The sequence below is a fragment of the Eschrichtius robustus genome, chromosome 17 (assembly GCF_028021215.1).
Source record: "Eschrichtius robustus isolate mEscRob2 chromosome 17, mEscRob2.pri, whole genome shotgun sequence".
Classification (NCBI taxonomy): Eukaryota; Metazoa; Chordata; class Mammalia; order Artiodactyla; family Eschrichtiidae; genus Eschrichtius; species Eschrichtius robustus.
This window is the reverse complement of record NC_090840.1, coordinates 78,575,114-78,718,359: the sequence shown is the minus strand read 5'-3', so window position 1 is coordinate 78,718,359 and position 143,246 is coordinate 78,575,114. Positions and strand designations below refer to the sequence as shown.

Here is a 143,246-nt window from a genome sequence, read left to right as displayed (position 1 = left end):
GGGTCTCCACGTGGAAAATGGGGATGGGAGGAGCAAGGTGCCTCGTGGAGTTGGTGTGAAGATCAAAGGACAAGGACCCAGTAGGAGACGGGCCCTCGGGAAGGTCTTGTCTCAATGTGCAAAGTGTGGCTCCATCACTGTCTTCTGGACACACCTGCTTTGGAAATATGCTCCCTCCTGGTTCAAATCTATAGCAGAGTGAGCAGGTGTGTCTCCAGTGACCTGGGGCTGGGTCTCTGTGCTGCAGGAAAACGAGGTCTTCCATCTCTCTGCCAGGGGAGCCACTCCAAGAAGGAAGTACCAGACATCAAGGGGAGAGCCCGTAGGATGCTGGCTAGACTCTGCTCTTTGAGTTGGTCCAGCAAAGGCACAGATGACAAATAAAGCCCACCTGTCAACTGTGCCAGGATATTTTTACAGATCATCACATATTGGGATTCTGTAGCAGCCACTGTCAGGGCTCTGCCCACATCCCCCAGGAAAACTTAACCATCTCAAGGCCCCTGGCTCCTAGCATGTTTCCACTCCCAACAGCACCTGTGTCCCTCCGTCACTTCCTTGGAGGGCTGCCCCGAGGCAGCTGGAGCCCACTTTGCTGGTCTGCGTAGAGAGCAGAGTGTCTGAGAAGAGTTTGAAGTTGATGGGTGCTGGAGTATCAATACTGCAGCTCCCTGGCCCCTGGGCTGGACAGCTCTAAAGGATGACCTGCACTGTCCCCAGAGTTCTCCTGCAGAGCTGAACCGAAGTCATGCTCTGTGGGACTTTGCTTTGGCATCACAGCTTTGTCTGACCTCCTCCCTCCAAAGATCCACTTCCCCACAACCACACCAATGTTTTTATGCAAACGCTTCCTAATACACCACTTTCACATGACTTATTCCAAGGTCTGCTTCTGGGGAACACAAACTAAGACAGAATCAAATTCAGATCCTGAGTATTTAGCACCTATTCTGTGCTAGGCACTGAGTTAGGAAGGTTTGGGGTTTTGTTTTGTTTTCGGATACATTATCTCATTTAATTGTCACAATTAACTTTGGGGATATTAGAGGTAAAGAAACTGGGACTCAGAGATTTTAAGCCACTTGCTCCCAGTTGCACACCTGGCAAATGATGAGCTTCTGCACCTGGGAGTCCAGTGCTCTTACGTCTGCCTCTTTTACATGATGGTGGGGGCTGGGAATGGGGAGGTAGGAAGGATAAGAATGTCACCAGGTCTACTGAAACCACATGGCAAAACTTTCATCTGTTCTAGATACGGAAGGGTCCATAGAATATTTTATTTTCAATGAAGAGTCTGTCTAAAAAGAGCAAGTTGAAAACCATTGCCTTATATCTTCTCTGTGGGATAACTATAAAGATTAAATGAAATAACGTATGTAAAGGGCTTAGCACAGAGCTTGGCACGCGGCATACAGCTGACAAATGTCAGCAGACAGGATTACCTATTTATAACCTGCACTCCCAATTTATGTGTGCTTGTTATATATAAATATGCCACCTATAATTTAAGAAAACAAATAATTGATACCTTTTCGGTGGCTGCAAATAGTACTCTCAATGTCTGGTTAGTAGAAATAAATTATAGAAACATACATATACGCATTATTTCTATGTATAGATTTAGAGTGCGTGGATACAAATGATTTAACGCCAAGCTGTAGGCATATGGTTTCTGGGATACATCTCCTAAGAAACGTGTGAAAAAGAATGGCTATATGTATATGTATAAATGAATCACTTTTGCTGTACACCTGAAACGAACACAACATTGTAAAATCAACTATACTCCAGTATAAAAAAAAAATAAATTTAAAAAATTTTTAAAAATTAAAATCTTAGCACAGCAAAAAAAAAAAAATTAGTTTGATACTCCCACCCCATCCCTACCTCAACCCTACCCCCAATGCCACCCCCATTGTCTGCTGTCTATGTATTTGTCAGGAAGTGAAGGGAATCCGGCTCGCCGTGATCAACTCATCCCAGCCCTTTGCTGCTGGGCATCAGCAGAGAGGACCCATGGACAACTATCGCTGCCCATGCAGAAGCCAGGTGCAGGCGACCCATGCACCAATCCCAGAGCTGCCCTTCCCATTCATTCACTGCAGAGAAAATACTTGGGAAGACCTACTGTACGTGCCAGGTTCTGTGATAAGCTCTGGGACAGACACAGCGGAGAAACAAAAACAACGATTAAACAGGCATGACCCCTGTCCCCATAGTGAGCAAGAGTCACACTAGTGTATAAGTATATACTTACTTGTATATTTCTACACAATTATACAAATAAGTGTATACGGCCAACTGTGATAGTGCTACTAATGTTCTATAGAAAACTGCCTCAGGAATCTGAAAAGACAGAGAAAGTTTCTCTACAAAAGGGAGATGTGAGGTGGAATCAACAGGTGTTAGTCAACTAAGTGAGAGAATAGTCAGGTGGGACAAGTCCCAAAAACTAAGACTCTGAGATGAACAGAGCACATAGACTTTTCGGGGCAGTGAAAATATTACAAGGGTGGATCCATGACATCATGCATGTTTCAAACTCATAGAATGCACAACACCAAGAGTGAACCCTGTGATAAACTATGGACTTTGGGTAATTCTGACATGTCAATGTAAGTTCATCCTTGGTAAAAATCTCACCATTCTGAGTGAGTGATGTTGATAATGGTGGAGGCCATGCATGTGTTGGGCAGGGGGCATATGGGAAATCTCTGTACCCTCCTCTCAATTGTATTGTAAACCTAAAACAGCTTTAGAAAATAAGGTCTATATATTTAGAAAAATCAGTTATCTCTTGTAACTGAATTAGGAGGCCTGCACTTATTAAGAGAAACCATTCCCTTTGATTGCCAGGGCTGCTCTGCGTGCTCTTAAACAACTTCACCTTGAACGGCCCAGAGTTTGAGTGTCCTCGCCCGGCTAACAAGAGCTGGGGTGTTGAGATCATTAGCCAGACCTCTGCCCACAGGAGCCCATAGTCTTGTGAGGGGGACGGATCGTGTTCAACCAGATATTTGCCCATTGGGTGCGCTGGGCACTCTGGCCCCCCACGGCCCTTGATGATTCCCGACACCATAGCTCTGGCCATACTGCTCTCTAACTGTCCTTATTTATTGCTCTTGGAGTGAGAACAGTCGTTCTCGACTATATCTCTATCTCAGTGTCAAGCTGTTTTCAATAAATATTTGGCAGGGAGATTAGGGGCCGTTTGGAGACGGGTAGAGGTTCAAAGGTGAGAGAGAGGATAGACAGATGGAGATGAGCACAATGTAAGTTGAGTATATTCAGTGTGCCTGGAGAGGTCAGAAAACACATCCTAGAGAAGGGGATATTTGCAGTGGCTCTTACAGATTGAGTAAGAGTTTGCTGACCAGAGAAGGAGAGAAATGGTGATCCAAGCCGAGAGACCAACGTGTGTCACTGCAGAAGCCTGAATAACCATGAATTCTCCAGCCAAGGGATGTGGGGAATGGCTAGAAATGAAGCTAGGTGGGACGCAGACCGCGGCCAGCTAGGGAAGACATCGGTAACATAAGTATGAAAGCTGGGACTCCAGCCTCCAGCAGCAGGGGCCAAGAAGGATTTGCAGCAGGACACTGATGGCTGCCAGCGAGCTAATTAGGTTAGCAGGTCCAGGAGTTAATAGGGATAAGTCAGGCCATAATCCCTGAGGCTGAGGACAAACCCAGGCCAGTGTACACTGCCTTTACAGTTGAACAGCTCCCAGGTGCTCCCAGAGACAGGCAGGACCAGCCAGCTCCTCTTGCTGTAGGCTTAACAGTTCTCTCTCCCGGCTGCTAGCAGACTAATCCCTAATGTTTATGTGAATCAATTACAATAGAGAGAAATCCCATGGGCGGAGAGGGGTCTTAGAAGTCACTTTCCAGGGCAGTGTTCTACCTGACCAGAGTCTAGAGGCTCATGATTTTGCCAAGAACACACAAAGTGGGTGGCAGAGCAGAGGTTGAAACCCTGTCTCCAGATCTCTACTGCAAGGGTCCTAGAGCTCTTGCACCCTCCCCTGTCCCAGCCATCTGTGCCGGGACTCTTAGAAACAGCTCTTTGGACTTCCTAGGCACAGGGAAGGTGAGGGTGAAGGGCTGGGGCTGCCCCCTCCCCACGAGAGAAGGGACAGCTGATGGTGTTTTCTGCCTCTTTCCCCCAGAGGAATCATTCTGCAAGGAGTAAAGGATGCCCTCACTCTGAGACCTGCTAAGTCTTGAATTAATTTCAAGTTCCTCTGGAGGCTGTTGATATTCTTGTGCCCCTGCTGATCTAGGCTGGGAACGGGAATGCCGGGGACTGAAAGTGGGGCCATCTGCCCATCGAGCCACGGGAAGATGGGAAGGATTCCAAGCCAGGAGCTGCCCGTTGCTGTGTTGCTCAAAACAAGACAGCCTCCCCCATCACTTTCTCATTGATCTACGATTTAGGAGACTGAAGCCCGCCCCTGAAGCATTAAACAATACCCACCCTCCCACCTCCCCCTGTCCAAATATAATTCACTGGTGGACACTTAGGCCATGTGAACAAGTGTTCCTAAGTTATTCCCCCACTCCCAATTTTCCTTTCATTATGCTTTGAAAAATCAAATCAAATCCAGAATATGGAGAAGCTTATTAAAACATAAACTCACTCTTTAACTCTGTGTGTTTGAAATAAAAGGGATTTTTTAATCCTAAGGAATTTCTAAGTCACTGCAGGGCTCAGTTTGCTGAGCTTAATGTTTGAAATGCCACTTCTCTAAACAATGCGGGCTGGGGTCTGGTAGAGAATAAAGCAGCCATCTCAGCCTGTTCTGCAACGGCTTTTCGAGAAGTCACACACACTTGGAAAGACATCAGGGTTGGAGAAGTCTGCTGAGGCCCCCCCAAAAACATTTGAGTTAGATATGTTTGAAAATAGAAGAATATCTATGGGAAACTTACCCAGGGGAATGAAATGGGCTGATTTCATTCATTTAACTGTTCATGCAACAAATATTTATTGGGTACCAGCTATGTACCTGACTTTGTTTTAGGTATGGGATGTCTAAAAATGACTCATACGTGGCCCTATCCTCAAGGAATGCCCCGACCGGTGAGGATTGGACAGGCCGATAATACATGACAACACAACGATGAGAGCCACCAAGGAGAAATATGCAACGTGCAGAGCAAGAGAGGAGAAAGAATGAACGCCTCGTCTTCCAGGAGGATCAAGGGAGCATTTTAACTGAAACTAGTCACAACTCTTTCTGTTGCAAGGGGCTTAACTCAACTTGGCTTAAACAAAAGAGAGATTTCATTGGCCCGAGTGAACACGTAGAGACTCAGGTAGAGGTAAAGATTCAGGTATGGATGAATCCAGGAGAGTTAACAGAAAGAAGAGATTCTGTAAAGGCCCTGAGGCAGGTTTCTCTCCATCTCTCAGCTTTGCTTTGCTCACCAAGCTTTCTCCTTGGGCCCGTTTCCCTAAGTAACAGTAAAATGGCCTCCTTTAGCTGGGAGCCCATATGTTGTCAGTTCAGCACCTCCACAGAAGAAAAGAGCTTCTTTCCCTGTAGCCCCTGGGCTGACACTTACTGGCGTGACCAGGGCCTTGTGCCTCCCTGGGCTTATCCATGCTTCCAGCGGGTAGAAGATGCTGCCTGGGTGGGCAGGCTTGGGTTACCTGCCCATCCCTGGAGTCAGAGGGATGCATCAGGCCTTTCCAAACTACATTCATTCCAGAACATTCATTCAGGAACTCTGTGAGCTAAGCACTGCTCTGACAGATGAGGATGCATCAGGACAAACAGAACAAAAAAAGAACTCCCTGCCCTCAGTGAGCTTTCAAATAAGAACATATCCGGGCAGATGCATAAGTGCAAATGCTGGAGAGCAAAATAAACCAAGGAATGGGGGTGTGGTGCCTCGGGGAGGGGCAGCGGCTGCTACATTAAAAAGGTTGTCTGGGGAGACTCCCCCCACCCCCCCCCCCCACGAAAGAGACAACGTTGTACAGAAGCCGAAGTTGCTGAGGACTAAGCCGAGCGACTCTCTCAGGTCAGAGGGAACGCAGCGGTGGGAAAAGCCTCCCCTAGGCCCTGGGCAGGGATGGACTTGACAGCTTTGAGGGACAGCACCTGTCCCCCGGCTTGACCCTATTGAGTGATGGGGAGGAGAGCCCATCAGAGGAGGGCGGCACGTGAGAGCTAGCGAGACCTGAGGAACCTCGGTTAGGACCTTGGCTTCTGTGTCAAGGGCAGCAGGAGCGGCAGGGGTAGAGCACGCGCCCCAGGTGGTGCCGCAAAGGAAGATCGGGACCCCGTTGATCAGAGAGCTGAGGAGGGATCCCAGGCGAAGAGGACCAGAGACGCCCTACCCAGAGTCCGGGATGGAGTGTGAGTGGACCCGGGGGATGGACCAGCCCTGAGAGGCAGAATGGCACGGAGCAAGGACAGACATAAAAGGCACCAGCCGCTGTGTAGGCTAGAATATTCGGAGAAAGAGACTACATCTGGGTCAGAGCTACCACGAAGAAGGCACAGGAGAGGCACCTAGGGTGGTCCAGGCTGTGCTCCAGGCCCAAAACTGGACGGTGTGGGTGTTCAAGAATATCTCTATGGAGACAGTAGAAGCCTCACAGACTCAATCACTCCTAATCTTCCTCCCGGGAAACTTGCAGATATTACAATGACCACTCAAGGGGAACGGGATTTGATTTCAGGTTTAATTGAAGGGCATTGTGCAAATGCGGAGACTGAGAGAGGGAAAAAAAATGTTTCCTGGAGATGGTTTAATTTCCATTTCTTTTTAAAAATACAGCAAACTGCCTATTAAAAATGTCAGATAAAGGATGTTGCAAACAACCATTTCTCTTCCTTCCTGGGAAAGGAGAGATGACATTTGGGATGCCCTTAGCAGACGATAATATTAGCGAACACGGGTGAAGCTCGAAAATTGGCAAAGCACTGTCCACATGTGCATATCATGAGCACAGCAGCTGCAGCGAAATGTAATGGAGTTTCACTCCACATCGAGTGTGGAGGCCTAGAGTCTTAGGAAATCAGTCCCACCTGGAAGACACTTATGCAGCTCAGCAAGCACACAGGGAACCCCATCAATGTGCCACATGCTGAACCAAGCTTGGGGGTGACCTGGCTTCTCTTATGTGCCAGGATGGTCTTAGAAGCCAGAAGACATGGACCCAGACAACCATGACGATGAGTACAACCACGAGCTCTGACCTTACCTTTGTGCTCGTCTCACGAACTAATCCTTCTTGCACTCACAGCAACGCTGTGCAGCAGGAATTAAGTCAGATCTATACGACTTCGGTGTTTTGGTGGCTAGGACTTAGTCCTTGTCTTAAAATTCTGGACCACCCCATAAAGTACCTCCTTCTACCGGCTTTCTCAGCTTCTACTCTTGGGCTAAGAGCTGTATTTTGCATACACTTAATTCTCAGCATAGCCTACAAAGTAAGTCCTGTTACTATCCCTATGTTCAGACTAGGACACTGAGACTTAGGTTAAATGAAGTGCTTCAAGGTCACTGCCTAGACTTGACCCCAGGCAGCCTGGTTCAGGAAGCCACACTTAAGCACCCAGCTCTGTGCCTGGCATCTGAGGTCAAGGGTTGAGTGTGAATATGGTTTTACAGTAGAAGATGGTTTTTAATCCTCAGTGCAATCCCTGAAAGCTTTTGTCATAGCCCTATTCTCAGATGTGGAGATGGAGACTTGGAGACGCCAAGCTAACCCTGATGTCTGGGCTTCCTCACTTAGGAGGTGCCAGAAGTGGGATCTGAACCCAGCTCGGCCCCAGTCAATCCACTGAACCTGTGTGCCTCCACAGGACTTGTCTCCTGCTAAAGGTTCATCACAGTACCTCCCGATTCATCCTGACTTTTCTTCCCTTTCCCTCTGAGAAAACCCAACGGGTACATCCCTGAAGGTTCCGATGGGGCGTTGCAGGGGGAATTCCAGCCCCCGACTTCCATTGCTGCTCCTTGACTCCCACCAGGACCACCAGAACCTGAACGATCCTGGGAGAGATGAGGTCATCAGGATTTCTACACCTGCACACGCACAACCAGTCTGACCACAGTGCAGCTAAATGGGTCCAGTGGTCAATCAAGGAAATGACAGCTGAAGGGCTGTGTGAACAGCCAAGTTAGGGTAAAATCAACAATGGTTTGAACAACCAGTCCTTTCTGTCAGGGCGGGGGACTTTACTGGGGTGAAAAGGACACGGGACACAGAGCCGGGGCATCTGGCTCCCACCCTGGCCATAATACTTGTTTGCCCAAGTAACTGGACCCCTGCTTCCTCAACTGTAAAATGGCCATCACCCACCCGGACGGAGGTCATGAGGCCTCAGCGAGGACAAACAGGGGAAAGCGCCTAGTGTTCCATTTGCTCATAGTGTATGTTCACTAAACACTCGTTAAATATACCAGTTGTGTCTGGATGTAACGTTAGCTCATGAGGGAACACGTATCAAAGTGGCCGTTATCACTGGATAGATAAGAGAAGCAGTTAAACGTATTTTTTTCTGTCCTTGGCCATCCACGTTTTCAGAGGGGCCTCGTAAAACCAAACTTTGCAGTGGCCTCAGCAGCCCCTGAGGCAGGGGGAACGTGTATGCTGTTGGCTTGTATCTCCTGCTTTGAAATCCACAAAGAAGCTCCATGGCAGCGATCCCAGAAGCCACCTGAGGATTTTCCACTTCCCAGTGCACTGCTGCTAGGAAGGAGACCCAAAGGCACCCCAAGCTGAGTGCTGGGAGCTCGGGGCCAGGGGAGACAGAAAACTCCCTCTTTCAGTAAGTGGCTGTTTGGCTTTCAAAAGCCACTTTCTCTTCCCTTTGGGTTTCCTCAGTGAGTGGAAGACTTGGGTTAGAAATCTCTCCGCCACAGTAATTAATTAGAAGGGGAAATACTTGCTGGGCTCAGAGGAGCCCATCGTGGTCTTAAACATGTAGCATTCACCATCTCCTCTGATCTTCACGACCACCCTACAGATTTCGCGAGCTGCCCTATTTTACAGACAAAGAAACCAGCAGGGAGATGAAATAGCAAGCCCACTATCACAGGGAATGAAGTGGCGGAGACCACCCGGGGGGGCTGATCCGACAGGGTCCAATGTCCGAACACTTAACCACCTCCTCCTGGTTCTTTGATTAGGACCATCTCTGAGCGTCAACTCGGACATATTAGCTGGTGTTTCTCAGCCAAGCTTGAATCACAGTCTCTGCAACGCTGAACACACTTTCTTCTGCCTTCCAAGACAAGCATCACGCTAACCTTCTGGGAATTTAATTTCAGTGTTTCTATCCAAATCAAGAGGAGTTTGGGAGGCCACGGAGGACACGCCACCACGCCCCTGCTCCCACCTTCTCTCCCTCTCAGAGCACGGCCCCCCCGATCCCCCGCCTACCCAATCAGAGACCCAAGGTCTGCCCCATGCCTCCCTCATTCCCCCCAGATCCAGTGAGCCCCCGACTCTTTCCCACTGCCCCTGGGAAGACCCAGCTCCCCACCTCCACTCTCACGGGCTCTTACTGGTGTTCCCTCAGCAACTGCCCTGCCCCTGGTTTGCCCCTATAAACACATGCTCCCCCCCCCACCGTCTCCAAGTCTCCAAGGTATTCATTCAGAAATGTGCATTGGCTATTACTGTGCCCCCGCGGAAGCCCTCTGACTGCTCCCCAAAGCCGCAGAGTAGGGGGCCAGCTCCCAGGAGAGCTTCCAGGACCCGCCATGATCCGCTGCCCCCTCCGTCTCCAGCCTCGCCCCACCACCCACCCCACGCAGGGCGATGCTGGGCTGCCCCTCTCTGCAGGCCCCGGGGCTTCCCGCTGCCACCCCTGTTCTTCCACTTCCCAGAACTCTCTGTCCACCCTGGTCACATGCTCACACTTCTTCAGCTGCCAGCTCCTCCTTGACCTTCAGACTCAGCTCGGCATCACCCTGCCTGGGAGCCTTCTCTGAGCCCTGGGTGGGGAGGCACCTCCGCTGTAGGTGGTGAGGACCTGAGGACCGCAGGTAAGGCTCCTACCCCATGGTGATGCCCGTGTATCTGCCTGGCTTGGCACCCGCAGTGACTTTGAACTCAGCATTGCCACGAAGGCTTCTGGGGTGGAGCCCCGGAGTCTGTGCTTTTGGCAAGTGATCCTCGTCGCCTCGGGAAACCATTGTTCTAACCTCGCTTCGCCTTCCCTGGTTTAGACCAGGGTTTGGCTGAAAGTAGGTTCTCAGCGATGAGTCGTGAATAGGACTGAATCAAAGTGTTAAATCAGAGTCTCTTGGGGCCCCTACTACTTTGCACTTCCGCTGTACCAGTTCTTTGCCATTAAAAAAGAAGTCTGCGTGTCATTCCTCAGGCCCAGTTTTCTCCTTCCAGTACACAGTTCCCGTTGAAGGGGCAGAGAGTGTGTTGGGAGACTTTCTGCTGTTCGTGCCTGGTATTTCTTGTTATTCTTGTTGTTCCAGGAGGTTCCAATGCCCACAAACCCTCCCCTCATAGAATCAAGAGGCCGACGGAAGGACAGCAGCCACAGGGCCTTTGGGTAACTTTAAAAGGGTGACTCTTTTTAGAGAGTTGATGATTTGAGGAAGGAGAATGCTGCTCTGTGGCCACAGAGATGCCTGTGACTAATTGTCTTTTGACAAGTCTGAAACGGCAAGGTCAAGTGGAAAATATCTCTGGCAAAACATTTGGTGCCATGAGGAAAAAGAAACAAGCATTTATCAAAGACCCACTCTGCGCTGGCCGTGGGTTCTGTGCCTGACACACACTGTTTCATTGAATCCTCTCAAAGGCTCCCATTTCAGGCATGAGGAAACTGAGTCTCAGAGAGGAAAACACGTTGCCCAAGACGGTATGGTTGTTACCTAACAGCAGCAGGGTTAAAGGCTGGTTGCTTAAGGCCTCATGCCTGTGAGCTTTCCACCGATCATATCTGAGCTGGGATGGGGGTCAGGGAACAAGGGTCTAGAGAAGGGCGCACCGTCCTAACTGTGGAGCCAGGGCCCTCGGGCCACCTCTCTGGACCACAGTTTCTTCCCTTGCCAGTTGTGAGGCTGGATTTCCTGGTGCTTTCAGGAAAAGAGCCTTGTTCTAGGGAACAGGAGCTTGGGGTTTTCTGCTCAGGTTATGGCAGGTCACTTGCCCTCACTTTCCACCTTCCAGGTGAAGTTTTCTGACGATGTTCCTAGGAAGTCCTGAAGCACCACGGAGGCTGTACTGGGGCTCAAGGTAGTTGAACGGGGTGGGGTCCTGGCCAAGAGGTGAGGTCCTGACTCCACTTTGGATGGTTTACATATGGCGATTACATGTAAGAGTTCTTATGAAGAAAGATCCACGGCTACACATGAATGAGTGTAGAAGTGAGTAAAAGAATGAATACAAGGGCTTCCCTGGTGGCGCAGTGGTTGAGAATCTGCCTGCCAATGCAGGGGACACGGGTTCGAGCCCTGGTCTGGGAAGATCCCACATGCCGCGGAGCAACTAAGCCCGTGAGCCACAACTACTGAGCCTGCGCGTCTGGAGCCTGTGCTCCGCAACGGGAGAGGCCGTGACAGTGAGAGGCCCGTGCACCGCGATGAAGAGTGGCCCCCACTCGCCGCAACTGGAGAAAACCCTCGCACAGAAACGAAGACCCAACACAGCCAAAAATAAATAAATAAATAAATTAATTTAAAAAAAAAGAATGAATACACACAAAGCCGGACGATTACAAAGTCTCTATGGCCCCATCTCTCTCAAGTTCAACAGCCGAGTGTTTTACTGACCAATGGCAAGCTCTCCGCATGACTGTGGTGTCAAGAGTGGTAATGTCTCCACCCAAAGCCAACACCTCCCACGGATTTGTAGAGCCCAAATGTACCAACGTGCAAGTTACTATTACTCTGCTTAGTCATCTCATTGGTCATCCACAGGGTGCTTCACAGTTTGTAAAGCACATTCATACGCATGGTCGTATTGTGATGTGTTGTCAGTTTTACCAAGACTGTGGTTTCAGGGTTTGGGAAGCTCCATTTTAATGGCCCCACCTTCTCACTGGCACCCTCACACCAGCCCCTCTGAGGCTCTGGAAACTTCCATTTGCCCTTAAAGGCCAGCTCCAGTGCCACCATCTCTGGGAAGCCTCACACCCTCCCTTTGCTGTTTGGCCCTTCTTCCTCTGGGGCCCATCTGACTCTGGTCCTGGTGAAGCATGTTCCAAGTTTTGTTGCTATTTAGTTGTTACTCATCTCCCCTCTGATCACAAAAGCAAATGGTTCAATTAACACCTAAAGGTATAAAGAATGAAGGATGCATGAATGCATGAACGAATGAATGGACCAATGACTAAATGCATGAGAACCCAGTTTCTTATATTAGTCAACTTCCTCTACCTCCCTGATTCCCTAAGTAAAGTCGGTCCCGCCCTCATGCTCACCATACAGCAGGTTTATGAGGGCCTGCTATGTGCCTGGGACCACACCAGGTACAAGGGACACAGTGGTGAACAGGAAAGTCAAGGGCCTCTGCCCTCATGGAGTTTCTACTTTTCGTGTACACAGTCAGAGCACTTCTCACAGGGAATGGTCTGCCCCTGTATTGATGTGTGTCTTTCCAAATCTCCGTGGAGACCAGGACTATGTCTTGTTAATCTTCATACACCCGGCACCCAGCTCAACACCTAGTGAAGGTTAGGTGCTCAGTAAATGTTTGATGGATGAATGTTGACACCCATCACAAGCCAGGTTCTACGCTCGATCCTATTTCTGGGTCATATCCAGGACCTAGGACTAAACTGTAAACACATTTCCTAACATTCCAGGAATCTCAAGCAGCACCCTGGGCAATGAATATTTTTATTTTTCAATACTTACATTGTTTACCCTCAAGACAGGGGCATTAATAAATCCCATTCAGTGTGTCTGCATGAGTGTCTGTGTGTGTGTGAAGCTGTAGTTTCTGTCACCTGGGACCATTGTGGAGCCCTTGTGTCATGACATGTGTGATGTGTCTGGTGTGTGGCAGGGGCTCAGGAAATGCCAGCATCCTCCCCTTGGCCATTCTCAGTTATAATAGCAGCAGACAGCAACCCCTCAGTATCAGCCTCCTGGCTTAGGGCCGAGGGAGTAAGAGGTGATTTGGAGAAATTTAAAGCCAAGCTGGATCAACCTTATGGATTAAAATCACAACCCATGCATTGGAACTGATATTGCTTCTACAAGGCAGAGCAGAAGATGAAAAAAAAAAAAAAACGGAAAGAAGATAGTCAAGAATATTAGAACCTCAATGTTCACAACAGCACTATTGACAATAGCCAAGACATGGAAGCAACCTAAGTGTCCACTGACAGAGGAATGGATAAAGAAGATGTGGTACATATATACAATGGAATATTACTCAGCGATAAGAAACAATGAAATAAGGCCATTTGCAGCAACACAGATGGACCTAGAGATTATCGTCATACTAAGTGAAGTAAGTCAGACAGAGAAAGACAAATATCATGATATCACTTATATGTGGAATCTTAAAAAAAAATGTTACAGGTGAACTTATTTACAAAACAGAAATAGACTCACAGACATAGAAAACAAATTAAGGTTACCAAAGGGGAAAGTGGGGGAGGGATAAATTAGGAGTTTGAGATTAACAGATACATGCTGCTATATATAAAATAGATAACCAGCAAGGACCTACTGTATAGCACAGGGAACTCTACTCAATATCTTATAATAACCTACAATGGAAAAGATTCTGAAAAAGAATTTATATATATATATAAAATTCACATTTTATATATATTATATAATTATATAATTTATATTTATATATATAATATATATATATCTGAGTCACTTTGCTGTACACCTGAAACTAACACATTATAAATCAACTATACTTCAATAAACTATAGTTTTTGTTTTCTTCTTGCTTGGGTAGGATCGAGTCTGAATCTCCAGCCACTGCATAACCAACTCCACTTCTTCAGTTTAAAATGCTGATCTGATTCTGGAAAAGGCTCTCTGCCATTCATCCTTTCATCCCTATTCCTTTATTTAAGTGAGTGTTGGTTGAACATTTACTATGTACTTGGGTAGGGTTGGCAAACTATTTTCACCAAGGGCCGGACAGTAAATATTTTAGGTTTTGCCGTTTACAGGGTCACTGTCACAATTACTCAGCTCTGCCATGGCAGCAGGGAAGGAGCTACACAGACAATCTGTAAATAAATAAGTGAGGCCGCTGTGTGCAATGAAACTTTACATACAAAAACAGGTGGAGGGCCAGGTTTGGCCCACGGGTCACCCCTGCACTGGGACCACTAGGTACTGGGGAAGCAGAGATGATCAGTTCCCCTGGAGAAGTTCACAGAGAATGAAATAGGCAAATGCAGCGTGCTGTGCTCAGGCTTCTAACACAGAAGGTCCTTTGAATAAGATAAAGGAAGCGAGGTAGGCACTTCCTGCGAGGCACAGAGAAGGACTGACAGAGGAGAGGACTTTGACTGGGTCTTGAGAGGTAAGTAGGAGTTCACCAGGCTAAGGGCAAAGAATATTACAGGTGGAAGGAACAACATATGCAAAAGCATGGCGGCTGGAGAGAGTGCTGCGAACTGGGCTCGAGGTCACCATCTCAGCATCCTGCTCCTGCCCTGCCTGCCTTCTGGTGTATTCTCTGTACTTTTGGTGTATTCTCTGATCATTTTATTTAACCCACTTGTTTATGGGTGGCCCTACCTCTGGAGTGCGAGTTCTACGAGGGCAGGAATGACCTGCACCATGGGGTGAAGTGTCACCTTTATGTTTTCCCAGCGCCCATGCCTGCTCCCACCACGGCAGTCATCATGTTGGGGACAGTTGTCTGTTCACCCTCCCTCCCGCCCTCCCTATCCCACCCCTCTAGGTGGTCACAAAGCACCAAGCTGATCTCCCTGTGCTATGCGGCTGCTTCCCACTAGCTATCTATTTTACATTTGGTAGTGTATATATGTCTATGCCACTCTCTCACTTTGTCACAGCTTACCCTTCCCCCTCCCCATATCCTCAAGTCCATTCTCTAGTAGGTCTGTGTCTTTATTCCCATCTTGCCCCTAGGTTCTTCATGACCATTTTTTTTTTCTTAGCTTCCCTATATATGTGTTAGCAAGTACTTGTTTTTCTCTTTCTGACTTACTTCACTCTGTATGATGGTCTCTATGTCCATCCACCTCACTACAAATAACTCAATTTCGTTTCTTTTTATGGCTGAGTAATATTCCATTGTATATATGTGCCACATCTTCTTTATCCATTCATCTGTTGATGGACACTTAGGTTGCTTCCATGTCCTGGCTATTGTAAATAGAGCTGCAATGAACATTTTGGTACATGACTCTTTTTGAATTATTTTGCACAGCAATGGAAATCATAAACAAGATCAAAAGACAACCCTCAGAATGGGAGAAAATATTTGCAAATGAAGCAACTGACAAAGGATTAATCTCCAAGATTTACAAGCAGCTCCTGCAGCTCAATATCAAAAAAACAAACAACCCAATCCAAAAATGGGCAGAAGACCTAAATAGACATTTCTCCAAAGAAGATATACAGATTGCCAACAAACACATGAAAGAATGCTCAACATCAAGAACGAGGCTTTAGGAAAACACAGAAGTGACACTTCGTCCCATGTCGTAGGTCATTCTTGTCCCCAGAGAACTCGCATCCATGTCCCCCAAAAACTACGGAGGCAGGCCTGCCCCTTGGGGACCGAGGACTTACAAGCTGTGACGTGTGGCAAGTCACACCACTACTTAGCCCCTCTGTTTCTCATCTGAAAAACAGAAATAACCATGACACCCCTGTCCTGGCTTGGGCTCCCTGGGAAGCAAACTGTGAGGAAGAGATTTAGGCGCCGGCGGGGCGTTAGGGAGCGGCCCCGTCCATCCCGCGGGGAGGAAGAAGGTGGGAGGGGCCGCGGGAGGAGCTGGACGGTGATGCGGTCACAGTGAAAGCTTCCGGGCTCTGGGCTGCATGGTCCTGAGGGGATGAGGACCTCATGGGAGTGGGGCCATTTCTCAGAGAGTGAAATGAGTCTCTCTGGCTCCACCTTGGGAAAAAAAAAAAAAAAAAGATCTCCAAGAAAAATCAGGGAAGCTTGAAGTTCTCAGTCTTCAATAACGAGTCTGTCACAGGCACTCGTAGCATTACAGCAACCGCAGGACCAATCCAGCCCTCCCATTGAACAGATGGGAAAACTGAGGCCCAGGGAGAAAAATGGCAGAGCTGGGTCAAGGGTACAAGTCTCTCGACTGTCAAATGGGTGTCTTTTCGTGTCAGCCTGCCATGTCAACACGCCTTCTTTTTCTGCCAAGTTTCACTCAAAGGTGGAAACAAGTCAAACTCAATCCAGCAAGGCATCTAAAAGTCCTTAGGATGTGGTCTAGGGACTGAGCTCTCTGGTGTGGATCGGAATAAATCTGCACACAGATTCCAGCTCTTATCACTCATGTTGTGTGATCTTGGAGAAGCCACTCACCTTCTGCACCTGTCCTCTCATCTGTAAAATGGGCATGGTAGTACCAACCTACCTCAGAGAATTGTTGCAAGAATTTAATAAATACTCTGCGGATAAAGTGCTTGGCCTAGAACCCCGCTCACTGGAAGCACCCCAAAATAATGGCAGCTGCTACCATTATTATATGTTTTTGGTGCTGGCCTGGCACTGAGAAGCTTGGGGCAGGTGAATGATCTCTCCCTTCATGGGACTTGTGATAAAGAACTAAGATTTAGAGTTGGGGATGAATACTTAAAGGCAAAGGTCAGGGAGGGTGTAATTAAGTGACTTTGTATGAGGCAGTGAGTAACACAGAGCTTATAAGAGAGGAGGAAATGCATAGGGTTGACCTCAGACTGACATAAAATGTACATTTGACATCATTTCATTTCTTATTAGAAATATCTCTTGTAATCATCTGATATTAGATGCATTTTCATCAAAATGTCAAAGCAGTTCAGCAAGGCAGGCAGTCATTCCCATTTTACAGAATAGAGGACATGGGCTCGGAGAAACCAAGCGACTTGCCCAAAGTCACACAGTTAGACATACTCAGGACTGTTTTTAATGAAAAAAGAACGTTTATTGGTATTCTTTAGTTCTTCTGATACTTTTTTTCCCTTGAGGTGAAATTAATCATTTTATTTAAAGTGTACAATTCAGTGGCATTTGCTACATTCACTATGTAGTACAAATTCCATATCTAGGTAGTTCCAAAGCATCTTCATCACCTCAAAATAAAACCTCTTACCTATGAAGCATTTATTCCCTATTTCTTCCTCCTCTAGTCCCTGGCAACCACCATTCTGTGTTCTATTGGTCTGATTTACCAATTCGAGATATTTTATATAAATGTAATCATACAATATTTGTCCTTCTGTGACTGGCTCGTTTCAGTTAGCTAATTGTGCCCAGTTTCATCCAACTTGTAGCATGTATCAGAACTTCATCCCTCTTTATGACTGAATAATATATCTCACTGCATGTATAGACCACAATTTGTTGATCCATTCATCCATTGATGGGCATTTGGGTTGTTTCCACATTTTGACTATTGTGAATAATACTGCTATAAACATTTGTGTACAAGAATTTGTTCAGTTCTTTTGGGTATGTATCTAGGAGTGGAATTTCTGGGTGACATGCTCATTCCATGTTTAACTTTTTGAGGAACCCCCAAACTGTTTTCCACAGTGGCAGAACCATTTTACATTCTCATCAGCAGTATATGAGGGTTCCAATTTTTCCACATTCATGACAACTCTTGCTATTTTCCTTTTTGACAATTTTTACATTCATCCTAGCAGGTGTAAAGTGGTAGCTCGTTGTGGTTTTGATTTGCATTTCCCTAATGCCTAACGACGTGGAACATCTTTTCCTGTGCTGGTTTGCCATGTGTCTACCTTCTTTGGAGAAATATCTATTCCAATCCCTTGCCCATTTTCTAATTGAGTTGTTTGTCTTTGTGTGTGTTACATCATAAAAGTCTTTTCTATATTTTGGATACTAGACCCTTATCAGATATATGCTTTGCAAATATTTTCCCCCATTCTGGAGGTTGTACTTTCACTCTCGTGATAATGTCCTTTGATGCACAATAGTTTTTCATTGTGATGAAGTCCAAGTTCTCTGTTTTCTTCCGTTGCTCATGCTTGTTGTGTCATCAGGGCTGATATTTAAACCTGGGTCCTCTTGCAAAAAATTGAGGTCCCTTCTGTACAACACAGCAGCCTTTGGAGGGGCAGTGAGAGGAACTCACATTGGACGTGAAATGAGCCTGGTCCTGAGGGAGTAAGGGGCTGCCCGTGGGAAAAGCTGTGTGAACAGAAAGACTGAAGTGAGGGGAGGGCTCCCTGAGCAGCTTCTGCCCTCTCTGTTGGGCTGAGGAGGGGTCCCAGTTGCAGATGCTGGAGGGAGCTGTGCAGCAGGAGGGCCTTGGAAGGGCCCTGCCCAGACAGGAGGGCAAATCTCTAAACAGAACCTTGGGGGCAGGGAACTAGGGGCAGCCATGAAACCACACGGGGGAGGTGGCGACAGCAGAGGAGAGGGGAGAAAGGACAGGAGAGAGGAAGAAGAAGGGGAACATCCGGGCTGGGGAAGGGACGAGAACAGGTGTGGGAAAAGAAAGTGCTTTGCCAAACTCTCAAGCACCAGGTCCGCATTCCACCTGGGACAATTAGCGAAACAGGGGACCTCGGGCTCCAGCCTGTGGCCGCCAGGGGTTCCCTGAGGGGGCTTGGAGTGAGGGCTTGCCTTTGAGAATAATTTCAGACCCAGATACATGTACAAACGTGTCGTGTCTTTACACACGTTAGCTCATTGAATCTTCCCACTAGCTCTATGGAGTAAGTATTTATCTTCTCTACTTTACAAGTAAGGAAACTAAGATGCTGAGAGCCAAAATAACTTGCCAAACGTCACATTACTGACAAGGGACAGACCAAGATTTGGACTCTGATATCCTGATCCCTAGCCTCGGGCTCTTTCTGCTATAACCCAGCTACTGTCAAATCCACAGTGATGCTAAGTAAATCCTAGAGGCCATTCGGATGCAGAGCGCTGTGCACACAGGTGTGGGGTGGAGATGCCTGCTACTCAAAGTGTGGTCCGTGGACCACCAGCTTCTGTATCCCCTGAGAGCTGGTTAGAAATGCAGAATCTCAGAACTGCTGAATCCGAATCTGCATTTTTAACAAGAGCCCTGAGAGGTTTGTATAACAGTTCGGGAAACATTTGTCAATGCCGTATCATTTCAGACTTTCAAGAAGAATTTTTACCATTAGAAATAAAGATAATAATAAAAGTAATCATCATACTTAAGCTTAGCATCCTGAGTCAACCGCAGACCTCCCAAACTTGGAAATATCATTTAACCAGAAAAGATTATAATCTGTTTTGCTTATCAGCCAACAGCTGACCTCGAAGCCTTTGGCAAGACAAGATGTTCTGCTCTCCCAATGAGATCAATAGTACGCTTCTGGTGGTATATTTATCTAGCTAGCATTTCTGACAGATGTTATGTAAAACTGCCCCTCTTCTTTCAGCTATCTCTGCTTTATCTGAATTTCTGACTTAGCTTGGCCCTAGAGCACATTGACGCTTATGCAACAACCCAGTGTTTCTCTTTGGAAGTCCCCTGTGTTCCCACAGTGGCCTTGCCTCCTGCCCTTGCCCTGCAGATAAGACAGCTGTGTCCCACCTGCAATTCTCTGGGCGAATTGGGATCCAACATTGGCTGAGTCCTTACTGCCTTCAATTCTTTGAGAATTTTCTGGACTTGACTGAGGTCCTTTTCAGACCTTCTTTGCCAGCTTTGCTGGGAGTAGAGACTGCTAGGTGAGTAGACCCACCTGTCTCAGCGTTAAGTGTAGGTCATGCCAAGCAGACTTCTCCTCCGCTCTCCAGGATGGCAGGGGAGGAGTGTAGCTGGTGGGTTAGGACCCAGGATGGGACCCCAAGGGCCACATGATTTGTTAGCGGCACAATTCAGAGTAAAACTGACCCCTACGTTTGGCAGGCTTCCCTCTAAGCCCTGCAGTCTCTGAGAGTGTCTCTCAAAATGTAGGAAAGAGGACAAGGAAAGTAGGGGGTCGGGGGTCTTTCCCCAGCTTCACAAACCGTGATTGGGCTGCAGGATGGTGCCATGTCTTCATGACTCTTGGAAACTCAAATTCCCTGCAGTCAGGAGTCTCTCAAATTCTTCATAAATGGCATCATATCATTAATAACTATATTGAGTACATGCCCAGTGAAAATAATAATAGCAGCAAGAGCAGCAATAAATTGGGGTAATTTTCTAGTCAACTTCTATTTTTCGAATATAGTGCTACATTTCAAAGGTCTTTTTTATAGAAGCCAGGGGTAACGTATACTGGGTGAAGAGGAATCAGAAGAGCGGTGTTTCCATCAAGGATCCCTAGAATGGAGTGTGCTGGGATGCTGGGAATGTCATATAGTCTGATGGAGGTGGCATTTCTGTACATATGGTGCATACACATGTAAAATGCATTGAGCTTTACACTGAAGATTCACGCACTCTATATAAAGTGTACCATACAGAAAGGGCAAACGTCCCTTCGACGTGTCTTTCCACCATAGGCAGTTCACATGTCTTGTCTGATTTCATCTTCATTGCACAGCTGCGTAGAATTGTTGATGGGTTTACAGAGGAGGAAGCTCAGCTCTGCCACTCACCACTGCAAGCTCAGACACTCTCCCGGAAATGCCGCTTCTTTATCTGAAAGTGGTTCCTGCTAAATTAGATTATAGGGGGTTGTCTGTAAACCCTTGGTCACCACTCCGGCCCTGCTTTGTCTGCACGTCACCCTAATCGAGGCGGATGCCACTGTGCGCTGATGCACTGAACCGCAGGTAGGCTGTTGGGACATTAGGGTGGATCCCATCTGGACAGCGCTCGTGTCCCACAGTTAGCAAGTCAAAGCTCGTACTGCTTGCCCCACGACAGGCCAATTAGTCGAGAGACCAGGCATTAGGGCAAGGAACAGCGACTTTATTTGGAAGGCCAGCAGACAGAGAAGATGGTGTCCCAGAGAACCATCTTACCCGAGGTAGAATGCAGGCTTCTTTCATACTGAAAGAGAAGGGGGTGTGGTTGGTTGTTGCAAACTTCTTGGTGCCAGGATCCTTTGTTCTTGCTGCTGTCCACCTAGGTCAGGTCACAATGTTCCTATAAACCTCCAACAGGACAAATGTTATTCTCTGTTCTGCAACTTTTTATCTCTATATGAATGGAAAAGTGGTATACCCTTAAAGGTCAGAGGCTTGAAAATGGGTGATCCTGTATATTTCAGGCTGTAGGCAACATTATTAACTTGTAGCCAAGGCAAGAGAATACAAAGGTTAAAGGAAAAGAATCTGAATTTTTTTTATCTCCATATGAATGGAAAAGTGGTATACCTTTAAAGGTCTGAGCCTTGAGAATGGGTGATCTTGTATATTTCAGGCTGTAGGCAACATTCTTAACTTGTAGCCAAGGCAAGAGAATACAAAGGTTAAAGGGAAAGAAACAGATCCCATATGGAGCCGGATTTGTTCTTCCCTATTACACTGTCTTCTCCCTGTACGGCTGCCTTTCCCCGAAACAACTTGAGCTCTTAGAAGGGTAAGCAGGGCATGTCCCTCCTGATTGTGTGAAGTGTTCCATGGCAAACCTCAATTAAGCAGTCATACAACTATTTAAAAACCCCAGCTGGAAGGACAGGGCAGACCCACTATTTCCATGCTACTTGAAATGAGATTGCTTCCTCTTAATCCTGGAAAATATAGCGCGTATGTAAGTGAGTGTGTGTGAGGGAGAGAGAGCAAGAACATGGTAGGCAAGCACCCCAAATTCCCTTTTATCTTGGAGCCTGTGTGCTTCCTTTTTCCGCTGAGCTGTTAGTCTGGGCAAAGGACATGGACAAACGTGTACTCATTAAAAATGCTTCTCACGTGGCTAATCTGTGCAGGGGTTTGGAAGAGCTGGCATGATGATCCCAGAAATTAGGACAAGGCTGGGCGTTCTCCAAGAGCATCAGGCTCTGCCTCTTCCCACTTCAGGCTCATGGTGGATGTAAATGAAGTGTTCGTTGAATTGAACTGAGCAGAGAGAAGCTGAAAAATAATCCCTCTCGACTATGTTTCCCTGGAGATCAATCCAGGCACGCACAGGTACAACCAAGTCAAATCTCAAGTCACCGAGTCATTATTACTCTCCTATGATGGACCAGAAGAGGTTGTATTCAGTTATTCATTTGTTTATTCAACAGACATTTATCTGTTGAGCTCCTGCATGTGTCAGAAACTGTGCTGGGCGCTGGGGTCGTTACAAAGAGGTAAACACTTCACCCTCAAATCACTCAGGAAGAGGACACATTCTGTGATAAATGTAACACAGTGTGTTCACTCCCAAGGCTCCTGAAATCTGCAGGAGGGGCATTTTAGCTGGGGGCATGTGCGAGGCATGCAGATAAGTTGCAAACTTATCTCTGTTTAAGTTCAGAAGAGCAAAGGGAAGAAAATGGGCATTGGCTAAATTCCATCGTGTTCCTGGCTTTGAACTAGGGGTTCTTACATAGTTTGTCTGGTTGCACTTTGTAAGACCCTTGCAAAGGAAAGGGTTTTCCCCTCATTTTGCAGCTAAGGACACAGAGTTTTAGAGAGGTGAAGATGACCTGTTCAAGGTCAGAGAACTAGAATGTAGCCCATCAGAGTTTGAAGGGTAATTTTCCTGGCACCATTGAGGGGCGTAGAATGGAAAGGGTTGGTGGGTTGGGAGGCTGGCTGGGTAGCCCATCCCGCAAAGAGTCTGCACTTTATCCTACAGACAGCTGTGCTGCTTGGCGGCTCAGGGGCCAGATTTGGGTTGTGGTAATTGTCAAATAGCAGCGAGTGGAAGTGTAGAGCATGAAGTCTAGAGCCAGATGCCTGGCGGGTAATGTCAACTCCACCTCACACCAGCTGTGCCATGTGGGGCGGGTGTCTCAGCTACTCTGAGCCTCATTTTCCTCATCTGCAAAATAGAGATAGTCACACCACTTCCTCTCTCCCAGGGCTGCTGAGAGGAGTGAATGAGTGTCACATTATCCTGTGAGAGCAGTGCCCAGAACAGAGAAGTGCATAATGTATGTTAACAATTCTAATGAATATACAGCACCTAGCACAGTCTCTGGTACCTAAGTGGTATTTAATAAATGATCATTTTTCTTATCTGTGTTTTACCAGAATTATCAAATATCTACAATGCTTAATTGATATGTAGCACAATAAGGTAAAGAAGGAAGTATTGGTCAGCTAGTGATGCCATCTGGAGACAGGGGCATCGTTTATTCATTGAGAATAAACCTTTTTGGGCAACTCAGAAGTTAGGGACCTAGGAGAACGCACTTTCTTGACTCGAGATGAGTTTCTGTGTCCCGCTGTGTGGCTGTGATGTGAGGGGCTGCACAGCCATTCACAGATGGCTCATATTTGTAACAAGGGGGTCTTTTCCGTGGCTGGCTGGCTTGGAGCTGGTTAAAAGTTTCTTATTTTAGAGTGCTGCTTGAGAAGTACCCCAATTTTACTGCAAAATCTAGATACTTTTCCTTTGGCTGTACCACCAACCCACTGTGTCATCCTGGAGGTGTCCCCTTCCTGTTCATTTGCTTATTTGATCTTCATAATATCCCATTTAATAAATGGGAAAGTGAGAGGAATGAAGAGACCTGCCTCAAATTACAGAGACAATTAGACTAAGGATGAAATAGGAATGAGAACCAGAAACTGGGAACTCCTGGCTAGATTTGGCTGTCACGAGAATCTAACAGCTCCACAAGGCAGGGGTATCAGACGCCCTCCACCCCCAGGACCCAGACCAGCTCCCCATGGACCCCTCTGTGCACCCTGGGCCAATTTCCCACCCCAACTCTGCAGGGCTGCAGCCCCTCCCTTCATGACAACCTTCTCCAGGGGTCTCTGCTGCTGCAGAGGTGAGAGACACCTGGCGCCTGGCCAAGACCGCATCAGTAGCCCGGGAGTGTAGGAGAGTGAATGCCCCAGGGAGCAAACCTTTGACCTATGGGACGTGGGAGCCAGTTCTTCCTCCCCCCCCTCCCCTCCCCTCCCCAACTGTGTGTTTCCTGGTCCGGTACTTCATAGGCCTCTTAGAGACAGTCCCTCATGAATAAACAATACCAAATGGAGGCCAGCTCAGTGATGCACCTTGGGATGCATCCCCCTCCTTCCCTGCCCCCCACCTCCCCTTTTCCCTCTCTCTCCAGCTTCTTTAGAATTCTCTCTAGTCAAGCAGTAACACATAGGCTTTTGCTCAGCCTCTGCTCAGTGGGATTCTCAGAGAAAGTAATTTCACTCTCTTTATTATTAATTAGGATAGATAAAAGGCTGGAGGGAAGGAGGGAGAGAGAGGAGGGGGGAGAGATGGAGAGAAGAGGTGACACTGACTGTAGATGAATATTGAAGAAGCATGATGAGTATTACAGGAGTTGAGACCAGTACAGTGGTTCAGGTTCAGTGCACAGACTCTACAGCCAACTGCCTGGGTTACATCCTTCTTTCGTTAATTACAAGCCTGTAATTGGGCAAGTTACTGACCCTTCCGTTTCCTCATCTGTAAAGTGTAGATGATAATAATTTCTGCCTCATAGGGTTTCTGTAAATATTAAATGTTCTGATATTTGTAAAATACCTAGAACAGTGTCTGAAACAGTGTAAGCATTATGTGTTTATTAAACATGCAAATCAACAAATGCCTCTCCCTTGAACTGGTATGCAGGACTCTAAGGAAGTTAGTGAGTTTCTCTGGGCCACAGTTTCTTTAGCAATAAAATAAAAGGCTTGAGTTACAGTCGAGTATCTGACCAGTTCTGATCCTGGATATTTTAAAGAGAACCCAGGTACTAATGCAAATCCAGCAGGGATGGTCTTAATGATCTTGTATAAATGGTCTTAAGTTTTATGTAAATTTTGCCATAATTAATCCTCACAAGAGGTCTATGAGGTTGCAGTGAGTTCCCTGCATTTTACAGATGAGAAAGAGAAGGCTCAGAGAGGTTAAGTAACTTGTGCGTGGTTACACAGTGAGCTGTGGCGGGGAGAATGCAAACTTGGATCTGGTTGACTCAAAAGCCCTACCAAGTGATATCCCGTTCTAGGACTGACAAACTATGACTGTATAGATCTAAGTTCTGGTGTTAAACATGTGAAGAGTGGGCTGGTTGCATCTTGGCAATTTGTAGATTACTGACTGGGTGTCCTTCTGCATACTTGATGGCTTATGAGAAAAAGGGGGACAGTTGCCCAATGGTCTGGGGTCGGAGCGTGAGACGAGATGGATTGATCTGTGGGCTAGAATATAAGGGTCCAGATAAGGAATGAAGCACACATTTTGAAGGGAAAATACCATTTGGGTTAGAATTCACTTATTTCTCTGTCTGCCAGATCCCATGTTGAATCTGGCCCATGGTGGATGCCCCAGCACAGGTTTCCGTGGGACTACTTCAGCTTTCCCAACAAATTTGGATAGATGAATGGTTTGGGTTTCTTAAAGTTTTTTTTTTTTTTTTTTTTTTTTTTTTGGCAAGATGTCTCTATGTTACTATGAAACACTTCATATTTTATTAAAGGAATGATTGCATAAAATAAATAAGACATGGTTTCTTTTGTCACTTTCTTAGAAGAACGGCAGTGGCAGAAATTCAGAGCCCCAGACTTCCTCTCTAGATCTGAAGGGGGACAAGGCTGAGGGGTCATTGGAGGATGGAGGGGTCGGGGGAGTGAGGAAGAGAGACATGCACCAGCAATAGCATCTCCCCGCTTTGGGTCTCATTTCTGTAGAAGCCCAAACACTTCCCTTCAGTCCAAGCTAATAGCATTTGCTGTGAGTTTATTTTGATATTGTCACAACTGTCCCCAGAGAGTGGCATTGACAGGCTTTCTTTTCTTTTTGCCTTGGTATCACAGGACCAGATTCATTGCTCACGGGTATCAGAATCATTTCATCTTGACACCAAACCCTGGCATCTAGAGATTCCAAGAAACAAGCCTCTGCTTCTCGAGGAGGCTCAGACAGGTCCTTGCGTTGGGGCGACCAGGACATGACAGACCATCTGTTTGGCAGAGATTACTTTATTTAAGGGCAGGGTGGGCTTGGACTCAGATATGCAGAAAGAGCAGTGGATGGATTTATTATTCTATTTAATGCATGGTTATTTGAGTACAATTTTAAGCACTGGAGACCCAGCAGGGAAAAAGGATGATAGTCTGTATTCTCAGAGAGCATCGTTTAAAAGGAGATTCAGAAACTGAACCACTGCTTCCCTCAACAACCGATTTCCAGCAGGGGTGATGCCCTAACAGCCGGGCACAAGGAAGGAAAGCATATCAGAGAAGGACAGCGTGGCCTGGGGAAGACCCTGCTCAGTAAATATTCAGGACCACCAGCTCTGGGTCAGGGACTAGGCCGCAGTGGGCACAACATGATGGAGAGACACACACACCCTGCCCACAAGGAGGTCACATCTGATGAGTGCAAAATGGGGTTACATATAAGGTGCATAGAGCAGTAGGGACAGAGATTCAGCGGCATGCTTGGGGAAGTCAGGGACTGTTTCAGGGAAGACAGAGTGTGATCTGAGGCTTGAAGATGAGTGGTCCGTGCCAGCTGGACAAGACAGCAAGGAAGGAAGGAAATACACAAAGATGTGGAGGCATGAGAGAGCGTGGAATAAATAAGATGTAGCGGGAGTCTGGTACTTATGAAACACAAAATATGACTGGAAGAGAAGAGGCAGAACTGGGAGTGGGCAGGCAGCCAAAGGCAGTCCTGGACAGTCCACACGCCATGCTGTGGAGTTGTCACCTTTATCCCGTAGATGAGGGGGGCTCATAGAAGAACACATTGAATGGTTCGGTGGAACATCCAGGAAGCCCTGAGACAGTGGTGGTGGTTTTCTTCTTCCCCTTCTCCATCTCATTCTTCTTTTCCTCCTCCTCCTCTCCTTCTAAAGTTGACTCTTGTTGAATATATTGTACAATTACGAGTTTATTCCTCTGTCTTAACGAGACTCTTGTCATCATAGACCCTCCTTGGATATTTGTCCAGAAGTTGAGGTCACTATTCAGTACATGATCCTTATGGCCAGGGTGACAGGTGGGACCGGAGAAGGGAATCAGAGCACACAAACCAAGGAGGAGCTCTTAACACGACTGGATCCAGTGGGTTTCAGGCCATGTCGCACAGAGGTGATCTTACGCAACTGTAGCAGGTACAGGGGCCCAAAGGGTCATCCCCCTCATCCACTGAGGATATCTATTTTTACACTGGGGTTTTTCCAGCCAGGAAATGTTGCTTGCAAGGAACAGAAATAGTCCATAGTTAAAAAGTAAGGAGGACAAAAGGAGTCCAATGGAAAACCGTGGGTTCATTCATATAATTGAAAGGAAAGCTCAGCAACTAGGTAATAATAATAATAAACATATATTGAGCACCTACTATATGTCAGTCGCCATTCAAGAGCTTTACATGTATTAATTCACTTAATCTTTACAACAATACTCAGTACTAAAGAGGACATTAGTATGATGCTAATTTTATACATTAGGAAACTGAGACTCGGAGAGGTTAAGTAATGAACCCAAAGTCACGCAGCGAGGCAGCATCAGAGCCATGATTTGAACACACAAAATCTGGTTTCTGAATCAGTGCTTTTCACGCCTGTGCTAAAAAACAGGAAGTAGGAAGGTAAAACTGAGTGTTCTAGGTAGAAGGAAATAAAGAATGATTGATGTCTTCAGAGAAGTGTCACAAGTGACGGGCCTAGCTTGGGATGCCTGCCATCTTGTAACTGAGGAAGGAGAGGGTCCCTTATCTGAAAGGCTCCCCAGACTACTTGGAATAAGGGAGAGTCATTTCTCAAAACAAGCCCAACACTGGATCCCACATAAGATTTAATTTGAAGCAACAAACAAAGAAACAAACAAAAAAGAACTCCACTACTAAAAGAAAAAAGAAGTTATCACCAGAGACCTCTTATTTGTATGTGAATAAATAAAAAGTTTTAAAAGTTGAAGCTGTCAGTGTTTATTATTATTATAATTATTATTATCATTATTAGGCAGCTTTTGCACATAGAAAAATATTTAAGGTTGATTTTTTAAATGTATTAATATGAAAAAAATTTAGAAATCCATTTTTTTCCTTAGGCCTTTGAATTCAACTTACAATTCTCTTTTAACATAGACTATATTTTAACAGTTACTATCAGGGAGTTGCTTATTCAATGTTTAAAGAAACCTAAATAACTTTAAACAATGGACCCAGATAAAACAACTCAATTCATTAAATCTCCTCCAATATTTATACCGATATGATAAGCAAAAGCCTTCCTTAAGTATTCAGGGACCTCCCTGGTGGCACAGTGGTTAAGAATCCACCTGCCAATGCAGGGGACATGGGTTCGAGCCCTGGTCTGGGAAGATCCCACATGCTGCAGAGCAACTAAGCCCGTGCACCACAACTTCTGAGCCTGCGCTCTAGAGCCTGCGAGCCGCAACTACTGAGCCCGTGCTCCACAACTACTGAAGCCCGCGTGCCTAGAGCCCGTGCTCCACAACAAGAGAAGCCACCGCAATGAGAAGCCCGTGCACCACAACGAAGAGTAGCCCCTGCTCGCGCACCTAAGGAAAGCCCACGCGCAGCAACAAAGACCCAACACAGCCAAAAATAAATAAATAAATAAATAAATTAATTAATTAATTAAAATAAAAGCCTTCCTTAAGTATTCAAAACATCTAGTGAAGCAATAAACTTAAAACCAAGTTTAAAGACTCTTAGATTCTTCTAAACAATCAAACATGGCAAATTTTCTTCCTTTAAATTTTCTAATAAAAATTTACAAGTCTAAATTAAACTGCTGCTTGGTTACATTTTAAAGTGGCGTCATCAAGCTAATCTGTCTCTAATATGTCAAAAATATTTTTTATTACACCACATACTTCAAATACCAAACATGTGCTGGTTTTCCCACAAGTATTATTTCTGTGATTTACTTTCCCATCACTCGGTGTATTTCTACACTTTCCCAGGGTGAAAAAATGTTTAGCACTAGGAGAATAAACAAGTTGTTTTAACATCATAAGTAAGTACCATCCTAAACTTAGGAGCTTATCAGCCAGAGTTTTCTGGCCAGAACCCAGGATCGGAGATGCAAGGACAATTTTTTTCTTCATGACAATTGGCATGTTCAGTCTTTTCTGGTTACTATGGCAACAAGCAACTCCAAGTCCATGCTTTGCACATGGGATTAGGTTCTGCACTCTTGGCCCTGGTCAAAATTGAGTGATCTAACCCCTTTTAACCCTGCAGCACAGACTGCTAATTGTCCCCACATAGCCACTTCTTTCAGCATACATTCCCAGGATAAAGACTACATTACCAGCATCCCTTGTAGCTAGGCAGCTGGGAGTGGCCTGGGGGATGAGATGTAAGCAGATATTGGTGTGGGCAATCTGTTGGAGATGTCCTGAAAGGTAAAGGACATGCTCTTATCTCTTTCTAAATGCCTGGAATAAAGATTTGATGGCTGGAGCTGCAGCAGCCAATTTGAACTAGGAAGTAAGCTTATGGATGGATGGTAGGCACTCTTGAGGAACAAGATAGATGAAGCCTGCGTCCCTGAAACAATAGAATGCCATATCAGCCTTCCTACCAGGACTTGTAAAAGAGAGAAATTAACTTCTATCTGATTCAGCCACTGTTATTCCAGGTTTTCTGCAGCCCAACCTCATCCTAACCGCTACAGATACTATCATCTGATTTGCATAGATAAGATTCTGAATCTTTCCTCCATCAACAAGATTTTTCACCAGTCAGCTATTTTACTGCCTGATAGAATTCCACCCTCTCCCATGTCTGGCTATGGACCACAGTCCTAAGGCACCCTAATGACTTAAATAATTTTACCAAATTGGCAGCCCAAATTAGTAGCAGATGTCACATCTCTTAAAACTGATGTCATAGCTCCCAACACAATCTCATGGTATATATAGCTGCCTCCAGAATCATTAAATGCAGATTATTAAGTGCAAGAAGTTAATATTAATTTATATTTTATGAGTTTGCAGTTCAAAATATATGTCAACATCAAAATATTTAGTACATTGACACACATACAAATAGCAATAGCTAACTTACTATACACTTTCTATGTGCATGGTGTGTTTAATAATTATCTTCTTTAACCTTCCCAACAATCCGAGAGGGTTGATCCTATCATTATCCTTGTTTTAGACACAAGCAAGCTGAAGCTAAATGTTTTGCCCAAGTTCGTACATGCAGCTCCACCCCATAAACCACTGAGTTATAGAGGTACTCCAGCCCTTGTACATTCTCTGTATTGTTTTACTTACCAGAAGAGGGGGGAAAAAAAAGATGTTTGCAGATTTAGTCTCAAGGAAAGTTAACCTATTAAACTACAAAAAATACAGAGAAATAATTTCAGGGCCTCTTTTTTTATTTCTCAATAACATATATTGATGCCATCTTCATTCTTTTAAAACATGGAACACTTATATCCCAAATTTGAATATTTAGGCTTGGTTTCAACTGGGAAAAATAACTCACTCTCCTTTGGGGGCAAAAATAGGCAAACTCAAATTTTGAAGGCCACCACCATGGGCATGTATTTTAAAAAAGGAAGAATTACAAGGCTTTCTTCCCTCAGAGAGATGCTGCTGGCCTGGCAGAGCCCAGATACTGGGCAACTCTTAAACTGTGTGACTTTCTATTCTCATTTATAAAACATCTGCAGGAACGTTGACAAGTATCGTATGCATTAGAAAGATACTTAAATTAATAATGGTCATCATTTATTGAATACTTACTAAGTATCTGGCAGTGAAACAGTAATTTTTTATATAAAATCTTTCTCCTTAAAAGGTCTCTGGGAGGCAAGTACCACGTGCCCATTCTGCAGATGGGAACTAGAAGGCTCAGGAAGCATGAATCATCTGACAAGCAGCTTCAGCACACACATCGGCGGAGTCCAGAGCCCCGCCCTGCACCTCTATGCTCGGCTGCTTCCTTTAGCAAGCAGGGCTACGTTTCACCCTTCTCGGTCTGTTCTTTCACTCAATTTCCCAGGGTAAGGTGCTGGTTTTTAAATGTCATAAAACCATGATACAGAACATTCTTGATCCCTAAAGAGCCCCACAATTTCTTTTCAAGAATGAACGTGTTAACCTTGGGGTCTTGGACAGCCTTCAAATCCAGTAATTGCATTCTGCCTGTTTTGACTTCACTCCGAAGTTAAATCATTGAAAAGTATCATAGAACAAAGGTTTCTGGTTGCATGGACCCTTAGAGATCGCCTAAGCCAGTGGTTTCAATCCTGGGAAGGGTTTGCCCAAACGGCAACCCCATGGGAAGCACACGTACGACAGTTTAAACCACCTTTGTCGACTCCCTCTCTTACCCCTTCTTGGGCTTCTCTTTTGAAGTACCTTTCATAATGGTAATCAGTCACTGATTGGGTCATATCCCCAGTATCCAGCCCAGGGCCCAGCCTACAGCAAACATTCGCAAAACGGATTAACGCAGACGGAGACCCAGCGTGGAACCCCTTAGGTCCCCTACAGCACAGTTTGAGAACATTGCTTTAAATCAGCCTCCTAATTGTACAGATGAGAAAACTGATATCAGAAGAAGGAAACTGATGGATCTAGAGACTGTCATACAGAGTGAAGTAAGTCAGAAAGAGAAAAACAAATATCGTATATTAACGCATGTATGTGGAACCTAGAAAAATGGTATAGATGAACTGGTTTGCAGGGCAGAAATAGAGACACAGATGTAGAGAACAAACGTATGGACGCCAAGGGGGGGAAAGCGGCGGGGGGTGGTGGTGTGATGAATTGGGAGATTGGGATTGACATATATACACTGATGTGTATAAAATGGATGACTAATAAGAACCTGCTGTATAAAAAAATAAATAAAATAAAATTCAAAAATTCAAAAAAAATAATGTATTGATATTGGTGCCTTAATGTTTTCAAGTGTACCATACTGATTATTAACATGAGAGATGTTATTAATAGGAGGAACTGGGCATGAGACATATGGGAAATTTCTTACCATTTTTGAAACTTTTCTGTAAATCTAAAACAATTCCAAAATAAAAAGCTAATTTTCAAAAAATAAAAATAAAGAAAAAATTTTAAAAATTAAAAAAAAAAAAAGAAGAAGGAAACTGTCAGAAGTCAGGTGGCTACACAGTAGCAGAGCCAGGACTTGGAACGAGGACATCTTATCAAAAAGATTGTCCGTGGATGGACTTAAGAGTCTGTCATACAAAGCGAAGTAAGTCAGAAAGAGAAAAACAAATACCATATGGTAACACATATATATGGACTCTAAAGAAAAAAAAAAATGGTTCTGAAGAACCTAGGGGCAGGACAGGAATAAAGACGCAGATGTAGAGAATGGACTTGAGGACACAGGGAGGGGGAAGGGTAAGCTGGGACGAAGTGAGAGAGTGGCATGGACATATATACACTACCAAACGTAAAATAGATAGCTAGTGGAAAGCAGCCGCATAGCACAGGGAGATCAGCTCAGTGCTTTGTGACCACCTAGAGGGGTGGGATAGGAGGGTGGGAGGGAGAGGCAAGAGGGTGGGGATATAGGGATATATGTATATGTATAGCTGATTCACTTTGTTATACAGCAGAAACTAACACACCATTGTAAAGCAATTATACTCCAGTAAAGATGTAAAAAAAAAAAAAAAAAGATTGCCCATGGCCCCCCTGGGTTTATGGCTGAGTACTGTAATGCCCTCCCAGGCCTTGTAGCCATATTACAGATGGAAGTTGTTTAAAAAGGCAGATTTCTGGACCCTACTGTAGGTCTGCTGAATTCCAAACCTCTGGGAATGGAATCCCAGAAGCTTTGTTTAGAACAAGCCTCCTGGAGCTATCCTCGTGCCCACTGAAGTCTGAGAAGCAGACTCTAAGAGTTCCTTGTTTGGCTCACGAGATAACTGGACGCTCAGGTAACTGTGGTCCTGCTTGGGGCCAGATTGAAGAACCGCAGACCTGGGGGTTATCTATAGAGAGTCATGCTCTTGAACAAATTATTCATTCCGGAATCATTTACTGACCATCACCATGTTGTTAGGCCTCCGTGCTTATCCCTCTTTTCATTCTCCACAACGGCCCTAAGTGATCTCATCCAGACCTGGTCTCTGCCACCCACTGTCGCCTGTGAAATTGGCAATCCAGTCCTAAAAACGCAGCTGCCTGAGGCTGTGTGCCTTTCTAAAACAGGGCTGCAAGCTCTGTCACTCCTCCCATCAAGGGGCAGGGTCTAGAACCCCTCCCTACTGTCTGGACAGGCTTGCGACCGCTTCAAGGCTCAGAGAATAGAGCACGAAGAATGATGCAATGTTATTTCAGAAGCTAGGTCATAAAAGGCATGCAGCTTCTACCTGGTTCTCCTGGGATGCTCCCTCTCAGAACCCAGGGGGTAAAAAATTGGACCCTGTGGCAAAGACAACAAAAGAAAAAATACCCGTAGGATTTGGATACCAAAAAATACCCCTTAAATGCTAAAAGGGAACAGAAACCTGATATACCCCCTTAGAGCAACAGCTCCTAATAACATACACAACGCTCCTCCAGAAACAACATGCCATAAGCACTTCCCTTCTTATCAAGGGGTGGGTTGAAGATATGTTCCACTGATCCACCTCTGATGAAGTGGCATCAGTGCATTTACAACAAAGGAACACCCTGCCCACCAGCACCGCTATCTCTAAATATGCAGGTGCTACTGGGCCCTATAAAATATGTAGATCCTCCAAATGCCCCGCGCCTATTCCCATGGTGGCCCCTACATCCTAAAAAAATTTGTTTTAAATTCCCACTGATGCTAGCATGTATGGTATCCACAACCAGGTCAAGTTCCTAAAGCAGCCAACCTCCCCCTCCTCAAGACCAGGTGGACACATTCTGTTTTCCACTCGTGCAATCAGTTGGCCTGGCCGCCATCTTTGTTCCCGCCACTGGTCTGGAAAACATTATCACACATATGAAACCTCTTACTAAATTCACCCAAAAGCCTTAAGTTATAGCCAACAAAGCCTGCCCTCACCAAACATTAAAGTCTCTCTAATAAAAAAAGCAGTCCTCCCAAATAAAATGGCCTTAAACATTATTATTGCCTCACAAAGAGACACCTAGGCCATTATCCAAACAAAATAATATATGTTCATACCTGATAAGTCTACTAATATATCATCTTTATTAAATCACAGAGAAACACAAATAAATGCCCTCAATGAGCCTATCCCCAGCCTAAAAAAAAAATGGTTCGGATCATGGGGCACTACATTAAAAAAAAAAAAAAACTGTTACTTATTTTAAAAATCATTATCTTAACTGTGCTTTTTTTTACACGTACCTTTATTACTGCTGTAGTATCTGCTTCCAATACAGCCAAGCAGCCATCGAACAGTCCACTTTCATGCCAGCAAAGCTCATTGCTGACCGCTCAGGGCACATTACAAAAAAACAAAAAAGGAAACATATAAAATTGTAAAAACCGGTCACAGAAAAGAAAATGTTGGAGGAGTTCATCAAGAGGACATGACCTCGGGTTGACCCGTGAGCTGGACCCAGGCAATTGGAGGCTCCTCCCCCTCCACTGTCCTTGGGATGAACTCTGCCCGTCACGCCCACAGTGGGCGCTGTTTTCAAGGCCGTAGCCTTGAGAGAGCATGTGTGGTTGAGACCCTCTGGATGGTGTATGTCACTGAGCCCCTTTAAGGCCTCTCTGTAAACTCATAAGATTCTGACCGGCAAGTGCAGAAATCTACTGGTCTTGTTGCCCGAAACAAACTTCGTAAGTTTCCATACTCATTAAACCTGCCACCTACCAGTCTGGTGTGTCTGCCTCTCTCTTCGGTCTCTTCTTGCCTCCACCTACGGGGCTGGTTTCATATTTCACCCAACAAGCTCCTGAGGTTGCCAATTAACAACCTGTTTGTGATCTCACTATACCCACTTGTTAGCTTATCACGGTGCTACCCAAATGTGGTGAAATAACCAGCCACCATCAGTCCCCTGGAAAGTGTGGGCTCCTTGGGGGCTGGAACTATGTTGTGTCCACCTCCTCGTCCCCAGCACTTGGCACAGTATCTGACACTTAGTAGGTGATCAATAAATTTGTGTTGGGTGAATGAAGGATTGCACCTCTTCTCCAGGACTTTTCCATCTTATTGGAAATGTAGCTTAATACGCAAATTAACTACAAAGCTACAAGGAATAACAGATTCTAAGAAAGACACAGGATTTCATAAAGGGAAGAGACAAAAGCTACACAGGGGATGACAGTAACAGTTTCATGTGGGGACAGTGAGACAGCAGGGGTCAGGCTAATGGAGAGCCTTCAAGGGCACCAACTGTCCATATGCAGAGCCTGGTGGTGGGTTTTCTAGGACTGGTGATGTGTGAGACCACAGGTATGACAGGCATGGCAGGACACTCTATTTACCTATTAGTGGGTTTGGTCCCCTTTGTGTTCCTATTTTCCCCATTTCAAACCAGGCCTTGGATGTTTCTTTGCCTCAAAGACTTTTGCCAAAGGGAAAATTAGAAGTAGGAATTCTTTGAAATCCTATTTCAATCCATTTACAAAGGAAAAGTAGAGAGGAGCTACTTCTGAGAACACCAGGAGGGAAAGTGACATAAAGGATCTCTGAGGCTGGAGGTCAGCTGGAGGTCTGCAGAGGGGGGCCACCACTCAAGGGCAGCACCCTAAAGAGGGGTGAGCAGGAAGGTCAAGTGTCCCTGGAATTGTGGGTTGAACAGTGTCCTCTAAAATTCATGTTCCCCTGGGAACCTCGGAATGTGATCTTATTTGGAAATAGGGTCTTTGCCCATGTAATTAATTAAATAAATTAAGATGTGGTTATACTGGATTAGGGTGGGCCCCCTAAATCCTGGTGTCCCTACAAGAGGAGAAGATACATACAGACACACAGAGAGACACACACACACAGACACACACAGACACACACACATAGCCAAAGGAAGATAGACGCAGAGATCAAAGTGATGCTTCCACAAGCCAAGGAAGGCCAAGGACTGCCAGAAGCCACCAGAAGCTGAGAGAGAGACAGGAGACAGATTCTCTCAGAGCTTCCAAAAGGAACCAATCCTGCTGACACCTTGATTTCAGACTTCTGGCCTCCTGAACCGTGAGAAAATAAATTTCTGCTGTTTTTGGCCACCCGGTTTGTGGCAATTTGTACTGGCAGCCCTAGGAAACTAACACATCCAGGAAGCCTGGACCGCATGACAGGGTTGTTTAGGAGCCATGGTCCTTTATGGGTCGGGCAGCCTAGGCCAGCAGGAGGCTGTGCTCATACAGTGAATGCTGCTAAGAAGCAGAGTTCCCTCGTACCAGGCCCTGTGTTAGAACTCTGGACCTTTGCACACCTCAGGGGTTGAAGAGTCCTGTGATGGATATTAGGGAAATCTTTATCAGCCCAGCAACAGGGAGATCTATGTTGATTTCAAGGACACAAAAACATGTAATTTAACCAGAGCTTCTGGGCTGAGTCATGTTTGCTATATAGGGTTCACAAAGAGGAAGAGTGGAAGGAAACAAGTGAGAAACATACATTGAGACCATATCAAGGAAGACCTTAATTGTTAGGCTCAGAAGTTTGGATTTACTTCCCAAGGCAATGGGAGCCATTGAAGTTTTAAGGGTTGAAAGCTTGGAAGTGACTTGGGGGAATGACTTTCTTGAAGGGGGACTTCAGGAAAATCACTCTGGCTGTAGTGGTATATAGGTTATCAAGTGTCTGGCTGCAAGTAACAGAACCATGACCTAAAGTGGCTTAAACAAAATAACTGTATTGACTCATACAAAAGAAAGGCTAGAAAGTAGGCTTCAGGTACAGTGTGATCTGGGCTCTGGATCTACTTAGCTTCAATTTGGCTTCCCACAGGGGCATAAGATGTCTTCCAGAGAAACTGAAATAAAAATACTTCCTTGTTCATATCCAGCTGGAAATAAAGAGTAGCTTCCCAAGGCATACTTTTAAGAACTTCTTTCCTAGAAGACCCAAGTATATTTCTATCTTGTTGATCCAAACAGGGATTAAAGCTACTTATTCCTGAGCCAATTTCTGGCAAAGAGATTAAGGGCGTCATGATTGGACAAGACTAATGAACTGCCTTAGCTGTTGGATCTAATATACGTGAGCAGTGTAGTGTATGGCTCTGTTTACTACCGCTGACTCAAATGCCTAGAGGTTTTCAGGGTTGGAAGGGGACTGAAGAGTCATGGGTCCTACGTTCCCTGTAATGCAAAATCTCCTGTACAGGTCTCCATCCACATATTTACTTTTGAGGTGGGCACATGCTGCCTGAGCAGCTTATTCACAGTTGGATTGTTGACCTATAACGGAATGAGACCTGTCAATCAGATTCCTCTCCTGGAAAAACTAAAACATGGAGTGGATGAACAGTTGCCACGATGTAGAGGGGCTGGGGCCATAAGCATACAGAAAACTTTTAGGGCGACACCAGGACTTAACAGGGAATGCCTATAGGCGAGGAGAGAGCAGAGAGGCAGGGAAGGGAGAGAAAGAGAAAGACAGAGAGGGCCACAGAGACAGGCTGTCATTCTCCTTCCGGGTCCCCACTTTTAGTCAGTCTGTACATCCCTAGATCACTTTTTTTTTTAATCTAAGGAAAGTTGGCCCAAGTCCTCACAGCCTCAAGAACCCAAAGTAAAACACTGCCCCAAACCAAACACCAAGTACCCAGCAGCTCTGAACTCACCTTTGACAAGCAAGGCAGCTCTTTCCTTTTCTGCATAATCACCCAGATGGCATCAGAACCCATTAGGATCTTTCCACTCTGATGCACCAAGAAAGGGGATGGGGAAAAGATGAAATCAATTTCCTTAACCATCATTACTAAGAGCTTTGCTGTTGCTCTGAAGACATTGTGGGGCTGGGTGGGGTGATGGTGAGCATTAAATCAACGTCAGGGCTCCCAGGGAACTCACTGCGCACACACTCCAGTCATGACTGTTACCGGCCGGCCATGTTGGGAGACACACTGAGGGTGAGAAGGAGGAACGTTCACAGACACACAATCCTGACACATAGCCCCAGATCTGGGCTCCTGGAAACTGGCCAGGGTATCAGAAGTGCTTTCATAAAATGTCACAACTCTAGGAAAGAGGCCTTCTGTGCTACCTGGTAAGAAATACATTGCAAAAATAAAGGAAGTGGGGCTAGAAAAAGCCTTGCCAGGTTAACCCATCAGAGACTGGGAAAAGATGTGTCTGATGTACATCTTTTTATATCGATAAGCTGATGATTTATGCATGTTTCACCAGAGTTGCTTAATAAGAAATTTCCACCTCACTGTACAGTCATCTAGGGGAACTGCCAAGAACCCAGAGGTGAAACTGAGAGCCGACTTTGATTCTTGGCTGCAAAGCAGAACAGCTGGATGACCTGGGGCCACTTACTTGCCCAATCTGACCTCTCTCCTGCCAGGATATAATAGGATAGTCTTAATGACGGAAGCATTTTCTATTTTGCAAAGTGCTTTTCTGTACATTATACTATTTGATCCTTGCAATAAACCACATTTCTTTATTAATTCATCCAGGAAGTCTTCATTGAGCATCTAGCATGTAACTGGTATGAGATGGGCACTGCAGTCAGCAGGGGGCAAAACACAACGCATTCCCTGCCCCCAGCAAGCTGAAATCAAATCAGAAGGCAAACGCCGCCAATTATATAATCGGGAAAATCAACAGGGCACTGCAGACAGTTGTCCCTGTGAAGACAGCAAGACGACCACTCTCACATTTTGGATACTTGGACCTGGTTGATGTTCCAAGCCAGGCCCTCAGGTGCTGAGTCTGAGAGGTCCACGTCAGAAGGTTCCCATGGCTGGAAGACGCTGCCGCTGCAGAGAACAGGAGTTGACGCTCCTAGGAACCCTCTCTGCTCCCCTCGTCCCATACACTAAAGCATTCTGGGGAATGCCAAGTGCCGTGGACGCCCTGACTCACATCTCAGAAAGAGCAAAACCCACACGGTGCTTCCAGGCAGGCCAGAAGGTTCACCTCCACCCCGCTCTAGAACTGAAACAAAAACCAGTAGGTTCAGGCAAGAGGTCTCAGGTCACGAAATACCCAAAACTTTTCTCGCAAACTCATGGAGGGCAGGAAACTTAGCCAGGCAGCAGGGCCCGGGTGCAGCTTGGCAGGGCTCCTGCTCCTTGAAGAACTCTTGCAGATCTGCATGCTTTTTGTTTCGGCTTCCCCGCCATCCCCCTTCTTGCCCTATTCTCTCTATTCCCCTTTTCCTTCCCTTTCTAGTAGGGAATTTTCTCTCTCTCCCCTGCCCCTTTAATCGTTATCTCTTCTACTGCTCTGAATATCTCTCTTTTTCTTCTTCAACTCCCAGAAGTCTTCTGCATACCACCACTCCATTCTCTAGGGCAGGCCTCCCCCAGCTGTGGGCAGGGACCTGGTGCCGGAGAAATCCACCATTCACACAACACACTTTTATTGAGCACTTACTGTATGCTAAGTAGAGTTTTTAGTGTTGGACATATATGAATTCGCTTAGTCATCACAGCAACCTTGTGGGACGGACAGTATTAAGCCCATTTGCACAGATGAAGAAACTGAGGCACAGAGCTAGTAGGCTTAGGGATTCTGAAACTAGCCTAATTTTGTTGCAGGAAGGGGGGCCCCTTCCAGGGCCCGAGAGTGGGCTCTTAGTCTAACACTCGGAAATAAACTGTCCGAGGAGACACACGTGCTGACTAAGCAAGAGACTTTATTGGGAAGAGGAACCCGGGTGGAGAGCAGGAGGGTAAGGGATCCCAGGAGGACGGCTCTGCCATGTGGCTCGCAGTCTTGGGTTTTATGGTGACCGGATTAGTTTCCGGGTTGTCTCTGGCCAATCACTCTGATTCAGGGTCCTTTCTGCTGGCGCGGGCATCGCTCAGCCAAGATGGATTCCAGCGAGGAGGATTCTGGGAGGCTGGTAGGCCGTGTGGACTGGCATCTCCTTTAGACCTTTCCCCGATTCCGGTTGTTGGTGGCTTGTTAGTTCTGTGTTGCTTACCAGGACCTCCTGTGGTAGAATAACTCATGCAAACTGTTACTGTCTTTGACTGGCCAGGGCTGGTGCTTTCAGTCAGTGTTTCCCCTAACAATTTCACACATCCAGGGAGTGGCAGGTTTGAACCAAGAAGTCGGGTCCAGCTGGTCCTTGTCTGAAGCGCACACTACACATCCCTCTGATGAAAAGCGAAGGAGCTCTCTCCGACTCCACTGCAGAAAGCTGACCTCTCCGACTGGGGCAAGGGAAGCTGAAAGAATTAACTGACCCCTAGGCCAAACTGTGCCTTTTTCCTCTTAGCATTCCTCAGGAAAATTGTGAAAGAGGACAAATCCCAATAAGAGGATAAGAACTGTAAAACCAGCTTTTTTGGTAACGCCTCTTAAATCGTGTGTCCTGCACGTAGCCCTAGGACTAGCATTCTGCCATTAAGCAAGACGCCTCCAGCGCCCACACTTCCCTGTACAGAAGGAAGGGCAAAAACCGCGCAAACCTGACCCCGAAAGGGGGCCCGGTCCTCGAAGCCCCAGCCCCAGGCCGCTTTGGTGCTGGCTCCTGCCTGGGGTCCGGCTGCCGAGAGCTTGACCTGCTCTGGATCACGCTGCAGCCTCCGCATTTGGGAGGAAAAAAACAGCGGCGGGCCCGAGGGCCAGGGCGGGGGCCGGGCCGCGGTGGCGTCTCCGCGGCTCTTATCTGGGCCCCCGCCCGAGCCTCACCGGCTCCCTAGCCCCGCTCCTCCCCTCCCTCTCCCTAAATCCCACCGCGAGTCCCGCGCTCTTAGAGGAAGGGGGTGGCTTTGCCCAGCCGCCAGCAGGGGGGATCGGCCCCTTCTCGCTACCATGCACCCGACTCGGGCTCTTCAGAGCACCGCCACGTCCTCTCGCAGAGCGCCGTCACCTCCTCCGCGGGGCTGATCCCCCGGCCCCCCTGGCCTCTCTTCCCCAGCCTTCCCACCCTGAAGGCGGCGGCCCCGGCGCGAAGTGTCGCCGAGCCGTCCCCGCAGAGCCCCTCTCGGGGCGGCGATCCGGTCCCCGCGCCCGAGCCGACAGCGGTCCACGTGGCTCGGAGCTCTATATTCGGCTCGCAGGCAGCCCAGAGCTAGGGAAAAGCCGACCGAGTCCGGGAGCAGGGAGTGACGCGGGGAGAGCGCCGGGCCGCGAGGGGAGCGCCGGGCCGCGAGGGGCGGGCGCTGGGCGGAGGAAGGGGAGGGCCACGCGCCGGAGAGGCGCCCGCCCGGCTCCGGCGCGCGCCCCGGCTCCTGGCCGCGGCCGGCCCCTCCCCGGCCCGCCCGCCTCCCCCTCCCGTTACACCCGGGGGAAGGTGTTCCCGAGACCGCTCCCATCCTCATCCCGCCTCCCCGCTTCCCCGGCTCCAGCCTCCGCCGGCGGAGCTCCACTATGCCAGACAGTTTCGACACTTTGCAAAGACAAAGACCAGAGGGAGGAGGAAGAGGAGGAGGAGAGGAGAAAGGGGCGATGTGAACTGGGAAGGGGGCGAGTGTTCGGGACACCCCCTTTTGATTCTCCCCCGAAGCCCAGGAAACTTTCGCGTGTCTCCGGCGGCGGTGAGTGAGCGCGCGGAGCCGGGGGTGCGCGGGGGGCTGCATTCACCGGAGTTGGGGCTCCGGCAGTTTCGCTTGTGTTCTCCGAGTGGAGGGGCGATTGTCCGCGCCTGGGGACAGAAGTGGTGGGGAAGGATCCAGGAGAGTGTGACAGGAGGGTGGAAGTGGGTTGAAGATCTCAGGTGCCGGGAGAGGGGAAGGCAGATGTAGGCAGACCCCTTCCTTAGCAGCGGTGTCGCCGGGGTCTTTGGGAGAGGAAGGAGGTCGCAGAAGAGGGTCGGGCTCAGGGGTTTACAGCCGTTTCAAAAGCAGCTGCTGGGTGCTCAACGGGGAGCCTACACCGGGTCTGGGGCAGCGGTCCCCGGGGTGGCCCCAGTGACATTGCACTCGGCGCCGGGCTGGCATCTCCCCGGTGGGGGCCGCCGGAAGGCGGAGTGGCCAGCGGGGTCGCCCTCCGGCGCTTTAGAGCGGAACCAGGGGTGCTGGGGCGCGCGGAGGCCGCCCAGTGATCCGGTCGGGCGGCCGAGGGATGGTATCCGGATCGTGCTTCCAAATCCGCTGCGAGCAGGCGCAGATCGAGGAGGTGGCCATCGCCCCCGGGGACACCGCAGGCCCGCATTGCTCCGGATACGGTGGAGAGGTTGGCACCCGGGACAGGACGGCTGGATGTGGCGTGGTGGGCAGGGTGGGCGAAGGGGAGCGTGGCGGGGGTGGTGCCCGTGGCGACTCGAAACTCTGGGTCCGCCCCAGTCCCGGTAGGCGCCGCAGCTGCTGCGAAATAATCTCACAAAAGTTAGCAACTTGTCTGCGTCTCGGGTGTGTGACCCGCGCGGCGCAGGGGCCGCTCCTGGGGAGAGCGCAGGAGCAGGGAGCGGTGCCACCGGGCAGAGCGCCCTGATGGGGGTACAACCTGATTCAGAATCGGGACAGGGGCGCAACTTCCAGCTCCTCTTTTCACTAAGCGAGAGTGTGTTTGAACTTGACCTTGTGGGAGGAAGCGCGGCTGAACTTGACGTGGGGATTGAGGCTGCTCCCCAGCTGGGCGCCTTCCCTGTATCCCGCGGCCTGGTCTCCTGGGAAGGGTGTTGGGATCATCTGGGCTCTGTTCTTCCCCCGGAGATCTGAGTCTCTCCTCCCTCCCACGCGAGGGTCCCAAACCGCACCTTCCACGCGCGGGGCTTGGTGGGGTCGCTGGGCGAGCGGACACGTGCCCGCTCAGAAGTCTGCGAGTGGTTGGGGGCTGGGCGGGTTCTGCGTGTCCCGCAGAGGGAGACAGCCTTGACCCTGAGGGCAGTGACCTGCTCGCGGCGTCGTCGCTGCATCAGGCATCCGCCGGGCTTTCACGCGCCCACGTCCGGGGACTCCTCGCCTCTTCCGGCTCATCCCCCTCCCGGGTCCCACGCCACGCGGATTTGTGCAGAGATAGTTCCCCAAGGAGACAGCGAGCACCCGCTCCCGCTCTGCGGCTGTGTGTGTGCCTGTGTGCGCGTGTGTGCGAGTGTGTGTGTGTGTGTGTGTGTGTGTGTGTGTGTGTGTGTGTGTGGAGGTGGCGGGGGGCGGTACTCGCCAGCGGGGAAAATGAGATCGGCGGGGAACGAGGTTGTACAGCCGTCGCGCCTGGCACACAGTAGGTACGAAGGCTGTCTGAAAAGGCCTCTTCGAGGGAAGGCGCTGGCAGAGGCCGGGACGTCCCTTGCCTCTTTCACCCCACGTTTACTATTCATTTCGCATCCATCTACCCAGCCCAGCGCTTTTGGCTTCTAGACGTACCTTGCGCACCTACTACGTGCTGGGCTCAAAGATGGGCTCTTCTTAGACGCTGGGGCGAAGCCGCCAGGTTTTCTTTCCCGGGAGCTGCGGGAGAGCGTTCCCGACGTTCGGAAAAGGCAAGGTGCACTGCCCCCTGCCGACTACTCTGGAGATTGCCTCTTGGCTCCGAGGCTGGAAGGGGTGCGGCGGCAGGGTGCCTGGGGTTGCTCCCTGCACCTCCGGTTCCTACCCCCAAAACACCATGGCCCGGCCTTTTTCTGAAATCCTGCGGTTAGCTGAAAAGACCGACCCGAGAGTTCACCATAACATGCCCCGATCTGGGGGCGGAGTGGGGGTAAAATGGGGTCATTGCTCTTACCTTACCAATATGTTACCCAAGATAAATATTATATGTAATTGAGTGAGTGTGTGTGTATAAGTAGATACACATACGTATGTTCACATACTACATATGTGTATGTATATATTCACATGCTTTGATTTCAAGTCTGGGGGAAAGGAATTTAATCATAAGAAAAATGTATTTTGCTGAATACATGACCGAATAAGTAGGGGGTCCTTTCCCGACCTTTGAACGATCCCACACGCGTGGGGAATATGCTGTCCCTGTGTTGTGCTAGGCCTGCATTTGCTGTCTAGGTCTGCGCTGGGGCAAGGCCAGGGCCTGGGCCCCAGCAGAGTCTTACCTTCACTTCCCTCCGCTGGCGGGGGGTTACCACCCCCCTGGAGCACTGGGGTTAGAGAAGAAAACAGGAAGTGTTGCCAGAAGTGATGGCGGAGGAATTTCTTTAAGGGCTGAAGGTTATGCTCCTGCAAGCTCTATCAGCAGACGGAAGCTGGCTCTTAAGCAGCCTCCTGCTGGCCTCAGGACTGTTTCCACTTTGGAGGTACAGGCCGGGCGCTCCCCGGCTGGGCTCACCAGCACCTGAAGTCCTGAAGTTGGGGACCTGCCTAGTACTGGTCGTTGGAGCCTGCGGTGCCCCAGCTTTGGTGGGCTGGATCCATCGGTGGGCCGAGTGGTTAAGGGTTCCTCGGAGGTCCTGGGGCCTCGCGGGTGCGTGGGACTCTGTGCCAGGTGGGTGTCCCTCTCCTCTCTCCACCACCAACCCCAGGAACATCACCTGGAGACAAGCTGTCCGCAGCCCCGTAGGAAGGGGTCCCTTAATCTTCTGGTCAGTTAACTCTGTCTGAATCCGTTGCTGACTCAAAGGCATTATATTTGGACAGGGCTTTTGCCTTGCAGGATCTAAACCTTAACCCTCTCCTAGGCCCCCTCCCATACCACAAAAAGCAGCCAAGAAAGCAAAAAATAAAATCGACCAGTTATCTTGTCCGTACACGGCTTCCCAGCGAGTTCTCCGTATGCATCTGCACACACACGCCACAGGCCAGTGGAAGAGCTGGCCTGGTCACAAAGAATTACTCTAGAATAAGGCTTCTATACACTTTGGTCAGTTATGGAACCCTGTGGAACCTCCAGCACTGCCAACCCCCTTGCAGAGCGGAGGATCTGGGCGCTCTCTCCTGCTCAATTTGGTCCCAGGAGCCCAGCCTTGGGCCCCAGCAAGAGCCTGCGTTCTAGCCCCAGGGCCAGCGCTCAATTATGTGACCACTTGACACCCAGACTGTTTGAGGCTCTGGGTCTGTGTCACTCTGGGCAATGAGAGGTGTGGAGCTCTGCTGACATCACCTCGGGGCCATTAGAGCCTTTCTTTGTGAAGACAGAGCCCCCCTCCCATGTGCTTTTGCCTCCAGCTCCATCCTCAGAATGCTCCAGGCATCCCTGGCATCACAGACAACCCTAGCCCACCCCATGCCAATTGTGTACCCCCTTTCACTCCTGGAGCCTTGAGAAGCCCACCCTCAAAGTGGCAAAGTTATTCTCCAGCAATTCTCAGCATTGGGTATGGAGACAGGGCCCAGAAGTTTCAGGCTCTGGGGTGACATCTGTACGGACTCTCCAATGATGCATATTGCAAATAGGAACCACAGGGACCTAGGTGGTTCCCACTGTAAGAGCTGAGATGTTCTTAGAAATCATTTTGTTCAACTAACTCTTTCATTTTATGCAAAAATACTGAGGCCCCGTGGGGAGGTCACAGGGACCTGCAGTGACAGAGCTGATCTAGACCGCTGGCTGGTCTCAAACTTTAAATAGATTAGCTGTCTGGGCTCCCCCTTCCCCAAGCCCACTCATTTCCATACACTTATGTCTCTTTTTCATTGTTGGAGACAAATATATCCTTGGAGATGAAGCTAAATCCGGTCTCTGTACCCTGACACTGAATTAACTCTCGGAGACAGAGCTTTGGGTGAAGTAGAAAAGAATAGCTTTATTGCTTTGCCAGGCAAAGGGGGTCACAGCGGGCTAATGCCCTCAAAACTATGTGTCCCAACCTGGAGGGGGTAGTGAGAAGTTTTATGGTAATGGTTCAAAGAGGGCGTGATCAGCTGGCGGCCATTCTTCTGACTGGTTGGTGGGGAGGTACGTGGGAGTGAGCATTATCAACCTTCTGGTTCCACCTGGTTGGGCTGTTTCGGTTGAACCAACATTTATTAGGAACTTACTGTGTCCCAGGCACCATGCAAGGTTCTAGAACTATAGAGATGGAAGGACATGTGGTCAGTCCTTGTCCCCTCCATCCCCACCCCGCCAGAGGTCACGGTGTCCTGGGGAGGTGCATGGGGACATGAAGAGTTACTCTACAGTGGGGTTTGCACTAGAGCAGAAATATGCACTGGCCGAGGCAGGGTTTCGACAGAGAAGAGAAGGGATTCCTCTACCTGGGAGACCCATGGAAGGATTCATTGAGGAGACAACCCACGGGTACCTTAGGGAATTCTTCCAGGCATAAGTCAGACTGCAGGAGAGCAAGAGTATTTTCTTGAATGCATAGAACTGGTATCGAATCAAAGTGGCGTGTACCCTGTGTGCGCAAGAAAAATAAAGTAAAATAACAGAATGGCCAGAGGTTTCTTGTGCATGGTTCAGCGGAGGGGAGGGAACTGGGGATTTTAGGGGTTCGGTGCTTTGGCCCCCGGATCCTACGCTGATCTCTGGTTTGCTTCTGTGGGATTCACCGTTGCTACTCAGCCAGAGTGCAGGTCCCTGGACTCGGTGGGTCCTCCAAAGGCTCTGGGCTTCAGAGTGATGGCGTGTAAGAATGCCAGTAGCTGTTTTGGCTTTAAAAAATAAAATTCGATGCTTTCTCTCTAATGCTCGTCCTTAGACGAGTGTCAGGTTGGAGGAGCTGATTTGGGAGAGTGCAGTGAAATGGCACAGCAGGCAGCGTGGGGGGAAAGCGCCCAGGTTTTCAGGATCACGCCGCCCAGGTCAAGCTGGGTGAGCTCGGGCAAGCCCTGCACCTCCGTTGGCCAGATCTGAGATGCAGGTGGGCGATTATCCCCCCCAGGAAGTGGGCCACTACGAGGATGAAGCGAGGTCATGTGTGAGAGGATATTGCCTGTGGGGCTGGGCTCCCAGAGCCTCCTGGGACCCAGTTAAAAGTCTGGTTCCAGAGGGTTCTAAGAGGAAGTGCTGCTGGCTGGAGATACTGCCTTGGGACAGAGCATGTGGGAATAGAAGAGGTGACTGGAGGTGGAACGTTTTGGAAAGCTCATGGAAAAACACTTGAAATCCTAGGCTGCCTTTAATGTTCAATGGTGGGTAAAAAACCTACCCTGGAAGCAGCAAGGCAGAATGGCTGGGTTGGGGTAGTAGCATTCTTTTCTCATTCCTGCAGGTTGCGTAAGCTTTTAAAGTTTTCTTTTTCCCTCGGGCATGACCCGGAGAGTTCCCAGGAGCGGTGGCACCTGGGTTGGGGGAGAGGGATGCCCTGCGCCCTAAGCCTATCCTGGCTCAGGTGGCGTGGCTGGTCAGCAGGCCGTGTGGCATGTGTCGAAGTTGAAGTCACCTGGAGTGGACTCTGTAGTGGTCAACCCAGGGACAAGTGTTAGAGAGATGGCCCCGGTGTCAGGATATTTCCTCCCGTTAGGGGGACCCCTGGCCCAGGATTCAGAAGAGCTCCACCCTAGTCCTGAGCCTATTCCACCTCCTGCCCATGATCTTGGGGACATCATTTGTCGATGGAAAAAAAAGGCATAACCTAAAAGTCGAGGTTGATAATTATGGTTTTTTTGGTGGACTTCCTGAGGACTTCAAGCCAGGGAGACAGCTTCTCAGATAGCTCTGAGGGACTGCTTCAAGTAGGTCAGGGGGGAAGCAGGATATAGAGGGGTTTTTTTTGTTTGTTTAAATTATTTAATTATTTATTTATTTATGGCTGTGTTGGGTCTTCGTTTCTGTGCGAGGGCTTTCTCTAGTTGCGGCAAGCGGGGGCCACTCTTCATCGCGGTGCGCGGGCCTCTCACCATCGCGGCCTCTCTTGTTGCGGAGCACAGGCTCCAGACGCGCAGGCTCAGTAGTTGTGGCTCACGGGCCTAGTTGTTCCGCGGCATGTGGGATCTTCCCAGGCCAGGGCTCGAACCCGTGTCCCCTGCATTGGCAGGCAGATTCTCAACCACTGCGCCACCAGGGAAGCCCTATAGAGGGGTTTTTGCCACAAAGACCAGGTAGTTCGAACATCAAAAGATTACCATTAGTGAAAGAAAACCAGACATCTCAAGTGAATGAATTTGGCACTTTTCTGTGTATGGGAAGATGCAAGAGTCTGGGCTCATTGAAATCATTCCTTTGATGTGCATCTCAGCTGTCTAGGGCCAGTATCCTGTTCTTTCCCATCCTGAGTCCCCCTCAGGATGTACCTTTAGGGCTGGCTGCAGGGTCTGAGGGTTTGTTGCCATCCTGAGTTCCCTCAGGGGTGGCTGTGGTGGCTTGATGGCTGCAGCATCCTTTATTAGCTGATATGGCAGGCAGCATTTCTCATTCACACGCTTAAGCTCTGAATCTCCATTTCCTCTACTAGTAGAGGGTAATATAAATCCCCCAAGACAGGATGAGGCTGATGAACAGGCCTTCTTGATTATAAACTAAGTAACATCTACTTCTTATTAAATGTTTAGTGTGTGCCCAGTGCAGTGGCAAGTATTCTAAACTTCAGATCATTTTGTGTTCCGGTAGAAAAGATGTACACTCAGATTGAGTGCAGAGTTTAGTAAAGAGTGTTTACAGAGCTGGGAGCAGTATTTAGGGAAATCGGCAAGGGATGTAGCAGTACCTGGGCCCAGTGACCACGCCCCACCATTCCCATCCCCCCCAGAGGAGGCAAAGGGAGGGATGGGCGAGAGGAACCAGGAGAGCACGGCAGTAGGAGCTGATAGAAGCTTGTGGAAGAGCCTCCCCCTGGCAGGGAGGGGGCAGGAGGATACACTCTGCCATCTGGCTCTGTCCTGCCTGCCCCCCACAATCCCTGTGTCACCAAGAGGCGAACCCTCCCAGTAGCCAGAGACCAAGGGCTTCCTTGTTGGAGCCTCTCAAGGACATGACAGGATGAAGACAGGTCACCTCTGCAGTCACAACCGTTGGCATCTGACCCTATTTGGACCTCTGTTCGTCTCTTCTGTGTGCTCCACTGGGATCAGGGCCCTCCCCATTTTGTAGACTTACCCAAGGTCACATGGTGTTGCCCACACCCGGATCTTCTGCGTGCCTGGAATTACCCTCATGGGAAGTAGGTGACTCCTGGGGAAGGAATAAGCGCACACTTCCAGCCGCCTCGAAGCCCCATCACACATCTTCCTCCGCTCACCCTTTGGAGCTCCCACCACCCACCCTTCCCACCTTGAACTGTACAGGTGAGGAAGCTGAAGGTCAGTCAGGTGAGCAGGTCCACATAGGCTTAGGATATGGCCTCTGACCTTGGTGGAGCCACCTCCCTGCATCCTGGCCCCTCAGGGCCTTGCTGTCTCTACCTCGCCTCCTTCTCCCTCCATCCACCTGGCTGAGTCTGAGAACAGTGGCAGAAAATCCCACAAACTGAGTCTCAGCATCCCCATTAGATCCTAGAGTCAACTTAGGGAACCAAAACTTTATCATCATAATAACACAATACAACACAGCACAACATAACACAACACAGCAGCACATAACAACCACAACTGCCATTTACAGTTCATGCAAAGTAAGTATGGATGAACCGGACCAGAAACAGACTTGGCCAAGAACCAGCTTTAGCATTGTTAGGAAGCCAGAGAGTGCCACCCCCAGGGGAGGCTTAGAGGATCAAGGTGGGGTTCTGCTGGTGAGACTCAGGTAGGCAGATAACAGTGGAACCTCCAGAAAGGGGCTGTCAACCAATAACTCAGACATTTTGCTAGATAATTTCCCTTCTATTTAATTATTTTCCCTGTAAATGATTTTCTCCCAGGGGAGGGAGTCAGCTAGTACATGGAGTTAAAGTCATAGAACAACTACATGAATAGAGTTTAGGAGAAAGGAAAGAGGAGAGAAGAAATCTGCAGGCAGTCTGGGAACAGGGAAGCTTGCCTGCACATTTCTGGGGGTAAAGTGATGAACTGTCAGTGAGCAAAGAGGTCACTGTGTGTGTTCTGTCCTTGAGTAGGATTTCAAAGACTACAGTTTCACTTGTTGGATTTTCTAGAAAACCCCGAGAGTTCAACCTTGGAGCCTAGCGATAGGTGGTCTCTGGGTTCCCCTGTGCTCAGGGCCTGCCGTCAGCACTTCTACCTCCACTGAGCTAAGATGTACACATTCCCTCCTCAGTTAGAGCTGATCATTTCTTTAATATTAGATCCCTAGTCTTTATAACAGCCCTGTAAATCACTGTTTTGTACTTTTTTCCTAACCCATTTTACTGATGTGGAAACAGGCTCACAGAAGTGAAGCCACTTGCCCAAGGCCACATAGCTAGAAAGCGGCAGAGCCAGAATTCATGATTGTTCCATATCTGCCCAAAGCCCAAGATCTCAGGCAGCATGCTGTGCGATTGCCAGGATCATCCTGTGTCTCTAGATCAGGGGAACCAGGAAGGTGGGCAGCTGCCCCAAGAGGTGCAGCTGTGAAACACATCATACCAGGTATCTGTTCCCAACCGTGGCCCAAGACATGTGCCATACCCACCCGACAGGCATGACAAATGGACCCAAGTTCTGTAACATCCTTTTTGGACGGAGGTTCTAATTTTTCTCCACATGCTATTTGCCGAGGCCTGGGGCTCCAAGCCTTTTCCCTGATTCACCATTTGGGGCTGGTTGTATGGGTTTATTTAGCCCTCGATAGTCTGGCTGGATTCTCAGATCTCCATGTGGATCCCTGCATTGCTGATTGCAAGCACTCATCCTTTGACTTGTCCGCATAAGTTGAATTCAGAGAGCCCCACGGTGCCTGGGGATTGAGGAAGGACTGAGCAGGAAGGCTTGGTATAAAGTTTGTCATCAGGGGATGGAAACCTACCCAGATCCCTAGACAGGTGTCTCTCGGGCAATCTGCTTCAAGAAAAATGAACAGTAAAAGTTGCTGTTGCAACACTGAAAACTTGCCTTTTAATAACATCTTCACAGTGGAGAGAAGTGTTTGTTGTTCCTGTTACTTGAAAACGCTGCTAATCCTACCACCTGGTGGAGAGTTTGATGAATAAAAACTGTTGCTTGGGAAACATGTTAGTTGCCACCAACAAGAATGTCTTAGTGGGGGGTATTCCTGGGTGTTTCTGAAGCATATCCTTAAATTTTAAACTTCAGTCTTTTGGCAAAAAAGGAAATTAAAACGAAAAGGAGAGATTAGAAGGTAGCGCGGCTGTGCACCACCACCTGAGGGAAATTTCAAATGAAAAACACAGCAAGTTACAAAGGTTGCACATTTAAAGAGCGTGAAATCAGAAGGAATTGTAAAATCCGAGCATTTGCAAAGATCCTTAGCAGCGCCCTTGTTCAACCTTCCTCTCCCAGACTTCAATTATTTATCGACAGAGTCATTCACTGATTCACTCAGTAGAAGTACTGGCTCTGCCACTTCCTTGCTGTGTGACCTTCAGTGTGTTTCGTAACCTCTCTGTGCCTCCATTGCCTCATCTATAAAATATGGATGATAATAGTACCTACCTCCTGGTGGGTACTAAATTAGTTAATACTTGGAAAGTGTTTAGAACAGGGCCCTGCAGCGTGCCTGCTTTAAAGTGCCTGCTGAGTACCTGCTACGATCATCATCATCTTTCGAGTTAGGAAATCCCTTGCTCAGCTTCCCACTGAAGTTTCCTCACTTCAACTCTACAGTGTGGTTATTCCTCCTCTGCTTGAATGCTGCCAGTGATAGCCAGATCTCTGCCCCACACAGCGGCCCTCTGACCTCTGGACACCTCTGTGGATTAGAAAGCTCTTCCTCATACAGAGCTTCCAACCATGAGGACTTCCTGGAGGAGGTGGTAGGGTGGGGGTCTCCGGAGTTGTCTAAATTTAAGGCTGGGAAAGTTGGCTGGCTTAAGGAGCTATGGTGTGGCCCCTGGACACTAGTGGTAGACGAGGTCCACCTGAGACTTTGGACATGACATTTTAACCATTCCCTGCCCTGTATTTCACTGCTAAGACAGCTCAGACGGAGGCCTGACCCGTGTGATTCCTCAGCCCATTAGCAGGTAGAGCCAGGGCGAGAAGCCAGCCCTTCGTTCAAGGCTGCCATGGCCGACTTTCACCGCTGGCTTTTCCGCCTGACTTGGGCAGCTCAGGGTGTCCTAGAGCTTCTGGTGCCCATCTGCACGCCAGAGCAGGGGACACGGCAGCAGGCACGAACCCGGGTGCCAGGACTCCTAGATGACCCCACTGGGCGGGCCCCCTCCTCTAGGGACCCCCATCGTGTCTACACCTCTGCCTCCCAGACCACCCCCTGACCCCCAGTCTCCCTGAGACCTCCCTCTGAGCAAGTCAGGGTTGGCTTTTGTGAATTCTGCCATCTCTCTGCCCTTTTATCCTTCCCGAGTTTCTGCCCAGGAAATACTGGACATTCTGGACTCGTTTAACCTTCTAAACAGGGCTTTTCGGTCCTTCTTGTTAACAGTATTTCGACAGTTGAGAACACTGAGGCTCATGGAAGTGTCCCTCCGGGTGGGGACCGGTCCCCTCCCAGCCACCCCCGCCCTGCCAGTGTCTGACCTCACGCCATCCACGTTCCTCCCCCCCTCCCTTCACATTGTTCTGAGAATCACATAAGAGGCTGAAAGGAATGAAGTCCCTCCTTCACTAAACCCTATTTCGGGGGCTGTAAACAGGACACTTAATGGTGGCACTCGGGTCACATCCACCAGGGACAGAATCCGTGTGATGCCAGCATGTCCTCCAGCCCAGGGTTTTCACGGTCAGCACAGGATTCTTCCCTCCCTGCCTTCCTTCCTTCTTCCCTCCCTCCCTCCCTGCCTTCCTTCCTTCCCTCCCTCTCACTCTCCCTTCTTTCTTTTTCTTCCTTCCTTCTGTCCCCTCATCCACAAAATCTTGTCCCAAAGTACATAGTTAAGCCTCCTTAATTAGGCCGTGGTTGCCTAGAAGACAAACACATGCGTATTTCACGATTCTTCCCAGTTCTGGCAGACACAGAACAGTGCCCATCAGGAGGCCCCGGGGGAGGCTGCCCAGCCTGTCAGCATCTCCCTCCTCTGAAGGCAAAGTCAGTGTAGCCAACAGGAAGGCCACGAGGGCACCTCTCACCCGGAGGCCAAGGGGGCAGAGAGGTCAGCAAGGACCAGGGGGAGGTCAGGTCCACTGTTTGTTAGGTCTGGGGCAAGTGCCTTCTGTGTCCAAGCCATATCAGTTTCCCCACTAGTGCTCTGGGGACACCACCACCAATCTTTCTGGCTGAGAGTTGAGATAAATCAAGCAGGAGAGGGTTGGGGAAAGCCCCAGAGAACAGATGGTCTTCAAGCTGGAAGATGGGTGGGAACTGCTGACAGTAGCAGTGGGGGTGGGAGAGCCAGTACACGGGGGACCCTGGGGAGCAACCCACAGACGGAGCCGGGGCACCTCCCCAGTTGTGTGGTTGATGGAAGGAGGAAGAGAGGAAAACAAGGCGCCCACTTGGGGGGTCCTAACCGTCCTGCCTTCTTCCAGTCGTGAGGAGTGATCAAGGTGTCTTTTCCTGCATGCAGAAGGAGATTTAGCCAGACGAGGCACACAGTGATGCTAGAACGTTCTTGAAATTCATATCTAAGTGATGCTGAAGAGTCACCCTGCCCCCACTGTCAATTCCACCGCCCACCACATTTATTTAACCATGGATCGGGTCCTATTTCAGACCCTTTCCTTGCCGTTACTGCTCACAAAATGCCACTGGCCCAAGTTCAGAGGAGGAAGCAAGAATCTGAAAAGCTCATTAACTGGTACAAAGTGATGCAGCTACTGAACAGGGCAAGCTTGCAGAGAGTGCCTGTCTGCTGGTTGACATTTGATCAGATGGCCGTGGGAGACAGTACTGTCCCAGAACAAAAAAAAGAGCAAAAGGTGGGGGAGCGTTTGTCCCCACGGACCTGGACCTGGGGTCTCTGGCCCTCCAGCAGCAAGAAAGGCAAAATATGTGGGTGGACGGCTACCTCCTTCACACCCAGGGAGCTGTGCTTACGGTGTGTATCACTGATGGAATCACGTAACGTACAACAGGGTGTGCAGAGATGCGTGTGGTGGAAATGTGCATCTGTGTGCGATGGCCGGTGTGTGTGTGTTTCTGTAGGGGGTGGCATGTGGCCGCTGTCCAATGCTTGCAGAGACCTTGATCAGGTTGAGGGTGTGATTATGGAACTGGGGAGAGGGCATTTCCTCTCTTGCAGTGGGGTTTTCCCCGGGCGAGTGACTTACACACAGAGGCGTTAACATGAACACATTTGTACCCCCAGCACCCAGCAGAGTATATGCAGAATGTGCGGTGGGTAAATGCTAGTGTCATTTGTGCATCAACAAATATCTCTGAGATCTGTTATGTGCCAGACACTGTTCTAGGCAGACAAAGACCTAGGGAGTTCACATCCTAGCAAACAGTGGGGAAAGGAAGGGATTGGCCATGAGCAGGAAAAAATAGCAGGATGGGGGAGCCGGCAGGGGGAACCCCAGGGGAGATCACAGTGTAGGTGTGGTGGTCCAGGAAGGTCACTCTGAGGAGATGTTTATGGAACCACGTCCCACTGCTGATGGGAGAGAACAAACGGTGAGGGTGGGGAGAGCAGGGGCTACCGATCAAAGGACAGGCAGGGGACTCATTTACTCTCCTCCAGGGGCTGTGGCCTGCCCTCTGCGGAGCCAGGCCTGTCTTCTCCAGTGCATCCTTTCAGGCCTGAAGAGTCACATGCGTGGGCTCTCTCCCTCAGAACTCAAGCATTTCCTCCCCCAAAATAAATGTTATCAGCTGGACCACAGACAGACTGCAGGCCAAGGCATTCTGCGTAGATAAGAGCACAGCCTGGCAGTCTTTAGATATGAAAATGGACAGCAGTGGAAAGCCTGGTGGAATTTCTGTTGCTGATAACCTTTAAGAAAAGAGCACTCGTTACAGGAATGAGGGTTGTTTTCCTGAAAGAGAGGAGCCATTTTTGAGTATCTGAGAGGCTGTCAGGTGGAAAAGGATTAACTTGTTCTGGGCTATTTTGAGGAGGGAATCCAAGTGGAATGAGTGAAATTAACAGATTTCAGTTCACGGAGTGTTTTCCCTCTCATCCCCTCATTCATTCATTCATTCATTCATTCATTCAGCAAACACACCTAGGTGCCCGGCACTGTGCCGACACTGGAGGTGTGACAGAATAAGATAAGGGCTGTGTCTTCAAGATGTTAATAATTTAGTGGGAGAAACAGACGGATTAACATATCAGTGGTATGTTGAGATGCACTTCCGAGTTCTGTGACGCCTGAAGCTAATACAATTTGGGAGTTCTCTTTAAGAAGAAGAATACAAGGTTAGGAGTTTAAAATGCAAGCACTAGACTAATGGGGAGCCACTGAGGGCCCCTGGTGCTTACCCTTCCTTGGCCTGGCCCAGGCCTCCTCTGGGAGAGGTGGGAGGGCACGAGGGTTTGTTTCCTGCAGGAGGCTGGATGAACACTTGGCAGAAAGGCTGGCAGTGGGAATTCTGGAATTCTGGTGGTAGGGCAGCCTCATCTTCTGGGTCCCCCGAACCCTTGTTCTTGGGCTAAAGACCCTTTTTCTCTTAGCGCTGCTGAGATTTTCTAAGGTGCTTTCCTTAAAGTTCTGCAGGCTGACCTTGTGATCCCACTTCCGGGACAGTGTTCTGTGGAATCGCCTGGCCTTCAGGAGCATAAGTGCTGGTGGAGTGGCTGTGAGCACTTACGGAGGGCTCACCGGGGCTCATACACTCTCCTGACAGCCCCCAATATTGACACCTTTAACCCTACAGCCACCCTGCATGCCAGCTGCTGACATTCTCCCTGTTTTACTGATGATGGAACCAAGGCACGGAGTGGTTAGGTACCTCACTCACAGATGCACAGCTAGGAAGTGGAGGAGCCGGGCTTTCAAGCTACATAGCCTGCCTCCAGGGCTCCGTGCCCTTGCTACATTGCCTCTCCAGGGTCCTCGCTGTTTAACTCTTTTCTAGCAACACTCTGGAAACATCCGGAGGGGCCAGCATGGGAGAGTGGCTACAGTACATCCGTAGAATGGGCTAATAAGCGTTTGATCCATACAAAGAGTTCTTACCAGCACGCTGAAATGCTTTGATTAGGTGCGAAGGTGGGATACATAAGAAATAACACTGTCAACAGCGTTAGCAGTGCTTGACCCCCCTCTCAGCCTTTGTACCCTCTCCTGGACGGCGGTTATAACGGCTCGTTTCGTTCACGCATCCATTCAGTAGGTTTTAACTGAGACCCTGTTACGCGCCTGGTACTGGGAACATGGCGGTGACAAACTCAAGCATGGTTTCTGCTCCCCTGTTGATTACTTATTGTCCAACTTCTGGTTGCACAGTCTGTCTGTGTTTTCTCCCTCTTTGTTGCCCTACGTGTACCTTCCCGAGGCCCTGATTGGCCCCCGGCCCCAGATCCAGCCCCGCCCAACACCTGTTGCCTCATTTGTAAAATGAACCAGGGACTCACAGACCTCCTGGACTTCAGAGTGGCTCTTCACAGTTGTCAGCGGGCATACCTCACATCATTACCGTCTTCTAGAAAAGGTCAGGCTCCCGACAGCTGCAGGGAGTGCCCTCCTCCCTGGATGTTCAAAGATCCAGCCTCGGTGGACAGCCGGGCTGGAAGGGAGGAAGCAAGGGCCCTAGATTCCAAAGAAAAAGCTTCAGGACAGCTCTCCGGTTGCCAGCTGTGCGTCCTTAACCTGCTGAGCTTTGTTCTCTTGATAAAGGGGGCGAGTCCCACCCACCAGGGGAGATGGACCCCACGGGGACATGCAAGCTGTAGCACGTTCAAGGCCCTGGAGTGGGGTCCGCCTGGCAGGCACCGGCGTCTGTCCCTCTCCAGCTCTTGGGCAGGCATTTTGCTTCTCGGGGGCTCAGATTCCCGGTCTGTAAAAAAGGAGGCAATCACAGTACCCCACCTACGAGGGGTTGTGAGAATTAAATGAGACGATGATTGTAAGAGCTGGGCATGGTGCCTGGCCCATAGCCAATGCTGGATAAGTTATAGCCGTGTTATTATTACTATTACATTAGAGCTGAGCCGCACTGGTGCGACATGTGTGAGCTGTGAGGGTAGGAGGGAAAGCTGTCCAGCTACAGCAAAGACATCTCTTCCGTGAAAGGACGGACATCCCAGGGGTAGCTGCTGCGAACAGGCCCGGAGGCCTTGACAACACTAGTGTCACAGGAAGAGGGCATCCACCCAACGCATGGAAGTTTACTACGTCCTTTTAGGAGCCAAACCCACAGACGGAGTCATCCTCAAAAGATTAATTTATATTCTAATCAGGCCCAGCTGATAAGCATTTGGGCATTTACAGTAGCCTTTGTTCCTGAAGGGTATCCAATTGTGCCTTTCCAGCTTGCAGTGACCATTTCCCTTACGGCCTCGGGACCTAGTCCAAATTCCATAGCAGGACGGAAAAGGCCACTACCACCGGAGACCCCGCCCAGGTCCCTGGCCTTCTCACTGCTCTCTGGTTCTTGTGGTTCTTATTATGATTGCAAGATGCACCTCGGCAAAGGCCATCAGGGAACTTCGAAAGAAACCCAAGGTTTATTGGCCGGGGCCGCACAGGGAGGTGGAGGTGTGCACAGACCTGGGGTTCTGCATTTACTGGGGCCAAGGTTGGGGGCCTGGTGTTTTGCAGGGTCACTCTTTACTGGCAGATTTAAAACAGAAGAGCGAGAATTAAAGCGTGGGAAGGGAGAAGCAAGGCCCCTCAAAAGGTCAGTTATCTAGGCTACCCAGGGCTTTCTAGAAAGAGGAACTTCACGGGTAAGGCCACCTGGCTCTTTATGTAGTTGTGTAGCTGTGGCAGTATGTTTATTCGAGATGGGTGCCTTTCAAATATCAGATACCTCGGCAATTAAAAGCTTAATGTCAGGCACTTACATTACAATCAAAAAAGCTAACTGCCAAGCATTTACACTACAGATGCATAGATAATGGTGTGGCTATAGATGCAGACTGAGATGCAGATGCATCCTATGTTCTCATCACCCTAAATAACGTTCACCCTTAATGAAGTAACTTTCCCGTCTCCAGGACTTGGACTCTGCGGTCTGCAACTGCTCTGCTCCTCCACTTAGAACACCCTTCTTTTACTTTCCTGCTTCAATCTTCTCTCCTTCAAAACTCAATTCCAGCATTGTCTCTTCCAGGAGTCCTTCCCCGCTCTGCCCTCTACGTGCCCCAAAACACCGTGTGTGTGTGTGTGTGTGTGTGTGTGTGTGTGTGTGTGTGTGTGTGTGTGTGTGTGTGTGTGTGTGTGTGTGTGTGTGTGTGGGGCTGGCTTTCATCCCACTGACCCCACTGCTTGTGGTGCATGGCCCGTGTGCGTGTCTGTTTTCCCTGTTGGCCGGGGAGCTCCATGGGGAACAGGAATGTGTGATTCATCCTTCGTGGGGACTTACTGAGAAGCCACCTGGGCCGGGTGCATCTCTGCATCTTGAGGGCCAAGAATGGGCATTTGAAAGAGGGCATGGTTTGTCCACTTGTCTCAGCCACAGAGAGCCAGCCCCGGCTGTTGGTTTGGTCAACACGATGTCCAGCTAGCTGACCTCTCTGCTGAGCTGGACACAGGCCTGCGCCTCCTTGGGGATCATTTCTCTCTTCTTCGGCCCCCCTCGGGCCTCACTCAGCCTGCCACACTTCCTCTGCCTCCAACTTTTGGAGAACTGGAGATGGGGGATCCCACGTCTGGAGGCTCATGGCTCTTTAACGTTGGGACTGGCCACCATCTCTGTGTTGCTCACAGCTCGGCCTGCCTGCTTGCAGAACACCTGCTATTTATAGATCTGCCTGCCTCCGCCTAAGTTAAGCAAGCATGTCCTGCCAGGATAGCCCACTGCCCTTTTGGGTCTGGACCATGAGAAAGAGGAAGAAGGACATGGGAGGGACCCAAAGCCAGCCAGTCTGAAATCCATTTGGCCAGCATATCCTGTGCACTGTGCAGGGAAGAGAGAGAGACACGTCACCATGTGGCTCAATGGCCTTCATGTAAACACTTTCTCATAGGTGCTAAAAATATCCTCATTGCTGGGGGATTGGCCATCAGAAAAAGAGAAGGACGGACGGGAAGGCCTTTGGGGGCAGGGGAGATGGATTTCTTCCCTCTGGTGGTTGGATGTATGGAATTGGCTCCCTGCACCAACCACAGGGAGCCACAGCAGGCAGACAGTCGCTTAACTGGGACCTCCTTGAGGGCAGGGGGCACCTCCTTCCCCACTGAGTCCCCGGTACCCCAGCCAAGGAGGTGGCACTCAGTGAGTGTTTCTGGAGTTGTCCTGAACAACTGTCATATCGTGTGGCTGTGTAGTGATCCATCAAGTGGCAGTACCATATGACTTAGCCATCTCTGTGACTGCATGTTTCTGTGTGATATGTGTCCGTGTAGGTCATCATCATCATCGTTATTGTAAACAACGCTGCACTGAACATCTTCCTGCTTGTAGCGTTTTCCTTCATTTGGACTGTGTCCTTGGGATAAATTCCCAGGAAAGATGTCCTTGCCACCTATTACCAATTGTGACTTTGTCATGGAACCAAGAGGGGAAGGCAGACGGGGGACAGGAGCTGGAAGAGACTTTCTGCTGGGACTGGGGGAAGAACCAGTGCAAAGGCCAGAGGCAGCAGCAGTGGGATCTTGTGAGGGCGAGCGCATGTGCTCTCAGCTGGGTCCAGTGTCCACCCACCCCCCAATACACGCACACACAGACACTGACACGCACTCACACACATAGGGAGAGGCATGTTGGCTGTCATAGCACCTGTGGAGTCTTCTGGCGTTATGTACATAGCAGTCAGGGATGCTATACATCTTGCAACATGGCCAGTCCTTCCCTGGGCAGGAAGAATAGTCTTCTCCAAATTACCAAGATGCCCTCTTCAAAAACCCCGAGGGAGGACTTCCCTGGCGGTCCAGTGGTTAGGGCTCTGCGCTTCCACTGCAGGGGGCGCAGGTTCAATCCCTGATTGGGGAACTAGGATCACGCCTGCGCGGCACGGCCAAAAAAAAAAAAAAAAACCCAAGGGAGATTTGGTATCGAGTAGCATAGCAGCAGTTCTTAAACTTTTTTGTTTTCAAGGCCTCTTTACACTCTTAAACATTACTGATGGTCCCAAATAGCTTTTGTGTCTTATATCTTTTAACGTGTATTGTGTTAGTTATTAAAATTGAGAAATTCTTTACATATTTATGACTTTAAAAATAACGATAGGGACTTCCCTGCTGGTGCAGTGGTTAAGAATCCGCCTGCCGGTGCAGGGGACACGAGTTTGAGCCCTGGTCCGGGAAGATCCCACATGCCGCGGAGCAACTAAGCCCGTGCGCCGCAACTACTGAGCCTGCACTCTAGAGCCCGCGAGCCACAACTACTGAGCCCGCCTGCCACAACTACTGAAGCCCGCGCGCCTAGAGCCCATGCTCCACAACAAGAGAAGCCACCGCAATGAGAAGCCAGCGCACCGCAACGAAGAGTAGCCCCTGCTTGCCGCAACTAGAGAAAGCCTGCACACAGCAACAAAGACCCAACGCAGCCAAAAAAAAAAACACAATAGAGAGGGTCGGTACATGATGAAAAAGGTTCAAATTATCCAGAAGTTGTAATAAATCTAAATACGTATAAAAAAACAACATAAAAAATGATAGTAAGTCCATCACATGGTAACATAAGTGTGATGAAAACCAGCTACTTTCCCAAACAAAAAAGAAAATTAGTGAGAAAAGTAGTATTGTCTTACAGATCTCCTCCATGTCTGTCTGAAAGGAAGTCAGCTGGGTCCTCGGTCGGCTGTTGCCTCGGCCTGCGCTGAAATCCCACGCCACTTGCCTCTGGGAAACCCCTGAGACTGAAAAAGCAAATGATGTCTTATTATCACTATGAAAATTGATTCGGTATCATGGACTCCCTGGAAGGGCTTATTGACCCCCTGGGGTCCCTGGAACATAATTTGCAAATCACAAGTACAAGGTTAAGAATATGGGTTGTTAAGAATATGACTTTGCAAGCGGGCTGCTGTGGGAGGAGGGGAGGTCACGTCTCAGGCAGAGCCATATCCATATCCTAGGCCTAGAGTCACGTGTATTCACCCACATCCTGCTAAATAAACTTGGCGGTTCTCATACAATGAGTTAATGCAAAATTCCACAAACAATGTGAATATTCATTTACTGGACAGTGGTACCAACATCATTTTAAGATGTCAGTATTGTCCAGTACTGTTACCAAGGCAACAGCTCTAAGCCTTCTAATTTCTCATTATTTTGGGGAAAAACCCACAAAAAGAAGGCAGGTAAACTCAATAATTAACTAGTTTCTAAACAAAATGTTTGCCATTCCAGTGTCAGCAATCCTGTGCTCTGTTCCAATTTAATCATTAATCTCTACCACAGTTTTTCACCCTTTTATTGGTTCGGTGCCCTTGAGCAAAAGCCCAAGAGTGTGAGACTGAAAAAGCTAATGATGTCTTATTATCACTATGAAAATGGTTTTGGTGTCATGGACTCCCTGGAAGGGCTTATTGACTCCCTGGGGTCCCTGGTACATAATTTACAAAGAACAAGTACAAGGTTAAAAGTATGGCTTTGCAAGCAGGCTGCCGTGGGGTGAGGAGAGGTCACATCTCAGGCTCATCTGCATGCAGTTGGGTGACCTTAGGCAAGATATGTAGCTTTTCTGTGCTTCACTTCCATCCTCTATAAAATGGGATAATAGTACCTATTTCTCCGGGTTATTATGAGAATTAAATGAGCTGATAGGTATGACGCTCTTAGAGAACAGTGCCTGGTACTTATTAAATGCTATGTATCCATACATACTTATGCACATACATGCTATATGTGTATGCATATGTGTCTATGCATACATATGTTCTATACATACGCTACATGTATGTATATGTATACATGTCATACTGTATATACACTATATATGTGCATATGTGTATGTATACATATCATACTCTATACATATAGAAGCCAATAAAAAACAATTTTAAGTCTCTACAGCAAAAGTTACCCATTTCACTTCATTTCTAAGAATCTGAATCTTAAACAGAGCCGTATCTTAGGGCAGCATTTCTGTCCCCTCACGCCGGTGGGGCACGGAGGGGACAGTCACATTGTGTACAGGGTCTGCCTCGTGGAGCACAACCAGCAAGGCGGGACCTGGACGAGAGCTCAGCTGTGGGGCGCGGGGGCCGCGTGTCTGTCCCAGCTCGTGCCCCCTGGAGCCCCTCCCCCCCCCAATGAAGGGCTTGGTGACAGCTCCCAACTGTCCTCCTCATTTTCCCTTCCTCCCTTTGCTGGTGAAGTGACTGTCTTCATTTGGCCACCTGATTGAGGACATCCTGCCGCTGGGGCAGAAATCAAAGCAGGAGCCCCCGGTGCCTGGCCCCAGGGGTTCCTCAGAAACCCCAGGCTGCTCCTGACGGCTCACGGGATGCTGTGTCAGCAGCGCGGTGGCTCACACTGGGAGTGTTTTCCTGAAACGCTTTTTGTCTGGCAGCTCTCAGCGTGAGCTTTACAACGGCATATGCGTTCCCTTAGGCTTGGAAAATACACATCGGTTCAAAAAAGAAAACAAAGATAAAAGGTCAGTGTGGATTATCCAGCCACAGCTTTTGAGCACGTGAAGAAGGAATGGGCAGGGCCGGGGGAGGGGGGGGGTCTCTTAATAAAGCGCTGGCTCCTTCTCTTCCGCCTGCTTTATTCATTGATTCTACTAACAAATATCGATTGGATGCCCCCTTGTGCCAGGCAGGGTGTAGAAAGCTGAGGCTGCCTCGGTCAACTGACTGACAGCAATCCCTTGTGAAATGTACATCTCGGTGGGGATGACTTCTGATAAATGACCAAGTTAGCAGATAGACTCAGGGATCTGTAGGAAGATGGGAAGTGCTGTGAGAGAGAGCGAGAAGCTAGGAGAGGACTTGGGAGTGCTGCCGGTGGAGGTGATGGGCTGGCCACACTGAGAGCAGAAAGGTGAGCAGAGACCTAGAGGCAGTGAGGACCTGATCCAGGTGGGCAGCTGGGGGGACAGCCGTGGCCAAGCCCTAGACTGGGAGGAGTGTGCCTGGAGAATCCGACCGGCAGAGTGAGTGAGGGGCCGGTAGATGGTCAGGGGGGAAAGGGGAGGGCCGATTGTAGGGGCCGCCTTGGCTTTTGGGTGACACTTGTCTCCAAGGGTGACACTGTGTCTGGATGGACTTCAGTGACTTCCTGTGGCTAATTCCCTATTCTCCTCCAATTATTCAGGTTCCCCTCCTCTGGGAAACCAGCCCTGAACCCTTGCCTGGGCCTGGAGCCCCTCCTCCGGGCTCCCGTGATAGCCCACGTTGGCCCCTAGCCTCGCGTCCCCAACCTCAGACGGAAATTAATCTGCCTGCCAGGTTAAGACCCATTAGCTGGGTCTTTCAATTTTCTATCTGCCAAGTGGGCGGCAGCGGGTCCTGGGTTTCATGACCTCTAACCCTTGTTCAGGAGCACCACCCCCAACCTGTAAGAGACCCGAGGGCCTTTCTCAAATTCCAGCTCTCCTGTAGGACCCTTTTCATCTTGTCCCCAAGCGGACTGACCTCTGTCCTTCATCAGAACCCGCTCAAATTCTCTCGTGCCCCTCCCAGGCACTCAGCACATTCTGCCTGGCATTTGCCGGTCACATTCCCCCACTAGATGCTAAATTCCACAAGGCAAGGAACGGCAGTCTGAACTCTGTGTGTGTCATCTTCGCTGCGGCTGGAGAGAGCTGGGGACGAGTACCCACCGCTACAGGGTTTGCCCCCGCAGCCTTCAACGCCGGGCTGTGCGGTGCATTTGCGCACCCTTACCCCGCATGCGCCCATCTACCAGCTCAGTACCTACAGTGCCCAGGCGTCCTTGCAAGGCCATCCCTCTGCCAGGAGTGCCCTTGCCCTATTTCTCCACCCAGCAGGTCACCTGCCGGCCATTACTAACTCAACGAAAGGGCCACCTCCTCGGGAAACTGTCCCCGTTGACCCTTCCCCTTTAGCGCCGGCCCCTCCCCATCTTGGTGGCTGTTTTCATCTCCCCACAATGGACGAAGAGGCTCTGATGTGCCAGAAGGATTCACGTGGCCCTGCCGTCAGAGCCCTTGCGGTCTAGAACAGGGGCAATGAACTCTTTCTGTAAACTGCCGGATATAGTAAATATTTGCGTTTTTGTGGGCCAGATCGTCTGTGTTGTGTCTGCTCAGATCTCCCATGGCAGCGCAAAAGCAGCCACAGGCAATACATAAATGAACAGGCGTCGTTGTGTTCCAAGAAAAGTGCATTTGCCCAAACAGGCGGCCGGCCAGATTGGGCCCACGGGTGGTCATTCGCTGAATCCTGGTCTTAGCCTTGGCTGTAGAGGAAAACAGCTTGAGTAGCACACGTATGCATTGTTTGCTAATGCCTTGGGTCCCCCTCGCTGGGCAGGGGCTCTCCCTGAGCAGAGAGTGTTTGCACTCAGCATCGCACCCTCAGGGACTGGCACGTGCCTGACACAGGGCTGGCCGCCGGGACGTGGGACCAGTCAGTGAGTGAGGGAATGACATTCCTGCAGGTCCTGAGACTAGCAATCTGGGCTGGACCCTGCCTCTTCCCTGCCAGCACCAAATGCTGCGGAGGGGCTGGCTGTGGGCTCTGGGGCCCCTGGGCAGGAAAGCAAATCCCCTCCTCCAGGTGCACCGTTTCTGCACTGATTTTAATGGGGTGAGGATGGGTGCCATCTGCTCGAGGTGGCCCTGGGAGGATTCAGCTCAGCCCTCCAGACTCCCGACATCCTAGGAATGCCTCCTTCCTGGCCATAGCCCACAGACTTCTAAGCCACCCGGCCTTAACCACAGAGCTGAGAGCGGGCTGGGGGCACCTGGAACTTCCTGTCTGCTGTTAGTCCCTGAAAAGGAGGCATTGAGGTGTGAGACCCATCTGGAGGCAAGCTGTTCCCTTCCTGCATTGGGATGGTCCCTGGCTCTGCGTGGCCTTGGCTTGAGTCCCGACATGCACTTAGGCAGCGCCTTGTATGCTCCAAGTACGATTCACACACGTTATTTAATTGTCATAACCGCCTATGCTGGGGATGTTATGATCCTGATGTGTCACAGGGGTTACACCACATGGGGGCGAAACTGGGATTTGAACCCAGCAATCTGCCACAGAGCCTTAGCTCGTAACCTCCATGCCAAGCTGACAGGCAGTAGGAAAGACAGAGAGCTTGAGGGAACCAGAGTGGATCAGACTCACCCACCACCCCAACCCCCCTTCTCCAGCTGGGACACCGTTGCACAGAGAACTGAAGTAATCTGCCCAAGATCACACAGCATTGGTAGTAGAGGCAAGATTTGAAGCAGGGTTTCGGTTTCCAATCCAGTGTTTTTTATCCACAAGCCCAAACCCCTCCTTTGGCCTGGGACCTGCAGAAAAACAGAGGCGAGCTCTCTCCTCCCACTCAGAGTAATATAGCCTCTAACCTTACCCTTTGTTAAAAAGCAGCCCCTTCTCCAGGAGGTGGCAATACAGACGCACACCTTCGTTAACATGGATGGGTTTCTGGGCCCGGAATCAGCCAGATCTGGGCTCAAGAATCAGTACTGTGATGGGCTGGGGCAAATCTCTGACCCTCTGGTTTCTCATCTGGCAACTGGGGCTACAAGCCCCACTTGGCTGAGTTGTTCTGAGAACCAAGTACGTTGATGTATCTGAGTGTCCAGCCATCACAGAGCCCTCAGCCTGCAGCAAGTATGGCCTCCAGTCCCCCCTTCCTCATTCGCTCCCTGCAGCTCCCTCACCCCCTCTGCACCAGGGAACTGCAAGCACCCCTCCCATTGCACTCAGCTGCAGAACTTCATCCCATGATTCCTCTTGTGAGTGGACGCCCTGACCTCATCTTGGGCAGTATTGCAAATCCAGGAAACCACGCTGGGCTATTTCTACGCCATGGGCCGTGGCAGCTCACTTTTTTGTTTTTGCCCTGTAATTGCAGGGTTTTACAGTGGTTTCTCTGTTGCCCGAAAGTCCCAGTATTCGCTCTGTTTCTCTCTGACATGTAATTGTATCTCAGGAACCCGCAGCAATTAGGCCCCTGGCCCCTCGGTGGATGCCTTTTTTCTATGTAGACAGATGTCTGGATGAAAAGAAAGATATTATCTGGTTGAAGCAAATGGTGATTACACAACCCTTTATTGAAGACTCTGCATGGATTTGCTGGCTCTGAATGCTTGGGGAGCCTTGAAGTCTTCATCAACTCTTTCTAGCTTCCTTCCTCTTGATCTAGAACAATCTGTAGGAACCCAGACCCTGGATGCTGGCTGGGAAATGAGTGATGGAAGAGGGAACGGCAGAAGGTGAGGGTCTCTGGTGCCCAGGGCTGGGGAGTTGTCAGGTCTGCAAAGGTGGGAGAATCTTCAGCTTAGGAGCCTGTCAAAATGCAGGCTGCCTAGGGTCCAGGCCTGCCTTCCAATGCAAGGCTACCTTTGGGAGAACTAAAGGAAGTGGCAGGGTCCACTTAACCTGCAAAACGGTGACGTCAGCTGGAGGCGGCAGTGTTGCCTGGTGGTTAAAGCTCTGTCCTGGGAACACTGCCTGGGTTTGTGTCCTTACAGGCTGGGTGACCTTGGACAAGTTCCTAACCTCTCTGTGTTTCAGATTTTCATCTGAAAATTTAGGGTGATAATAACTTGCTCAACCTTCATTAAAAACAGATATATATATTTTTTACCGGTCATAAATATTACCCTGGAAGAGCACTGACCCCAGTGCAGACCTTAGGGAATTCCTGGGAATCCCATGAGAGTTGCCTGTGCATTTGACACAGAGTGGGAAACATGGCTGGTCTCCGTCTATGGCATGACTCTTCTCAGTCTTTACATAAATTCCCGATCCATCCTTGCAGGGCCCCGTTGAGGTAGGTGCTAGTTTTAACATCACAATCCCTGCTTTACAGAGAAAGGAGGAAAAGGCACAGAGAGGTTAAGAGACTTGCCCAGGGGTGCCCAGCAAAGATTTGGCAGAGCCAGATTCAGACTCAGGCCACTTGGCCCCAGAGTCTATGTGCTTAACCGCTAGGCTTTCCTGCCTCTCAGCGTGGAGGGAGCAACAGCTGCGCACAGGCGTGTGACATGCACCGTGACAGAGGGGTGCACAGGGGCAGGGCGGGCCTGTCTGTCCTTTGGCTTATGTGGGCCTGGACCTCTCAGTCTCCGCCTCTGTGGGCGGGACTGAGCAACACCCCCAGGAAAGGCTGCGCCCCACCCTCCCCAGGAGGCCGGGCAGCACCCCTCTGGTCTGGTCCGGAGGCGGGAGGCCCGTGGAGGAGGTGGGGAGAGACTGAGCAGGGTGAGGGCGGGGCACAGACCCATCTGTTTGGAATTAGACACGAATTGAGCACAGTTGGCCAGGAAGCAGCCGCATGAAGCCAAAAAGCAGAGTTTGGAAATGCTCCGCAAATATCTCAGCAGAGCTGACCCTCCTCCTGTGATTCTGTCCCGGTCTCTTTACTCCATTGCTCGTTTGCCCAGCACGTTCTCCACGCTGGTCTGGGGATGGAGCTGGGGAGGCCCTTTCCTCGGCCTGGGAGGGTGGAAGGAGGGGGGCAGTGCGCTGGGGCACACCAGGAGGCCGGAGAGGGACCTAACTCCAGGGAGGACAAAAGTGACAAATAACAACAATAATAGTATTGATTATGTGCTTACAGGGTACCAGCGGCTTAGCATTTGACCCCTAGGGTCAGTATTAGGTTTGTCTCCCATTCATGGATGGAACCTGGGCTCCTAGGGGTTAACTAGCAAGACTCCCACAGAGGCTGAGCGACTCTGCTGGGAGTTGAACCCAGGCTTCCAGATGCCATTGCTGGGCTCCTGGGCCAGCTGTGGTGTGGGGTAAAGTCCTCCGGGGGTCAGAGCAGAAGCCTGAGTCCCATGCCTTGCTTTGTCTCTTACCAGCTGTGTGCCCTTGAGCAAGTCGGTTGACCTCTCTGAGCCTCAGACCTTCTGCTGTGGCGTATAATACACGACACTGTAATACATTCCCACAAGGATAGTGCAAGGAGCTTCGCGCATATTGAGCCAGGGACGGTGCTTTGAAAGGCGAGGAAGGACCTCTCTGCGCTCCTGGGTGAAAGTGACGCAGTCCCCACAGGCTTTTAGCTGGGGTTGAAGAGGGGAATGGGGGCTGGGCGGGGCCCTAGGGAGCCTCAGAATCCAGGGACAGTGTTCCCAAGCCCTCTTTCCTGGGAGCCAGGTCCACCCTGGCTGGGTCTGCATTCTGACACAGCCTTGCTGACATCCTATATTGCTTTCTATTTTTCCTTCTCTTCTTTGCGTCTGAGCTTCTGGAAATGAAATCCCAAATCCTAGGAGGCTTTCTCATTAAATACAGCCTTGGGAGATTGCTAGGTCAAGGTCCTGGAGCCGAGGGTTGGGTGGCTGGAGAACGTTTTGAAGGTGCCACCATTTTTTAGGGTTGGGGAGTGTTGGTAGTTTTATTTCACGGTCATAAAAGTAGCTGTGATCACTGAAGAAGATCCTGAAAAGAGAGAAAAGTGTGAAGATAAAAAATCCTACAGAACCACTTCTCCCAGAAAGTACCTATCTTAGCATTTTAGAGAATTTCCTTTCAGCGTATGTTTTTCGGTTCCTCTATTGTTAAAACTGTCATTCTGATTCTGATATTGTTTCCTTTGTCTTTTAACAATTTAACAGTATAGCAGATGTTTTCTCCTGTTTAAATTCTTCATGAGCATTATTAAAGATGCAGACTTTTCCATGGTATAATAGATATTCGCTCGTACCATGATGCACTTAGTAATTTCCTTACGGTGGAGTGTGTTGGAGCTCTGTGGCATTTTGCTATTAAAAATAACATGATGATGGATAAAGAAGATGTGGTATATAGATATATACAATGGGATATTACTCAGCCATAACAAAAGAATGAAATCTTGCCACTTACAATAATGTGGGTGGACCTAGAGGGTATTATTTAAGTGAAATGAGTCAGACAGAGAAAGACAAATACTGTATGATTTCACTTATATGTGGAATCTAAAAAACAAAACAAACGAACAAATATAGCAAAACAGAAACAGAGTTATAGATACAGAGAACGAACAGGTGGTTGCCAGAGAAGAAGGAGGGGAAGGGAGGAAAGAAATAGGTGAGGGAGAGTAAGAGGTACAAACTTCCAGCTGCAAAATAGATGAGTCACAGGTATGAAATATACAGTGTGGGGAATATAGTCAGTAACGATATAATATCTTTGCATGGTGACATATCATAACTAGACTTATCGTGGTGATCATTTTGAAATATATGGAAAAAAATCGCTAGGTTGTGCACCAGGAACTAACATAGTGCCATAGGTCAATTACACATCAAAAATAATCAAACATACAAACAAACCCATAAAAAAGAGATGAGATTTGTGGTTACCAGAGGGGAAGGTGAGGGAGGGAGAATTGGATGTAGGTGGTCAAAAGGTACAAACTGCCGGTTATAAGATAAATAAGTACTAGCGATGTAACATACAACACGGTAAATATAATTAACACTGCTGTATGTTATATATAAAAATTGTTGAGACTAAATCCTGAGTTCTCATCACAAAAGGTTTTCTATTTCTTTAATTTTGTATCTGCATGAGAGGATATTCACTAAACTAAACTAAACTTATCATCATTTCATGATGGATGCAAGTCAAACCATGGCTGTGCACCTTAAACTTACACAGTGCTGTATGTCAATTCCATCTCAGTAAGACTGGAAGAAAAAAACATGATGATAAACCTCTTTGGGCACAAAACTCTCTCCACACGTTGAGCCATTTCCGGGAATAGATCCCTAGAAGGGGACTCCAGGGTGGAAGCTGAGTACTTGTTGAGGCTTTTGATGCCGAACATGAATGTCCTCTTGTTGGAGACTGTGGTGAACACAGCTGGCAGGGGCAGTGCCTCTGCTGCAGGGGGCTCATGCTTCTGCTGAAAAAGGATCTGAAACCATGTGTTCCTGACTCAAAGGAAAGGTACCAGACGGACCAGACTCAGTGTCTCTTCTCGATGACTTCGAAGCAGCTCGAGTCCTCAGGAGCTGAATGAAGTTTCACCTGAAGCTGGTACGACTAGGAGCCCTAGGAGAGCAGGCGTGGCAGGACGCAGAAGTTTGGTGCTGCTGGCGTGGGGGGCTGCCTCTAGCGAGACGGGGTTCACTGCAGAGTATCCACAAAACCGTCCAGCTGCGTGTGCCCACTCCCACTCCCTGCACTCTCTGCCCGTGCCCCGTCCTTTATTCTCCATCACTGGTCTCTGGACATCTGACCTGTTAACGCATTTACTTCTTCGTCGATTCTCTCTTGCGCCTAGAACTTAAGCTCCCTCCATCTATTTTGTTCCCTCCTGACACATGACCTGACATTTAACAGGTGTTCAGTAAATAATGTATTGAATGAGTGAATGGATGAATGAATGAATGGGGGAAAATGTAAAGATCAGATCAAAGCTCCTCAGAACATGATTGTCAGAGGTAACAGGACCTGAGCACATTGATTTATTGAATTGAGTATGCCTGGCATGTAATCCTGGACACTTCCCAGGTTACCCTACAAGGTGACTCTGTTCTCAGCGCATGTATTTCCCGCCTCCTGCCTCCTTGGCCTTACAACAGAAACATTTCTGCATGTTTTTAAAAATTCTTCGTGAACCAGAATTTATCTTCCTTTAACATACATAAGAACATCCCAAAATTTGCTTGATAGATTCCTTAACATTTTGGATAGGTGGGAGTGGAATTGCTGGGGCATAGAGGATGCCTATGGTAACTTGCCCCCGTACTGCCAGGTGGTGTCCTAGGACGGCTGCCGAGTCCACCTTCCCATCAGCAGGGCACGAGTTCCCACGTCTGCGGCCACCCGCCGACAGTTGGCATCGCAGTGCCTGATGATTTTTGCCAAGCTAATAGGTGTCAAGCGATGTCTCATCCTGTTTTTATTGGCATTTCTCTGATTACTAATGAGGCCCCAGACCTCTGCACCGGCCCAGCCCTCAGCCTGGCCCTTCGTCCACCTCGGGCTTACTCTGTCTCCTGTGTGTCCTTCAGGATTCAGGACAGACTTTCGTCCCCTCGGCGGGCTCTGCTCGCCAGTCTCTTCTTTCTGCTCCCCAGGCTGCCCTTCAGAATAACAGACTAAGGTTGTGTTTACAAACCCAGTTCTGGAGTCTCAAATCGCTGGGATCAAAGCCTGCTCCAACACCTATAGGCTGTGCAACCTTGACCAAGGGCCTTAACCTCTCTGAGCCTCGGACTCCTCACCTGTAAACGAGAGGTTAAGGATAGCACCTCCTGAATAAATACTTGAAATTCATCACTTTGTTATTGCTTTAGTACATATGAGTAATATGTATACTACTGGGTTACTTAGGTCTGTTTCACTGTCTGTGTAAGCACTATATAACATTGTCTACTGTATATCTCTTCCCAATTCCCTGTAGCTTGAAATCGGCCATAATGGGAATATTTTCATATGGAAACTGACAAACCTACGTGAATCATAGTTTGATTTTTGTTTTGTTGATTGTCTAGGCTTCAGAACGTGATGGAGAAAATGTTACTGTGTGGTGCGTGTTGTAGTTATATTGTGAATAAAACAAAAAGTTGAGGAAATACAAAAAGAATAGCACCTCCTGGGAGAGTTTTCTTGAGAAGTAGCTGAGATTATTTATGCGGAGTGTTTGACAAATAGTACGGCTGAGTTCCTGGTAGCTGTTGGGTGTGAAAGCCCGTGCCATCCTGCATCCCCATTGTCTGTTTGCCAGACTGGCCTCCACAGCCTGGGAGGACTCGCAGTTGAGGCTGCATTTGCTGCTTTTTTATATTTTCAGCTCCTGACGGTGCCGGGCAAATAGTAAGACCTGGAATGAATCTTGTCAGCCTCTCTGGAGGAGATTTAAGCATCAGATGGTGGGTCTAGATGCTTTTTTGAAGTCTCTTCCAACCCTGAAATTCTGTGATCAGGAAATTATCCAGGAAACAGTTCTCCTTGTGGGGTCCTTTCTAAGGTTTCTAAACGGGGCTTTATTACACACTGCAGGTAATTATAGGAGGCTGCAGTGGCCGCAGGGAGCTCCACATGGCCTGATGGCTGGTAGGTGCGTTCCGGAGGCTATCATCTTTCCGCTGACCAGGGGATCGGAATCCTGGCAGGGGCAGGGCCTCTCCCTTCAGCCAGGCAGTGGGAGGAAGCCCTGGAGGTCTCAGCCTCAAGCTGGGCGGCCCTCCACTCTCTACCCCAGGGGATGGCAGGGTAGCGCTAGTGTGTATGAATGATATCAGGAAAGTCACAGAAAGCAGGAGCAGCGGAGACCTTTAGGACCTCCAGGCCAGGAGTCATAGTTCCCTAGGTTCATAGGGACCAGGTGGGTGATATGAACAGATAAAGAGACCTAGTAAGACAATAGGGAAGAGTGGGGCCTGCAGCAAACTGGAAAATCAACCAGGTTCTGACCAAAGGAGACGGCTGCTGCTCAGCCGTGGGGATTGGGGAATGTGAGCCCAGGGTTCCTGGATCTTCCCCTTCTTTTTTTTTTTAAAAAAATATTTATTTATTTATTTATTTATTTATGGCTGTGTTGGGTCTTCGTTTCTGTGTGAGGGCTTTCTCCACTTGCGGCAAGTGGGGGCCACTCTTCATCGCGGTGCGCGGGCCTCTCACTATCACGGCCTCTCTTGTTGCGAAGCACAGGCTCCAGACACGCAGGCTCAGCAATTGTGGCTCACGGGCCTAGTCGCTCCGCGGCATGTGGGATCTTCCCAGACCAGGGCTCGAACCTGTGTCCCCTGCATTGGCAGGCAGATTCTCAACCACTGCGCCACCAGGGAAACCTTCCCCTTCTTTATCAAAGGAAGCTTGAGGCCCAGATTTTTATGTAAAGCTTTCTGATTTTTGAAAATTATAGCTAATTCAAAGTTCTGTCAATGGCTGTATGGCACAGACAGAATCGGTTTGTAAAGCAACAGTTGCCGTATCTTCTGATTTAGTACAACATTTGACTGATTGGGAAACTGAGGTTCAGAATTTGGGAACTTGCCAGAGGTTCCTGGGGAGGTAGTGACCCTGAGGGACATAAAGCATAGTCCAACATCCCAGTGGGCTCCTAACCCCACCTTTTTCCAAGGCAGGAACTGAAGCCCAGGGAAAGAAAGGGACCAGCTCTAAGTCACACAGCTGGTAATGGCAGAGTCTGGGGTAGGGCCGGGCTTCTGGGCCCTCCTCCATGGGATTGTCCAGCGACGGTGTTGCCAAAAACAACCCTGGAATGGTTTTGGTAAAAGCCTGACCACGAGTGTGGCACAGGGCAAATTCTGACTTGTCATTTGGCAGGAAACGGTTGGCACGCGGTGGGGCAGGAATGCCAGGGCGCTCCTGCTGGCAGGAGAGCTGTTTGTGCATTTGCTGAACTAACACTTTCAGCTGTGAGGGTGCAGAGATCAGCTCTGGCCTCTTTGTAAAGGGTCTCTTTGACTGAATGCCTGGAGTCTGATTGCCCTTGAACTGGCATCCTTAGAGTCTGCCTGTGAAGTCTCAGGCGGAGTGGGGGTATCTCCTCTCGTTTGTGGTCCGACACATGGCTTAGGGAAATGAACCTGAGCTTGGAGTTGAGAGTGAATAGCAGTCCAGTTCACGATGTCCCAGCTCTGACACTGGGCTGCCCGTGTTCATCATTGTGGCCCTGCCACTATCACAGAGCTATTATGAGAGTGTAATCAAGTGGATAGATCTAAATTGCCAACGAAAAGGCTAGAGAAACGTGAACTACTTTTGCCCTTCTATTCTTTCTTCCCAAAGGGTGGCATTTGAGCTGGGAAAGGAAGGAGGAGAAGGAGTCAGTACAGTCAGCAAGTGCAAAGGCCCTGAGGCAGAATGAACCTGGAGAGTTCAAGCACAGATATGAGGTTAGCAGGATGGGAACAGAGAGGGCAGGGGAGAACATGTGAGGGTGAAGCAGAGAGAGGTGGCCGAGGACACCAGGAGTGGGTGTGGGTCTCTGGAGGGAGGGCGAGCTGCCTGGCCTTTCATGATAGGTGCTCTCCCCCAAGATGGTGGCAAGGAACTCACCCTCTGAGACAGGCCCTTCTAGCGAGGCCAGGACTGTGGGTGGGGGAACGAGAGGTCCAGAAAATGAAGAGGACGGTGGGGAGGAGGAGGCTGGATCACCCCAAGAAACATCAAGGAAGGGAGGGTAGGTCATCCGGGCTGTGAGGTGTGAGTAGGGTTGGCTGGACAGTGAGGGGGGATGGATTTTGCCAGTAGGGCTTCGGATTGGCGGAGGGGCCAGTGTGGAAATGAGCAGCGTGGCCTCCCTCTCTCTATGAAGCTGTGGGCGAGCCGCAGGATTGAAGAGAAGGCCCTGAGCCCTGGACTAGAAAGGCAGGGTCTTAGCAGGCAAACCCATGTGATGTCTGGACCCCACGTCTCCACCTAGTGCCCCAGGAATTCAGAACCTTGCCCCCCCCAATTCCTTCCAGCCTCGCTCATGTGCTCAGAGGTCAGGACCCCAGGAGCGAATCTCACTGCCTGAGAATGCAGACGTCTGAGGAGTCTCCAGGGACCCCTGTGCTCATGTTTTGGTATTTACCATCCCATGGAGGGCACGCGGAGGAGGAGTGGGACTCACCAGAAGGAGACTGGGCAGCAGTTAGCGACCAGGTGGCTCTTACTCCTCCTGATCCCGCCCATTCATTCCTCTCCCACAGCACGGAGGGCGCATCCACTCTGTGCATCAAGCTCCCAGGGTGATGCTGGGCCAGTGCGTGCAGCGCGGGTCCACTCTGAGCGTGGCTGTGAGCCCGAAACCACAGTGAGTCAACTGTGGGTTGCCTGGGAGTGTGCTGTGCAGGGCAGGAGGGGTCATGCACAGAGGGAACTAGGGGTCAGGGGTCGGCATCCTTGAGATTCTGATGGGCATCCTTGAGATTCTGATATGTAAGAAATGATGTCTCTTTGCTGTTTGAATGACTTCGGTTAGTAGTGAAGTTGAAATGTTCTTGATAGTTGATGGGTCACCTGCCTTCCTTTTGTGTTGATTTGCCTTTTATGTCCTTTCCCCTTTAAAAAAAAAAAAAATTAGTTCAAGGCATTTGGTCCCATAGGTCAGGGATCAAAAAAAAAAAAAAAGCCATCTTTTTATATAAAAGGACAGGTAGTAAACATTTTAGGCTTTGAGAGCCACACAGTCTCTGTTACAACTACTCACAGTCTCTGTTACAACTACTCAACTCTCTGCCCTTGGAGCACAAAAGCAGCCACCGACAATACGGAAATGAATGTGCACAATGGTGTTCCAATAAAACTTTATTTATAAAAGCAGGTGGCCAGGCTGCAGGCTGTAGTTTACCAACGCTTGCCTTAGAGAAGTTTACATTTCTTGTGTGTTCAGCCTTTTCCTTGATGTAAATATGGAGTTTTACACTAAGCATGGACTTTCTCCATTCCAAGATAAAATGCAAAAACAAAACAAACAAACAAAAAAACCAAGAAAAAAGTATTCAAAAGTGGTATAAACGGGTGGTTCTGGGTGAGGCATCCTGGACGTGCTGGCATCGACCTGCATCTCGGTCAGTCTTAGGTCCCCAGTAGGAGAAGTGGGCGGGGCACTGATGCAGGCAGAGGCAAAGCCAGAGCCTGGGGGCCTGGTGGGACCTCCGAGCAGGGGTGGCTGAAGTGGGGACGACGCTGTCCTCGTTCTGTGCTTCTCCCTGACCTTGAAAACTGTGTTCTCAGGGGTTACTGGGCCCGTCATGTCCTGAGAGACCTGTCCAGTCCACCAGCCAGTCCTTGGCAATAGGACCCCAAGGGAGGACCCCCTACTTCCACAGAAGCCACCAGTCCCTTCCCCCCAGTCTGGACCCTTCCATGGACTGGGTTGTCAGCCTGATCTTAAAGAATCACGTGCGACTTTTATACTAAGCGAAAGGAGCCTCCTCCACCCTTTTCTTCTGGTCCTATTTCGAAGATGTCCTCATACCCAGTGCTGTGCCTAAGATACAGATTTCCTGTTAAGAATCTTAATTATTCATTTGAAAACCCAAACTGGTTTGGCAAAGGGCAAATAGGGAGATGCACTTGGTTCTCTGAATTTGAAGAGGCCAAATGGCTTTGTCTTCCTTTCCTCCCAGCTCACTTTCCACCCACCCCTGACTTGGTTAGCCTCGGGACACACTGCAGAAATGAGGCTTGGGACCTGGACTGTCCCTGAGTTGACTCATATCTGGCCTGTGACCTGGGAAAAGCCCTTCTCCTTCTGCAACCTGATGGACTTTCCTTAAGAATGGAAATGATGATATGTCACTGTCAAGGTCTGTAGCTAAGAGGAGGGGAGATACCTTAGGATAGTTTGTCACTGTTGGCGTCAGCTCCGGAGCCCGGCAGTCTGGATTCTGGTACTGACTCTACCACCTACTCGCTGTGTGACCTTGGATGAGTGACTTCACCTCTCTGTGCTAGCCTAAATATGGGGTGACAATAAGGTACCTAATACTAGGCTGTTTGGAAGATTGAATGGCTTTATCCACATAAAGTGTTTGAAACAGTGCACATCCAAGTAGTTAGTGAATGTTCTATTGTATGTAAAGTGCCAGGCAGATAGTAGGTGCTCATTAAAGACAGTCACCCTTCTGTGTTATTAGACGCTCCAGAACAATTCCAAATGTTAATCTTGCACAGGGACTGCAGATTTCATGCGTATCTACTTCCCCACACACTGTTAATGAACGTTCCAAGCCCAGATAACCTTGCTTTTCCATCCTTAGCAAGCTTCGGCTTGATGAGAATTTTCAAAATGTGTCTGTCGATCTTTTAAAACCCCTGAGATGAGTATTTACTGCCAAAATGTACAAGTATATCAAAAGGATTTAATTCAGGCGTCGGATAATAAGGCTGGAGATGTAAAGAGGGAAATGACAAGGTTTTCCTTTCTTTGCCCTTTATCTGCTGTGGCATCAAGCACTTCCGTTTATCACTTAAAATCCTGTTTGAAAAGGTCAGCGGTTATTTGCGTGAATCACACAGTGTGAGGGCTCAGGAAGGATGCACTGGAGACAGGCGTCCTCAGATTTCTACTCCGTGCCCTGTCCTTTCCCCATGATGGACTTTGCCCCGTGTCCCCATGCTGCTCCCAGCTGAGGTGGGCGCCCTGGGCAGAGGAGGACCTGAGTCCAGTCACGTGACTCTGTCAGTGATGAAGACCGGTCGCCTGTCCTCAGCGTGTGCCCAGCATGTGAGCCACCTTCAGTCCGCTCTCTCACGGTTCCTAGCACTCCCATTTTCCAGAAGAGGACCCTGAGGCCCCAGATGCTTTCAGCACTGGCTGCAGGTTGCCCGGCAAGCAAGCAGCAGGACCTGCAGCTGCCGCCCCTTCAAAAGCCCATGCTCTGCCCGGACTCATCTCTCCAGCAGGTCCTCCCCATGCCTTCCGCCGCCCCTTCATTTGATGTGAGATGAAATGAAGGACAATGAAATATTTATCGGTCTCGTGCCTGCCGGGCGCCTTCACATGAAAGCCCAGAGAAACACTTTGGAAAGTGGAGGTGATGTTCCAAAGGCCACTAATTGGTTTACTCACGAGCCTTAATCTCTGGTTTTGAAATATTCGACGTGAGAGACGGGCTTGGCCTGGAAACCCCAGTGGGACTGGTGTGCCGCTGGTTTCCAAGGACAGAGCTCACCCAGTGGGGGTGACTAGGAAGGGGGTCGTGAAGAGTCTCTTGCCTTTGCTGATTTGCTGGGTGCCAAGCCACTGCCCTCCCGGGGCCACATGATCAGGCCCTGCTTCCCTCTCTGACCCCATCCTGTAAAGTTATCCCTTAGCTCAGTGTGCTTGCACCGCACTGGCCTTTGGGCTGAATATGCATAGCTCGTTTCTACCTTACGATCTTTCATGGACTCTCCCCTCTGCCTGAACTCTGGTCTCCTCGCCCCTGCCTTTGCACGGCCGACTCATTCAGGAGCTCAGCTTGGAGTTTACCCCAGTGGCACCTTCCTTGTCATCCACTGTCACGCCGCCCCTTCGACTTTGCTGCTTAAGTGTTTCCCATGATCTCTGTTTGATTTGATGCCTAAGCTTCCAGAGGAGAAGGCTGTTTCCTTGTTCACCGTGGTGTCACCAGCATCCAGAACAGAGCCCAGAACATTCTGGGCCCCAGTCAGTCTTTGCTAAGTGACCGATGGCTTCTGCTGCTTGGTATAAAGCCAAGAGTTTGGACCAGACGGTGGTCGGGGAGCCTCCCTACTCTGGAAAAAGCTCTCTGAACTTGAGAGCCAGCGCTTCACTTTGAGGCTTTCTCTTCCTGATGGTCACTGCTCAGACCAGCCTCATGCAGGGGGCCCAGTTCCCTCCCAGCAGAGCCCGAGGCAGGGATTTGGTGCCTGTGGATTCTAGAAGGCGGTGAGGGAGGCTGGACAGGGCAGGGGGAAGAGAGAGGCTGGGTAAGGAGGTGTCTCGGCTGGAGCCAACCTTCAGCCTGACCCCACGGGACCCCGGAGCATACAGGGCACCCACCACAGGGCTGGTTCCACGTGGAGGCAAAGGGGGTCAGCTTCATGCAGCCCCGATTCCCTCAGTCATAGTCTGGGGGCAGCCCAGGGTGGCAGGGGCCAGAGGTGGTCACCTCCTGGGCGAGGCAGCTCCTGTCTGGCCAGGGCAGTCCTCTGGAGGAAGGGGCAACTGCTAGCAGCCAAGAGACACAACAGCTGAGGGGTGTTAGCGGCTCAGAAAAGGCTCTCTGGACGGGCGCCAAGAGTGGCCCCTCTCCAGGGACCTGGCGGCCCCTTCCACGTAGCCTGAGCTCAGCCGAGGGAATTCAAACCTGAGACCTGCCTTTCCAGGTGAGGTGTCTCCGAGGGTCACTGGGAGTAATCTGCTACCCGAGGAAAGGCCAGCAGCTCCTGGTTACCAACCCCTGCCCCTCCAGGCCACTCAGGTTTCCTGCCTGTCCTCTAGGCCAGCCCAGAGAAGAAAGTAATGGATTTTCCTTTCTCAGTGTACCTACTATGTGCCAGGAACTGTTCTAGAAGCTTTAAGTGTATTATCTCATTTACCTCTCCCACCAGCCCCACGAGGTGGGACTTACAATGCCAGTGTCTGCAAGGTGAAAGCCGTGGCTCTTGAGATAAAATACTTGCCCAGGGCCTCACAGCTCGAGAGGGACAGTGTCAGAATCCCAGCCATGTCTTCTAGACCAAAGCCTGTGATCTTTCCCCTCCCGCACTGCCTCCATGAGCTTGGGTGGGCAGAGAAGAGGTCTCCCTCTGCCTACAATCTTCTGAGGCTCCCACTTGCCCTCAGGCTAAACCTTTGGGCTTGACTTCCTAGGCCTGTCTGTGTTTGTCACCTTGCTTCCTGTTCCTTCGCACCACTCAATGTTGCCTGCCACCACCTGCCACTGTAGTGTGAAGGGGAACTGACATTTGCTCAATATCTAAAAACATTAGGTCCTGTTTAGGGACCCGCTCAGCAGGCCGGACTGCACACTTTGTATGTGTTATCTTGCGGAATCCTCATAAGAACCCTTAGGTCAGCCCTGTTTTTCTTGCCTTACAGACAGGGAAAGGGAACTCAGCTGAAATAACTTGCTGAAAGTCTCAGAGCCAGAAATTGTAGAAGCAAGGATTGAACCCAAGCTGGTCTGACCCCATACCCTGTGCCCTTATGTATTAGATCAGCACTCTTCATAGAGCTTTCCCAGTGATGGGAACGGCCCCCATCTGTCCCCTCCAGTCACTGCTAACCATACGAGGCTATTAAGTGCTTGAAATATGGTTGTTGCAACTGAAGAACTGTATTTTACATTTTATTTCATTTTAATTAAAAATAGCCACATGTGGCCAGTGGCTGTTGAAGAACTGAAAATCTTGAGATGTTATTCTACTTGTTAGCTAACAGATCAGCCTGTTGGCAGATGCTGGCAGAAGACGTGAGCTTCCTGGATCAGATACAAAGGACTGTATTACTCATAGCACACACAGCAGGCAGCCTGAGCTTTAGTTTGTATCATTTACTTGCTTCCCAAGTCCCATGGCTTTGCTTCGTAGATGAAGGTCCATGAGCTTTTATAATGGTCTGCAAGCAAACCTACCCAACTTTATTACTAATAAAAAATAATCTTTATTATAATGCTGGATGGTAAGCAGACCTGGGCTGTGCTCCAGAGGGACACAACTACCTCTATCTTCCATTCCCTCTGCATCCTTGAAAAGACAGTTCAGAACAGAAGCTGTCAGTGCTTCTGCTCTAAAGACACATAGACGTGCAAAAGACCCATGAAGAATTGCCTTTCAACAGTGACTGCTGTGCTGGGCAGTGTAACTCTAGACCACTTGCAGGGCCTCCTCTGGGATGTCCCACGTGGGTTTCATCCTTCACTACCCTCCAGAAGCCTCTATACAGTTGGCTGCAGTTTCCCCATTTTGCAGATGGATAAACTGAGGCACGCTCCAGTGATGCTCCCTGAATGTTCAAATCATGGATTCTACCGATTACTCATGATCGACTCTGCCCCCGACCCTGTGAACAAAAACAAAAACATAAAAGTGGGATGTTTGTCCTCCTTGCTCTCTTTCAAAACTTTACCCCACAGGACTCTGGAATTCTTTTTCTCCTCTACCTTGTCTTATTCTCCCCGTCTTCCTAGAACCAGTGCCAGGCTCACCTCTTCCTGAAGCCCTCCCTGTCTAGCACAGCCTGTGCTCACCTTTCCTGTCTCTTCTCTAACATACAGCATCCTGTCTCACGTACTCTGGACCAGCAGCTCTGAGGAGCAGATTCTGTACCTTCCCGCACCCACTCTCCCCACCCCCCCCAGTGTCAATCGCAAGGCTTGGGGGAAAGCAGACCAACAAACAACGACCCCAAACCAAATCCAGTGCCCACCAACTCCTCCTTTATGCCCTGTGTTGAATTCACCGTTGACTACCCCACTTCCCATTCCAGGATCCATGGAGCATGTGAATGAGATCGACTCTCCCTGAAAGACAAGGGAGATATTTTGAAGTGACTCAAAGAAAAGTTTCTTGAATTATGTTGAGTTTTGGTAAATCCACCCACGGAGATAGAGAAACTTGGCATCTGCCCTCCAAGCCAGCAGAAGGAATGAGCCACATTTCCTCGTAAAAGAGCGGGAGGCGGAGGGATGATCCTTGTCTCAGGAGACCAAGGTTCTATTCCACGTTCCAATGCTAAGTGGCTGTGTGACCCTGGGGAAGACACACCCCCTTTCCAGGTTCAGTTTCTCATCTGTGAAGTGGGACTGGAGGGGGAGAAGAGGAGCCAGACCCTCCAAGTGCCTTCCCAGCCTTCCTTCCTGTCCAGGCTTTCTTGACCTTGGGCTGGGGAGAGCCCAGCTTTGCCTTTGCGAGAACCAAGTGCCTCCCAGTTCCTCGCCCAGCCTACTTCCTGCTGCCTTCCTGAGCGGGACCGGCCCCGCACCCTCCTGTAGAATGCAGACTTCCACCCTGTCGACATGGAGGGAGCCCTTGCTGTAAGGATGTGCTGAAAGAGGACCACTTGATTCGAATCCAGTCCCGTCCACCTTCCGACTTAACACATCACACCACCATCCCGCTTACCAGCCATACTGAGCACCTACTATGTCAGACACTGTGCTGAGAACTTTCTGTCATCTCTCACTGAGTCCCTGCAACAACCCCAGGATCGGCGGCGGTGGGGGTGTGTGTGCTATTATTATGCCCATTTTGCAGATGAGAAAACAGAGGCTCAGAGAAGTGAAGTGGCTTATCCAAAGCCACAAAGCTGGTGAATGGCAGAGCCTGGGTTGGAAGTCTCCAGACCACCTACTCAGTTCTTCCAACTGGAATGTTTGTTGGAAGGAGACTGGATAATTGCAAAAGGAACCGTGTATGGTGCTGCATAACAAAGAGTCACCAAATCTCAGTGACGTACAACACATGCTTATTTCCTGTTCCCATCACAGGCAGACTGTGATCAACGGCAGGGTGATTGCGGCTCAGCCATGTTCCTTGAGTTTTCTCGGTCAGAGGCCCAGGCTGAAGGTAGTCGCCATCTAGGACACGCTGTGCTCACGCCAGAACTGAGCGAGCCACACAATCAAATTTAAACCTTCTGCTTAGGGTGGCACACAGAGCACATCTGCTCACACTCTATTGGCCAAAGCAAGGGACATGGCCAGACCCAGTGTCGGTGGAGCAGGGACTTAGAGTCCCCTACAGTGAGGGGTTGGGGGCAAAGAGAGGGGAACAATGTTTGCATAATACAATGGGCCATAAACCATTGGGCTGTGCAGCCAGACGTGTGGGTCTGACTCCTGGCTCTACCTCTTAGTAGTTGTGTGGCCTTCAGTATGGTCCGTCACCTCCTTGTGCCTCAGCTTCCTCATCTGCAAAATGGGGATGACAATTTTAACCCTGTATTAGCCTCCAAGGGCTGCCGTAACAGAGTATCACAAACCGGATGGCTTAGATGACAGAAATGTATTTTTTTTCCAAGTTTTGGAGGCTCAAAGTCCAAGATCAAGGTGCTGCCAGGGTTGGTTTCTGGCGAGGCCTCTCTTCCTGGCCACCTTCTCATGGTGTTCTGACACAGCCTTCCTTCTGTGTGTGCACGTCTTATAAGGACAGCAGTCCTATCAGATTAGGGCCCCACCTTTATGACCTCACTTAAGCTTAATTCCCTCTCTAAAGGCCCCGTCTCCAAATGCAGTCACATTGGAGGTCAGGGCTTTAACATATGTATTTGGTGGGGAGATACCACTCAGTGCCTTATTCTGTAGGGCTGTTGTGAATGTGATGGGCCAGGCACTTAGGGCGTCTGGCTTGGGAGCACTGAATAGGTGCAAGGTTGTTGCGAGTACTTGGTGGTGGTTTGTCCTACGTTTTGGGTGTTCCCCTGTGTAGATGATCTCTCATTCCATTTATCTTTATATCCTTGGCCTCTGTCCCAATTCCTGGCACACACTAGGTGCTCAGAAAACATATTTTTGGGATCCTACCGTGAAGCCAGAGGCAGTTGACAGGAGCCACCCAGGGTTAGGAGGCCCTGGGCTGTGCTCCTGGCTGTGTTGTGAGCCTGCTGTGTGGACAAGTGATGGTCTCAGGCCAACCAGGATCCATCACATTAGACAGAGAGGGTTTGTCAGCAAAATCTCAGCAGATTTCTCGTGGCCTTTGTGCTTATACCAAGGTAGTGAGGCAATGTTCAGAGCCAGGGTAGACTCAGAGAGATCCTTTTTTACGACGATGTTGTTATAAACTCCAAGGTGGCCGTAATTCTCTCAACTCCCTCCCACATATACTGTCCCCCACCAGCAAAGCACCATAATGTGACAGGGCTGGGCATGAATGGGCATCAGGAGAATGTATTCTCGCTGCTTTGGGTCCGGGGAAGTTTCTGACACAGAACCACAAGCTTGGAATGACCTCTTGGGGTTCCATGGCAACACTCAAAAACCCTGTGTTCGTTTCTCTTTCCTCATTCATGTTACCTTTCCCACTTCTGGCCTTGCTTAGGAAGGGCTGTGTCTGAGGATGTTTATTTAGCAGATGGCGCTATTGCCTGGGGATGAAAAGGTTAAAGGACATGGGGACAGCTGGCCTTTCCAAGCCCTCTGCCTTATGTGCTCAGGCCAGCAGTGTCATGGAGAAGAGAGTATCATGTGAAAGTTCTGGGCCTCCTCCCAGCTCATTGCTAATTAATTATTGGCATGATGAATAATTCAGTGTGTGCTACCTATCTCAGTCTCAGTTTCCTCATCTGGGAAATGGGAGCAGTGACACTTCTCATGTGATGTGCAGCACCTGGCCAAGAGCAGACGATGATGATGATGATGGTGATGGTGATGATGATGATGATGATGGTGATGATGGTGATGACGATGATGATGATGATGGTGATGATGATGATGATGATGATGATGATGGGATGATGATGATGATGATGGTGATGATGATGATGATGGTGATGATGATGATTATGATGATGGGATGATGATGATGATGATGATGATGGGATGATGATGATGATGATGGTGATGATGATGATGATGGGATGATGATGATGATGATGGTGGTGATGATGATGATGATGGGATGATGATGATGATGATGGTGATGGGATGATGATGATGATGATGGTGATGATGATGATGATGGGATGATGATGATGATGATGATGGTGATGATGATGGTGATGGGATGATGATGATGGTGATGATGATGATGATGGTGATGATGATGATGGTGATGATGATGATGATGGTGATGATGGTGATGATGGTGATGATGATGATTATGATGATGGGATGATGATGATGATGATGATGATGGAATGATGATGATGATGGTGATGATGATGATGATGATGGGATGATGATGATGATGATGGTGATGATGATGATGATGATGGGATGATGATGATGATGATGGTGATGGGATGATGATGATGATGATGGTGATGATGATGATGATGGGATGATGATGATGATGGTGATGATGATGGTGATGGGATGATGATGATGGTGATGATGATGATGGTGATGATGATGATGATGGTGATGATGGTGATGATGATGGTGATGATGGTGATGATGGTGATGGTGATGGTGATGGTGATGATGGTGATGGTGGTGATGGTGATGGTGATGGTGATGGTGATGGTGATGGTGATGGTGATGATGGTGATGATGATGGTGATGGTGATGGTGATGGTGATGGTGATGATGGTGATGATGATGGTGATGGGATGATGATGATGATGATGGTGATGGGATGATGATGATGATGATGGTGATGATGATGATGATGATGATGGTGATGATGGTGATGATGATGGTGATGGGATGGTGATGATGATGGTGATGGGATGATGATGATGGTGATGGTGATGATGATGATGATGGTGATGATGATGATGGTGATGGTGATGATGGTGATGATGATGGTGATGGGATGATGATGATGATGATGGTGATGATGATGATGGTGATGATGATGGTGATGATGATGATGATGGTGATGATGGTGATGATGGGATGATGATGATGATGGTGATGATGATGATGGGATGATGATGATGATGATGGTGATGATGATGGTGATGATGGTTATGATGGTGATGGGATGATGATGATGATGGTGATGATGATGATGGTGATGATGATGATGATGGTGATGATGATGGTGATGATGATGATGATGATGATGGTGATGATGATGGTGATGATGGTGATGATGATGGTGATGATGGTGATGATGATGGTGATGGGATGGTGATGATGATGGTGATGGGATGGTGATGATGATGATGGTGATGATGATGATGATGATGATGGTGATGATGGTGATGATGATGGTGATGGGATGGTGATGATGATGGTGATGGGATGATGATGATGATGATGGTGATGATGATGATGATGATGGTGATGATGGTGATGATGATGGTGATGGGATCATGATGATGATGATATAATCATGATGATGATATGGTGATGACAACATCATGGTGATGATGATGATAGTTTGGTCCTTAGAGAGCACTTTCTCCTTGTCACTTTATATACATTGACCTTCTTAATCTTCTCAGCAACAATAGGAGGTAGGCAGTCTCAATGTTCGTAGTTTACAGATGAGGAAACTGAGGGTCAGTGACTCACTGAAGGAGGCACAGCCAGCAGTGACAGAGCTGGCAGTCTGGCTTCACATCCCGTGCCCCTTGCCACTGCATATATGGCCTTGAAGCTCACCTGACGTTAATTATGGACTGTGTCTCCCATAGCTCCCTGCATGTGGTGGGAGAAGGGGTACAAGCAATATGTGCTGCTTGTTCTGGAAAGTGATTACTTTTAATTAAACTATTTGATGATTTTTAAAAATTCCTCCTTTCTGGATGTATATCCAGAGAAAATTGTAATTTGAAAAGTTACATGCACCCCAAAGTTCACAGCAGCACTATTGACAATAGCCAAGACACGGAAGCAACCTAAATGTCCATCGACAGATGAATGGATAAAGAAGATGTTATTTTTATATGTTATTTTTACACACACACACACACACACACACACACACACACACACACACACACAGTGGAATATTACTCAGCCATGAAAAAGAATGAAATAATGCCATTTGCAGCAACATGGATGGACTTAGAAATTATCATCATACTAAGTGAAGTAAGTCAGAAAGAGAAAGACAGATATCATATGATATCACTTACATGTGGAATCTAAAAAAAAAAAGATACAAATGAACTTATTTGCAAAACAGAAATACACCCACAGACCTAGAAAGCAAACTTATGGTTACCAAAAGGGAAGGGGGGAGGGATAAATTAGGAGTTTCGGATTAACATATATACACTAGTATATATAAAATGTACATCCAACAAGGACCTACTATATAGCACAGGGGACTATACTCAGTATTTTGTAATAACCTATAAGGGAAAAGAATCTGAAAAAGAATATGTATATATAACTGAATCACTGTGCTGTACACCTGAAACTAACACAACATTGTAAATCAGATATACTTCAATAAAAAAACAAGAAAAAATCCTTCTTTCCTGTTGTTTCCATGGAGAGTCAGAGACAGGTTGGGCCCATCCTGGGCAGCGACTCCCTCCTGCTGGCCGGGGTGGGTGCTATGTGATACTGATGTCCACAGGTCATCCATTATTGACGGGCAGAGGTCAGCCAGCTCAGGTCCATGGTCACGGGTGTGCTCAGATGAGGGGGAGAGAAAGAGGACCCGGAGGTCTTGACCATTCAGAAAGTTGTTTTCATCGCCACCCCCGGGAGCAAGGGCATTTTGCACACCTCACAGGGGACAAGCACTAAGACAGCATGTGGCTGAAACAGCTGCAAGCCCACAGGCTTATTAATAGTAATAATACCATAGCATGTCGCCCTTGTTGTTTAGGGAGGGCCCTTCCCCTACTCCACATTTAGGAAAAAGTGCTAAAGTAGCAATGACACCTCCTAATTCTCAGATTCAAGTTCTCTCTCCCTTCGCAAATGCAAAACGCTCAGCTGTTTGCTGCCAGTTAGAATATTCCTGAGTCAGACCCCCCCCCCCCACCCCACATGTGATCTGGGACTTGCCACGAATTCAGTTGCAGGTGCCACCTGCTCATGTCTGTCCTCTGTCCTCTGGGTAGAGAAGGGCTTCGACCCGACAGGTTTCCAACCCCACTCTGACCCCGCTGGGCTCCGCCTGATGAGCCTCAGTTTCCTCCTCTGTCCTATCGGAGGCTGGGAGGTTAAACCACATGTGAAGAATCTTAGCTCAGTGTGGGGCGCACAGCGGTCTCAGGATCAGAATACGCCCCTCTCTGTCTTCTGTCTAGAGCAGGAAGTGGTCATGTTGATCAGGCAGCACGGAGCTTTCATTTACAGTTGGGAACAGAAAGCCTCCACATTCAGGTCTCCTGACTCCCCGCAGGGCTCTGTAGGTGACCGCTGTTCCCTCCCCACACCGCGGCATGCCTCTTCTCATCAGCAGTCAATATTTACTCTGTGTCTGACCTGAGTAGGAGGCAGGCACTCTTGTTAGATCTTCACTCTCTCTCCTTAAGACTGAGTATTTTCTTCTATTTTTCAGATGCAGAAACTGAGGCTCAGAGAGGTTAAGGAACTCCCCAGAGGTCACACAGCTGGTAAGTTGCAGAGCTGGGATTTGAACCCAGCTCTCTTTGACAGCAGAATCTGTACTCTTAATCGCCTTGTTTTCTGTGCCTTAAACCATGCTGAAATGACTGTCCTCCTCCACCCAAGCGTGGGAGGCCTGTGACTTGGTTATTATCATATTTCTTCCGATGCCTTCTACAGCATCCAGAACACAGTAGGCTCTCCGTACCTACAGGGTGTTTAGAAGGCAGTCCTTTCTAATCTCACGCAGTCGTGAAATGTTCAGGGATAGGGATGTGTGTCTAATCGTAGAAAAGTCTTGGTTAACTGTTTCCCCTTTTTGCCACATTCAAATGCATCAGCAAGTAGCCAACACATGCAAATAAGAAATGCTTTATAACCCCGTTATGAAGAGCAGATACTCTATGCACAGACTGTATCTATAGACTATTTTGAAGGTGAATGGATCTTTCTTTGTGATTCCAAAAGCAGGACCCTTGACTTCGTGGTGGGAAGGAAGGCAGGGCAGGCATGGAGGTGGGTCCAGCCTGGAGGCCCCCAGCACCTCCACCCCACATCCAGATAGGCACCCACTGGGTGCTAACGCTCTCCACCAGCTTCTCTCCTGCATCCTCACTGTGGCTCTGACCATATCCATTTTCTCCTGGTCCTGCTGCTTCTTACATCCCCTTTCTTCCATCTCTTCTTTCTCATCCTTGAAACCTACTCTCTTCCTTTTCAGAAGATTTCCTAGAACTCATTTTTGAAAAACCTTTGAGAATGAACAAGCCCCATTTAGTAACATGACCACAAATAAACTACCTGATTTGGTCTCCAAAGTCCTCAAAGAAAACCCTGGAGTTGGGGTGGAAGTGGGTGTGTCATTCACAGGCTGCTAGAGTGGACAGTGGGTGTGGTCTGTTAAGGGCTTTGGTTTTAAAACCCCCTTAGGGGTGGTGAGGAGGCCCAGCAGCTGGGCCAGGGGTCCCTGCCCTTGCATCAACCGGAAAAGCTGAGTTTCAGTAGCTACTTTCTGCCTGGGTGAGATTCAGTTTAAAGAAAACATGAAAACCACAATCTAACGGCCATTGTCCTTGTCCAGGAGTCTGGAAAGCTGGTTCTAGGTCTGGTTCTGCCACATCACACTGTGTGAACTCTGCCAAGACCCTCCTCTTCACGGGGCCTCAGTTTGCCCATCTGTACAGTGGGTTATGGACCAAGTGCAGCCAAGGCTGACCCTCGGCTGTGGTTTCCCAGCTGGGGCATCGGTGAGCCTTGATGATGCTCACGCAGATTCCTGGTTGACAGGGAAGAGCCATGGGGGCAGAGGGCTGAGAAGGGGGTGGCATTTGATAAAAACCAACCCATCCTCCATGCATACCCTGCTCAGGACAAACCCAGAGCCAGATGCACACGTGGGTTCAGGAATGAGCCTCCCATGGCCGACAGAGGCCATCCTGCTGTTCCAGGGAGGTCAGACGGAGGCTCCAGGATCTCGGGAACTAGACCCGTGGACCCCACAGCGGGGCCAGATGCCTGCTTACGAGCTATGTGCTCTGCATCCTGTTCCTGCCGCAGAGGAGCCCAGCAGGCAGGACTCACACCTGTGGCCACAGATCTGAGCCCTGTGCAGATACACAGTGTCGTTTTGTAGTATTTTTGGTTTCGCTGTTTTTGCAAAAGCCAAAGGAAATCTGTAGGCTGGGCCCTGACTTCCTCTCCCTGAGGATGGCTGATCTGCTCGGGCGGGGACAAGCAGAGCTCAGCTAGGAGAGGAAACCTCAAGACGCAAGGTCCAGAGTTCGGAGGGCACCTGCTCTGAGCAGGGTACTGTGGCCGGCCGTTCATGGGCCAGGCTGGTTGAGGTTGTCATTGGAATCATCCCATTCACCATATGAGGACACTGAGGCCCGGAAATGACCAAGTTCCCTCGTCTTCACTGTGCCCACACTAGAATGAACCTCTGCTCCCTGAGCTTGGAGCACTTTTCACTCTGCCGTCAGTCCATACATATTTGTTGAGACCCTAACGCTGTTCTCAGCAGTGGGGAACACAGCAGTGAGGGACACAGGTGAAGTTCCTGCCCTCCTGGTGGGGAGGAGACAGACAAAGAAGGAATTCAGCATACAATGGAGTGTCATTTTTCTGATTAAGGCTATGAAGGAAAATGCAGCTGAGCAAAGGGATAGTGACAGCGAGACTGTCTTGGGGTGATCAGGGAAGGCCTCTCCTAGGAGGGCAGCTGGGCAGAAGAATGAATGCAGTGAAGGAGCAAGCCCTGTGGGTTCCACCTTGAGAACATGTTCTAGGTAGAGGGAGGGGCATGTGCAAAGGCCCTGGGGCAGGGCATGTGCTTATTGTACCTTTGCACCCTTGGATTCTGATTCTCTATGTGCTTGCCTCCCCACCTTCCAGCAACACCGTTCCTAATCATCTCCATTGTTCCCTCCGTCTGTCACCTCCAAGTGTCTAGGGATGTGGCAGGGAGTAGCAGTTGTGTAGCAAGAAAAATCAAACAGAACTGAACGGGGCAGAGAGAAGGTGTATCTCTAACAGGAAACCGCTTGTCTCATTCCTTCATCCTCTTTGCACAGTTCTCTCTTGGGTGACATTTGAAATAGTTTCACATTCTTGCTTTGCATTTATTCTCAAAATGTGTGTTTAAACCAAGACTGGGGGTTTTCTGTGCACTGTAATGTACTATTTCAGGCCCATGCTTCCAAGCAGGGCAGGAATCTGGATTCCAAAATCACAGAAACAGAGCAAGAAAGTAGGTTGGAGCTGTACTGCTGACCTCAAGCTGAGCGCAGGAGAGGGGGCTGCAGCCCACAGAGCCTGGGGTGGGGATGGGGGCATGGCCATTAGCAGGCTGTGATCTCGGGCAGGCCCGTCCCGTCTGGGGCTCCATTTGCTCTGCATCTGTGTTGGTACTGATGCTTGTCTACCTCTTGCTGGAGCAGCTCATGGGCCAGGTGTGCCAGAAGGGACGTGCTTTGGGAGTGAGGGACCCCAGCTTCGAATCTTGCTGCCACCACATTCTCGTTTACAACCTTGGACAAGTCACGTCCTCTCCCCTCCCCGCCCCGGAGCCTTAGTTTCTGCACCTGGAAAAAAAAAAAAGCAGAAATGTGTGATGCTCCCTACGACCCTCTGCGATCCTGAAATGCCACAAGCCTCTGCCTGAAAGCAGGCAGCAGTCAGGCCCAGGGACAGAGTTTCAGCAGCTTCCCTTTGATTCTGTAGACATGGGGCTCTCAGCAGGGAGGGGCCCAATGAAGGGGGCACGACCTTGGCCGTCCTGCCTCAGGCATTCATGTAAGGGCTTCAAATAGTCCTCACCTCCCCCTGATCTGAGACCTGGGTCTGCAGAGCCAGAAACTCATTTCCGGGAGCAAAGGAATATGTATCTTTCCTCAGGGCCCAAAAGGACTTATTAAGTCTTCCGTGAACTTAATCTCATTCAACTGGAAAAATAATAATCAGAAAGCAGTTCTGCCTGGTTACCGTGAGTTCCTTGAAAGTTTCCCATGAGAAAGGATCAAAAAGCTCATGTACCATGAGGTTCAGCCCTCCCTGCTTCCTCCCCAAGGAGCAGGGAGCCTGGTGGTCGACCAGCAAGCCCATCAGCATCATTGGGCTATCCACCTGTCCATCTGCCCATTAACAGGCCCCCATCAGGGGCCAGGGCCAAGGGCACAGCACCAGAGACACAGAACTAAATAAGACACAGTCTGTGCTCTCAAGGGCAGTTCAGGCTCAACCTGACCGTTTTCTACATTTGGTCAAACTCTAGAGACTCCATGACTGAGCTCGCTCTCAAAGTCACAAAAATATAAATGTTCAGAAACTTTCACTTCTCTACGTTTTCTGTTTTCCACAATGTCTGCTCCAAATTCATTGGCGAAACACGTTCTATGATTACTAACTAAAGCTAATGTCTCTCTTTGCTTTAATCAAATCAAATTTTCTTCTGGTCCGTTCCATCCAATACATCCCAGTCTCGTATGAATTCTGGGGAAAAGGGGAAGAGATGGAACCAGGGAAATTCGGGGGAAGGTGATGCTGGAGACGTGAAATTCACCAGCTGGGAGGGGACAAGAGACAGAAAGCCACTCCATCAACAAGGACGTTTGGTTGATAACAAAATACTTTAAGATATGGAAAGTAGAAAAGCATGGGTGTAAGGTCTGGGGTTTGATTTTATTCCACTAACAAGCTAATAAGCTAGCTTGTTAGTGTTTCAGGGATGCTGGCAGAAGACAGGAGAGTCCTGGGTCAGAGATGAGAGACTGGTGTAAGGTGGGAGAGACCCCACTCCTTGCATGCCTGGAGCCTGAGCTCAGGGTGAATTCTTCTAAATTTTAGGGACGAGTTTAGCTCAGTCAGTGCTTTCAGAGGCTGAGCTCAGGAAACAAAAGGGAGTGAAGGTTCTTGGGACCAATTCCAGGTCATGGCTTATCAGAAGGCACTTATTCTCTAAGCCTGCTTATCTACCCATAAAATAGGAAGGAAATTAGCATCTGGGCATATTGTGGAGGCCTCATGAATATAAGTTGAATCTGAAGACCATGTACTTATTATTTGAATTAATATGAGGACGCAAACTCATTCTAATAATTCAGCCTTCTAGGTTTCAGATTATTCGTTTTCTTTACTGAGATGGAAACTGTTTGATGTGCAGCTCTAGTTCACAGCACACACGCAGACACCCATGTAGAATTCACCTGCCAGTATCTTCCGTGATAAAGATGTTGGTCATTCACTGGGAGAGGGAAGGATGTGAAGGTGAAAAGTGTCAGGTTCCCAGAGGGCAAAAGAATAGAGCCAGAGAAAACAGCTGGGGCAGCCCCTCTTCAGATCTTGTTCCTGTGGATGAAAAAAACTAATCAATAGTCCATCTAAGAAAGAAATGGAAAATCTTATTGGAGCTAACCTGAGGATTATAACCCAGGAGACAGTCTTTCAGAAAGCTCTGAGGACTATTCCTCCCGTTAAAGGTCAGAGCACAGTTATACAAGTTTTTGAGACAAAGGGTTGGACATCAAATGACGTATTACGGGCAGTTTACACAATCCAGATCTACACGTCCAAAGCAAGTAATGGGTCATGGGTCATCGTGACCCCTTACCAGATTAAGAGGAAAGGTTATCTCCTAAGGAATTGTGACCCTCTGTGAGATTAAGGAGGAATGTTATCTTCTAAGGAGGTCTGGATGCAGATGCACGGCACACACTAAAGGGAAGGAGGAGGTCCAAATGGGCAAAGAAAACTTGTGTTTAAATTTTTCTTGAGTTGCCATAAAATATGAATTTGATTTCATCGTCCCTCACTCCCACCCCGTGCTGTACATCTGGAGAGAGCTGTAGTTATTACCCCCACCCATGTCCCTCCCACAAACTCCAGCGGTCCCTGTGTCAACCCGGGATACCGCCCTGTGGCTGGGCGAGGTCACCTAGCTGGCAAAATAGAAGCGCTGGGACTCTCAGGTGGAGACCCTGACTGGTGTCAGGTGTGCTCCGCCAGACCCTGAGACACGCCTGGACTTGCCACCCTGGCCAGCCTCTGAGACCCCAGGAAAGCAGCCAGCCTCTTCAAAGCCCACCTCTCACCACGGCATTTTAGGAGAAGATGAAAGGACGCCTGTGTGTTTTAAAGCAAATTAGGCAGAATGAGAGGTTTTGAAAGTGCTGTGTTCCCCAAGTGGGAGGCCCTTTGATGGGCAGCAGGGGACAAACCCTGCAGTCTCCCGCCCACAGCCCTCGGGAACTGGGGCAAAACGGCTCCTTCCCCGGGGCACACCTGACCACAAGGGGGCCATTCGCCATCTGGGGGTCAGCGTAGCTTGCTCTTTCCTCTCTCTCTCCTGCTTGACTTGCCTCTTCCATTGCATAGAGGATAAGTAGCGGCTGTGAGCACTTTGCGGGGAGGGGTGGGGGTGGGAATAGTCCTGAGTGGGGTCCAGTTGGCATGGATGCGCCCGCAGGGGAGGTGATGGGCTCCAGCCAGGACTCCAGCTGTGAAAGCAGGTTAGGCTGCAGGGCACTTTGGTGCAGAGCCCAGGCACTTGGGTCCAGATGGCTTGGATCACCTTTTAGTGTCACTGTTACAAAATGTACAGCCCTGGGCCAAATGGCTTAACCTCCCTGAGCCTCCATTTTTTCATCTGTAAAATGGGTGTATTAATAGATTCAACAAGTTCGCAGGAATAAAGCTCTTAGACCAGCTCTAAGAGCTGCACTCAGCCCACAGTCAGGGCACAGGATACGTCTGCTCTTAATCGGATTAATATAGAGGAGGGATCAGATAGGCTACTGGCCTGTATGGAGGCCAAAGCTTGTCCTTGTCTCATTCCGTTCCTTTAGGACTCCTAAGGCATGGGTCTTTACTGTTTCAGTTTTGCACACAAGGGCTGGGTATGGCTCAGTGTGGTCAGGTGGCTCGTCCAAGGTCACACAGCTAATCAGGCTTTGGAACTGCAGCCCCCCCGTCCTCTTTCCACTTCCCCCACAGGAAACGGATGCTGGCCTGAGTTGTCTGTCTCCATCCACTGCTTGCCCCGATGGGTGACCATGAGCAGGTCCTTTAACCTGCCTGAGCCCCTTTGGTCAAATAAGTGCTTGGATGATGAGCACTTATGAGCACTTATGAGATGATATTCGTTAGTTACAGATGTGAGAAGGGAGACCGAGGGGCCGAAGCTCCAGCAGCGGGAGAGGGTCAGCTGGGTGTTGCTCAGTCCCTAACATCTCCCAACTGGGATTAAGATACAAATACCTGCAGGGCAGGGCCTCCCAGTAGGCACAGCAGCTGCAGTGCAGCTTTGACCCTGGGTTGAATCTCAGGTCCATCCCTGGCCGCGTTCCCTTGCACAAGTGCCCTCAGCCTTGGCTATGACAGAGGCAGCCTCACCCCGTTCACCCCCTTATGCCCTGGGAGAAGCGTCCAGCTCTGTGCCCGGCGCACGGTTGTAGATGTTACGGACGGATCCCCGACACACATTAGCACAGATTTCTCCAAGACTCTCCAGCTTTGGGTGCAAACGGAGAGACAGCAACCCGGGGATCTCCCTCTCTTCTGTGGCTCCGAGACCTCCTGCCCCCCTCAGCTACGCCGGGCTCTGGGGACATCTGCCACATCCTCCCACTGTGTGCCAGGTCATCCCTGGCCTCTGCTCTTGCCCTGCTCGCTGGGGTTCTGCTGCCCCAGGCTGGCCCGTGTTCTCTCAAACTTCCTGCCCCAGGCTTTCCGGGGCTTCCTGGTCTCAGCTGCCCTGGAAGCTCCCTGGCCCCCATGACACCATCCTCGTACATCTGTTCCAGGCACCCTTCTTCTCGGTCCTCCCACTGGACTGCTGCATCATCCCTTGTCAAGGGGGCAAGGTCTCCCTCCTTTGGTCTCCCAAGTTCTGGGCTCGGGAGGGGGCCGCACGCAGGTGGCTTGGACCCCGAGTGCTGTGGGGTTGAATGGGCTGAGCTGCCCTTCCTTTCCTCCCGAGTGGGGCTTGGCTGGGGGAATGGGGAGGGAAGCTGGGCCCGGGCAGTTTTTGGTTTTTTTTAAGATTTTTTTTTTTGATGTGGACCATTTTAAAAGTCTTTATTGAATTTGTTACAATATTGCTTCTGTTTTATGTGGTTTTTGCCCACGGGGCATGTGGGATCTTAGCTCCCCGACCAGGGATCGAACCTGCACCCCCTGCACTGGAGGCAAAGTCATAACCACCGGACCGCCAGGGAGGTCCCGTGGGCCAGGGCAGTTTTATCCCGGCGGCCCCACTTGATACCATGATACCCCTCTCACCCTTGTTTTCCAGGGATGGTTTGGGCCAGACACGTGCTTGTCTGGGGTCCCCGCCCATCCCAGAACACGGGGGGCGGGGGGTGCCGGGCTCCTCGCCACTTTGGCTGCTGGGGGTTTATCGAGCAGTCCGCATCCCCGTTCTGGGCATCACCAGAGATCGACCCCCAACCCCTTCAGGAGCCTTCTGGAAGCCCCTTGTTAATCATTAGAGTGCAAATCTCTCCCTGAAGTTAGGGGGCCTGGGAGGAAGTTATCTCTTTAAGACCAGTCAGGACTCCAGCCACTTACTTCTGCAAAGCTCTTTGGAGTCAGGGGCCAACCCCCGAGGCGGGGCCTGGGGTGGGGATTCAGAGTTCCCAATCGTCTTTCCTTTGTCGTGACTTCTGTGCCACCCAAATCAGGGAACTCCCTCTTTCTTCTGGGGACCAATGTCCTCCAGGATGTGCTGCCTATACGGGGCAACTCCTCAAATTCCTGACCACGTTACACGCTTCGGATGTTGTGCGGGTGTCTTTGGACTCCGAATTGAGCACCCTTCAGTCTACACACATAAGAAGATTTGTGGATTTAAATTCCTTTTGTGCAGCTCACAATATGAAAATTTATCCAGCTCCTTCTCATATGACCCTAATCCTGGTTAATCATGTTTCTCGGGGGCGCTTCTCCAAAGCACCTGCTCTGAAGCACTGCTTGTGCTTCCGGGAACCTCTGCTTTCTTCTCCAGCTCCCCAGCAAAGGAGCAGGCAAGAGGTACTAGGGTGAGGAGAGGAGGATTTGCAAGCCCTGGAGAGGGTTCTCCCAACCTGCCGCACTTCTTGGGTGTGGGGGAAATGGGCAAACGGTCAAGTTAGTGCAGGAGTGGGGAAACAGCCCTCCCAAACAGGCTTCCCAAGGCGCCAAGACGGAGGCAGGGCTGCTCTCCAGGCTCTAGGGGGCGCTGTGTGCACCCTCTCCAGTCCAGACTCCATATGCTAATTGTGTCACCACTGTCTGCTGCTCACAAACCATCATTGGCTCCCCATTGCCTTCATCCCAAAGTCCATATTTCTTAAGACTTCCATGACCAGGCCCCTGCCCACCAAAGTCATTCCTAAAGGCACCCTGTTTTCCATAACTGTGCCCAGTGCCCCCATCACCGCTGCCTGCACCGTGCACTTTTTGGGAGCTGCCTGATTTACCCCACCCTCTCCGTTCTCCTCCATCAGTGCCAGAGGCCGCCTGTGTTCAAAGCCCGGCTCCATGGCCACCTCCTCCACAGAGATTGTCTCCCTTCTCCCTTCGGTTATCACCAACATGCCACTTCCGCATCTCTGGGGCCCTTGGCATTCCCTCCTTGGAAATGCTGGTCCCTCACGAGCAGAGAGTTACATGTACGAACTGCCGTGCGCACGATCCTGGAGCGGCCCAGGCTGGCTTCACCATCTAGCGGTGACGAGAGGCATGGCCGGTGTGCTCAGTGAGGTGTTACAGGGGTTCTCGCGTGCCCAGGTGAGAAGCCAGGCAGGCTGGCACTGAAGAGCAGGCCTGGGAATCCACCCCAGCCCTCGGTAGTCGTGTGACCCCAGCTCCCTCTCTGTAAGGTAACACTACCTTCCCCACACGACCTGCAACTGTCTCGTTCCCATCCTGGCTGGTCCCTAAGAAGCTACATAGCTTTGAAGAGTACCTGCCCCGGAGATCCTCGGGGTGACTTGCCAGGTGTCTGGCACATAAAGAGTCAGATACTGACACTGCCAGATGGGCAGATTGCATGGATAAATGGGGAGACGGTGGCAGCTGCCTAATCAATCCAGAGACAGGACGAAGGAGACACTACCAGTGGCCACCAGACCTGGTTAGAGATGTTCTAGGGGCCTTAGTCCGCAGGAAAAACAATGAGGATTCTCTCTGATATCTGGATATTTAAGTCCAGCAGAAGTCAGAGAGTTGACAAGTGGGAGAGAGCAGGTGAAATGGTCACAGAACGGGGCTCAGGAGTGGGTGGGGTTCAAGCTCCAGTCACTGCCCAGAGTGGCCAAGGGCTAAAGGGGCCTTGCCCTGTGATTCCCCTGCGATCCAGTGGGAGGCAGTGTTGGGAGGTGGCTGGTGGGTGTGCCCAGGGAGCCTGGAGGTGGGGCTTGTTAGCACACCCACTAGTGGGAACTGGAATGTGGTGAGCCTGGAACTTGAGTGGTGCCCACAGGGAGCCTCCCTGCCCCCAGTTCTGTCCCTGCCCTGGGCTGTCTCAATGGCATGAGGAGGACAAGGAGGCCTCCCGATGGGTGAGTCCCGGGCAGCGTTGGGAGCAGCAGGGTTGGGAGGATTCCAGAAAGCGCAGGAGGAGGGAGGGGAGCCGGGGCACAGGGGGATCCAGCTGGCCTGTGCCAGCTCTTCCTGCACATCCTCTGAGCTGCCAGGGCTGTTCTAAGAGAGCAGCTTGTTTCTCTGGGGAGAGGAGTGGTGGGGAGGCAGGGCTTCCTGTGGGCCAAACCTCCAGGCGGTACTGCTTGCAGGATGCAGATGGGGCACTCAGAGTGGGCCCCTGAGGGCAGGTTAATGCCAGGGTGATTCTCAAGGGCGTGGTCTGGGATAGGAAAACACCAGGACAGTGTGGTCCCTGGGAGTGTGAAAACATTGGGGTGTTTCTAACCTTGGGGCTAAAGAGGCAAGAGGACAAGGACAAAGACCCCCAAACAGAGCCATTGTGTGGAGAGGGCCGCTTGACAGGAGTCAGAGGCCACTAGGTCCTGGCTGCCCCCCAGGGAGGGGGCCAGGGCCCTAAGCACCTGACCTCAGCCCCCTTTCTTCCTCCAGTCTCCTTTCTGCGTCCCCATGGCCCAAAGCCCACAGGGAGCCAACCAGTGTGGGAACCCGTGCGTGCAGCCCCTGGGCACAGAGCAGGGTGCGAGAGGTGGAGGGACCATCTGCAAGGGAAGCCAAGGTGCCCGGCTCACCTCCCGAGACCCCGGAAGGCCTGGCTGCACACATTCGGCCCTCCCTGGCAGGCAGGGCAGGGACAGGGGTGGCACTGAGGGAGGTGCTGTGCTGTCACTCCTGGTTTTCCTCCAACTGGTGTGACTTAGGCAAGTCTGCACCTCCCTCAGCCTGATCAGGAGACCCCACGGCTTCAAACCCTGCAGGGGCTTCCCGTGGTGCCGGGGATGTGGCTGCAGCCCCTAGGGGGCTGCCCGACCTTGCCTGCCCGCCCCCAGCCCCATCCTGCATCTTCCTCTCTGGGTTTCTGCTTGACTTGACCTTCTCTCTTTCAGTTCCGTCGGACTCACCTGCTCTCCTGACAGGCCTTTGCACCTGCAGGTTCCTTTGCCTGGGGGCCCTTGCCCTCTCTGCCTAGTTGCCGGCCCATCCTGCAGTCCTCCGGCCACTACCACTTTCTCGGGATGCTCTCCGGCTCATCCCATGCTCGATCCTCTGTCGCACTGAAGGAGGCCGTATCATTCGGTTCTCCAGGGGAAACAGAACCAGTACAATAGCTGTATGTGTATATGCAGAGATGAATTTTTAGGAATCGGCTCAGGCACTGGTGGGGCTTGCAAAGTCAAAATCTGGATGGCAGACCTGCAGGCCGGAGACCAGGCAAGAGCTGATGTCTCGGCCTTCAGTGTGTGAAATCCGTAGGGCAAGCCGGTGGGCTGGAAAGTCAGGCAGGATTTCTGTGTTACTTTCTGTCATGGCCTGTTTGCCTCTCCCTGGCTGGGGCCGTGTCTCAGGCCTCACCGCACCAGGCCGGGCTTCTCTTGGATCATGTTTTCTGGAGGGACCTGGGTCTGGCTGCAGCCAAGACTGGTCCTTCCTAAGCGGGGGCAGGAGGCGGCACAGGAGCTGGTCCAGGACGGGCCAGGGGAGCCTGGCTGCCAATTTCGTGTGTGACTCAGAGGGTGGGGATGGGCCGGAGGAGCTGACCAAGGAGAAAACAAAACTGGGAAGGGAGGGTTCACGTCCGCCGCCTGCCAGGCCCTGAACTGGCCGCACGCAAACCCTGTTCAGTGCTCCGGCTGCCACCATGGAGGGGAGATGGTCGCTGTCCGTGTCTCTCAGCTCAGACGTCGCAGGGCTCAGGGCTGCGCCACCACGCGCTGGGCTTTCCCTTGCCCAGAATCCCAGCTCCCTGGGCAAGTCGATTGACAGCTGTGGGCCTCTGTTCCCGCCTCTGAAAGATGGAGCTGGTACCAGTGCCGTGTGACTGTCCGGTACCGTGGTTGAAACAGGGTCTGCAAGGAGAGACCCTCCATGAATGGAAGGTGGCCCCTGATAATAGATTAATGCGTGCCCCGTGCGGCCCCCTCAGAGGCAGGGATGGTTTTTAACCCCATTTTATGCATTAGGCACTTGAAGCTCAGGCAGCGCCTGTAATGCCCCTGGGTTACACCGCAAAGGGCTCGGTGCTTTCAGGATTTTCCTGCAGGGTCCCACCCCTGGCTGCAGCAGCCAGACTAACTCCTGACCTCTGACCTCTCCACCTCAACCCCTGATGGCTCCATCTGGGCCCCTGACGCCCTCTGAGCTCCTGCCCTGGGAGGTGTAGAAACAGCCACGCTAGGGCAGCTGCGTGAAAACAGCCGGTTCCTTATAAGGGGCCAAGCCCGTCTTGCAGTTGGGAGCCTGGTTCCCCTCTGAGCTCTGGACTTTGCTGTGTGTCACTGGATGAGTCACTTCCCCTTTCTGAGCTCAGCCTCCACATCTGTTAAATGAAGTGGGGCAGAAATGAGAGGGGGCAGGTGGGAGTGTTAGTGTTGACGTTCCCTGCAGGAAACCACAGGAGGAATGCCGGTAATCAAACCTAATATTCAGGGAGCACTCGCTGTGTGCCAGGCACAGACCTATGAGCTTTACCTGCACTGACTCGAGTCTTTTCTCGGCCCAACCCTGTGAGGTGGACACTACCTTATCCCCACGTGATGGATGACGCTTCACTGAGGCAGAGGCTTCATGCAAAAGGATTTGGTTCAGGGGATCTGGTGCTTACAAAGTTGTTGGAAAGGTGATGGGGGGCGTATTGGTCCTGCAGGCTGCAGGCTGGGGCCCAGAGGCCAGGAAGCCACAGGAAGCCAGCACAGAATCTGAGGCTGCCCTGCAGACTAGGGGGTAGAGGGAGGCAGAGGGCCTGGGTCCAATGCTCAGGCCACACAGCTGCCTCCACCCCTGCGGGAGGGAGGACAACCCGCAGTGGTTATCCTTCTCTTACTGGCCGATTCTCAACTGCATCCAGAGCCCTCCCGTCAGCGGAAGCTGGGAAATGTAGTTTCTAGACATCCAGCCCCTGCGGCACAGGGCCGAGAGCACAGAGGGAGGAAAGAATCCCCAGTCCCATAGACACTAACCAGCAGGGGGACCCTGCAAGCAGAAGGAATCAGGATGCCCCAAAAGCCCTCACAGGCACACGGGTTGATGCACTGACAATTAACCCTTTGAAGAGAGAATCTGGGCCATGTGAATTACAGATACCCCTTAAGCCTCTAGCCCATTGACTACTTTGGGACCCCCTTCCCTGCAGGTTCTCAGAGGTAGAGCAGAGAGCAGTGAAGCGCTGGCTGTCCCGTCCCTTGAGGAACAGAAGCAACTAATGAAGCGAGTCGGAATCATAATTTTCATAATTCCCCCGGTTTGTTCTTTCATGCCTGATTTTGTTTGGTCTTTTATGTAACCCTGTCAGTAGGGCAAGCCAGGGACTCTGTTGGGCTTTTTACAAATGAGGAGCCTGAAACTTAGGGTGGGAAGAGGACTGACATTTATAATGTACCCTCTCTGTGTCCCGAAACCAAGCTGGTCACTTTTGTGCAAATAATTTTTATCCTACAGCAACCCTCCATTTGGGCATTATTAGTCCCACTTTGTGGATTCAGAAACCGAGTATTAGAGAGATGCAGTGCCTTGCCCATGAGAACAAACCTGGGAATGGGAAGAGTTGGGATTTGAACCCAGGTATGTCTGGGCCATCTTTTATTCCAACAACCTTGGCCATGATCCACTGGCACAGAACCAGAATAGATGGATTCCTAGTGTCCAGTGACCAGGGGCTGCAGAACAGTGCAGGAAAGATTGTTCTTCTTTTTTTAATTTATGTTTTATTGGTCATTTGGAGCTCTTTGGAGTTTTTTTCTTCCAGTTTTTTATTGAGGTATAATTGACATACAGCACTGTTTAAGGTGTACAGCATAATGATTAGACTTAACATACATCATGAAATGATGACCACAGTAGGTTTAAGTGAACATCCAACATCTCATATAGATACAAAATAAAAGAAGTAGAAAAAAAAGTTTCTTGTGGTGAAAACGCTTAGGGTTTGCTCTCTTCACAACTTTCCTATGTAACACACAACAGTGTTCATTATCTTTATCGTGTGGTACATCACATCCCTAGCACTTCTTTATCTTACAACCGGAAGTTTGTACCTTTTGACTGCCTTCATCCTGTTCCCACTTCTCCTACCAGAGAGGGTGGGAGGAGTGGGAACTGGTAACCACAAATCTGATCTCTTTTTCTGTGAGTTGGTTGGTTTGTTTGTCTTTGAACTATAATTGACCTACAACACTATGTTAGTTCCTATTACACAACATAGTGATTCCATATTTCTATACATTTCAAAGGGATCACCATAATAATTCTAGTTATGATATGTCACCATACAAAGATATTACAGAGTTATTGACTGTATTCCCCACACTGTATATTTTCTTTCCCCTGACTCATTTATTTTGCAACTGGAAGTTTGTACCTCTTAATCTGCTTTCACTATTTCTTTCTTCCCTCACTCCCCTACCCTCTGGCAACCACCTGTTTGCTCTCTGTGTCTGTGACTATTTCTGTTTTATGTTTGTTCATTTGTTGTTTTTTAGATTCCACATGTAATCGATACCATACAGTATTTGTCTTTCTCTCTCTAACTTTACTAAGCATGATACCCTCTATGTCCATCCATGCTATTGCAAAGCTGCTTTATGGCAGAGTTATTTATACACATCTTCTTTATCCACTCATCTATTGATGGGCACTCAGATTGCTTCCGTATCTTGGCTGTTGTAAATAATGCTGCAGTGAACATAGGGGTGCGTATATATTTTGTAATTAATGCTTTTGTTTTCTTTGGATAAATACCCAGAAGTGGAATTGCTGGATGGTACGGTAGTTCTATTTTAAGTTTTTTAAGGAATCTCCATATTATTTTCGATAGTGATTGCACCAATTTACATTCTCACTGACAATGTACAATGGTGCCCTTTTCTCCACATCCTCACCAACACTTGTTATTTGTGATACTTTTTTAAAAAAATTTATTTATTTTAGTTATTTATTTTTGGATGCATTGGTTTTCGTTGCTGCATGGGCTTTCTCTAGTTGCGGTGAGCAGGGGCTACTCTTCGTTGTGGTGCGCGGGCTTCTTACTGCAGTGGCTTCTCTTGTTGCGGAGCACGGGCTCTAGGTGCGCAGGCTTCAGGAGTTGCGGCGTGTGGGCTCAGTAGTTGTGGCGCACGGGCTGTAGAGCGCAGGCTCAGTAGTTGTGGCACACGGGCTTAGTTGCTCCGTGGCATGTGGGATCCTCCCGGACCAGGGCTCGAACCCGTGTCCCCTGCATTGGCAGGCGGATTCCCAACCACTGTGCCACCAAGGAAGCCCTGTGATACTTTTTTGATAATAGCTTTTCTGACAAGCATGAGGTGATAACATTGTGGTTTTGATTTGCATTTCCCTGATGACTAGTGATGTTAGGCATTTTTTCATGTGCCTGTCAGCCATCTGTATGTCTTTGTTGGAAGAACGTATATTCAGGTTTCTGCCCATTTTTTAATTGGGTTATATGTTTTTGATGTTGAGTTGTATGAGTTCTTTGTGTGTTTTGGATATTAATCCCTTATCAGCTGTATCATTTGTAAATATCTTCTCTCATTCAGTAGGCAGTCTTTTTGTTTCGTTGATAATTTCAAGTATGGGTCTTTTACCTCCTTAGTTAGATTTATACGTAGGTATTTTATTCTTTTTGAAGTAATTGTAAGTGAGATTGTTTTCTTAATTTCTATTTCTGATAGTTTGCTGTTAGTGTATAGAAATGGAACAGATTTCTGTATATTAATTTTGTGTCCTGCAACTTTACTGAATTCATTGATGAATTGATTTAGGTTTTTGGAGATGTCTTTAGAATTTTCTGTGTATAGTATCATGTCCTCTGCAAACAGTGACAGTTTTACTTCTTCCTTCCTAATAAAGAAATTTTTATTCCTTTTATTATTTTTTTTCTTTTTCTTGTCTGAGTGCTGTGGCTAAGAATTCCAGTACTATGTTGAATAAAAGTGGTGAGAGTGGGCATCCTTGTATATTTCCTGATCTTAGAGGAAATGCTTTTATCTTTTCACCATTGAGTATGGTGTTAGCTGTGGGCTTGTCATATATGGTGTTTATTATATTGAGATATGTTCTCTCTATACCCACTTTGTTGAGAGTTTTTATCATAAATGGATGTTCAATTTTGTCAAAAACTTTTTCTGCATCTATTGAGATGATCATGTGATTTGTATTCTTCAATTTGCTAATGTCATGTATTATATTGATTGATTTGTGGATATTGAACTATCCTTCCATTTTTGGGAGAAATCTCACTTGATCATGGTATATGTTTTTAATGTATTGTTGAATTGTTTACTAATATTTTGTTGAGGATTTTTTAAACTAATTTGTTTATTTATTTATTTTCGGCTGTGTTGGGTCTTTGTTGCTGTGTGTGGGCTTTCTCTAGTTGCAGTGAGCGGGGGCTACTCTTCATTGCGGTGCGTGGGCTTCTCATTGCGGTGGCTTCTCTTGCTGTGGAGCTTGGGCTCTAGGTGCACGGGCTTCAGTAGTTGTGGCGCACGGGCTTAGTTGCTCCGCGGCATGTGGGATCTTCCCAGACCAGGGCTTGAACCCGTGTCCCCTGCATTGGAGGTGGATTCGTAACCACTGGGCCACCAGGGAGGTCCCGAGGATTTTTACATCTATGTTCATCAGTGATATTTGGCCTGTAATATTTTTGTGTGTGATATCTTTGTCTGGTTTTGGTATTGTGCTGGCCTCATAGAATGAGCTCAGAAGTGTTCCTTCCTGTGCAATATTTTGGTATAGTTTGAGAAGGAAGGGTGTTAACTCTTTTCCAAATGTTTGGTAGAGTTTATCTGTGAAGCAATCTGATCCTGGACTTTTGATTGTTGGGAGGTTTTTTTATGTTTGTTTGTTTTATTACTGATTCAACTTCATTACTGGTAATTGGTCTCATCATATTTTATATTTATTCCTGATTTAGTCTTGGGAGATGGAACATTTCTAAGAATTTATCCATTTCTTCTAGGTTGTCTGTTTTATTGGTGTATAATTATACATAGTAATCTCTTACGATCCCTTGTATTTTTGTTGTGTTGGTTGTAACTTCTTTTTCATTTCTGATTTTATTGATTAGATTTCTATTACTATTACAATTTCTTCCTTTATTTTTGTTAATATTTGTTTTGTGTATTTAGGTATGCCTATTTTGGTGCATATATATTTACAATTGATATATCTTCTTCTTGTATTGATTCATTGATCATTATGTAATGTCCTTCTTTGTCTCATTACATTCTTTATTTTAAAGATTAGTTTGTCTGATGTAAGTATTGCAAACCTGGCTTTCTTTTCATTTCCACTTGCATGGAATACCTTCTTTCATCCCCTCACTTTCAGTGTGTGTGCCTTTAGCTCTGAAGTGAGTCCCTTGTAGGCAGCATATATATTTGTTATTATTCCTGTTCGGCTTCAGTGATTTCCACAACTCCGTCTTCCAGCGTGCTGATCCTTTCCTCTGTATAATCTAATCTACGGTAGATTCCTTCTAGTGTTCTTTTTTTTTTAAATCAGTTATTGTATCTTCATCTCTGTTTGGTTCTTCTTTATGTTTTCTTTCTCTTTGTTAAAAACTTCTGGGGGCTTCCCTGGTGGCGCAGTGGTTGAGAATCTGCCTGCTAATGCAGGGGACACGGGTTCGAGCCCTGGTCTGGGAGGATCCCACATGCCGTGGAGCAACTGGGCCCGTGAACCACAACTGCTGAGCCTGCGCGTCTGGAACCTGTGCTCCGCAACAAGGGAGGCCGCGATAGTGAGAGGCCCGCGCACCGCGATGAAGAGTGGCCCCCACTTGCCGCAGCTAGAGAAAGCCCTAGCACAGAAACGAAGACCCAACATAGCAATCAATCAATCAATCAATCAATCTTTTAAAAAAAAAAAAACTTCTAAAGGCTCACTTTGTACATCCAATCTTCTCTCAAGTTCTTTGACCATCTTTATGATCATTACCCAGAACTTTTTATCAGGTAGATTGTTTATCTCTGCTTCACTTAGTTCTTCTTCTGGGGTTTTGTCTTGTTCCTTTGTTTGGAATATATTCCTCTGCTGCCTCATTTTGCCTAATGTGCTAATTTTATTTCTATCTATTTGGTAGGTTGGTTGTTCTTCCTGACCTTGGAAAAGTGGCCATTCGTAGGAGACATCCTATGGGTCCCAGCAGCACACTCCCCTCTCATCACCAGAGCTATATGTTCTAGGAGTGCCCCCTGTGTGGGCTGTGTGGGTCTTTCTATTGTGGCAGGCTGACTACGGTGGGTGGCCTGGTAGGTATGGCTGGCCCCCAGTCTGGGGGATTGCCAGGCCCTGCATTGTATGGAGTGTGCCAGCCGCTGGTGGGGGTGGTTGGGTAATGAGGCACCTAGCCGTGGGTCCCTAGGGGACCCCAGGGCTAGTGCTGGCCCACTGGTAGATGGAGCTGGGTTCCAGGGTGAGTGGTTGCAGGTCCGAGGTTCCTGGATTTAGTGTTATCCTGCTGTGGCCAGGGTCAGATCCTGACATGGCTAGCTGCAGGGCCCAGGGTGTCCCAAAGCTGGTGTCAGCCAGCTGGTAAGTGGGGCTGGATCCCAGGGCAGCTAGCTGAGGTGTCTAAAGTGTCTTGGAGCTGGTGTTGGCCTGCCTACTGGTGGGCAGGGCTGGGGCCCGGTGGTGGGTGGGAGGAAGGTTCCTGGGTCTGGTGTTGGCCTGCTGGTGGGCTGGGCTGGGGCCCAAGGCCTCCTGGGGCTAGTGTCAGTCCGCTGATGGGCAGAGCTGAGTTCCAGGGTCTCTGGCTGCAGGGCCCTGGGGGTCTCAGAGTTAGTGTGTTGGCCTGCTGGTGGGTGGGGCTGTGACCTTGCCCCGTTAGTTGTTTGGCCGGAGGCATCCCAGTACTGGTGCCCAAAGACTGTTGAGCAGGGCTGGGTCCTGGTGCTAATAAGCTATAGAGAGGATTCCAAAATGGTGCTGCCAGCACCAGCGTCCTCGTGGTAAAACGAGCTTCCCAAAAGGCTGTCTCTAGTGTCTGTGTCCCCAGGGTGAGCTCCAGTTGCCTCCTGCCTCTCCGGGAGCCTCTCCAAGATCAGCATTAGGGTCTGACCCAGGCTCCTTTCAAGTTACTGCTTCTGCCCTGGGTCCCGGAGCGTATGAGGTTTTGTATGTGCCCTTCGAGAGCGGAGGCTCTATTTTCCGCAGTCCTCTGGCTCTCCCCAAAGCAAGCCCTGCTGACCTTCAAAGCCAGATGTTTTGAGGGCTTGTCTTCCTGGTTCAGGACGCCCAAGCTGGGGAGGCCAGTGTGGGCTCAGACCCCTCGCTCCTTGGGGAGGATCTCTGCAGCTGTAATAACCCTCCCGTTTGTGGGTTGCCCACCTGAGGTCCTGAATATAACGTAAGTCTGCCCCACCTACCCATCTCATTGTGGTTCCTTCTTTATGTCTTTAGTTGTAGAAGATCTTTTCTGCTAGATTCTGGTCTTTCTCATCAACAGTTATTCTGTAAATAGTTGTAATTTTATGCAGCCCACGGGAGGAGGTGAACTTAAGGTCTTCCTACTCCACCATCTTGGCCACTCCCCCAGAGTTGTTCTTCTCTGATGGAAGGTTTGGGGGCCCTTCACCAGTCAGTTCTGATTTCACGCCCCCCTGTGCCTCCACGTAAAGCCCGCCAGGACCCCAAAGGCCAGGACGTGGTGGGATCCATTTTTCAGTGATCAACAGGTTCACAGACGCTAATTCCTCACAGCCACTCCTCGTATTCTCAGGACGGTTGAGCCGGCAGGTCACCCTCTCTGTGTGTCCCAAAGCTGGTGTATGAGGAAGCAAAGTGAAAGCAGATGGGGCTGGGCCTCTTCGGGGACAGGGACGTGGTGGCAGATGAGAGGCTGCAGCTGCAAGCCTCTGCTTGTTGGTTTGTTTCCTTCCCTCCCACCGTGTGCTCACTCAGCTGGTGCGAGGAGCTTTGCCCTGGCACCTCTGGGGACTCTCTGCCCCTCCGCCTTCTCCAGGTTCACCAAGCCCTCATCATGGGCAGGACGCCACGCCAAGCACACAGAGTGGCAGAGAAAAGATTCCATGCCGTCCACTTCTGGCTGTGCCTGAAGCTTGTGTCAGACCACTTATCCCACCAAAGACTATAAGAGCTGGATAAGATAGAAATTCAGCTCTTCGAAGGTTTTAGAGAGCAACCAGGCAGCCAGGACTTGAGGGACAAAGACCCCTGGAAGGAGAGAAATGGTCGGGGGTGAGCCTGATGCTTCCTGCCGCCTGCCTGCCCAAGGGATGCACTGGCTCGTGGGAAGCTCCAGAGGACAGACGGAGAGAAGCAGCTCAGTGTTGAGCAGTCTCACGAGGCTGGAAATAAAAAATAATAGTAAAGAAATGAAATAAAAATGTAGTGCAGGACTACCAAGTCAGCTAAAATTAAGGGGCCAAGAACCTAGAGCAACAGAAACCACAGGCAGAGAGCCATTACTCCACACCTCTTTTTCCTTTCAAGGCATTTACCGGAATTTAAGTTGCGTGGGACCAGAGCCTAAGGAAACAAGCTGGAAACAGCAGCTGAGAGGTTGAAAAGCTAGACTGAGCTTTTGACAATCTCACAGTGTAGGGGAGACAGAAATTGGAAGTGAGAACGTGCAAGGAAGAGGTCTCTTGGTAGGCATCCTAGCTTTCCTTTACGAAGGGCTATGCCCTGTAAGTAAGGGCAAGCCAGAAGTAACTAGTCATCATGAAGACAAAGTGCGGCCCCAATCATCCTGGTCACCAGTTGGAACAAGGTAATGTGCCCGTGCTCTACCTAGCTCCAGGAGAAAACAAATTCCTCCCTGAATAAGGACAGCCTTATCCTTAACTGCTACACTTCCAGCACATGCAGTATCCACCATTGCCAGGCATGCCAGGAGACAGAGCCAAATGACCAAAGAGACATAAAGAGAGAAAATAGACAACAGAAATAGACCCACATCTCCTCCAAATGTCATGAGGGTTAGACGGTCTTTAAATAACTGTGATGGATCATTGGAGGAAGATAGATGACAAGGTGCAGATTTTCACCTGAAAACTAGAACTTATTTAAAAAAATTACTCAGATGGAAATTCGAGAACTGAAAAATACACCTGAAATGAATATAGTATATAATTTAAACAGATTAGACACAGCAGAAGAGAGGATGGACAAGGTAGTATCCATCTCAGGAAGCTGAAAAGATGACAGGTTACAAACCCAAAGAAATGACAAGAAAGGAAATGAAAATGAGAGCAAGTCCTGATGAAGTAGAACACTTAGCTGTGTCTACAGAGGACAGCCCAGGAGGAGGCAGGAGCCTGGAGCAAAGTGCTGGCTTTGCCATCATCTCGCTGTGTGACCTTGGACAAGTCACTTGCCTTCTCTGCACCTCAGTTTCTCCTTTCAGGGAAATAAGCATGATGGCTCATTTCACCCAGATGACGTGAGGATCCCATGGAGGACGGTCACGGCAGCTCTTTATTAGAAGTGCTGATATTACCGACAACCTAGCGTTCACTCCGTCATTTCACCAACGGTCATAGGGCAGGAGACTATGCAGAGAGCTAGGAGGGCATCCCAGCCTTGTGAGAACTACTGTGCAGTTCAGCAGGCATTAAATAAACATTCACAAACCCATACTGTCCGTTCATTTGGTTTTCCAAGTATTGGAAATAACTCTTCTCTCAGTGGCTGGTAATTGCTGCCCTCTCCTTATTGACAGGGTAGGGGGGCGGGTATCTTCATTAGGGAGCCTCCTTCGGGGGATCCTTACTTTCTGAGTTCTTGAAAGGGCACCAACTTGTGTCAGCTTTTTTCAGTGACCCCGTTAGACCATCACATCCACGTCCTCTGTGCCTCTCCCAGAACTCCCGTCTGTGGCCGTGAGATGACTGTCTCCCTGCTGACAGGACAGGCAGCTGTGTCCTCCTCCCCACTCCCTCTCCTCGTCCTCTATGTTTTGGGAGGCTTGGCCAGCCTCCGTCCCTGGCCGCACTCTTGGCACGTGGAGATCTGTGGCCCATGGTGTACTGGCCTCAGTTCCATCTCCGGGAGCCAGGGCTGGCGCTCCCCGTGTGTAGCAGGCTGCCTCACATCACAGCGTACAGAAAGTCACGCATTCCTCCTTTCTTCCCTGGGGCTGGGGGGAAGGTGGAGGGTTGTTCTTGCTTTTCCACTGCAGTTTTTTTCCAGGGCTTTCAAAAGTGCTAATTGATACCAGCCTGGAAGTGTCTGCTGGTCGGTGGGTTCAGAACAAGCACCCTGGCCTCAGAGATGCAGCTACCAGGACGTCCCGGCTGGATGGGAGGAGGGGGTCACGGTCTGTACCTTGGCAGCTCAGCCTTGCCCTCTGTCCCAACTCTCACCACACCTTCCCCTGGCCTCCGCCAGCGTCAGTGTAGAGCACTAATATCTCTCGTGGAGCTGGGACGTTGTAGGGAACCTAACCTCTCCTTCAGAATTTTATTCGATCAACATGGTTCAGTAATCATCTATTTCAGTGAACTTGTCTCTGCCCTTGGCATCAGGATACAGTGTCAATAAGAGCATCATGGGCCCTGCTCATGACAAAGACAAATGTAATGAGACCATGTGAGTCCTCTGCTTAGACCCTCCAGTGGGTCTCCGTGTCCCTCAGAGAAACTTAGTCTTGATCATGGCTTCTTGAGTCCCACACACCCTCGAACCCACCCACATACATGCTCCTCTCTGATCCAAGGACACCAGCCTCCTTTCTCCCAAAGGCACTGGGGCCTTGCAGATGCCTGGGAAGCTCCCACCTTAGAATCTTTCATGACGGGTCCCCCACCACCCAGCCCAGAGCCTGGCACAGCTCAGGGCCCCAGCAAATATGCAGCGAGTGAATCACGTGAATGGACAGATCTTGCTTGCTTAGTAGCCTCGAGAAGTGGGCAGAATCTGTGTTGTCAGCCCCATGTTCCTGTTGAAGGGATGGTTCAGAGAGGGTAGGTAACTTGTTCACAGTCACACAGCAAATGGGTCGTGCAACCTGATGAGAATCAGAATCTTCCGACTCTTAGTCTGTGCTTTCTTGCTCAGATCTCCACTCTGAGCTGGTGGCTCTTTCCCTTCATTCACCTCTGCATTCCTTCGTGCCATGTGTGTTCCCGGTTTCAGGGCCACGACAATGAGTGGGACTGAGTTTCTATCCTCCTGGAGCTCCCAGCTCAGGGAGGAGACAGATTAAGTACGCAGCACAGGCAGAGTGGAGCCAGGATGCTATGGATGCCAGGAGAGGCCCCTACTCAGGCCAGCAGTGGGCAGGCCTCCCTCCAGGATCAGTGCCAGCTGAGCCCTGAAGAATGAATCAGAGCCAGGTGGGGTGGGGTGGATTTTCCGGACGGTGGGGACAGTCCGGGTAGGTGCCCAGAGGCAGGAGCAACTGTGACCTGTGGGTCAGTCATGTTGCTTCAAGTTACAATCTGCTTTGCACAATAAAGGGGATTTATTCTCTCATGCCCCTGAAAAGTCACAGGGTGGGCTGCAGGGCTAGATTGACTGGGGATTCAACACTGTTCGCCTCTTCCAGTGAGCTAGCAAAATGTCCAGTACGATCCTGACCTCACATCTAAACAGCAAACTGGCCAGAGCAAAAGAACGTTTCTTTCCCCACCAGTGCAAAAAGTCAGGAGTTTCACTCCAGATGAATTAGGCTACATATCCATCCCTGGACCAATTACTGCGGTAGGAGGGGTGGGAACCCTCTGCCTGCCAAGTTAAATCAGAGCCCGCCCTTGAGGATAAGCAGGTTAATCTAACTCAGATGACAGAGCTGGTGCTTGATGGAGAAGCAGGGGACAGCTGGAAGGGACAGCTCTGGACACCATTAGGTTCTACATACAAGTCACGTTGTCACGACAAGTAGAAAGTGGAGCGGTAGGCAAGTGGAGAGACGTTGCCACCCGGGCTGAGGTGTTGAGGAAGCAGTGGAAGCAACACATCTTGAGCCCTGGCTGTCTCCAGGAAGGCACTGTGGATTTAATCTGATTTTTGAGCTGCCCCTCTTTCTACCAAAAAGGCAATCAATCTCCCTTCCACTGTCACTTTCCTGGAAAAAGTATATCCTGCTTGTTGATAGTCTACACGTTGAGGATGGGGAAGGAATTGATCAGACAAACAGAGATAGGGGCACATTCCAGGCAAGTACCAAAGGGAATCATGTTCAAGTGCAGAGGTGTGACCACAGCTGCACTCTGCAGAAGCCCAGAAAGTCAGTGAGGTGTGGGAACTTGTGTTACAAGCATTTGAGGAGCCCTGGTTGGCTTTCTTTGATTAAAGAACTCCCAGCTTTCTCTGTATCCCTCCAACTATGGTCATCTGGAGCCCAGTTAACAGACAGGGTGTCCCGTCCAGGGCAGAGCTCCTGCCCCTGTTTCTGGTACCCTGGCCCCTCCAGGCGCATGGAGTCAGAGGGTTGTGGATCTGGATTCAGATCCTGCTTTTTACTTCCCCCATGACCTTGGGAAAGTCATTTAATCTCTTTGAATCTCCGTTTCTTCTTAGGACAACCTGGGAAACCCCTATCTAGCTGACGGTATACTTTGTCAATCATCTGAGGAAATAGATATGTATGAATGCACCATCCTGTTTGGCTCTTAGTGGCTCATCCAAGAATATTCATTCGTACATTGAAAATGGAAAATGAAAGTTTAGCAGTTAACTAATGAATACCAGAAACTCAGCATATAGCATTTTAAAAAATTAATTAATTTATTTATTTATTTTTGGCTGCGTTGGGTCTTCGTTGCTGCATGCGGGCTTTCTCTAGTTGCGGCGAGCAGGGGCTACTCTTCGTTGTGGTGCACGTGATTCTCATTGCGGTGGCTTCTCTTGCTGTGGAGCATGGGCTCTAGGCGTGCGAGCTTCAGTAGTTGTAGCACGTGGGCTCAGCAGTTGTGGCATGTGGGCTCTAGAGCGCAGGCTCAGTAGTTGTGGCGCACGGGCTTAGTTGCTCTGCGGCATGTGGGATCTTCCTGGACCAGGGCTCGAACCTGTGTCCCCTGCATTGGCAGGCAGATTCTCATCCACTGTGCCGCCAGGGAAGTCCCAGCATATAGCATTTTGTCTAATCTTCCTAACCATTCTGTAAGTGGAGCTATTATTATCCCACTTTACAGAAGGGAAAACTGAGGACCAGGAAGGTTGAATAACTTTCCCAAAGCCATAGAACTGGTAAACGAGTACTTGAACCTGGGCCAGGTGGAAGCCTGGGCCACCCCCTAAGCATACCATTTTGGTTGTGGTTGAACTTTAGAATCTGCGAGAGAGAGAGTGAAGGAGAGAGAAAGTAGCATGTACTTGGCAATCTCTGTGTACCTGGCACTGTACGTGCATTATTAACTCATTTCACAAACTTAGGTCTGATTCTTAAATGTACTAGGTTCTGGATGCAGGAAAGATGGGTGGGCCACCTTCCATGTCTCTTAGCGACCTTGAAGAATAGGCGTTAACATCTCACCCCACTGTACACATGCACACGCTGAGGCTCAAAAGGGTAAAAAATTGTCCGTAGCCACCTGCCACATTGGCTTGACAACAGAACGGAAGATGATGGGAGGAAGTGGAGAGAGGGAAATGGTTTTTATAAAAAAGTAATAGAAGTTCATCCTGTTTTCTTTCTCCTTTTCTGTGCAGATGACAGACAACCCTCAGTGCCTTTGTCAAGCCGGCTGCTTCACCGCCCCATCTCTGGTGACAGCATGGGCAAGACCACATTCTAATTAAGGATTGTCACACACCATCTTCTCTGGAGGGCGGTGACAAAGACAGCTTGCCTCTGTCCTGTACCACAACCCTTCCTTCGAGGCCCTCACCTCCGAGGGACCCTGGACTGTCAACAAGGATTAATTACCCCTCAACCCCCTTGGATGGGAAAGGAAATCACTGTTATCAAGCTTCGATTAAAGCTTCATCAGGAGACATTATCGGCTGTTTAAGGATTGCTGACGAAGCAGGCCACTTTATTTCCTGAAAAGACAAATTATATGCCAGCAGAGGCACCCCGCCACAAGTGGTCCACTTAACCTTTGAGTATCACGCGTGATGTCGGGCACAGCCAGGTGGCCGTTGCCCAGCAGCAGTGGCCATAGGAGGCTTTGAGGCGCCCTGCGGGTCCCCGCCTTGCCTTGCAGTCGATCCTCTGTCTCTGGGATCTTTCTTGGAAGTTCCTCCTCAATTAGGCGTGATTTCCTCCAGCCCATCCCTGGGAGGCCCCCCATCAGGCAAGCAGACATGGCGACCATGAGGAAAAGGACTCTCAAAGCGCTCACGTTCCTCATCCTCTTCATCTTCCTCACCTCCTTCTTCCTGAACTACTCCCACACCATGGTGGCCACCACGTGGTTCCCCAAGCAGATGGTCCTCGAGCTCTCGGAGAACTTCAGGAGGCTCGTGAATTACCCCCACAGGCCCTGCACCTGTGCCCACTGCATCGGACAGCGCGGGGTGTCCGCCTGGTTCGATGAGAGGTTCAACCGGTCCCTGCAACCGCTGCTGACGGCCAAGAACGCGCTCCTGGAGGAAGACACCTACAACTGGTGGCTGGTGAGAGCCAGGGCTGCGTGTGGGTCTGGGGGTGAGATGTGGGCGGCCCCCGGCTGCCACACGCTCAGGCCCAAGTGTGCACCAGGGGCCCTGCCAGGCGCTTGGCAGGATTCAGAATACTGGTCATCCGTACGTTCGTTCGTTCATGCATTCAGCCTCTGTTATTGAGGATCTATTGTGTATATTATAAATCAGAGCAGAGGGTTCTGTAGCAGTTCCCTGTGTCTGCCGTAACAGGTGACCGCACGCTTGGTGGCTTACGGCAACGGAAACGCATTCTCTCGCGATTCCGGAGGCAGAAGCCTGAGCTCAAGGTGTCAGCGGGGTCGGTTTCTCCAGCTGCCTAATCTTGAATTCCTTAATTACATCTGCAAAGAACCCTTTTCCAAATAAAGTCTCATTCACAGGTTCCAGGGAGTAGGACTTGGACATATCTGTTTAGAGGGCACTATTTAACCCACTCTGGGTATTGAGAAGCAAAAAAAAAAAAACAGATTCTTATTCTCATGGAATTATATTCTGGCAGAGAGAGACAGATAAGAAACAAATAAACAAGATAGGCTCAGATAGATGTGCTCGGAGGAGGAACAAAGGGGTTTGGGATAGGGAGAAACTTGGGGCAGGGGCCTCTGTAAATGGGGTCATCAGGAAGGTCTCTGAGGAGCCAGGAATTGAGCTGAGACCCAAAGGCAGAGAGGGCGCCGGCTGTGGGAGGATCTGGGGAAAGTGCTGCCGGTCACAGGAACAGCGAGTGCAAGAGCCCTGGGGCGGCTTCAGCTTGGTGTCTTGGAGGAGGAGGAGCTCTGTGTGGCCGTGAGCGGGGGGGAGGTCTGGGAGTGGGCAAGACCCACAGCGAGGAGTCTGGGCTTTGTTCTAAGTGCAGCAGGAAACCACTGTAGAATTTTGATGAGGGGAGGTCCATGATCTGATCTAGTTGCTGAACACAAAGTGGATTGAAGGGGAGTGAGGAATATCCATTCATTCAAGACTTATTGAGCATCTATTAGATGCCAGTATATTGAGATGGAAGAAAACAGCCTTCCCTTTTTAGCTTGCAGGGATGGTTGGGAGAAAAGGGAAAACAATCACAAGGCAGGGTGATAGGTGATAGGCACCCAGGCTCCCTGGGTGTTGCTCCTGACTTTCTATATTTTATCAAGAGTGATTTTGAGGAAGGCTCTTCATCTCAGATTCTCAGATTGAGGTAATAATAGTCACCTCACCAGGTTTCTCTATAGCACCGCAAACATTAGATTTTAACATTTTTATTTATTTTTGCTGGTTTAACGGGCAAGGAAAAATGAATTTGCATTCTTTCAGCACGTATGAAGGCTGAATGTTTTCCCGTGTGGCTCTTAACGTTTCGTCAAATTGTCCTCGCACGTCCCCACCCCAGCCCTTACGTGCAGTCCTTCTTTGCTGGAGTTTAGCCTCTTGGAAGGGATTTTGCAGGGGAGGAAGGAAGGGGAGAAGGTTCCTCACGAATAGAAATCAACAGAAAGGAGCAGGGCTTCAGAGCTTCTGGGTTCCTTGACAACACACAGACCACATGTTTTGAATAAAGAATCAGGACACCACATCTGACAAGCACTCCTGTCCCTCCAGACGGAGACACAGAATATTGAAATAAAAACCACCCTGGGAATTCCAGGAGGCACCGTAGCTCTGCATAAAGGCCCCCAGACAGCCAGGACAGTCTCTGACAGATCCAGATTTAGGACCCCAAACACAGAGCCCCTGCCTTTAAAGTATGACGAGCCTGGTGGGAAATGCCCTGCAGGATGCTTGGCTGGCAGGGAGCCCGCAGAAGGTGATTGATGCCAGGTGTCAGAGGGACTGGCCCTAGACACGCTCTTCCCCAGACCTACTCGGAGCCCTGGTCTGGAGCAGACCCCTCGTGTCTGCTCCCTCTTCTACTTTGTCTCCGGGACGAGGGGAAGGACTTGACTGAGGTCACTCAGCCATCCATACAGAGCCAGGCCTGGGACCCGGCCGCCCGCCCCAAGGCACCCTTGTTTTCCCGTCCTCTTGCCCACCGCTGCTCCTCCAGACCCACATGGGAGGGAGGGCAGGCGTGGGGGAATCAGGAAGAAGCCTTCAGGAGCTGGAGGCTGACAGGTCAGGTGCCTTGGGTATCGCAAAGTCCCCCGTGTCCTGCAGCAGTGCGGTGTTGCTGGCTGTCTCAGCCTCTGCCTCCAGGCTCTGCCTTAAGACGTGATGCTTCCTCAGGGAGCCTCTGACAACCAGCAGCAGCGACTGCTTGAGCGCTGATCATAGACAAAGAAATACACTGCTTGGAAACTAGTCAGGAAGAGTGAGAGGGGAGAGGGTGTCTTTGAACTTCTGCCCTTTCTCTCCTGCGTGCATGTCAGCAGCCCTCTGGGACTTCCGTTGTCATTTACAAGAGGCAGAGAAGTCAGAAAGTTCCTTCCCAAGGAAGACAGGGACATAGCGGTACTTGACCTGCCTCATCTACCCCAGCTGGTGAGTGGATGCTTTAGGGCTCTAATCCCCAGAAACACAGCTCGATTCCAGCCCGCTGCCCCCGAGTTCTGCTCAGCTCTGTACTCACCCCGTGGCCTAGGTCTTTCCCTCTCTGGGCCTCAATCTCCGCTTCTGCCAATGAGGGTCTGAAACAGAGCCAAGGTTCCTGAAGTGTGAGCCAGTGGGGCAGCGTGATTCCTGGTGATACAGGGGCAGGGCCTTTAAGAGCATCGCATCACGCTCAGGGCGAGGAAGTCATTCGGCTTTAATTCTCTTTCCATCTTTGAAGTTGCAAGAATTAAATGTCGCTCCTTGTTTCATGATGTGCCTCTTTAACACCTGCCCATCTTGGTTCTAGCAAAGGAGGGCGGCTTGCCTGGGCAAGCAACAGGATGGAGCTGGAATCGAATAAAGTGGTTCTGTTTTCATTGTATTGGACACTTTCCTTTTTTTGTGGACAGATTTTTTTACTTCTGCCAAGTATCTCTTGCTTTCCGCTTGTGGCAGAGATACGAGATTTCCTTTTAAAATAAACTTACTTTTTAAAGTGAATCGTTAAAGAGGGGTAAGTCAGTAGTAGGTGGACGGGACAACGTGATGCTGCACTCCTAGCATGGGTACCCTGCCGGCTGTGAGCCTTCAAACCCCGGGCCCCCCGAGGCAAAGCAGGCACATGTGTCACATAGTAGGTGCTCAGTAAATGTTGCTGAGCACTGGATTCAAGAATGCCGTGTTGCTCCCTTAACCCAGCATACAGTGTCATGCTCCCCGAGGTAATGACATGGATGGAGGACACTCTCTGGTTCTGAGCGCATCTTCACATTGTCAGGGCTCTTCCTGGGTGGGGGCCTCCGAGGAGGTCCCTGCCGGGCAGCTCGGCTGTGGTCCTCGATCCCAGGGGTTCTCAGCGTGTGGTCCCTACATAGCAGCAGCATTACCTGGGAGCCTGTGAGAAATGGCTCTGTTGCCCAGATGTCACACATTAGCCCAGGTGATCGTGTATTCAGGAGCCCGGAGCTGCCCCAGGAGATCCTATCAGAGCAGGTGTTTAATCTGGATATAGTTTTTGTCTTATTGTGGTAAAATATACGTAACATAATGTTTATCAACTGTTTATAAGTGTGCAATTCCATGGCATTAAATGCATTCACCTTGTTGGGTTACCATCACCACTACCCGTACCTGGCACTTTTGTCACCTCCAACAAAAGCCCCTTGTACCCATTAATAACCAGGCCCCTCACCACCCCTCTCATCCCTCGGGCAACCATCATTCTACATGCTACATGCTAATTTGGTGATTCTAGTATCTCCTGTAAGTGGAGTCGTACAATATGTGTCCTTCTGTGTCCGGCAGATAAGCCGGTGAAATAACGCTTAGCATAAGTGTTTCCAAGATTCATCCATTGGGAGCATATATCAGAATGTCCCTTTTTTATAACTGAATGATATTCCATTGTCTGGATGTTCCACATTTTGTTTATTCACATTCATCCGTCGATGGACACTTGGGTTGTTTCCACCTTTTGGCTATTCTGAGTAATGCTGCAATGAACACGAGTGAACAAGTATGTGCTCATGACCCTGGTTTCAGTTCTTTTTTTTGTTTGTTTTTGTTTTCGTTTTGGCCTCACCTTGCGGTTTGTGGGACCTTCGTTCCCCGACCAGGGATTAAACCTGGGCCCTCAGCACAGAGTCCAAACCACTGGACTGCCAGGGAATTCCCTGATTTCAGTTCTTTTTAATACTTAGGAATGGAATTGCTGAGAAACCACCAAACAGTTTTCCACAGTGGCTGCACTAGTTTACATTCCCACCAGCAAAGCACAAGTGTTCCAGATCCTCCACATCCTCACCAACGCATGCTATTTTCCCTTTTTCTTTTACTGTAACCAGTGATGTTTCTAAGTAGAAGTGTGTCTGTGGTCCTGATGTCGTTGCCTGCGGCTTCCGCAGCATGTGAGTGTCTTAGGCTAGAGGAGATGCTAGGTGGTTTTATCTAGAGGACCATCCAGGTCTCCCGGTGTGCCTCTCCTTGGGGATGCTGATTCCTCCAATGCCAGGTGGGGACCAGATGCCTGGGGATCTCCCTACGCAATCCCCCCGTCACTGATCTCCTAGACAGTGGCCAAAGCAGCTGCTAGCCTCACCTTCCTCTCCCAGCCCCTCCCCTGTCCCTGGGGTTGGGAGTGACAGGTGGGACTCACCCCACAGCCACCTCCCCCTCCCCAAGCTCAGGGACTGGGCTTTCTAAAGGTCAAGGTTCCAGGGCTCTGAGGCAGGGGTGATGTTGTGGGAGAGACTTCAAGGTGGGTTTCTAAAAGCCTGGCTTCAAATCCTGCTTTGGATTCGGGACACGTGCTCAACCGACCTGGGCCCCAGAGCATCCTTTCTCATCTGCCTTTGAAGTGACACGGCCCTGCGGCTTGGTGACACAGGCAGATGCGATGCTTCTTAGGAAATCTCTCCAGGTTTCACTCTGAGTGGGGGAGTAATGTGCATCAGCGAGTGGTCACCATGCAGCGTGGCCGAGCTCCCCCTGAGGCAGTGGACGGACGTGGTGTACAGAGAGGGGCTCAATAGGGCGACCGACTCGTCCCACTTTTAGCGCTGAGAGTCCTGCTTCTAGGGAAACCCCTGGGCCAACCAGGTGGCTGGTCACCCTCAGGATAAACCCAGTGTTTGCCTCCGCCTGTGGGTCAGAGAGGTCCCAGGGCAGCTGATCTTGGGTGTGGGTGTGAAAACAATTTGTTAAGCAGACATTGGACTCCTTGATGCATCCGGTAAAGCGCTGATTCTTGATGCATCCGGCAAAGGACTGATTCTTGGGTCTGGCTGGAGCTTGGTGGTCCTGGGGCTGCGGGAGCTGAGAGGCGGGAGGGTGAGGGGAGCAGAGGGAGGGGAGGCGGGCGTGGAGGGTCACCTGACCCCTCTCCCATGTGCTTTACTCATACCAGCCAGTCGCATCGCGTCGAGGCCAGAGCTGTACCTCGCACATAGTAGGTGCTCAATAAACCTTTGTAGAATGAGTGAATGACGTCTTGCCTTCCTATCTCCCTGAGTGGCCCTTGGGCTCCTGGCAGGGGAGGTGGCTGTCTGCGCCGCCTGCATCTCCAGGTGCCCAGCAGAGAGAAGGGTACTCGGGAGGGGCTGGGTGACCAACCACAGGGGGCTCGGGGCCCAGCAGCGGGGGGCCAGAGGTAACACATCCCGGCTGACTGTGTCCTGCGTCCTCCGCCCACAGAGGCTCCAGCGGGAGAAGCAGCCCAGTAACTTGAACGACACCATCAAGGAGCTGTTCCAGGTGGTGCCCGGGAACGTGGACCCCCTGCTGGAGAAGAGTTTGGTGGGCTGCCGGCGCTGTGCCGTCGTGGGCAACTCTGGCAACCTGAGAGAGTCCTGGTACGGGCCTCAGATAGACAGTCACGACTTCGTGCTCAGGTGAGCACCAGCCCCTCGCCCCCCAGGCCACCCTGCTGCCCCCCCCCGGGCCCCTGGAGCTGCAGGGGGCGTCATGGCTCAGCGTCAGGAGGTCAAGACCCCAGTCCAGATGTGCCCAGGCTTACCTGGGGACCCCAGGCCCCTCACTGCCCCCTCTGGGCCTCAGTTTCCCCATCTGCATTGCAGATGGACCAACAGGGCCTCTCTGGACGGAGAGAAAAACCATACACAGAGGTACCCAGGGGGCTGGGAGCTTGGCCTTGAGAGGCCTGGCCAGAGGGCAAGACTAACTTGAGGACTCTTGTTTAATCTTTAAAATCCATCCCTGTCTGGGAATTCCCTGGTGGTCCAGTGGTTAGGACTCGGCACTCTCACTGCCAGGGGCCGGGGTTCGATCCCTGGTCTGGGAACTAAGATCCCGCAAGCCACACAGCCAAAAAAATAAATAAAATAAAAGCCATCTCTGTTTTGCCACCTAGGCCATAACATAACTGTGTACTTTTAATGTAAAATATGTTTCCGTGTCACCAAGTAAAATGGATATTCCAGGAAGATGCCCCACGTCTCTCCTGCTTTTCTTGTCATCCCCACACCAGTCACCCGACCCAGGGGCACCAGTGACTCAGATGAGAGGCACAGGCACCTTCTAGAACCATCCCCCGTTTCTGTGGTCTCTGACTTTATGTCTTTAGACCGCTCACCTGGCCTCGGGCAGCCTCAGTGTACCTGGTGTCCAGTGGGAATGTCCATGGTGAGGGGAAAGAGTCAGGTTCAGGGTCAGACAGGCCCTGAGTTCAAGGCTGCCTCTGGGTTACTCTGTGTCCTGGGATAAATTCTTTGCACTCAGATTTCTTTGGCCTTAAAAATAGGACCATGAAGTATGTACTGGACACCGTCATCATTAAGGGTTAACGATGTGCGTCACTGGGCCAGGACAGAGTAGGCCATCGATGGTGGCGATGGTCAGGCTCACTCGAGATCATAAATGAGAAAAAAGTAGCAAAAGCCTCTGAGCTGTGCCACAGTTGCCCCCATTTTACAGATGAGGAAGTTGGGGCCCAGCGAAAGGGGCACAGTGCAGCCTCGCGGAGCTGAAGCTGGCCCTCAGAATCGGTGCCCCAGTGTGATGCCTGTCCTTTCTCCCTCCCCCTCCCAGGATGAACAAGGCCCCCACGGCAGGGTTTGAGGCCGACGTGGGCAGCAAGACCACCCACCACCTCGTGTACCCCGAGAGCTTCCGGGAGCTGGCGGAGAACGTCAGCATGGTCCTGGTCCCCTTCAAGACCACCGACCTGCAGTGGGTGATCAGCGCTACCACCACGGGCACCATCTCCCAGTGAGTCCCCTCGGGGCGTCCGGATGAGGGTCACTGCTTGTCCCACTACTGCCCCTTGCTGTGTGAGGGCCTCTGAGCCCCCCGCCATGCTGTTCCACCCCTTACAGCCATGCTCGTGCTGTTCCTCCCCCGGAACACCTCCCCTCCCCAGGCCTCCTCCTGGAGGGCAGAGCCCCAGTCCCCCGGCCGCCTCCAGACCCTCCGGCTCTTCTTGGTACCCCTCCTCCCATCACCCCGATGCACCCGGAGCTCCGGCCTTCCTCTGCCTCGCGACTTCCCGCTCCCCCGAATAGACCTCCCAGGTTTGCTTCCCCAGACACCCTGGAAGCCCCTCGGGAGAGGGAGCCCCGCTGGAAAGGACACAGCACGTGTTAGTTCTGACCCCGTCCTCATCTCTGGGCTGCTCCCCGTTGATGACAGCCTCCGCCCACCCCCGCTTTGCAAACCGTCAGTCAGAATGGCGCCGGCTGGGCTGGGGGGCGGGCGGGGAGACCGGGCGGGGAGCACGTCGGCTCCAGCGGCCTTGGGCACCGAGGCGCTCACATCTTCTGATTTGTTCCGGGCACTTGGCAGGGGGCTCAGTGAATTCCCGCTAGTCCTTCTCATGACCCCCGTCCTCCAGGGAGACCCGGAGGCTTGGCCCCTACGCAGAGCCAGGCTCGCACCTGCCTGAAGAGAAGCGGCTTAGTGCCCAGGTGGCCAAAAGCCTCCTTGTCTGAGGCCTGGTTAGGAAACCCGAGGGATTTGGGTGCGGGAAACCGGGGGGCTGTGCTCGGAGGAGGAGGGCAGTGAGGGAAGCAGGCTCAGGCAGGGGAGGAGCTGGACCAGCCAGGGCTCAGCTGCTGCCTCCTTCCTCCCGGTCCCACAGGCTGGAACGTGACTTGTACCCGAGGTAGATGCAACGTGAGGCCAGGTGGCCAGGCACTTATACCGTCATCTTGGGGGCACGTGAAATCTTGCAGATGAAAAGGGGGCCATTGTGGGCCTATCAGCCAACGCCCCAGCAGCGGGGGATGGGTGTTGTGGGCCCCGCTCCGTGTGTCTTGTGCTGTGTGCACGGCTTGGAGCAAATTCCCTTCTTAACCTTTCTTGGAGAAGGCGGCATAACGCAGCAGAAGGTCCTCGAATTAGCCACAATCGCCCTCTGGTGTTCATAATGGGCCACTGCAAGGAGGTGGGGTCCCTTGGGGAATGAGTGTGCTTTCCCGCTTGCCCCAGCTGCCTCTCCAGCCCTGCTTCTACCAGCTGATGCCCAGGCCGCCAGCCCCCTCCCACATTAACCACCTGCCTTGTCCTCCCGCAGCACCTACGTTCCTGTCCCCACGAAGATCAAGGTGAAAAAGAATAAGGTGAGTCAAGGCTCAGGTGCCTTGTCCTCTGAGCTCAGCCTCGCTTTCAAGGTTCTGCATGAGGACAGAGAGCACCGTCTCCCCGCTCTGCCAGCATCTGGCGGCGGAGAGCCGCTGGGACCCCGGGCTGGTGGGGGTGGTGGCCTCCCACTTAAGAGAGTGGAGAGACGAACCCTGGAGAGGTTCCCTAAGCCTGGACCCTGGACCTGGAGCACCACCCGGGAGCTTGTCACCAATGCAAATCCTCAGGCCACCCCAGATCTGCTGAATCAGAAACGCTAGGTTTTTTCAAGCCCCCAAGGGATGCTGGTGCTGTTCGAGAACCACTGCCCCACAGCATGAGCATCTCAAAGCCAGACCTCGTCACCTGTCTCCATATCTGCATCTTCCCCAGTGGGCCCTGGAATGGGGTTGGCTAAGACGTGGGCAAGGGGCAGAGGGATGAAGGAAATGAAGTGTCCACCACACCAGACCTTTGCATACACTGTCATGTGTAGATGGAGAGATCAGGTTCAGAGAGGTCAGGTAACTTGCCCAGTGACACACAGCTAGTTCACTGTATGGCTGGAGCTGATGTCTTCCCAATGGTGGCTGTGTGACATTGAGCATGTCACTTAGCCTCTCTGAGCCTCGGTTTCCTCATCTGTAACATGAGGAGAGGGAGAGCTGGCAGGTGGGGTCATTTTAGGGACTGGCGATCATTCAGGCCCATGTTAGGCAGAACGGGTGGCTCGGTGCCTTCCTGCAGCATGACAGGAGTGTCCTTGTCCCCAGCTCATGCTCTTCCCTGGAACCTTCTCCTGCAGCCTCATGTCCCACTCCTTGGCCTCATTTGATTGTAATTCGTATGTCACCTTGTCTGCAAGCCTTCTCACCCCAGTGCCTTATCTCCTTCTCTGCTTTGTTTTCTCTCCATGGTCTCATCATTCTTTTCTAGCATCCTCTGTGTCTCCGTGATTTAGGTCACGGTCCGTCTTTTCCACTAGAACGTAACACCCCCACCCCGAGTGCAGGGTTATGAGTTCCAGTCACAACAGGGTCCCCTGAGGTTACAATAGTGTGTGGCACATAACACATGCCTGGTATCCTTCTCCAGACCCCTCACTGTGTCCTCCCCTCCCGCAGATCCTGATTTACCACCCAGCCTTCATCAAGTATGTCTTCGACAGCTGGCTGCAGGGCCACGGGCGGTACCCATCCACCGGCATCCTCTCGGTCATCTTCTCACTGCACATCTGTGATGAGGTAGGACCCCCTCTCCCATGCCTGCCCGCGCCCCCCAGGGGGTCGGGGACCGAGGGCTCCTCATTCCGTGTTCTCAAGAGGGGCGGCGAGAGCGCCTGCAGTCAGGCAGACCTCCATCCCTCCTCCCGGCCCTGGCATAGCCTGTCTCTTCTAGAAGCTCCGATCCTGTCTCTTTGGTGAGGCTTGCACTGTCTCCCGCACAGGATGTTTTGGGGAGTGGCTGTGTTCTCTTGGTGTGTGAGGTCCCCAGGCAGAGCCTGGCCCAGCAGGTGGAAGCTCAGATCTGATCTGGGGGCGAAATAAGCACATCTTGCCCCCAGGAGCATATTATAATCGGGGGAGCTGTCTGGGGTTGTGGTTTCGATCTCAGTTGCTCACCAGAATCATCTGTGTGGAGCTAAATTCCAGCCCCCAGGCCACAGCCCAGCCCACTTCCACCAGAATTCCTGAGATTGGGAACCCGGCACCCAGGGGTTCCACTGTTCACCGAGGTTGAGAATCAGTGATTTTGCCAACCGTGCGTTTCCCATCGTGGACTCTCCTCTCCGTCCGCCAGCCTGGGCCTGGGTTTCCATCAACGATCTGGGGTGCTCGCTGCCCCTGGACAGTGAAGCAGGACGGGGACCACAGTGCCCCCCCGCTTCTTCCCTGGCCCTGGGTTCAGGCAGGGCACTCCGCTGTCCCTTCTTGTCACGTACGGCCCATCCCCGCCCTCGCCCCGTCAGGCTCATCATTGGACATCGCAGGGAGGAGGGGTCGAGGGGGTAGCAAGGCCCACCCACCGTCTCTGCCTCGGTTGTTCTGCCACCATCTTCGCCCGCCCTTCACCCCAGAAACCATACCTGCCTCTCATTTCCCCACCAAGCCCCTACCTCCAGCTGGCTGGTCACAGAGCCTGTGGGCCTCTGCCTCAGAAATGCTCCTCCCATCCCTTACCGCGTGCTCTGGGGCGGGCCCGTGTCCCTGCTGGCATTTTCGGAAAAGGCTGCACTTGCCACGGAGCTGTCTCCTGCCCCTGGTGGGTCCCCGCCCCTGAAAGATGTCTGCCACTCTGCGGCCCACATAGCTTTCCCTCTCCCTGGAAACCTCTCCTCCCGTCCCTTCCTGGTCACCTTCTACTCATTTTTCAAGACCCAGTTCAAGTGTCACTTGCTCGAAAGAGCTCTCTCTGCTCTCTCTGGCCTCCTGCCCCTCCGTCCTCAGTGCTGAGGGAGCCCCGGCGTTAGCCCCTGTCCCCCACGGGGGCTCGGTTGGTGCTTGTTATAATTCAGGAGCGCCAAGGGCTGAGACCTGACTCCTGCCTCCCTGATTGCGCCAGCATCCGCCTGAACTCTGATGGATTTAATGCAACACCTGACACAGAATAAGTGCTCAGTAAAAGTTTGTCATGCGTAAGAAGCACCGCCCCCCGTGCCCCACCCACCGAACAGTGAGGACCCCTGGACCAGATGGGTGTTAGCCCAATGGAAGACAAGGATCAGCTCCTACCGCCCACCTCACTGTGGTCATCACTCTTGGCCCCATTTTCCATACGAGAAAAGTGAGGCTCAGAGAAGTGATTTGGCACTTGCAGGGCGTATCAGCAAGAGGTAGAGCTGGGATTTGGGGCAGGCCGCTGGGCTTCGAAGCCCTGCTCCTCAAGCCTTGGAGAAGAGGTTGTGCCTCCCCAGGGGTGGACCCAGCACCCTCAGGGCCACCCACAAGCAGTAGCCTCCCACTGTGCCTTCTGGCATTGGACTTGACTTTTACTCAACTTGCCTTTGCTTCACCAAGCCTCTGGGAGTTCCAGGCTCCTGGAGAGGGGTTTATGTGAATCCTTGGAAGTGGTGTTTACAGAGTCTGGGGGTGCCTGCAGGCTGTCTCTGTTAGAGGGTCCACCTGCAGCCCTGCTGTCCGGTTCTCACCTTTGCTTTGCCCCGGCAGGTGGACTTGTACGGCTTCGGGGCGGACGGCAAAGGTAACTGGCATCACTACTGGGAGAACAACCCGTCGGCGGGGGCTTTTCGAAAGACAGGGGTGCACGACGGGGACTTCGAGTCCAACGTGACGGCCGCCTTGGCATCCATCCACAAAATCCGGATCTTTAAGGGAAGATGACGCTGTGAAGGGCTAAGGGCAGATGCACCAGAGCGCACCTCTCCACATCCAGCCCCAGCTTCTCGCCGGAGCCATTGCGCTCTGGGAACTTGGAGGGCCAGCCTCAGGGGTGTGCCCAGGTGCCCCTCGCAGCCTCTTGCACCCCAACATTTGGCAGCATCTACTCAGCAAGGTTGCCGAGCCCTGCCGGGGCTGCAGAGCAAGTCTCAGAACCAATCTGGGGTGGGGAGACCCCTCTCGCTGCTGTTCCGGGCTGGGGAAGGTGGGGAGAGGTCCAATCCGAAGAGTCCCACATTCTAAAGAAGAGGATGGTCTCCTGGGGAGGACGCACAGAGACTCTCCTCTGCTGAGGGGTCCGGGGCCAGCTCTCTGACTCTCGCTGGGAAGTTCCTGGGTGAGGATGACCCCCAGGACAGCCATGTGGGGCCTCCCTCACATGGTAGGACCACCCCGCCTTCCCTTTCCGCCCAAAGCTCATTTATGATGGCCAGAAGGGCTCCTCACCCCCTAAGGTCTTCAGAGACTCTAAATATCCAGATGTCTCTTTCCCAAGCTGCTGTTCCCTTGAGTAATCAATCTTTGTGGTTATCATGATGGCTGAGAGCAGATCTGACTCCTTCCGTGTGCCTTTGTATTGGGGAGAGAGATGCATGCATTTGGCTGAAATGAGGCAAAAGCCCCGACTTGGGAAAGGGGACCGCAGCAGTGCACTCCCCTTACTCTGTAGCTGGGGACAGTTTTCTAGTTCCCTGAGCCAGCGTCTGAGTTGGAATAAAGCTCGGATGATACTTGGCTCCATCCAGAGGCCCATCAGCCATGGACTGTCCATTCTTATTTTCACAGACTGCTGGATTTGGTGCCCGTAACCTTCCAGAGCTGTTCAGGAGGCCGCCGCCAGCCAGCAGTTTCCCCCAGGGGTCTACGCTCTGGGCCAGATCCCTCCTGGCCACCTGTGTGGTGTCCTGGGGGTTGCAGGGTCATCCTAGGAACGTGACCATCAGAGGGGAGAAGTCATACCTCATCCTTCACGTCCCAGCTGCTCTTTCTTCCTTGTCAGCCTTCCTGATTATTTATTGTTTTGTTTTTAAAATTCAGCTGACATCATCTGCACTTTGTGACTCAATTGCTCTCGCTTCAGCTGGCAGCTGTGGTATGGGCGCTCAAAGCCAGTTTTGTAGGAATCCTCAGACTTGGGGTACCGTAGTGTCTAGGGCTTGAGGGCTTGCTGGTGGGCAGATCCTGCGGTGTCAGGTTGGTTAGTTTTGTAGAATGCTCTGTACCTCCTTCTCTCCCAGTCCTACCTTTCTTCTTTCTCATTACGGGCTTAGATTCAGTCTCAGGCTAGGAATCGCCAAACCCAGCGGCACTGTCTTGGGGCTGGGTGGGGAGTAGAGTCACAGGCGTAAAAGGACAGTGATTTTTGGCTCCAGTTGCTGACATTTAATCAAAACAAAACAAAACAAAAAATACCAGCCCGTTTTTTCTGTCAAGAGCATTTCCTAAAAGGCCATGGATACTTTGAGGAGTTGTGACCATGTCCTGGTCTGGGAAGCCAGGGGGCCGCCTCCGCTGCTCCCTGCAGCCCTCTGGATAAGCCCTGCCCTCCCCAGCCTCACTTTCTCCCTCTGCAAATGGGGAGGGAGGAATTATGAAGGTCACGGACCACGGATGGCAACGGGCATTCACAAGCATCCCTAGAAGTCACACACCACGTTTTGTTTTTCCCCTGAGTCTCCGTATATGAGTATTTTTCTGGGGACAGGTTCCAGTTTTTATTCGATTCTCAAAGATTCAGGATCCAGAAAGTGTTTTTTAAAAGCTAACAAACAAAAACCTGTTCCAGCTTTAAAATTCTGCAAAATTGAAGACCCTCTTGACTGATAAAAGGCTTGTAAATTGCTGTGAGGTCATTATTCCGAACATAAATCCTCAGAGGCTAGAGCTCATGGGAGTACTTGACGTGAAGAATTCAGCAAATGTGTTGGTCGGCTGATTAACCCCAGGGACAAACCTTGCAGAAATGGACACTGGCGCAGGGAGCAGTGTGGGCTGACCCCTGAACTCTCTCTTCCCTTCTCCTGAAAGCCAAGTCTGTTCAGGATGATGCGGTCAGAGGGAGCACTCAGCTTCCCTGGATGTGCTAAGTCAGGTCCCCAGGGCAGACAGGTGTCCACAGCTGAGCTGCACGCCACCTGGGTCGGCCGCCTGGTCCCCACTCCACCTCTCCTTCCCACCAGGCTGTTCACTGTGAGATGCCTTTCAGCCCTTGGATCCCATTTTACAGATGAGAAGAGCAACGCCAGAGAAGGAAAGTGATTGCAAAAGTGAACCAATTGTGAAACAGATTTTGAGCCGAAATAGGGTGTTCCTGGCTCCACGCTATAACATCTAGAGGTGGGCTTTCCCAGCCAGGCTCATCCAGCCCCGCAAAGAACTGTAGTCGCTGTAGGTTTCGGACTACAAGCCTCTCACCACCGGGCTTCGTTCTCAGGCTGCCCGCGGTGGCCCGAGGCAAGCGGTAACCTCGGCCTTCTCACACCGTCCTTCCGGTGGAGGAGATAGCATCATGCTCTCCCAGAGCTGGGGCAGACATCGTCTTGTGGCTTCACAACGGCCACCTAACCGAATGCAGCCAGCCATTGTGGCCGGGATCAACGCACCATTGCCTTAAACCAGCGGGGCCCACGCCGGGGTGAAGGTGGCCGAGAACTGGACAAGGGTGTTTCCCACGGGGATTTGGCCATCAGTGGAGGACGAGAAGCACCCACACGGGGAGGCTCCTGCATGAACGGTGTACGCAGTCGGGTTCCCCAGGGCTCCAGGATCCCAGCCCAGGGCTCTGTCCACTCCGCGGACAGAGAGCTCCTTGGAGACCAGCCCCGGGCATGAAGCAGAGGTGTCTCTGCCTGCAACCATCAATGCTGAGCCTGAAGCCGAAAGGCTGAACTGATGAGGGAGAGAGATGTCACCAACATCCCAGACATCTGACTCCCCCAGGGAGTAAGGAGGCTGCTTTCTCAGCTGGAGCAAAGCAGTGCCTGCAGCCACGCGACCCCTGGAGCCCCTGCTCTCACCCACCTGTAGGGGAACAAAGGAGGATGGGTTTGTAGTAATCTGGGGAAGAGAAGAAAGTTCTTGAATTGATGCCTTTTGAAACCCTGGCTTCATCAGGCATCGTCCAGCAAACCACGTGGGCTGGGCTTAGTGGGAGAAGCCAGATCCAAGGAAATAGGACCTAAAAGAAGCCAGGTAAGAAGGGGGCAGGTGATTTTTGTCACGGGGAGTGGGGGTGGGTTCAGGGACCTGATGGCATCCCAGGCTCTGCTGTGGCCAGAAGGGCCAGCGAGAGGCCAATCCTACCTCGACGCAATCTGGGCCTCTGGATCAAGGGTGGAACAGAATCACAGAGAATATTTAGAACTGTGATGTTTGCTTTAACTGTTCTCTTCAAGGCAGCCTGAACCCAAAGGAAAAATGGAAAACTGAAAAGAGCTCACTCTCTCTCATGGTTGTGGTCGGAAATGCTTTCTCCAGGGAAGCCAAAGATGGCTGGACTCCAGCCACGTGCCATCAGGGACTGGCAACTGTCCTCGCTCCTCCAAAGAGTTCGGAGATGTCACTGTGTCCATCATGGACATCTGGTTTGCAGCAGACGTGGCCTCAGGCCACTGGCTGGTCATCCCCTCCTGGGGTCTGAGCTAACAAGTTTTGAGCCCTCCTCGGGGGCAGTCCACGACACCTCTGCAAAAAAAAAGAAGAGGGTGTAGGAGGAACAGCGGGCCAGGCAAAACAGCATCACATAGTCTGTCCTTACCCAAAGCACTGCATTTCCTACAAGCAGCCAGCCTCTGGCCTCCTGTTTCCCTCCCAGACCATCAGAGGTCCGTACTCGTGTTGAACTTGACCCCGTTGCTCAGCTTCTGAACTGCCATTGTCGCCCTCCCGCCCAACATCCTGGTCCAGACATCAGCTTTAACCTGGGAGCCCTCACTGGGCCCCGGTAGGATGGACATGGGTGCACCATCACGTTAGCACTTAACTGAATTCATGTCAAAGCCAAAGTTTCGTGAGCACTTTTTCCTCTTTGCAATCTTGTTGGGTTGGTTAGTGGTGTTTTAAAATCTGCTTTCTTTGCCCCCCTTTGCCTCACTCCCATGTTTTGCAGCTAAGTGTTTGTTCATCTGGATGCTTTTTGAATGAAGTTGTCAAGAGTCTGCCTTCCTCAGCCTCTGCTCTGTTTCTTATTTTTAATTTATTGTTGAACATTTCCAATGATCCGAATCAAAGTGAATAAAAAAGAGCTATTTTATTGTTTGGGTGTGTCTGTCGTTTTTCTGTGAGGGCTGTACCTTGGTGCTGTCTCTTGAGGTTTCCACTCAGGAGATGTTTTCAGTCCTAAAAAGACGCCTCCTGTGTTAGTGTCTGCCCTGAACCAAGTGCCCAGATGTTCAGGACATGGAGAGATGGCCTCTCCTCAGATGCAGCCGTGCCTTCTCCCTGCTGTGTGACTGTGGTAAAGTCGCCCAACCTCTCTGAACCTCAGGTACCTCATCTGTCCAGTGGGGACCACTCTATGGGCCAGCAGAGGGAGTGTGAAATGAAGAATAGATGCATCGTAGGAGGCTGGAGGAGACACAAGCCCGCTGCTCCAAGTGTTTGCTGAATGAAATAGCCCAATGTGGGCAGAGTTTGTGTCCATCCTTCCCAAAGAAGGCTCGTCTATGAATGGATGCAAGTCTGATCCAGAGTTGGCACAAACTGCCCAATTTTTAAAATAGATCCAACCATCCACTACCAGGACTCTGTAAAGTTGGTGTAAATAACACTACTTCCAGATTTGCGTGGCACTTTACAGTTTGCACAACACCTCCCTAGGCACGATCTTGAACTCTCTCAGCAGCTCTGCAGAGCTGGCGAATGGGTGCAGGCAGTTGAGGCCAGAGGTAAAAGTTCAAGCCAAGCCTTCCCTCTCCAGATCTGGGGCTCCCTGTTCTCTGCGGTGACACCTCCCGAGTCACTTGAGAAGTTTGTCTGTGGTGACTTTCTGAAGGCAGCCCCCGGAGGCAGGACGGTGCAGAAATTAACACAGGCGCCCAGGAGTCAGGCTGCCTGGGCTCCTACTTATTAGCTGTGTGAGTGTGAGCGAGTTACTTAACCTCTCTGCATATTTCCTTACGGATAAAGTTGGGGTGATGAAGTACCTCCCATACAAAGAGGCGTTGAGGGTTAAGTGAGTTATACCATACCTGGGACCTGCTCTCATCAATTGTTAACAGGCTTCCTGACCCTTCACTCCATCAGAGACCCATCTTATCCCAAATTTATTCCTAGTTGGTATCACATTAGAGCTGCAATGTGGACAAGTGGCCACAAGGTGCCGACACCTGGACCCCAGCCCCACTGGATGAGCTGGGCCAGGCAGGAACTCATCACTCCACAGAGCCCCCAGCAGGGAAAGGAATCAGCCAGGGCCCTCCACAGGGAGCCCCGAGGATCTAAAGGCACTTCTTTGCGACCCTTCAGGCACCTGCCAGAGACAAGCCAAAGCCAGCCTGCTCTGCACCACCTGACACTTCCCACAAACGCAGGTCCCCCAGGATTGGCTGTGGGAACCCTGGGGAAATCCACCCAGCAACACCCCTCAGGCTGCTCCAAACACGCACTTGATTGTTCAACAAAGAGCTAATGGAATTAAAAAAAAAAAGAACAAAATTTTGTCATTTACTACAACATGGATGGATTTGGAGGACATGACTCTAAGTGAAATAAGTCAGGCAGAAAAACAAATACTGCATGATATCACTTATACGTGGAATCTAAAATATACATCAAACTAGTAATAACAAAAGAGAAACTGACTCACAGATACAGAGAACAAACCAGTGGTTACGGGCTGGGATGGGGGCAGCAATGTGGAGGGCACGGGGTGGGAGGAGGGAGGTACAAACTACTGGATGTAAGATAGACTCAAGGGTGTACTGTACAACACGGGGAATATAGACAATATTTTGTGATAACTGTAAATGGAAAGTAACCTTTAAAAATTGTATAAAAATTATTTTAAAATTAAAAAAATAAGTTAGTTAAATTTTAAAAAATAGATAAAAAACCAACCAAAAAAAATTTCTAATTTCTTTTTACTTTCTACCATAAGGATCTTTACACGTACACAGAGATTGAAAGGAGAGAGTGGATGATCCCAGGTGTTAGATTCAACGATCCTCAGTGTTTTCCACATAACGCCCCTCATTTTTTCTTTTCCTTTCTTTTTCATCATCATTTTTTGTATCCAGCTGTGTTTAGGGATCTGCTTCAGATGTCATTTGGCCCCTGTGCATGAGTGAGTAGGTCTCTCGGAGCGTGCCTGTCCCATCCACCTGAGTGTCACCCACCAAGTGGAGGTGTCCCCAGGCCCTCTGACGCCCCGTCCTCCAAATGCCTTTGGAAGGTGGTTTATTTACACCAGGATTCACGAAAGTCATGTCACCAAAGGTCTGTCCCTTCCTAAGCAAGGAGGTCATGTGAGGTCCAGGATGCTGTGCTTCTAAGGGCCTTAGAAAAAACACCGCCACTGATTTGTGGGTCCCTCTGTACCCACTGGGGAAGGGCCAGCTTCTCCTTCGCTTCTGCTTCGTTCACTGAGTCAGCACCCATCAAACACCTCCGGGGCTCAGGTACTAACCAGCCCTACTTCATCAATATCCATCTGTGGGATGATGATGGTGAAGCATTTTTCCCCTCTCCCCCCCGCCCCGCCCCCAATGCCCACCGCTGGGTCTGTCCAAACCCTGGAGCCCTGAAGAGCAAGACGATGCCCCTTCCACATGTCAGAGTCACAGCTCTTTGGTCATCTTCAGCTGAAGCATCAGGTCCTCATGGAATCAGCAAATTCCAGGTAACCTGCTTCTCAGGGATGCTAGGCACCTCGCCACACCTTTTATCTGTGGTCACGTGGAAGGATTCAGAGACCGGTTACACTCAACTCCCGTCCCACTGCTATGGAGTGAATTGTGTCCCCAAGATCCATATGTTGAAGCCTTCACCCCCAGTGTGATGGTATTTAGAAATGAAGCCTTTGGGAGATGATTAGGTTTAGATGAGGCCCCAGAATGGGATTAGTGCCCTTATAAGAAGATACATAGTGAGAAGGCAGCTCAGCAAAACCAGATCCCAGCTGGGCTCTGGGAAGCACATCCCTCCCCCAATCTCTCCCCCATCTCCGGATCTCCACGTGGCTCACTGCTCAGGCTGTCCTGGCTGCTGCAATCAGGGATAGAAAAGTCAGTTCAGTTGGATGAGATAAGCAAAAGGGAATTGAATATTTTGCTCCAGTTCTAAGCCGCACTCTCCAATTCAGCTTGACCCGAAGTACAATTAGCATTTGATTTTGACTGGCTCCTGAAGCAATCTCGCCATGAGCCCAGAGCTCAGGACAGTAAGGTGGGCTTGAGGCCCTAAGGCCCCAGCCATTTGGAATCAGAGACCTGGACCTCGTCAGGCTATGGACCTTGGAGGCCATGGATCTGGCTGGAAGCCTGCAGGCCAAGGGCACAAGTTGGTAGAAACTCACATCACCAATTTGCAGTCTGCCGCGGCTGAGGGAAAGTAGGCAGCAAGACGGTGGGTACCAGTGATAGGGAAAGGGAAAGTGTTGCACCCAGATGGCACACGCTGCAAAGGAAGGTTTGGGGAGTGGGTGTGTGTGATGTCCAGAAACATCAGTGCGGCCAGTGGAGACATGGTCCTCACCCTGGACACTGCTGCTGAGAGCTGGACGTGAGTGGCCATAGGCTGGGGTGGCAGTCGTGTCCACAGGACCCTCCAGGCACATCTCGCAAGACAGGGCAACGAGCTACCAGCCTCTTTTCAGGGCCAGGCATCCCCTGGATGCCACATGCCCAGCACACTTCCTGGCTTGCGCAAGACCTCTGCAAAGGGTCCTGATTGCTATCAATTCAGAACATCCTTTCTCCAGCCCTGGGGAAGGGGTGCTTACGTATAACCTATTACTGTGGTAAGCTGAGTGCCCTGAGGGCACCTTCAGATCCACATATGTCCAGGCTCAGCTTCCTATGGGGACCAACCAGTTCTGAGAACTCCTTCCCCTCCGTGTTTTAAAACATTTGGTCTGGCTTTCCTGAAACTTTATCCAAAACAGGGAGCTAGAGGTGGTGTAGATTTGCGGATCGCTGGACGATCCCTTTCCTTTGTAAGTCCCCCAAGAAGGACGCTTGTCAGGATCACGGGCACACACAGGTCCTGGGAGTCAAAGACCTGGATTCAGACACGGACCTTTTCTGTAAAGTAGGAACGATGATTCCTGATTTGCCTGTCTCACGCGAGTGTATGAGAAACTAACATACGTTATGTGCACATACACTTCATTTGATAAATATGTACCGAGAGCCACTGGGGGCTGGGCAAGACAGGTTCTGTGCCATCAGAAGGTCACAGTCTTATGGGGGGACAACAGTAACACCAGGAAAAGTGGGAGATTATTAATAATGATCATAGTTCCCTTTCACACGCTGTCTAAGGGCTTTGCCTACGTTAGTCTCATTTAATCCTGCAGCAATCCTGCCAAGAGGCACTGTTCCTTCTAGAGGAGAATTTAACAAGGAAACTGAGATTCCAGGAGATGAAGTAACTTGCCAGGGTGGGAGGGGTAGAGCCAGGACTTCAACAGCAAGGTGCTGAGTTCCCCCACAAGAGTGTGAGGACAGGGGACTGTCTGCTTTGCTCCAAACTGAAGCACTTTGGAGATGAACCCTCACGGAGTGGTTGCCCTGCCCTGGGAGCTGCCAAACTTTCACTGTGATCTTGGCCAAGAGCCTGACCAGAACACCGAGAGACAGTGGCCACCAGAGGGTGCAATGGAATCGCCTTCAGCCGGATTTTCAACACAGAAAGGGTTTGAAAGCCACATGAAAAAAACTCACAAGTACCCAGGTCAGAACTTAAAAAGACTTGGCTATTATCAAGTCCACAACCTCCAGATAAGGAGATTGAGATCTTTGTCACTCAGCCAAGAGAACTGGGTCAAGAGGAATAGTCTGGACGCAGTTGGAAAAGGTCAGAACCCCAAGCAAATGAGGACTGGCTAAAAAGCTTTACATGGTGTCGCATTGTCACACAGCGTAGCTGGGCCCAGGCCCCTGCTGTACCTGCAGACCTCAGAATTTCACTAGCTTCAAACTCCCACCCTTTCTCTGCGACTCATTCTAATCTATGGGGTAAACCTGATTTCTTGGACTTAGTTTCTTAACCTGTAGGATGAGTGTTAAATGAAAAAGTATATGGAAAGCGAGGATGGCAGCATCACATTTTCTGAGTTCTTTCTCTGTACCAGGCATTCATCAGGCATTTTCTCATTCAATTCTCACAAGAGCCCCTTGGATGCGATAGTGCTACCGCCTTCACGGACGATCTGAGGCTCAGAGACGGTTAGCTACTTGCCTGTGGCCACATACTCCATCAGTCAGGATACAACAGCCTAGTGCTGCAGCAACAAATAAGCCCGAGAATCCCAGTGACTTAGAACAGAGGACAGAGGTGTATTTCTTGCTGTGTCGGAGTCTGATGGGTTTGGCAATTTCCCTACATGGGCCCTCCATGTGGTGACTCGGGCTCCCCTGTTGTTTTCATCTTGTGACAGTACCAGCTTCAACTTCAATCAGTGGCCTTCAAGGTCACTGGCAAGGGGACAAGGGGATGGAGATGACTCACTAAATCTTAACTCGGAGTCCACACCCACCACTTCCACTCAAGGTCTAGTGGCCAGAGCTACCCACGTGGTCCAAACAAAACTGCAAGGGAGGCTGGGAATCCGGTGGAGTGTCTAGGATAGTAGAGGAGCTGTATCTCCACCCATGTCTTTCCTTGACGTCACAGACATCAGAGAGCTGCTGGTGAGAGGCGCCCTGGCTCTGCCCTGTGAGTCCTGAGTGTACCTGGGCAGAGCTCTCCATTCTGCAGACTCAGCAAAATGCAGACAGGCCAGCTCGGACCCGAGGCAAGGACCCCAGAGACAGCGGTAGTGGAATCAAGGCTGTTCAGCCTAGTCTTCGTCAATGCCTTCTATTATCCGAAGGGCTGTTGTGCAGATGAGAAGCTTGGTGTGTCCAGGCGGCTGTTAGCATTACCTTTGTCCGGCTCCTTCCGTGCAAGATGGTTCTTCCCAATGTAGACGCCCTCAGCGATGGCATGAGCTGCTGTCTCAGGAAGGAAGTGAGCTCTCTTTTGGTAGCTGTCTGAGCAAAGGCCAGAGAACCACTTTTAGTAGATGCTAAGAGCAATTTGGACGTCAGGAAAGACACACTGGGAAGAGAGGGTGGATTTTGCCAGTGACTCCAAGCCGTTCCCATTCTTGCAGACAGCACGGCAGCTGGACCACACACTGGCTCCGGGGTCTCCGTTTCCAGATCTGTACGCTGGAGGATCTGGACAAAATCTATGTGTTTCAAGCCTTTATATGGAAGGACATCTAATCTCCTACTTGCCCAAAGTCACAAACAGAAGTTCCCTGAGGCCAGGAACGGTGTCTATTTCTTCCCTTCTGAATTCCCCGCTCCTAGCACAGTAGCAGGCATGTAGTAGGCACTCAAAAATTGTGTTGCTTGACTAAGTGGGCCTTTGGGAATTTATTCAATTTAAATAGAATGAATGCTAACATTTATTAAGTATCTCCCATGTTCCAGTCTGTTTGTAGTGTTTGCAGGATGTCACTTACCTGCTACGCAGTTCCGGGGGCAAGTCTTCTTCCTGGCATGCACATTTTACAGATAAAAAAGAAGGAGCGACAGAAACACAACACTGAAGATGGTCATCAAACCACCAGAGAGGAAGGGAAGAAAAAAACCTGCAAAAACAAACCCAAAACAGCCTCTGTGGAGAACAGTATGGAGGTTCCCTAAAAAACTAAAAATAGAGCTACCATATGATTCTGCAATCCTACTCCTGGGCATATGTCCGGAGAAAAACATGGTCCGAAAGGACACATGCACCCCAGTGTTCATTGCAGCACTATTTACAATAGCCAAGACATGGAAGCAACCTAAATGCCCATCGACAGAGGAATGGATAAAGAAGATGTGGTACATGTATACAGTGGAATATTACTCAGCCATTAAAAAGAATGAAATAATGCCATTTGCAGCAACCTAGATGGACCTAGAGATTGTCATACTGAGTGAAGTAAGTCAGACAAAGAAAGACACATATCATATGATTTACCTTATATGCAGAATCTTAAAAAAAAATGATACAGATGAACTTATTTACAAGCCAGAAACAGACTCTCAGAGAACTTGTTGCTGGGGAGAAGGGTAGGGGGGAGGGATAGTGAGGGAGTGTGGGATGGACATGTGCACACACTGCTATATTTAAAATGAATAACCAACAAGGACCTACTGTATAGCACAGGGAACTCTGCTCAATATTATGTAACAACCTAAATGGGAAAAGAATTTGAAAAAGAGTAGATACATGTATATGTATAACTGAATCACTTTGCTGTACACCTGAAACTAACACAACATTGTTAATCAACTATACACGGATATAAAATAAAAAGTTTAAAAAACCCACCAGAACTCTGAGAGGTAAAACCCCTTGCCCAGGGGCACACAGCTCATCAGCAGTGGACCCTGAATGCAAACCAGGCAGTCAGGCTCTGAGCCTGCGCTCGGAACCCCTAAGCTCCTTGCAGTGTCTCCCAAAATAGCTGTCAGACACCTTTGAGGCACCTAAGGCCATGGGACATATAGAAGACAAGCTCCTGGAGATAAAATATGCTAGGAGTGAAATGAGTCATGACTAAGGATCCTGTGTGCTCCACCCGCCACCAAGGCCATGGGGACAGGGAACTCAGCTTTGCTCTAAACCGAGGCATTTTGGAGGTGAGCCCCGTGGGCTGATTCATCACAGAAAAGCCAGCCCAGTCCGGGGAATGCCCAGGGATGCCAGAAGGTTAATTTTCACCTTGGCCAAGAGTGTTGACCAGACTGGGGTGGAGGGTGCAGCCGTACTGGTGCAGCCCCAAAAAGAGAAGATGGTCACACTCAGCTGGGCGCTGAGGGTAAAATAGGAGTTTACCAAAAAGGGAAAATAAGGGAAAGGGCCTCCCCAGCTGAAGGGCCAGCTTCTGTGGCATGCCTCCTTCCTCTCTGATTCCTTCTTGGCCCTTTGCAGGTTCCCCATCTCCCACTTCATCTTCATATATCTGGGCTTCCTAAGACGCCATCTTTGGTCCTCTTCTTACAAACTACAGTCACACCGCTCCTCACTGCTGGTGCCACGACTCTATTTTTTCCCTTTCTCCTCCCTCAGACCCACATATCCATCTGTCTTCTGCTTATCTTCCTTTCTATGTCCCAAAGCCCTTCACCTTCCACAAATCCAAACCAAATCCATCATCTTCCTCCCTTGCCCTTGCTCCTGGTGTCTCCACTGGCCTCGCTGGTCTGCAAAACAGATGTGCAAGGTAGCATCCCTGGGGCTCCCTCTCTCTCACCCACCACAGCTATCCCAGCCCCAAACCCTGTCCATTCTGCTTCTATAACACGTATTGCTCACATCTACTCTTCTCCCCAGCTCCGTTCCCTCAGCCCCCATTAAGCCTTCCTTATTACCTTCCAATTGGATAACATCAAGGATCTACTAGCTATAAAGCCCTCTCTCTGCTACTCATCTTGTCACTCTCCAATTCATTATCCACATGCATGTAGAGTAATCTACTAAAACCCAAACTTGATTGTATCAGTCAGCTATTGTCATACTAATGTTTGTAGCAGTGCTATTCAAATAGCCCAAAGGTGGAAACAACCCAAGTGTCTGTCAACAGAAGAGTGGGTAGATTGTGATGTACACACACAATGGAATATTATTCAGCCATAAAAAGGAATGAAGTACTGATACACGCTGCAATGTGGATGAACCCCGAAAATATTATGCTAAGCAAATGAAGCCAGACACAAAAGGTCACATATGATATGATTCCATTCTTGTGAACTACCCATACTTTGTCAATCCAGAGACAGGAAGGGCTGGAGGTGGGGTCAGGGGAAGGGCTGGGAGTAACTGCTCAGCAGGTACAGAGGTATATTCTGGGTTGATGCAAATGTCATAGAACTAGATAGAAGCGGTAATTGCACACCATTGTGAAAGTACCACATGCCACTAGATAGTATACTTTAAAATGCTTACTTATATATTATCTAGATTTCACATAAGTTAAAAGATTAGAAAAGTAATCAATAATTGCTTTCCTATATTCTCCCATTTGATGAGCCTTATGAGGGGGGCAGAATATGGATTAATAATCCCCTTTTATGGACGTGGAAACCAGGGCCCAGCGTGTTAAAGGCTTGCTCAGAGTCTAACAGGGTCTTAGCAGCAGGAGAAAGATTGGACCAGATTCCCTGACTGTCCAGCTCTGGGGAAGAGTCTAGGGGCCAGTGTTTGCATCACTGGGCCCATGGCCAGAGGTTAGGGAGACAGGAGCCCCCTCTGGGCGGAGTCTCTGGGCAGCTGTCCAGCCTTGTGTCCGATGGGTAGGGGATTCTTTTCGAAGCCCTGAAGGAAGGTGTCCAGGTTACACATTCCCCACAGCCAGGTCTCTGCGAAGGGAGAGGAGGGACGGGGAGAAGGCAGGGAGGGCGAGTCAGGACCAGAGACAACGAGAGAGAAAAGCTGGCCTTGCAGGGTTTCATTTAAGTTTTCTAAAGAAATTGGAGCCCGAGAATTGTTCCAGAAATAGAGCTGTGACTGCAGGCACGTCCTGGAAATCCGACTTCCTGTTACAAACACGTGGCTTCCCTTTACCAGTTGAACTTTCCGAATAAAGGTAGAAAACGAACAGCGCAGCCTCTCCAGGTCATAGTTGCATAAACAGTGGAAGTTTCTCCGTCCTGACGCACGTAGGCACGGCTGAGAATGGAAGGTTAGAAAGAGCAGAGCTGATCAGGTGATGTCTCCGGTCAGATTCTTCCCCGGGGGCTCCGAGTCCCTGGGAAACCAGGTCCCAGCCCAGGTGACCAAAGCCCTGTCCCAGCCCCGTCCCCTACCTGCAGCTCTGCCAGCCGTCTCCTTGCTGGCCTGCCGTGGACCACCTCCCTTCCTGCTTTGGTGCCAACTGGCCGGATGGGGACAGGAGCAGCCTTCTGGGCCACGGGAAAGTCATCCACTGCCCTCTCAGCTCTGTCTGGAGGATGCATCACCCCTTCCCTCCTGACACCCACATCTCATGTCTCATCGTGCTTCCAGAGCTCCCAGGACAGCCATCCATCCTCAGGAGAACATGCTTATTCCATACCAAAATCGTTTCTTTGCGGACTTCCCTGGTGGTCCAGGGGTTAAGACTCCACGCTTCCACTGCAGGGGGCACGGATTCGATCCCTGGTCAGGGAAGTCCCACATACCGTGTGGTGCAGCCAAAAAATTTTAAAAAATAATAAATAAAATGGTTATTTTTTTTAAAAAAAAATTGTTCCTTTGCCTTCCTGTCTACCTTGTCCCATGGGCAGCTCTTAGTCAGGGTTGGGGGAGTCTTCCTTGTGTTCTCACAGTACCTGGCAGCTGGCAGGTGCTCGGGCAGTGCTGGCTGAATGGGAAAAGGCATCCCTTTAAAAATGCTGGCTGGATAGGCGAACAGGTAAATGGAAGAGATGAAGCTGAACGTGAAGGATGGGGGGGCGAGAAGTGTGAAGATCGGAGAGTCCTCCCTGAGTCATTCCAGACTCACTGGAAAGCCATAGGATTGCCCTGTCCCTTCTCTGACCCTGGTTCTCTCGGCCATAAAGTAAGGGCTTTGGGCAACCCGATCCCAGAAGGCCTCTCCTAATCTGATCCTCTATGAGACTCGGAGCCTGGGGCCTTAGGTGGCATGGAGGGGGTTTTCCCAAGGCTGAAGTCTCAGGTCAGCAGTTTTGGACCAAGATACATCACCTGGAAGGATCCACCTGGGGTAGGGACGGGGGGTGGACAGATCGGGGGGTACTTTGTGCTATGAGTCAGGGGTCCCCAGGAATATCACGCAGTATTCCAAATTCTGACTTTCCCCTTATACATTCGTGTCCACAATCATATTTGCTGCTTGCACCCATGCTTACAGCCGGGAGCAGAGGCCACCAGATCCACGTTTAGGGAGGAGCGGTGGCTCATCCAAGACCTCACAACACATAGCACTGCCATCCTTCATTAGGCTTTGAAGGTCTCTGTTCACATGCAAAACTGACCCAAGAGAAAGCGCTTAGTAAGTCCGATGCCCGGGACCCTTTGTGTAAATTACTTGGCATGCCAGCCTCAGTGCAACAAAGTGATGGCCGATCGGTGCTGGCGGGGCGAGGAAAACAGTGACAGGCTTGACACCAAGCATGCTCCTTCCTGCCCTCCTGTTGAGATTTTTCAACTTCTCAACTTGAAAAGCTTCCCTGTCACTGAAGACAGCCAGAGTTCCTTGTGAGGGCCCTGCCTCTTGCCAACCTCTCCAGCCTTCTGCATCTTGCACGCCCCTTCTCCCCTCCTTCTCTCGGACACCTGCCCTCCTATGCCCCACATCTCATCACGCCCCACCTCCATGCCTACACCCTGTCTACTGCCGCCTCTGATGTCCTTTTCTATAAGACCAACTCCTTCCCAGTCCTGATGTTTATTTCCAGCCAGAACTGGTCCGTTCTGTCCTCTGTCCCCCTGGGCTAACGACAGTGCCCTAATTAGCACGAAGTACAACTTGCTAAAACGGTGTGGTTCCCCGCCCCCCTCTCCCCTCCCCCATCACATGGTTCACGGGGGCTTTTGGCTTTGAACGCTCAGTGCTTCCCATATTGCCCCGCACTTAGTCAATTCTGTAGTATATCTATAGTAACAGTCGACATTTATCGGGTGCAGATTATGGGCCAGGCGCTGTACTGGTTCCCCCCATAGATGAACCCATTGAAGGTGCACGGCTATGGGCAGGGTTGCTCCTGGCCTGTTGCTTGTAGAGACAGCCTTGAGCAGCGACCGATATGCAGCCTGCAGCAGTGACTGTGCGTGGTGACCCTACCTGTAATGTAGACACCATCATTATCATTGTCACCATCGTCACCATCATCATCAGCCCCATTTTATAAATGAAGAGTGAGAGGCACAGAGAGCTTCAGGAATTTGCCCAAAGTCACAGAGCTAGTAAATGACAGAGCCAGGATTTGAACCGGCCCTTTGACTCCATAGTTCAAGCTCTTAACTATTATACTCTGCTGTTTTCTACCACACCGGGCTGCCAACAGGTGAGTCTGGGGTGTTGGAATGGAAGAACTAATGGATTGAATGCCTTTAGGAAGACCAAGAATGAGAAGGCATTTCAGGTACCGTGTTAGCCAAAGCCTATGGACACGGATCAAGATGGCGTCCCTTCCAGACCCAACAGTCTATGATGAATTGATGTTGCTGTGGTTCTCTGACTCCCATCCTTTCCCCAACCTGCCCACAGGGCTGAAGTACCTGCTGCTGGTGTAGCAAAGACCTGACCCTGCCATGTACTTTACGTGGGATTTGGGGCAAATTTCTTAATCTCACTGAGCCTCAATGTCTTCCTCTGTAAAATGTGCAAAAGAATCATGTCTTCCTCGTAGTTTGGTTAAGGATTGAAGGACATGATGCTTATGAATTGCTTAATATGATGCCACAAACATTGTGAGGGCTCAAGAAATGGTTAAAGAAGTCTTATATATATATATATATTTTTTTTTTTTTTTTTTCAGGCTAGGCTTTATTGGGGCCCCTGCTGCAGCAGCGGGGAGTGAGAACAAACAACAGTTTCCCTTGCTTGCTGGCTCCCGGGTTGGGGGGTGAGATGGTTCCTTATGTGGGGTGAGGGGAGGGGTGTGTCCAGGGGTCGGGCTGGAGGGGTGGCTTAGGTGCTTTGCCCGCCCCTTAGGTGG

The 143,246-nt window shown here is 50.0% G+C and overlaps 1 protein-coding gene across 3 annotated transcripts; it reads left to right on the top strand.

Annotated features, from left to right (window-relative positions):
* Window positions 1–41,494: 41,494 nt before the first annotated feature.
* Window positions 41,495–127,140, top strand: ST3GAL1 (ST3 beta-galactoside alpha-2,3-sialyltransferase 1). 3 transcript variants are annotated; one of them, XM_068525446.1, is made up of 8 exons: window positions 41,495–41,742; window positions 87,672–87,726; window positions 113,468–114,376; window positions 120,104–120,300; window positions 121,457–121,636; window positions 122,940–122,985; window positions 124,111–124,230; window positions 126,154–127,140. In XM_068525446.1, exons 3-8 carry the CDS (start codon window positions 114,065–114,067, stop codon window positions 126,325–126,327), a joined length of 1,029 nt encoding a protein of 342 aa, XP_068381547.1. In that variant the 5' UTR covers window positions 41,495–41,742; window positions 87,672–87,726; window positions 113,468–114,064; the 3' UTR covers window positions 126,328–127,140. The 3 variants fall into 3 exon arrangements, with proteins under 3 accessions (XP_068381547.1, XP_068381548.1, XP_068381549.1); XM_068525447.1 differs by lacking the exon at window positions 41,495–41,742 and adding an exon at window positions 42,285–42,379; XM_068525448.1 differs by lacking the exon at window positions 41,495–41,742 and adding an exon at window positions 62,571–62,644.
* Window positions 127,141–143,246: the final 16,106 nt, after the last annotated feature.

What these genes read in the sequence shown, in the direction of transcription:
- ST3GAL1 (XM_068525446.1), top strand. Translation starts at nt 114,065, where the DNA reads ATGGCGACCATGAGGAAAAGGACTCTCAAAGCGCTCACGTTCCTCATC. An exon ending in ACACCTACAACTGGTGGCTG is followed by an intron (nt 114,377 to 120,103) that starts GTGAGAGCCAGG and finishes CTCCGCCCACAG; the next exon opens with AGGCTCCAGCGGGAGAAGCA. An exon ending in ACCACGGGCACCATCTCCCA is followed by an intron (nt 121,637 to 122,939) that starts GTGAGTCCCCTC and finishes GTCCTCCCGCAG; the next exon opens with CACCTACGTTCCTGTCCCCA.